This window comes from Anomalospiza imberbis, chromosome 11, assembly GCF_031753505.1.
Source record: "Anomalospiza imberbis isolate Cuckoo-Finch-1a 21T00152 chromosome 11, ASM3175350v1, whole genome shotgun sequence".
Taxonomy (NCBI): Eukaryota; Metazoa; Chordata; class Aves; order Passeriformes; family Viduidae; genus Anomalospiza; species Anomalospiza imberbis.
Genome location: NC_089691.1, coordinates 16,010,365 through 16,132,260, shown reverse-complemented (window position 1 = coordinate 16,132,260; position 121,896 = coordinate 16,010,365). Strand labels below are relative to the sequence as shown.

Genomic DNA, 121,896 nt, shown 5'->3' with positions numbered 1-121,896 from the left:
TTAGTGGCGGGGTGGAAACCACACAGGCTAAAATCAATCTTTACCTACGACAGCACAAGCTTTTGTGGTCATTGTCCATCGTGAAACCCATCACCGGTAATGCCCTGCTCAAGGCTGAAGCCCCCTGGGGTGACTGGGAGAGCCTGGGGAGCTGGGCAGCCCTGACTCCTGGACATTTTGGCAGCTGTCTCTCCATCATCTCCCACTACCGTAGGGAGAGGATGGAGATGTCTGGAGAGCCTGGGCTGCCCTTCCCTGGCATTAAACTGGGCTGGGGGTTGTCCCTAGCTGTGAACTGGTCTTGGACCAGCAGGAGCCAGTCACTCACTCTCCCAAAGCACAAATGTAGTGGGCACAAAGCCCTGAGCACTGATGCCATGGATGGTTCAAGAGAGGAGTAATTTCAGCCAGGTTTGGACACAACTTTATTCCATTTAAAAGGGACCAGCACTGGGTATCCAGGCACACAGTGATATCTCTGTGTATACCTCACTCATACTTTCCTGATATGGTGCCAGGCCATTTCTTCTTTAAAATCACAGATCATTTTGTGATTTTCACATTTTTGATCTCCTGCAGCAGGTCAGACATTAGAGTGAGACTGACTAAAATGATCATGAAATCTTCAAAATTAATTTTGTTCTCTGACTCTTCATCCAAGGAAGAAATTATTTCCTGGTATTTTGGTTTGTTTTCTTGGCCCTATGGAGGATTAAAAAAAAAAAAAAAACCAAACAAAAAAAAAGCATGAAGTTCCTTTTTAATTGCATCATTAGGGGAAAAAAAAAAGACATCTACCTATGTAAATATTAATGTATTTTTTATTTTCCCATTCAGGTTGTTATGTCCACATTTATATTAATCTTTCAAAAGGTAACCAAAGAAATTCAAACAGAAATATTATTGCAGTCAGAAAGGAGAACAACTAGTCCTCAAAGTTTCCATCGAATCCAGAATATATCTTTATGTCTAAAAGACACCTAATCATGACTGAAAATCTGACAATGATGATGATCTAGCTGGTAACTGCTAGGAAAAAAAGGGAGTCCTGTGTCTTGATAAAACTGGGAGGAGGAAACAACCAACTGACAACCCTCTTAAATTTAATATTCAAATATATACAAATACATATCGTGAAGGTCTCAGAAACTGTTGATTTTACAGGCATAACTTTCGTACTGCTACTCTTGGTCCTCTTGGGCATTCCTGTTGGAATGGATGATTAAAATTCTGTACCATATCTATTATTTATATTTCCTAATGAAAAAACCTTGCTAGAGTTTCAGGGTAGTTTTTTAGCTTAATAATTTCCAAGCCACCTCAGGATCCCAAGCTTAATTGCTTCCAGTAATATTTTCAATTCTTTTTCAACAAGGTGCCTAGTTTCTAATTTGGTGCCAATTTCCCCTCCCCAACCAGTCATGTGATTTTGTTATTTTTGGAAGTAAAGGTATTACCTCTCTCATTTACTTATTTGAACTCTTTTTTATTAGTCCTATATAGCTTTTCCTACCACATTTTTTTTTTTCTTCAGTATTTAGGAAGGGGAGAAAAAGCCCTGCAGGAAGTTTATAGCCACAAGTGCTGCTATGATGGTTTTTCACCATACCCAGCCGGGTGGGTGAGGGCTTTCTGCCCCTCTCTCCCAGGAACCCCACCAGTGACTGCAGAGAACACAGCTCCGTGGCAAAGGTTCTGTGCTGGTTCTGTGCTCTGGCAAACCACCAAACACCTCATTAAATGCCATGAGTTTCTTCTCTTCATAAAACCAGCCTCTTGTCATCATCCAAGGGTTTTAATTTGTTTTTTTTTTTTTTTTTTTTTTTGCAATTGCCCTGTTTTCATTAAAGAAATTCAAGCAGGCATCAGCCGTGGTTTGTTGCTGTCCCCCTCCTTTGGCCCTGTGTCAGACACAGGCTCAACATAAAGCAACTAAGTCACAGAATGTTTGTACCAAATCCCTAAAGTGTCACCTGGGGATTACTCCATGGACTGATGCTTGCCAAGCTGCAGGAGGGAGCCTGAGCTGCCATTCCTGCACCCAAAGTGCCCAGCCAGGGCTGTCCCAGTGCCACCCACTCAGTAGACCCTCTCACCTGTATGAAATGCCAGAACTGGGATTGCAGTAAGCTCTTGGTTTCAGATTTGCTGAGCTTGCTCTCAGGATCTGCATAGTTGTTATACACCAAAGCTGCTGTAGCAAAAGCCTTTTCAAGGTCTGAGCATTTTCTTAGAGCTGGAGGGAGGAAAAGTTTATCCCCCCACAAAAAAAAAAAAAAAAAAAAAAAAAAAAAAAGCTTTTGAGATGGAATTGAAAGGAATCTGTTAAAACTATCCTGGGTGGGTGGAAATCTGTGTAGTTTCATTAAAGTTAATGAGACTGAAACTGTTTGTACCCACAGAGGATCTGGCCCAGATTTTATCTGGAATGGGCCAGCAACATGGCTCATAGCCCATGCAATCGCACCCTGAAGGAAACTTTCCTTCAGAGCTAGGGCTGTGACACAGCATGGGGCTTGAGACCCATCTGGCCTATCCTGACCCTGGGCATCCAGCGAGGACTGCCACACCATGGGGACAGGCCATGGTGACCATCTCCTGGATGCATGTGGACTCCCAGAGACCTGTATCCAGGAAAACATGGCCCATTTGGAAGCCTGGCTGCACAGGACCATCTGTGTCTGAGCACCAGTGCTGCACTTCAGCATTATGGCACACCTGGGATCTGGGCTGGATGCATTCCCCCCTCGTGCATGACTCTGAAAGACTGCATGCTCACAAGCCTCTGTTAGCAGAGGTTACACAGATGATTTATGCTGTGATTCTTTATGAAAAGGCAAGCACAAAGGAGATGTAAACGCAGGAGTACATGGCACAGGGACCCATGAGACCCTCCTGACTTGCATCAGCTGAGGATCTGCACGGCCTCTGCAAGCCCTGTGACAGTGCCAGAACTTTCTGCACGTGGGCTGTGAATGACCTGAACCCCACAGGGGCAATGAAGGGCTCCCCTTACCTTGCATTGAAGCCAGCTGCTTGGCAATGGGTACGCTGGTGGTGAGAAAGCAGAGAGGCACAATTATCATTTGGTAAATTGTGTTGGGTATTGAATTTCTCCAAGAATGAGCTTGCTCATTTCTGTTTTATTTAATCACCCAGGAACTCAGGGCTTCCCAAGGGACAGTGTCTTTCCTTCAAAGTGGAAAGGAAAATAGCCTCTAAAAGAAGAACAAGAACATCACACAGCTTCTAATCACTCACCTAAGTGAATAGCCTGGAGTTGTTACTAAAGTTGATTATTAATTTTAAGTGAGGGACATTGCAACACACTTAATATAATTTCTTCATGAACATGAAAGAGGTCCCAGAGATTTCCCAGTTTAATACCCATTCCCAGAAAGTAGAGAAGGGTCAGCCATCCCCTCCTCACCAATGCTCTCAGTTTGGAGCAGGCACATAGCTTTTATTTCCAGCAGGACTCACATGCATGAGAATCTCCCCCCTGCTTTCAATCAAAACCTAAAACCTGCTTACCTTGTGGAATTGATAGAAACTAATTACAGAGCATGTGATAGAGACAAACACACCCAGATAATGAGTTTCCACACAAATGGCAGATCACCCAGATGCCATAACAAAGCAATGACTTACCCCTTGGGCATGCCTGCAGCAGCTGGGGGGCCTTTTTTGGTGGAAGCAGGAGCTGGCTGGCTGACTGAGTTCTGCTTCATACTGGGAACACTTGTTCTGCAGCCACACATCTCGAGGCCAGGGTGTTTGTGATCTCCAAGCAACTGAGTAATAGCAAGCAGGTGGATCGAAGCAGCCTGCTTGTAGCCATGCCTATCAATAATGTAAACACTAGCTGGGAATCCTGGAGCCAGTTAAACACACCAGTCTACAGCAGCCTCTGGAAGGCACTGCTGGGCTGGCAAGCAGTGGGGGTTGTACTTTACAGGGGAATTTGACAGAAGCAAACCCAACTCATAATGGAACATGGATCCTCTTAGATCTGTGGGGATGTAACTTTGCATCAGGAATAACTTTGACACTGCATCCATTCATCTATACAAATTATAATTTTAATGAGAAGCTTTCCCAGTGTGGGATAATGTAACTTGCCTAAAGCTATAAAGTGAGCTTTTCCTGCAGCCAGAGTCGGGATCCAAGCGTTTCCTAGTTCCTGATCCAGCATTTATCCTAGGTGAGCACACTCCTACTCCAATATTTATTCTATTTCCACGGCACAGTGCAAAGAGACCTGCTCTGCCTCCAAACCACTTCCAAAGCAGCACCCAGCAGGGAGCCTGGGCTGTGGTTCCCACCCGAACAGAGAGCGCTGCTTCCAAAAGCAGCACGGAGCCATATGGCAGAGCAGTCGCACATTAGCGGAACTGGAAGGGCTCCAATGAACTTTGTTATTTATTGGCATGGATGTTGCTATTAGAAAACACAGCTTGTCACACTGCCTATCTCCATGCACGGGCTCCTCTCTGCGGATCCTTTGCCTAGAGGTGTCTAGACAGGGCAACTTCAACTTAAAAGACAAAGCAGCCACTTTAATTCCAGGGTGGTCCGTTAATAGGTGGTGACTTCAGCTACCTCATCCAGCTCATCATTCCTGGTGAAAGGATAAAATACTGATGTTAAAACTGTCCATGATGAGACTTTATGTAACGGGACACACAAAGGAGACTGCAACAGATGGCCTAGAGAATTAAAATGTTTTCCTCATTTAGTAGAAGCTAAATTACTGAAGGCTAATGAATAAGGATGTTCACCACCTTACCGTTCCTGGATTTTAATTATCTTAAAAAGCATGGGAAAAGAGAACCTTTAATTTTCCATCTAAGAGTGTCATTACTCAAACAATTCAGAGGCTTTTTCTGAGAGGTTTAAGCTGTCTTAGATCTCTAGTGCATTCTTTAGGACTGGCTCATGAATAAAACAGAGCCTGTAATTGCAATGACGAAGCCAAAACACATATAATCAATGCTCATTATTCCATCAATTAACACACTAAAATTAAACAAGAATTCAGGCTTAGTAATCTGCCATCAGCTAAAAAAAAAAAAAAAGAGAGTCTTGATATCATGTTGAAGTGATAATTCTCTTTCACATCTGTTGAACTATACAAAGAGGCACGAAAAGCATTACATCCCGGTTAATATGTGGAATAGGGATGTTTGGTCTTAGCGTCCAAGGTAAAAAATGAGAGTGAGAAACAGACTCAGTTGCCTGTTTATCAGTGGCAGGCAGTACTGCGAGCGGGCTGGCAAACCCAGCCCTCTGTGCTTTGGGATCTTTCCACTGTAGATCAGATTTCAGCTCACAGTTGTTTTAATCTCACCGACTTTTGAGAGCCTGAGCTCTAGAACAGGTGATTTGCTTTGCTGGGGTAGTAGCAAGTTCAGACAAACCTGGGGTTCATTATCCCTCTAGGATACACTAATTAATGTGTGCAGGAGCGTTTGTGCCTGACAGATAAAGGGTAGCATGAGGATAACCCTTGCCTTTGCAGATGATCAGCTTTGAAGACTGAGATTTTGGCTGTGCGTGTTGCTCGAGTATTCTGGTCAGCAAGGTGTGTGTGGAGCCAGGCCATCTGCTCTGTAGCTATTTTGGAACACACTATTTTTGTTTGAAATATCCAGGTGCCTTTATTGGTCAATTTTTAGCATGTTTCACACGTTAACGATCCTGTCTGTGCAAAATACGCAACCTGCCACTTCAAACTGCAAAATCTTTACAGGCAGTTCGCTTTAAATAATTGTCACTGCAAAAAGCCACAGCCTCTGCTTCACTTTTGGTATTTCCCCCGAGTTTTCCTCTCCTTTTTCAAGGAAATGCCTTTTGCATCTCAGAAGGCTGATGTTGTGAAACGTGTGTGTGTGTGACAGAGCCCTGACTCCCTTAGGGATGACCCTGGGCAGGGCAGGGGAGGGCTGGACCACAGCGGGCAGGATCCAAGGGACATTGGCACAAGGGAAGACCTGAAACGGGAGAGACACTCACACCTCCCGGCCGCTCAGGCTGCATTTCAGCAGCAAAGCCTCCAGCAGCTGAAGGAGAAGAGCTGCTAACTTGCACCCAGGCAGGTAATAGCTTGAACTCTTCACCCAGAGAAGCTGTGGCTGTCCCATCCCTGGAAGTGTTGAAGCCAGGTTGGACAGGGCTTGGAACAACCTGGTCTAGTGGAAGGTGTCCTTGCCCGTGGTAGGGAGGATGCAACCAGATCAACTTTATTCCTGAAAATACTATTGCCAAGTAATTTTCCCTCTGAGAAATATTTTATTATTGGACATTTAGACTTCAGAAAGGCAGCTATATTCTTAAAAAAATGGAATCTCATTAATGGGGGACGCAACAATAAAAATGTAAGAAAAGAAACTAAATGCAACAGACAGGATGCCTCCCCACTGAACTATTAAAATTTCATACTGAAATGCTAAGGTCTTCATAATAAGGATAGATGTCATTGACAAATGATGGGATAATTGGCACCAGATATATTAATAGAAAAATACAAATTATTGATGATGTTAGAGAATTCCAAAAGGAAAAGCTCCTGGGTTTAGCAGAAATAGGGAATAAAAAGAAATCCTAAAAAAGAATATTGAAGTAAGGGAGAGCACGAGCTAAGTAGACCATCCACTCACATACATAAGGAATTTTGACTCAAATCAATCTTAAAACTAGTGGACAAAGGACTAAATGCTTATGACATGATATGGCATAAGGAGAAGAACTTTTTCAGAAAACAATTAAATAATACGTGGCAATTTTTAATCAGTAGTTCTTAATCTGTCTGTTAATATTAACTGTGAAACTCTGGAGATATTGTCAGGACCAGACTACAGGGAGGTGCAATGCGTGTTGATGCCACTGCCTCTTATATCTGCACAGTTTCAGCCAAGATTGATTCAGGGCTACAGCCTGGATTGCTCTTCCAATTTGAGAGCATATAAAGATTGCAAATAATTAACCTAATTGGGTCAGGCCATTGTAGCATGAATTCATGCAACAAGAGCACAAACTTTCTCCAAGTCTTAGCCATCACTAAGGCTCTGTTATGTGCAGCTCAATGGCCACACTGAAGGAGATTTGGTCATCAGGAAAAATATCACACACAAAAACCCCAACCCCACCCAGGCATGGCAGAGCCCCGTGGGCTGTATTTGCATCTGAACTCATCCTTGTCTCCTTGATGTGCTGGGTAGGAAGTGAAGCAGGCTGCAGAGCCAGTGGTACCCAGAATTACCCTCCCTGCCCTCTCCAGCACCTTCCCATGGAGGGCATTGATGCTCCAGCTCTGCAAAGCGCATCCCCTCCCCAGCCAAGAGCAATGGGGGAAACCCCACACCAGCAGGTGAACATGACCCTCCTTTGGTCTCTGAGGCACCTGGAGAGAAAGCCCTGTGCTCCCCCATCCCCACCACACTCACCAGATGTACCTGCCTCTCACCCATAGCTTCACACTTGAAAATGCAAACATGCTCCTAACTTGGGTAGCTGAGAAATGGGCTATAAAGAGAAACACATGGGAAAACAGGAGGGACAGCACAAAGATCAAGGAACATGTTTTTCTCTCCCATGCTGACCTAGTTATTTAACTAACTGGCAGAGATACTCTAATGATGAAGCAGGAAAGCAACGAGGCTGCCAGCAGCAGTTTCACAAAGGATGCTCAAGTTTACTTTGCTATTTGTCTTAAATCCAGGTAACATCAAATACAGTCTTTTTCATAAATTGCTCAACCCTTGGCTATGCAGTTACCATCCTCAGCTGAAATAAACTTTCAATTTCTCAGTAACTGCAAAAGGATGTGATAAGACTCAAATCTAGAGGAAGACAGAGGAAACATTCAAATACATTTTCTTACATAACACAGACAAGTGCATGCATCATTTTTATTTTCACTTTTGCTGCTGCTGTTTTGCTTATTAATCTGAGAAGCTATAGATAAAGAGATTTTTCTTCCCTTCTAATTCAGAGTGAAGATTACGGTCCCCAAAGGGTAACAACTGGCTCAACTGTTCTGTACAGCAGCAAGGAGCTGAGGTACCTGTAAAGATCTGGCCAGCTAGGTAGAGCAAGGGCAAGTCTTCCATGAAAATATGTGCCTCTTACACTACTTTTTGTTAACTCTTCCACCAGTTCTGCCCTTCATGAGAAAACCTTAGACCCGGAGTTACACAAATAGTACCCAAAATATGACATAAATTTAATTCTGTTCTGAACCCTGTATTAGAAACTGCCCTTTCTCCAGGGGTGTGAACTCCAGAAAGCTGCAGTCCTGTGCTCAAATAGTTACACAAGAATTTTGTCTGGTTTGAAATGCAGGAATAAACCAAAGCAAAACTCATTTCCATCCCTAAGCATTGGATAGAAAAGTTTAGGAATGGGACCCTGCTGATTTGGGTGGAAAAGTTCATGAAGAGAAAGCTTCATGAAGCAAAAACTATTTCTGGTGGAGAAGTTTAGATATGGGAGCTCAGTTTGGGATATTCCTCATCAACTAATAGAAAGGGAATTAAAAAAAAAACCAACAATAACAAATAAAAAAGTAGAAGCAGGAATATGTGGGAGAGGGTATGAAGAGCACACATCCCATCACACCCCTTGCCAAACACACAGATTTCACTTTCTCCTGACTTGCTGATGTCTAACATTTTTCCAAACTTAAAAGAAGAAAAACAAACCAACCAACCAAAACAACCACCTCCCCAAACAAACAAACAATCAAAATCCAAAACAAACAACCAACCCTGAAAACCAAAAACCAACCCAAATAAAAAAACCCCAAACAAATTAACTAAGAGCCAAAATGACATTTTTCATTAACCCAGAAAACTATATTTTGCCCTCATTTGGAATAGGAGAACATTTAATATTCCCGTTTGTTTTCTCTACATCTCACACATAGCTTTCCAGAAATCCTCAGAACCGGGATGGTTAGCACAGTACTGGGCTAGTCCTACTGACAGTGGAAAGAGAGGTGAAGAGGCAGGCAGGTATTAAACTGCACACTTTTAATTTTTTTTAAAAACTTGTGATACTGACCTTTAATGACAGGTGTCTGCAGAAGTGTTGTACTCCACTGTACATTAAAACAATCCCCATTAAAGTGTTGGAAAACAGTAAGAATATGACCAATAAGGTCAGGCACAGGATCAGTTATTTTTCTTTAATAGTTATCTCCATTATTTGGCAGTGACATTTCAATATTAACATACTCTGAAAACATGCATTGTATGCAATAACTTTATTAGGGTCAAATAGATATCACAATATAGATTCATCCACTGAGTAGCCATAAATTGGTTACAACAATCATAGAAGAGACTAAGCTGTTTTAAGCTAAGATGCTTTCAACATTACAGCTCATACAATAAGATTATATACTGATACACTTTGATCTAGAAATGCAGATGATCAGTTTTGATTAGTACATTGTGCTTCAGGCTTTTGTTTGTGTCAATGCATCCCATATGCTGTAGTGAGGGAGGGTTGAATTTCCCAGGGAAGAATTCAAACAGGCTACAAGTCTGGCTCTGGCTCTTTCAGGATGAGTTCCTCTGAGCCTGGGTTATTTGGTCAATCCAGTTACATTCTCCATTAGCACCAAGCTAGCGCTCAGAGCAGCAACCTAACAGAGGGATATCTAACAATCTTGAATCAGCACGGACAGAAAGGTTTTCTCCTCATCAAAGGGCATAAAGGAATATTTATGCTTTGTATGGTCACAACGATACGTGCGCTTTTCATGTTGCTGTATCAAGCAACAGGGTGTTTCCACATGATTTTGTATACTGATATCTGCACCTCTGTTATCTTAGTTAAATAAATACCTTTGTAAACATATAACACAGTTACTTGGTCCTTATTCTCCACAGCTCACGTTAAAAGATTCACAAAACATCCATAGAAATAGTGATTTATAGAAGGAATACTTAGCTGAGTTAAATGGAATAAACATTGGTCAGGTACCATATATACTACTGAATGCCATTTCAAGGAAAAACAGTTTAGTTACAAAGCATTCAGAACTTGGGTAAGCCATATATTCAACTCTGCAAAATATATAAAAGATGCATACTTCTTTTAAACAGACATTTAACAAAATGTAGTGGCAGAAGTCGAGAAGTTCCATTTACACAGTCCAGACATTTGGTAGTATGAAACTGCTTATCCATGCACTAAATTACAGATGGATGACTCAGTTAACTGAAATAATAGTAAAATCTTCTGAAACAAAAAGGTATAACCAAAGCAAACTCTCTGAAGAGTCACAGACAGGCAGTTCTGAAAATTTAGGTGCAATGTTACATGCATGGATATACAGAATAATCTGTAGAAATCATAGTAAAACACTTCCGTTTTTCACCAAAATGCAGAAGGAAATTCAATTATATTATGCATATTAAATACTACTGACTTGAGGCTACAAAAAGCTTCTACCATCTTAACACATACAAAACTACCATAAAGTTATCTCTACAGTACGTACTACAACAGCAACTCCAGGTCACTGGCGAGGAGCACATCCCCTGTGTCTGGCTAGTCAGGGAAAGAAAGGCCAACTCCAGCCCACTGGCCACCTCCCATCTGCCAAAGGAGGTGGGCTTAGACCTTCAATGGACATTAAACACCGTGTTGTAGTATTAATTTATGTAGAACCCTTAAAAATCTGGTGCCACTGAAACTTGAGACCTGTTAAACTCTCTACTTGCGAGGGATGCAAGAGCTTGCGTTGCGTGAACCCTAAATTTGATTAGCGAAGGAGGTTGGCCCGCTCTGCCCATAGCTCTGGGACTGGCCATATTCACCCACCTGGCCATAGGAGCCTGGCTGGTTGTAGCCACCAGCTGGCCCGTAGCTGTCTTGGTTGTAGCCACCTTGGTTGTAGCCACCAGGCTGCTTCTCCATGGTGTCCGCAGGGTGCCGCTGGCCTGAGGAATGCCAGCCCGTCTCCTTAAACACAAACCAAATGTTGCCTGCCCAGAGGATAAAGTTCAAGTAGCCAAAGACCTGGGTGGGAAGAACAGGAGCTCGTTACCAGCAGCCACAGTCTCACAGCTCAACCTAATGTTATGGACCCTGCATGGTCCTGGGGAAGGCAAAGCTGCTCCCAACCCCTCCTCCCCAAGGACAAGAGGAAATGGCCTCAAGTTGTGCAAGAGGAGGCTCAGATTGGTTATTAGAAAAAAATCTCTTCACTGAAACTATTGTCAAGCACTGGAACAGGCTGCCCAGGGAAGTGGTGGGGTCACCATCTGTGGGGTAAGTGTAGATGTGGCACCTGGGGATATGCTTTAGTGCTGGACTTGGCACTGCTGGCTTAGTGGTTGGACTCCATAATCTTAAGAGATCTTTTCCAACCTAAATGATTCTATGATTCTCCCAAAACCCGCAGGAAAATTTTCTCAGCTTTGGAGCAAATTCCCAAATTCACCTCCCTTAGCTGTAGCTCACAAGGCATCTGCTTTGCTTTTTGTTTCCAAAAAAAAAAAAAGTTTGAGTTTTTAGAGGAAATTATTTTTTGTTTGAAAACATAATCTAGTTTAAAGAAGTTGTGGAAAGATAAAATTGAAAGAAACTAATTAAAAAGAGAGCTCTTAATTGGTCAGGTTGCCTAGAGGGATTTTTTGTGTTTATTTTTTTTAATGTGCTGAAGTCCAATTTTATGTTGCTTTTTTGAGGATTTTTAGAAGAATCTGTAAGGCACTAACATTTCCTTCTAAAGGAGCACACAGACCCCTTTGCAAAAGAGTTGCAGCGAGCAAGTTAAAAGCAGAGGGGCGGCCAATGCACTTGGACAGACACTTTGCCTTCTCCCCATCCCAACCCTGCACACACACCCTGCTGCTGCTCCATGGCAGAGCTGCTGTGAGTCACAGCCTGCCTTTCCCTGCAGCAAGACTGCACTTCCAATTAAATCATGTCAGCTAACTGGTTTACACCAGTCAATTTAGGTCAATACACGGGTAAAAGATGAAAATACATTGCAAGGTAAGGGTGAACAGCAGCGATCAAAGTCACTTACAACCGAAGTGTTGAGGCTCGACATAACAGGGCTGCGAACAGGCAAGCATTTGTTGGACTGCTGTTTGCAGGCAGACATCAGCAGCAGCACTTCATCAGGGTCAGTTGCAACCTTTACATCTGACAGTCCTTTAGCCCAAGCAGATGAGCTCACTAGCCACAAGAATGAGAAGACCACTGTCACAATGAAATCCTAAAAGACAAATTAGTTAGAAGCATTATACTGGTGTGTCCATTGGAAAGGAAAAAATATTAAAAATCACCAGAAAACTGAAAGCTTTCATCAGAGGAGAGAAATACCAAGAGCTTGTTACTTAGTGGAAGGTTGTGTTACTGTCATCACCCACAGAGCTAATTTTCAGAAGTGCTTGACACACCTAATGGGGCAGAGCCCCTTGGCTGACATTTGCACCTTTGGCCTTGAGGCAAGATTCCCACAAACATGTGGCTGGTACCCAGGATGCTGAGCTGCCTTGAAAATGTGGCTGTTCACAGCACCAGGCTGATGCATTGGGATGAATTACAAACTACACACGCCTGTAAAGAAGCTGGGCCCTCCTGACAGCTGGGTCTTGCCCTGGGTACTCCTACAGACAGTCGGGGTGGGTTTCCAATAGGAGGTGTTTCTCTCTTAGGGAAAACCTGAAATTGGCTAATCCTCAGGTACCAGATGAGGAGTTTTCTCACCAGCCACAGGTAAGGCCAAATGTCCCTGCTGCATAAGCCATGCAGCCACTAATTACCATGAGTGAGCACATAAACAGCAAGACTTGCCAAGCAGACACTCCTCCCTGGCCTGGTAAAGCATGGTTCCTAATTCCCATCCACGTGAAAAGAGGGGAGAAGGTGGGGTGGTCCCTCCAGGTTCCAGCAGCTCTGCTCTGATCCACTCTGCTCACTTTCCCCTTGAAAGACTCTCAGGAGCATGCTCAGGGATAAACTTCTCCTTGTCTTAGCCAGAACAAGTGGCCAAGTGACACTGTTGTTGTGTGGGCTTGGGGGAAAGGAGGGAGGAGGTGTGATTTTTCAAGCTTTCTTGTGTCTTGCTAAAACAGAAGAGCCTTTCTGCTGTCATATTTCATCCCATCTGTCAGCCCACAACAGATGGCAGAGGTGCCAAAGTCTAACATACCACTAACTGCATCGCTGCGTCTTGATATCCCACCTCTCATGGGGCTGTTTCCCCTTCCCCCTTGCAAATTAAAGGTGTGCATGGAAGGAAGGGAAAACACTCATTAAGAACCCAGTGTTTCAGGTTGCTTCTCAAAGAAATAAGCAATCCCTAGGTAACACCACTCTCATCTACAAGTACACCTGACATCTGGGGAAGGAGCCCTCTGTGGCACCACAGGGGTGGAGGGCGCGAGCCCCCGTCGCGACGGACGAGGCACCAGTCGATAAAGGGAGCCATGAACAAAGGACGTCTCCACTGACGCAGATGGGATTAAATTAACTGTGCTTGGATGCCTTCCCAAAGGATACATCCTTCTCTTTTAACAATTTGTTTTCTGCAGGCCTATGTCTGCCACCGAGCTCTGAGTTCTCTGACCTCCTTCATGCTGCCCAAATGGGCTCTCTTGAAGACCGTGAAGCCCAGGAGCTGACAACTCCCTTAACACCCAAAGAGACTCCGTGTGGGCAGAGGCATATAGCCCAGAGTAATTCTTCTTCTCAGGGAGATTTCCAGCAAAAGAAATTATTGTATCTCATATGACTTAGCAGTGAATGAGAAACAGATTCCTAGAGGCAACAGTTCAATTGCAAACATTCCCTAAAAATTCCAGCTGGTAGAAACACGAGATGTCTGCTGAGCTGTGGACGATGATGGGAGATGCTCTTTATTTGCTGTGAGGTTTGACATGCTATCAACCCAGATGCCAAGCCCCCATGCAGTTTCAGACTGACACAAGAGATGGGGACACAGCAGAGTTTTGGGGAATGTATTTTCCAAATGACAAGCAACCCTCTCCCAACGCCACCACACTTGAAGCAAACTAAACCCAGCTCTGTAATCAGTGCACTGGTAGTGTCAATTAAAAAAATGCATAACAGCAGGTAGAAATTTGATGCAAACAGAGACAAACTGACTAAAACTAATGCAACACAGGAGATCAAACTTGCTAAAAAGAGAGAAATTTTAAAAACGAGCAAAGTTCTTGAAGCAGGTGACAGCAGCAGGGGTACAGACCTGCTGTTGAGCTTCCAGGCCCTGACCCCATGTTGGAGAGGCTCATTGCACAAATTGCTGCATCTGCATGATGCAGTCTGACTGCTGGTATAGCCCATGTCCTGGGCTATAAGTCCTACCAGAAGATCCCATGGCATTGTGCAGTTGAGGGGATGGCCCTAAAGGCATCAAGTATTTCATGTTATTTCTCAGGTCTTGTCTTCCCCTTCACACCCCATGTTCCATCCTTCTCCTGACTTCCTCGGCTCCCCTGTGCCAGGGTGTTCACAAGGTCTAACACCCTGCCCTCTGTGCTATAAACTCCCCTATTTCAGAGCAGGTCAGAGCCTTGGGGAAAGGGTTCTTGCTCCTGGGGTATCAGGATCAGCTCTTGTATAGAGAACTCCCGAAAACTGTAAAGTCTGGCTGGGTGCAAGAAACACACCGGACCAGAAGTGAAAGATGGCATGGCCGGACTCAAAGAGGAAACCATGCAGCCTGGCCAACAGCTGGCCAAGGAGACAGGACAGGAAGGCTAATGGGACACTGGGATTTTTTCAGTAGGTGTTCTCATCAGGGCTACTTGGCCAGACTCAGGCTCTCAGAGGACTTTTTCTGCCTCCTCTGTACAATGCAAGGAGCAAAATGTATGATTCTATGACTAGAGTGAACTCACATCTTCCTATTTATGTTGAATCTTTGTGAACCTTCAGCTTTGGCTGGAACTTGAACCTCTCTTGTTTTCAAGTGGGTTTGCATTTCTGGCTGAACATTTTCACAGCTCTGGGTGGAACAGAGTTACAAGATAATGACATGCTGAAAATAAAAGTGAATTTCAAGCTAAGCTGTTCTGTGGCTTAATGTCTATCTGGGGAATTTCTCCTTGGTAATTAAGGCCAGAGTGCCTGCATACTGAAACATACTAAAACAAATCTTGCATTTCAATGTTTAATATCCCTATAGCACGGGTGAGTCTTCTTTTCCTTTAGAACCAAGTAATTTTTTGTAGTTGCTCTCTTAGAGTGGTGTCCAGATCTCTTGAGTGTGTATTGTTGTACGATTACACTACACTCCTAATTACCAAGTTTCTCTCTCAGATCTCAGCTGAGATACTTTGCTCTGCCTACAGATGCCTTTGGGAAAGAAGGAAAACACGAACATGTAAAGAAAGGCAAAAACTGAAATTTAAAATACTCTGAATATACAAGGAGGGACTTTTTAAGATCCTGAAGTATGTGCAAAAAAAAAATCTTACTGCCTTTTTCAAGTTGAAACTTGTTATTACTGAGTTTGCCAAAAATGCCTACTTGGAACAATTTTATATATTACACATTTTAGAATAGAACTGTGAATGCCTTTTCTTTTTATAATAATTAAAATATTTCTCCTTGCTATCAAGCTACTTACAGGTTTTTACAAAATGAAAAAGGGGCAGCCTTTGAAAGGGGCAGTCACTTACAGTCACTTAAGCCTCCTGAGCACAGTTTTGGATTTCCCAGTGTCTGGCACAACCTCACCCAGCCAAGAGCCTCTGTAGAAGCTGCTCGTTCACTCAGAAAGGGACATGTTTCATCTGCTCCAAGCTGGTCAGTGGCTTCATCAGCCCCTGAAGCTGTGGCACACGTGTCCCTGCATGCACCCTGTGCCCTGCTCTCCCTCCCAGCCAAGTCTGGCAGGATGATCTTGGGCTGTCGTGGCTGCAAAGAGGCAAAACCTCAGCTCTGGCCTGGCCAGAGTGCTCCTGGCATCCCTCCTCCCTCACAGAGCTGCAGCTGCTGCCTTGTAACTGACTTCCATGCAGGGCTCATGCTACAAAACCTTTCCATTTGTGAAAACCCTCTCACACATTTACAGCCTCCAAGGGAGCAACTCCTTGAACGCTGAGGTCCATAAACCCTCCTAGTCAGAGCCTGTCTAGCACTGCCAACAGGTTTCATGGCAGCAGCAGAGGGAGATTTCTTTACCCAGAAGAGGCAAACCACTCCAAGGATTTGCTTTCACAGTCACAAACACCCTAAAAATGCAAGAACTACCCCAGCAAGAGCCACAGCCCTGGTCCCAGCCAGGAAAGCGGCCAAGAGCAGATTGCCGCAGGCAGCAAACGCCTTCCCACAGTGGCATTTTAGCTCTTTTTTGGTTTGAACGAGGTCCCACCCCAGATTTTCTGCCGAATGAAGCTTTGAAATAATTACATGCTTCTTGCAATAGTGTAAGGCCTTGCAAGCTTGCTTCTGGCAGGGAAGTGCAGAGCCTTTCAGGAGGTACCAGCATGTACAGCAAGGTCACCCTGGATTGTGCTTTAAAAGAAGATGACAAGAGCCAGCTGAAAGAGCTCTTTGAAATGCAAAGAAATATTCAGGTTCTTCCTAAATTCATTTTTCAACTGTAAAGGATTCAGTCTTTGTTTTTATAGACGGGTCTTTATTCTTTTCCTGTCTATTTTTTAGACAACTGGACACTGGTGAGGATGTACAACATGTTTAATCAAAGAGGTGTCCAAAGAGCAGACCTGAGTGTACTTAACTCACTCAATCTGCAACATATATAAGGAACCAAATGCCTTTCTGCATAATGTGATTATTCATGGGAGTCCAGATGCAAAGGAAAGATCTCATCTTCTTAAGATATAAGCATCCTTATGCACCATAAGAATGAGATTATCAAGTAAACGCTATAAAAATGAAATATCTCTTTTCAGGGCTATGTCAGTCATCTTTCTTGGCTGAATAATTTTATGCTTTTATATTAATTGACTGGAATATTAATAAGGTGATTTATATTTATACATGAATGCATGTGGTTCCTCATGGCCAAGCTATAACTTCCCAGAGACAAACCTGAAGGCACATAGGGTTGTCAGCATGTGGATTTTAAATGGAACACATATGGGGCAAAGAAACCATAGGAAAAGTAAGAAGCCTGAGTGATGGGGACTGATACACATTGACTGTGACTGTTCTTTCTTTTCTGAGAGACATATGGAAGCATCCTATCCCTGATCCCCTACAATTTCAGCACAGCTGGGTTGCTTACTCTCTGCTTGCAAGAAGCTCCAAATGTACAGACCTGAAGCAGAGCATCAACACAGGGGCCTGGGCTGGCAGACCCAGCGTGCAGCTCATCCCTGCTCTCATCACAAACCAGCAGTGCCTCCCCAGGTATGTGGTGTTAAAGTGGAAACCAGCTTAGGTTGGTTTGGTCTGAGAGATGGGGATGTACTGAAAACTGGTGGCATTTTGTACACTGCGTTCTTTAAAATCTAAGTCACCACCTCCAATTAATTTCTTTTAAAAGTTTCTGGTTCTTGAGCACTAATGAGTCACTTGAGAAGCTGCCTTGCCCTTGTTGTACCCACCAAGGTGAGACCCCAGCTCCTCGCTGCACATGTGCACCATGTGGGAGTTCACCATGGAATGAAAATAACAGCTGTGGTTTGCAGAGCTCAGAAACACACAGCATGTTTCCATGAGGTACTGAATCCCTGGTAACCTGCTCCTTGTTCCTTCAGAAACTGGGAATCCAAGGCCCTCTCTTAGGTTCATCTATCTGTATGAACCCCCCAGAGGATCCCTCAGGGAGCCAGCACGGGAAGCAGAGGGTGTATAGTGCAAGGACTCATCAGCCCCTGTGGGAATGGATGAGTAACACACCCCTGTGTGACCAAAAGGAAGACTTTTATCCCCAAAACCTGACAGGCAACATTAGCAACAGAAATGGCTTACTGCATAGTGAATAAACACACCACTGCCATCCAAACAGACAGGGAGGAGTTATCTGCTTCTCCCACTGGAAATATTTCCTTGCTATCATGCCTCACTCCACACTGAATGCTAAAATATTTTTCCACAGTTAAAGTGATGCTTTGCTTGAGATCTCAGCACCTGCAATTCATTTCCCTGTATCTGTATAAACAAAGTAAACTTGAAACAGTGACTGAAATTTTCCTTGCAAGTTTCTTGTGATTAATGGTCATTAAATTCCTTATAATGGTATCTTCTGTTCCCAGTCAGGCTTCTGCAATCTGGTAATGCATTGATGGTGTTCTGACTGCCTGTTCAGGGGCCTTTTGAAAAACTACTATAAAATTTCAAGTGAAAGGGGTTTTTTCCTCTCTCGACTTCTCCTGTCATACTCATTTTTCAAATCCTGAAAATTTGTCGGGAGAAAAGGCAGCTCTGAGAGGGTGCTGCTTAAAGGCAGATGTCATCCCAGACTGAGAAAATATGAAGCCAAGAGGAAGTACAAGGCTTAAAACAGGAATGGTTTTAACTATGAAATTGAGATCAGGCACTGCAGCAGAAGCAAGGATGGATGAAACTATCATCTTCAAACTCTTCACTAAGAGAGAAAAACTGGTAGTCTGATAAAGGTGCCTGATGCACTGATCCTGCCTGGTGATGAAACAGAACAAAGGCTGCCCTGCCTCCTGCACCAACACGTGCTGCACCACAGATTTCTGCAGCATTTTCTTTGGAAGGAACAATCTCAGGGATGAGACATACTCACACATCTGATCTGATACACGTCAGTTCAGAGCAGCATCTGCCTGGAGCTGGAGGATACATTGCCTGCCTCCTTCACAGAGCATGTGACATCCCTTAGGTGAGCGCTGCAGCCTTGAAAAGCTGGTTTTCACTCCAAGTTTTCTTTTTCCTTGACTGTTGAATTCCTCCTGGCTACAGCTGCCAGCCTTTTCTCTGGCTGGGGCTCTGCATTTTCCCTACAACTCTACTGCACAGTGGGACTCACACCTGTCCTCAAGCCAGGCTGTGGTGCTGCAATCATTGCACTGGAAAGTGTCCAGGGACACCAGCGAGGATGTGCTCCAGGCAAAAAAAGGTTATTTTTTTCTAAAAATGCCAAATACAACACAGCTTGCAGTGCACAGGATTTGCAGGAGCATTTGGCTGGGGAAGATGGGACTCTCCTCGTGTCAGGCACAACCTGACCATAACCCTCAGCCATTCCCAGAACCACTCACCAGCAGGAGCTACTTTTGCTGTAGGACAAACTCAAAAGCATCTTTATATTCTGAAAAAATAAGGTCATATAGCGTTGGTTTAAATACTGTGAAATTGCAAACAGAGGCTTTGGTAACAGACACTGGTTAAATTTAACCTGTAGATTCAATTACAATCCATTACACAGAACAAATTAAGTCAATGTGATGTTAATTCTGTAGCAGATTGTGCCATGCATCCTGTGACAGACACGACTGCAGCAGCTGTTTCAGGAAAGTCCTGGACAAAGGCAAGCGGCCACATCATGATGTGACATATTAACACTATTGTTTCCCTTTCCTTTTTCTATGGCTGCAGAGGATAATGCGGTTGGTCAAAAGTAGGAATTATTTTCTGCAAGAAAATGAAGATTGAAGAACTCTGTAACAAATCCTTTGATGAGACAGTTTGAAATGAGATCTCTCTTGATACCAAGATGAAGCAAGGCACTTTATTTATTTACTCTTTCTGCAGGGACCCCTTTATTTTGCCTGTTCTTTGTCTCCTCTGTGAGGATTTCCTTACATTTCCTCACCATTTTCTAGCACAGGAAAGGTCCCAGTGTTGGTTTGGCACAGCCTGGTTTTTGGTAGCAGGAGAGGGCCACAGGGCTGGCTTCTGTGAGAAGCTGTTGGCACCTTCCACCATGTCCAACAGAGCCAATCTCTGATGATATCCTCTTTCCTTTTTTCCCCACCAATGAAGCTCTGCTATCACAGACATAGGGCTGAGATCCCAATCCTGCTACCACTCAGCTACATCTTCATTATTTGTGTGATCTTCATCACTGTGGGCAGTGGGAGAGAAGCACAGAATTTCACAAGTACGTACAGGACTAAACTCCTCCGGCATACCTGCCTCCATTACCTTTGGTGTTAAAATATTACATCACCATTAAGATAAAAAAGCAGCAGGTGAATGCTTTGGGCAGCAGGACACCTGGATCTCCCAAACCATGCCAAAACCTCTACAACTGAAAAAGCAAGAGGTGAAGACCTACATCTGAAAACACTGCAAATGCTGCAAACACTTACAATTAAAGGCCCTCTGTTGTTCTCACGGTACTTGTTCTGGAAGAAGATATAAACCACAGTGGCAGCCAGCGAGTAGAGGAAGGCGAAGACCGCGATGGTGACGAAGAACTCTGCCGAAGAGGAGAAGTCCCCTATCAAGGCAAGCGTTTCCCGGCGCTTGCCTTCGCAAGTGGGAGCCTCAAAATTCACTTGATGCAACCTGGAAAACATCCCATAGAGCAGCAGGTGAAGTACAGAAAATGGAAAGTGTTATCTGAATAAAGATGAATACATTTGTTCTGTTTCATTCCTGATGCACACTGATCCCTGTGAATAACTGGCAGCTGTGGGCTGTGCTCCTCAGAGCCCTGCGAGTGCTAAGGTGAGACTGGGCACACAAACACATCTTTGAATCAATCCCAGAGAAAAGTTTCTGTTCCAGTGGTTTGGTACAACCCTCCCCTTCCTTTCTGGGGTTTTGCCATGGCAACAACTGAAAAAGGATAACATGAGAAACAATTTGATTCTTGAATTCTTACAATCCAGGCAGCAGAAAACAGGTCTTATCCTCACTACTCAGCCCATGGGATACCCAAGTTTGGACGTTCACAGATTCCTTGCATCAAATTGTCTGGTGCAGAGCTACCTGTGGCTGTTAGCCCATAGGGCTGCAAGCCACATAGTGCTTCTACATTAAAGACTTTTAAAATCAAGCTGCAGCAGAAATACACAACTTGAATCAAAGAAAAAGTCTGCATGCCCTGGTTTAAGCAACCTAAGCCCTAACTTTATACTCACACACTGTTTATCAGTGACTGAGCTAATAGAGTTATAATTCTGTCTGGAAGCTCCTGTGACAGACTTTTTTTCTGTAATAATTTCAATTTCTGATTCAGAAAAAGAAAGAGGATCCATGGAGGGGTCATTTTGGCCAGTCCTGTTGCATGGCCCAGATTCACATCAGTGGGGATGTGGAGCCCAATGAGGGATCACGTTGTTCTGCCCCGCACAGGCTGAGTTAAGGGGACGAAGCCAGCAGCAATTAAAGAACTGATGATCTGGTGCTGAGAAAGGATTAGGCCTTCTGGGAGACATTCCTCTGCTCAAGGGCAATTAATGTGTGCAACAGCAAGCCAATGGGAGCAGCAGACATAACTATATTTGGCTAAATAAAAAGTTAATTCCCCAGACAAAAACAAAGTACCCACAGCAGAAATCACAGAAGATGGATTAATGGACATTGGAGGATTGGATGACTTTTTGCTTTTGCTGGTTCTGATTAAATGTACCCAAACATGTAGGCAGAACCTTTTCATCAGTGGTTGATTAATAATGCCAGTTATTTGCCTCAGAGATTTTATTCCCTGTCATTGTAGGGAATGAGATGAAAACAAAAACCAAGTCTGCCCGGATTGCAGAGATGAGCAGTGGCTGAATCACCTTTCCAGCGTAAAGCCAGCAAAGCCTGATGAAATCTGAACACATGAGAGAGATCCTAATGCCAATGATCAGTTTCCTGACTTCACTGTCTTTATAGCGGAGTTTTCTTCCCTCCCCAGGAGCCCTGAAACACAGACTGGACAACATGTGGTGTTGCAAGTAGCAGCTCAAACTCCTGTGCATACCAAAGAAGAAATAACTTAGGGAATATTTCTACCAAGATTCAGATTTGGAGCCGCTGCCCACCCCTGTCCCTCTGTCTGTCTACTGTCAACACAGCCCAGTCTCATCATCAACAACCACCAACCTTTACAAAACATGGTAAAGCAACTGAAACCAGTTTCCTTTCTATTCTCTGTTTTCCTGACTGCACCTTAGTTGTGAATCACAAGCCAGAAAAAATGTTCATATATTAACACCCCACTTGTACCTTCCCAGCAGTGCTTTTGTGGCCAGGCACCTGTGAAGGATACGAGATCACAGAAACCTTCTTCCATCAAGTTATTTTTATTCACTTGCTGTTCCTTTTAGATTTCCTTGGTCTCTAAGAGGATGTGCAGTAATTGGTGCCTCTTGTGGCCACCTCACCTCTGCCAAAACAACTGAGATCTTTATTGTGCAAAGGGCCCTAAAATAGACCATGATTCAGACCTGGGAAGAGGAGCTGTGACAGGGAAGAGAAGTGAGGGAGCCAAGCCCTGTGGTGGTTAGGGTGGATGCTGACTTTACATGATACATCTGAAAAGTTTCTTTAAGGCAGGGGAGGATCTGTGACAGAAAATCGAGTTTCACTAACCAAAACTTTTTTGATCTGGAAGAGAAAACTCTGATTTTTTTACTGATGTTGCTGAATCAGCCTTTCTGGGGGCAGGATGGTTTGGTGATGACTCACAGAACATTAATTGCCTCTGCCTCTCACTTTTGATATAATTCTACCTGTTCTGTCTCTTACTTCCTCTGACTTAATCTTCTTTCATCTTCTCTTATCTCTCTGTGTTTACACCCCACCTTTTCCTTCAAGTCACCCTTGGCCAGTGTCCTCCTTCTGCTGCTTTTCCAATTTCCAGCACCACCCCTCCATTCCACCTGTGACTCTCCATTTGCTAAACGAAATCAGGAGCCCCAGGAATGACTCTTTGCAATCACACCCTTTGCACTTTGGTAACATTTGTTAGGCTGCATTAACAGGAATGATTTTCACTGATTGATGGGCAATGCAAATAAGGAACACAACAGTAATGAATTTACTTAATTAGGGAAACCTTTCCCCCTGTAAGTTCCTCCAGGGTTTTTTTGCCTTGTTCTGCACTGAGTATTGCTATTAATTCAGAAATAAAGCTCCTGACTTTGGAATGTGACCTTGCATCCCACACTCAGCAGAGCTGCACTAAGGTCATCCTCACTGCACATTGTTACCAGCACCATTGCCTTTGTTAACAGCAACTGCCATGGCCAAGCCACCCAGGCCTGAATTCCCTCAAACTCACTTCAGTCTGAAATAAGTCCACCAAAGGCAGTCAAGTTTCACTGATGAAGTCACAGTAATTAAGGGCTTCTGAGGTTTCTTCCACCACTAGGCAAACTTCCATTGCCGTGGGAAATATGATGACAAGACAGCTGTATTGTCTAGCTTGACAAGCTCAAAAGAGGGCAGGAATGCTTTACAGTGAAAAAGGGGATTTTTACATTGTTCCACAATAGTGAAGAGCAGTTACATTTTCAGATGCTAATTACCCTTGCTCTGAAAAGAATACATGAAGCCAGACACACTGAACAAAGCTACAGCTGTTACATGTGCATGGGGGAGCAAAAGCTGTGCTCTCTCCATGTGAATGTGAAGTTCCCTTTTCTTCCTGAACTTCCTCAGCACAATATTGAAGCCACAGCTTTCTTTTCATCATAGCCCTCCATTTTTTTTTGGAGCAGCTTAATTCCCCTGATGATCCTTGAGCATGAAAATAGTCATGAGCCAACTTCCCCAAAGACCTGTCTCACTCCACCAGCAGACAGAAGAGCCCAAGCAGAAGGGTGAGTGATCTCATATTGTCTGATTCACCCCCTTCAACAATGCACACAGGTCTTAGACTTGAAGCCAACAGAACACACAATTAACACAAGAATGTGCTCCAATGTTATCGATGAACCAGCATAGATTTCCTCTCCTGGGCTTTGATCAGTGTGTGGATTAAGAAATAACTGATAAAGTTCTGCCTCCAAAAATTCTCAATGGGGGTTAGTGTTTCTCCATTCCTTTAGTAGGATCTAGTGAAAAACAGGCAAAAAAAGGTGCTCTGTTTTGGCAGGTTGTCCTATTTTCTGAAAATAGCATCTTGTAATCCACCCTCCAACTTGTCTACAACATGCTGGAATAAAATCTGCAACACCCACACATGTGCTTGTAAAAAAAACCCCAGAGATCCATTATCTTTTCATTGGGCTGTATTTCCCCCCAACTTGTTTCTGGTACTGACACTGTCAATTGTCTTTACTGTCTGCAAATCCCTGAGAGAAATACATTGCTAGAAATGAGTTATTGCAGTAGTGCTTGCGGAGGGGTTTCTTGGGAAATGTTTATCTTAGCTGATAATCTCCAAAATGAGGGGAAAATGAAATTTCAAAATACAGTAGCGAAATGCTGACATGCACAGAGCCCCTCCACATACTGCTCTGTTGAGGCGCAAAAACATGACAAGGGTTTACATCTTCCTTTCTCTGGGATACAGAGTAAAGGCATTTCTTTTAGTTAGCCCTGAAAACACTGGAGTTCCCTCATTTCAGAGGACCATGCTGGTGTGCTTTGACACTGGTGCCTCCAGCCAGCCAGTCCCTGGGCAAATGTACCTTTTTGAGGTGCCAAATATGGATTTTTTGATAGGTTTAGTGGAAGAATACAAGCAAATGGGAGCCTTTCTTTACACAACAGAGCTCATCATTTCTGTAAAACTTCTCTAGAGATATTACCTACATTAAGAAAAACACTTTGGAAGTCATCTCTAATAGTCAGGTCAAAGCAGAAATCTGCCTGCAAATGAAAAGTCTTTAAGGTAACTGGGGTCCACTAACTCTTCCAACACTCTTCCCAGCCTGTTCTTCTCATTGCAAAGAACACATTCCCCAGTGCTGGGCATTCCTGAATGTTTGGTGTTAAAATCCTGGCTATCTGCAAGGCTGCTCACATGGCAAGGAACAGACTTCCTCCCAGGCTTCAGGAGGATGGATGGGGTGAGCTCTGCATTCTCCTCCTCCTCCTCCCCCTAGATCTGCTCTGCAGGGACAAACTCTGAGTGGGGGGACCCTGCAGCATCAAAATCATCACCCAGCAATTCCCATAGGATCTGAATCTTTGCACCCAGGCATGCAGGAGCTGCTGAAGTTAGTCTCAGGCAGACAGCCTGTTAATACCACATTTGAACACCTTGAAGCCATTAATGCTGAAGTTCTCTCCAGCCCTTCAAAGTCAAATAGCTGAGATGTTATTCAAGCCCTGGACAGCTGTGGGGATGCGATGGGGTTTGCCCCTCAGCAGGCCAGCAGCTGCCATGGAGGTGACTGCTCCCTGGCTCTTTTGCACCTTGTGCTATTCTGGTAAAAATCAGAGGTTTTTACCCTTTTGCTAACAATGACAAGACTGATTCTCACCCCAAGCTGCTCTCCAACAGCTCTTTTCCCAAGATGAAGAAATTATGCTTACTCAAGTATACCCATCCCTTACCTTTACATTGCCCATCTGTCATGACACACATCTCAGTGCTGCCTGCACATACCGCAGCCTTTCAAAACTGAGATGTTTATCCATCCTTCCTAACTATCCCAGCAGTTCTCCATACCTCACTCTACCAGCTGCCCCAAAAAACAACACCCTTCCAGACTCCACAGCACCCAAAGGTGCCTTCAGTACCCTCCTCCCTTAAAGAGCAGCACATTCATTTCCACCACATACCTGCCCCTAAAAAAATCTGTTCATTTTTATCTGGAGACAGAAAGCAAAATTAAAATTCACCATCTGACTCAGCAATCCAAGCCTGGTCTTTTGTTTCTTTTGTTTCTAGAGGAAGAAGGAATACAGTTGGCTGATCAAAGAGTATTTGAAAATATTTCACTTTGAACTTCTGTCCGCTCAATAAAATCTCTCCATTTATTACCAAAAAATGAATTCCAAAACCCACATCACTCTAGAATTATTCAACACTACCAGTCATTTCACACAAATACATACATCATCTTGCAAACATTTATTCCTAGCTCCTATCCTGGACATTTGAACATCCTAAAGATATTCCCTTTGTCACAGCTGACTTTAGTGGCTTATACCAATCCAAATCCATGTCCAGAGCAGCATGATAAAAAAAAAAAACTCCAGAAGGTGCTGCTGGGAAGCTAACCAGGAAAGCTGTAGCAACCTACACTATTTTCTGGTTTATGTCCAGTCAAAATAATAAAAAATATTTCCCTCCTAATACTTTAAATTTCCTAGCTTGCCAGGTTCCCAGCCCTCTCTAGCACATAGCTGTGCTGCAGATGTTTGGCCAGCACTATTTTCCTACAGTACTGGTTCATCAGGACAAACTGCCAGGCACAGCTGCTGTCCCAGCACACCACACTGTGTGTTGCACTGGGACAGGGGCAATTCCCCCAGAGCAGGCAGCTCAGAGCAGGTTCACCACAACGCCTACCCAGAGCTGAGCACCTCATGGGTCCCTCTTCTCCATCCCTCTACCCCACATTTAATTTCTCCTATTAAGACAGTGAGACTGAGACTCCCTGAGGTGCTCAGACCTCCAGGAAGAGACGCTACACAACCCTTTTGAGGACAGGTTCTGAAGGCACTGGTGGTGGGGAGAAGGCACTGGTGCCATACCCTCAGCTTGAGATCCCCCTGCAGGACCCACTCCCAGTGACTGTGTGCACAGAGCTCTTGGGAAACAGCCTGCACAACACTCCTGGGGGAAGAAACATCTGGACCTGTGCCAGCCGTGGGAACGAGCCTCCCCAGACGGTGCACGTAGCAGGAGTGCAAACCCTACTACTCCATCGTAGCACCAAAAAGCCAACAAAAAAGGCTCATTATAGAACACATGCTGCTGGGAGTGCTCGCAAAGCTGAGTGGGTGATCCCAACCCCACTTCCAAGCCTTATCCAAGACCCAGATTTATCTCCCAAGATAATTTCACAGCTCTTCTCAGGAACACATGCTGTGCAAGCAGAGCACAGTGCTCAAAGACATGCTCCACCAGTCTTTACAGCCCAGATACCTTCCCAGATTGGGCACTTACATTCTTTGTTGCACAGATTAGTGGCAATATACTCTTCACTGAGTATCTTCACTGATTTCCCTTCACTGAGCTATTTTCTTAGGACAAACTGCTTTCTAGTCTCTGGGAAACTTTGCTACTATCTCTAAGGAAGGTAACCCTTAATTATCTTTTAAAAAAGCCATCATGCTCATGGAACAAGGCAAATTATAGGACCTGGAAATGCCACTGGCATACATTTACATCACCACATAAATAACTATCCAGTGTTACCTGGTCCCATCATGATATCCTGGCTGAACCCATGGCTCTCGTGTCCCTCCTGCTGCCCTCTCCTCTGGACAGACATAGGAAACAGCTTCCAAACTAAGAAGCTCCTATCAGAGCCAAAAAAAAAAGCTTCCATATGGAGAAAGATCTACAGAAATCTAAGCATCTACAAATTAAACACAAGCAGTAGAAATCATAAAGAAAAGGTCTTAAAAAGTCATTGCATATAATAAGACCATTTCTGAGAAGTGGATGTATCAAATCCCTGGGCAGTGTTTCTGCATGGAGCAGTGTGGGATTGCTGATCTGCCATTCCTGCACCTCAACACATCCTGCAGCTGCTCTCACCACCTCCAGTTCACCTTCCCTTCCACCATCAAATGGGCTATGAGCTCCGTGTAAAAGTATTCCAAAATCTTGGGCATCACCTGGCGTTCAGCCAGAACCACCTGAAAGCATAAATGCTTCACCCTGTGACAAGCCGTGTTCACTCACATTTTCACCTAAACCCTGCAAGCAGCAATTTCACCCCCCAGACCAACTGATAGAAATACAAGAGCAGTTACAGAAATGCAGCAACATTTAATCCTTTGTGTTGTATTGCAATATTACTTTGTATTTAACTGTAATTTTTTCTCAAGTATATTGCCCTAATGTACCTAAAGCAATCAAATTAAGTTCTCTGTAGAGTTTTATGGGATGACTCCAATGAAACTCCCAGTCACAGTATGTACATTTGGAAGGATATGACAAATCCTTTCCTCAGGGAGCTGGTGGGCTGCAGCACAAGCTGAGCAGTGCACTGGGCAGGAGCCAAGCACACTTGTGGGGCTGCTGATGGACCTGCAGACAAACTGCCAGCACCTTCACACCTTGAATAACCCAGGAGGTGTGAATCCAGAGAGGACAGGCACTGAGTGGGGCTGTGCTGCATGGGCTTGGATGCACATTCTCTCCAGAGTCTACTGAATGAAAAATATTGCATTTATCTCCTGGCAAATAAATTAACATAGAATCCAGGTGTGAGAGGAGACCAAAGACATCCCATGCATCCCATCCCCTACAGTCCTGGGGAAATCTTCAGGGCCCCTGCACAGCAAATGCACATTTTGGAGCAGGGAAAAGGGGAAGGGCACATGTTTGATTATCCCCCAGCTGGGTCACCATGTGCCATGTAGGGTATGGGATCAAATGCCAAACAAAGCAAAGCTAAAGGGTGGCTGCTTTGGTTGCTTCCGTACTGACAGCATGAAAATGTGAAAAAAATATATTTGCAAGGGAAGTTGCCTAAAGTCTGACTTTTAGGAAAAGCCTTTGTGGCAGGCACAGATAAAACACCATCACTGCACAATACTGCAGAGACTATTCATGAATATATATTAAAAATTCAAATGGTGGAAAAGCTGCAACAAATCCAAAATCAACTTCCATTTAAAGAACAAATTTGGCCTAAAGAATTAATGAAGTATTTTTCTGGCACTAGAACAGTGTTAAGCATAAAATATAGTCTCTATGAAGAAAAATCAGCCGGTCTGGACCATCCAAATTCAGGAAAAATCCAGTTTTTGACTGCCAAAAGAAAAGCTCTACAATTTACAAAGTTTTAAGGAAGTGTTCTCCCTTATCTGCAGCAAACACCATCTCCAGAAATTTCCTACCACTTTCCTTCCCCCTCCAGCTGTGTGCCCATGAGCTCTGTGTTCTTGCAAAGTTTGTACATGGACAAGGCAAGAACTGACCAGTCTGAAGAGCTGTGAACCAAGACAAGCCTCCTCCACGGCCCCAGTTCAGCATTGAAGGATGTGTTTGTTTCAAGTTTTAAGGGATTAAAAGCTACAGAGGAGAAGCAGAACACTGATGACAGCAGCAACTGAGATGACCTCAACATCTGGAGAAGTCGTCATGTCTGCAGAGCTGCAGCCCCATCACAAAAATACTGCCTGGACCCATCAGCTTGTCCTTGGTTAACAATTGTCTTTCCAATTAACTGGAGACTTCATGGCTTTACAAATCTTCCTCCTCTGACCTCCTCAAGCAGCGCGTCCCTGCTGACAGCCCAACGCACCAGCAGCAGGAATGAGCAGAAGCTTTGCCACCCTTGGGCTGCAGCTTCTTGGCTGTTTAGAAAATAGTTTGACCCAGAAGCCAAGCCATCCAGTCCAGCCATGAAATTGTGGGGGTGGTGGGTGGTCTCTTGCTTTGACAACACAGTCATGATGAGGACCACATGCACAGGGTCAGCCTCAAAGAGAAGCTGAAGATGTGGTTTTATCAGATTTCTGGTGGTTTTCTATAGATCTCATGCAGGAACAACGGGTGACTCGAAGCATCTCTGGTCCCTCCCTTGTGAGGAAAGGGCTCTTGCCTTTATTCACAGTTCCAAAAGTGCAAACTGGCAGTAATGACCATTCTTTGCTAATCTTGAAGATTTCTACAAAGTGGCTTTTGAAGACTGTAACTCGAGTCAGGAGGAGGCCCTCAAAACTAGAAAAGTCACAAAGTCATCCATACTTTTATCTGTTTTAATCAAGCCAGCAGTAATTCCATCAAACTCTGAGTACTGTACATTGTACTCATGGACAGCTGTTACTGCAGACCACAGCTGTCCAAGTAAAAAAGCCCATTTTCTCCCATTCCACTGTTCTCTTTGTCTAAAGACAGTACTTCACAGTCAGTGTGGTCCTTGAAGACCTGTGGAAATTGGAGAACACTGATTTGCAGTTTTCAATTATTTCAGTAGTCTGTAGCCATGCACAAGCCAGCAAAAAATCCCATCAGGGCTCTGAACTATGGGATGCACTCTAATCACTAGAGCCAGTTATAAAAATGTGCAATATTCTTTCCTATTACAAACTATGTTCATTCAAAGCTGAAGAGAAAAGTACTCATTTTGCAGACCTGGATCACCTTTTCCCCAGCCCAGGAGACAATCTAAGAGCAAACAGCTCTCACTAAACCATTGATCAGTGTTCAGTTTGGCTTTGCAAGCTCCATGTTCAGGTTGCTTCCAGACTCGCTTCAGGACAGAGACGTGACCAAGGTCTCTGATGCCTTCACTGCCAGGGAAGTGCTGGGGCCATACTTTAATTAGCTCACAAAGTTCTTGCGTTCACGTCAGAATGGCAAAAAATCTTTTAACTGGCTTTCCATCAGGGGAAAAAAGAAATATAAACGATTTTGAAAAATTGAGCTGCAATTTTCTGGATAGCTCTATAAATTACCAGAATGTAAAAATCACAACTGAGAAAAAAAGGTCTATTTCCTAATTACAAATCTATCTTAACGCTTCAGTTTGCATCATCAAGTTATATTAAACAGGAAGATACTTTGTGAAGGTGTCACAATCATAGATATTTGTAACCCGAAGGATTTGCTGAATTTTATCCAGCAGGATGCAATATTGTCTTCCTCATTCACACAATTTCCTCTTTCCACTAACAGTAGAAGTTCTGGTTAGGCAAATTATTCATTAAGAGGTCAAAATTAGGTCTAAAAAGCACTGCTGAGATCAGAGTTTGAAACAGTTGTGGAAAATAATTAAAGCCATGACTGAGCCCTCAGTGCCCATCCTACACAGCCAGTTTATGTAACAGGGATATTGGTGAAAATCTCCAGCTTAGCTGACGTATTACTGAACATTTTTCCTCATCAGTTCAGCTGTTAACCCCAGATCTGTAGTGCTAGATGAGGCAGTCACAGTTTGGCAAGAAAAGGGACTAAACTAATGCAGCTTTCACAGAGCAGCCTATTGCAGATCCAGAAGGGACCACTGTGGCACAGCTTGTGGTCTTCTGAACTCCATCCAGTCGTCCCTGCAGCTCCTGCTTGTGCAAAATCTGCTTCTCAGAAGCACCAAGTTTTGTTCTGAGAAGTCCCAGGATGGAGATTTATCCCTTCATTTAGCTGGAATGGGTCATGCAAAGTTTAACCAGCACCTCTCACTTTCCCAGGAGCTCTGCCAAACCTGCCTGGGAACTGGGGCATCTACATTTTGGCACAGGTTACACCTGAAGCCAGTGCACAGCTCCTGCTGGCTTGATTTTGCTCCTGTCTATGCACAGCAGGTTTATGAGACCACAGTTTGGTTCTGCAGAAGGGGCATCTTCTGCAAGGTGAAGACATCCAAAATAAAACACAAACCCGAAGGAGTTCAGCTGAGTCTGTGACTTAATTCTTTCCTATCCCCAACCTCCCAAGAAGTCTGGGAGCAGAGCCTGCCATAGCTGCCTGAAAGTCAGCACTGCAGGCAACTACTTAGCTGAAAGAATTTCTATTTATCAGCAGCTCTCAGTCTCCCAGCCATTACAGGCATTCATAATCTTTCAGCCAGAATATTTTTCACTGAATTCTAAAGCAAGACTTACAAATGGATGAAAAAAATAGAAGGATAGTACACACTGGCACAGAAATGTGCTAACATTAGCAGAGGCCTTTTCCAAAGAAAGATAGATGCAAAGCTCAAAAAGTTAGATGTTTTCTCCTTAATTATCATTTGTAGCTTCTAAGTAGGCAATTTAGATCTGGCTGTTATGTTTCAAATGGAAGACTAGACTGCTCATTGCATACAGATGAGGTGAACACTTTCAAGGGTGCTCAATGGGAATGTCTTTATTCAAATGAGATGCTTAAAGTGAATGAAAAGCTCCCATAAAACACAATTTCCTTTTCCTTCAGAAGGAAGAACCACTTGAAGAGACAGCTTTACTAGCACACTGAAAAGATACTAATAGGTGATTTAGAATCAAATGGAAAACATTTGTTTTGCTCACTGCTGTGATACAAAGATGTGCAAAGACATATTTTCATCAGGGTCTCGCATTAGCACCACCAGGGAATCCTACTCTGTCCTTCTGGTACCTGTGGCTCAGTGCTCCTAACACCTCTGCACACACTTCACCTAACCACTGACTTAGGTGAGAGTGTTTAAAACGTAACAATGTCACCCTTCAGGTCAATATTTTTCAAGTGGTTTTCAGGATGAATGCCCCAAGAAAAGACAAGAGATGCTCCAAATTAGTTCCCATGCAGCATTTAACTTGGGGATATACTCTGTATGTAGGCTTGGGTTAAAGCACCTCCAAAAGCTACAGGCAAAGAGATTTTAGTCCAGGGTCTGCCTCAAGACTTAACTTAGGGGTTTGTATTGAGATGGTTTTCCCTTCTCATTGCCCTGCAGGCCCGCCCAGCACAACAGCTCTGCTCATGGGACTCCCATGAGCCACAGACCCCACCAGCATCACCCACAGCCAGGCTCTGGCACAGCATTCCTCCCTTGGCCAGGACAGGGCATAACCACAAAGAGCAGGTGATGGCCTCAGCACAGAGCACCTCTCCCAGCACACCTTCACAGGAGCACTTCTGAGATGCAAAGGTTCCTTTAAATCAGCAGTTGAAGAAGCCCAAATGTTTCAGTGCAACTCTGCCAGTTGCAAGTAAAATGTCAAGTTTGTGATAAGAATAATTAACCAGCAAAAAATCTTCACTACAGACTTGGTAAGTTAAGCAAACAAAAATACTTGCTTTTAGGAGGACTGGTGAAAAAGCATCTTAAAACAGTGAATACCAGTAAGGAATATGCACCCAGTAGGTGTACTATTCAATCACTTATTAGCCAAGTAAGCCCAAGGAAAAACCAAGTACATGATAAAAATGTTTCTGGGATCACAGAAAATAATAAACAAATAAGACTTTCACTAGGACTCTTATTACAGACAAAACATATTGCTTCAGGGCACTTGGATAAGTGACAAATCCATTCTGAAAGGGTGATGGACTGTGAGAGTAACAAATAATCCCAAGATGCTGAATTTATTTTCCACCCCTCAAAGAATCATTGCCTGGGTGAGGGTCAAGCTAATGAACATCCTAATGTGTGCCAAATTTGCAACAGACCCTGTACCAAGCACAGATCCTAATGCTAGAGAAAAACAGCTACTGGAGGGCCAGAGAAATTGATTCCATATTTGAACTTGTAAAACTTCCAAAATGCATATACAGGTATCCAGAACAGCTGATTTGTGCTTTAAAACATGAGGAAGGAAGAAATGTTTTGTGATGCAACTAGAATTAGGCCAAAATGAGAAAAAAAAACCCTCAGGTGAATATTTAAAACATCATTATAAACATCAGATTAGGCATGGAAGAGTCTGGCAAGATCTGTAGAAGTGTGTGGCAGAGCTCCAGCAGACACTGTTGGAGGACATTAGGGTTTAGACTTCAGGGTAATTTCCACACTGCAGGGTGACTACATGGTCATGGACGTGGGCTGCAGGAAGCTTAAATGAATCAGTGTAACTGTGGATAGAAAAGCATCCATCTCATCTGCTGTTCTAGGAGAGATGGTGGAGCCAGATTTGGGGTCAATTACGTCAGTATTAGGGGGACTCTTCAGTGGTTACTGCACCCCAGTAGCAAGAGCTCAGAGCAGCAGCTCGGGTGGGAATGGCTCAGCCTCCTCCTGACACAACCACCCTGCACAGCCACCACCACATGGGCTTTTCTCCCAGGGATCCTGTCTCCCAGCAGTGCAAAAGCACCACTGCACCAGATTACCCTGGCAGTGGCCAGTGATTAGTACACTTCTATGCTTTTCCTCACTTCCCCCTTTTCAAAGGACAAATTAATCCAGGTTCAGAACTAACTAAGAAAGTGATTCCAGCAGAAATGGGAAGCAGCCACCCTGTGAAAAAGGTTTCTTTGGATTTTCCCTTTGGTGCTCCACAATTTCCTGCTACTAGAGTTGCAACAGCAGCAAGACAACACAGGAGCCAAACATAACTTCCGTGATGCCATAACTTAAAAAAAAAAATCAAGAAAGAATTAATATTAGTTTAAAGGTATGTTTCAAAACTTCCTGTCTAATTGTATTAATTATTTCTCTTGGACTAATTTTATTTCTTGCTGGAGACTTTTGCAATTTGTAGGTTGGGGCTGAGAAAAATCTCAATAAGCAGGTGTGAAGATGCTCCTTTGTTTTGGGACTGTCTGGAGCTACCTGCTGTGGAGTGCAGTGCTGCTTCTGTGCATTCAAGACTGGCCTGGGGCCACACGAATCACACCCACACCCCACCAGCACTGGTTTTGCTCTCCTGCATCCTCCTTTTCTCTAGCTCAGGTGATTGGCCCCAGAAGCATGTGGTCACAAGTGCAATGCCCATCCTTTCAGTCTGGAAAACTCCCTACCCATTCTGATCTTGCTTTAATAGGAAGGTTTTCAGGTTCCTTCAATCTCATTTCCAAAACACCCAAGCCCTCCTGCTTTGCCAAGCTGTCCCGTTCAGCCTTACCACTTTGTTTACCAGCTTAAAGCTCTTGACACTTGTCATCTACTGGCCAAGGTCTAGCAGTTCATCTTTTGGGAGAAGAAAATAAAGCCTCAAATTCCCAGCAACAGAAATGAAAGCAGCTGGTAGCACGACTTTCTTTGTTTCAAGTCATGCTGGAAGGTGCAGCTCATAAAAAAGCAGCACTCAGGTATTTTGACTGCTTCAGTGTCACTGCTGACAGCCCCAACAGCAGCGGGGTGTCAGATGCTCAGCAGCTTCTCTCCTTCCACCTACACCTCCCCCAGCTGACAGCCAATAATCAGGACTGTGAAGGCATTTGAAAGGAAAATGCCATGGGAAGATGGACCTGAATGCAAGACAAGTAGTGGGAAATTCATCCTACCTAACAATGCCTACGAGCCCATGCAGGGAGATGAGCCTCAGCCTGAGGAGCACAGTCTTGATTAGAGAGACTCAACTTTTCTGAGCTGCTTTTTCCAAGCTTATTCACTGCTCTGAGATGTTACCTTTCCCAACTAATCTCAATTCTGTTTTTAGAGCACCCCATCTCCATTCTGTGGAAGGAGCACTGGAGAAAAGCAAAAAATAGCAAACACGTGAGAAAGTCACAGGAATATTTAGATAAAACACTGAGATAACACCAGGTTCCAAAGCAGCAGATTTTCCAGGCACACATCTGCTGCCTCATGTAATCAGCACAACTCTGGACACTTTTTTGTATATGCCTCAGGTTTGCAAACAAAATCCCAAATTGCACAATATCTGAGTATATTCATGCTTCTCCTAAAACAGCAGCTAAGTGTCATCTCCCTTCTCACCTGCACACTTCAGGTGTATTTGTACCATGCAGCAACCACCCCACTGCACATGCCACACATCCCATGCTGAGTTCAAGGGCCAGCTAAAGCCTCAGCTGGATCCTTCCTGCAAATAAACTCTGTTTTGCATCATCTCTGCAACATGCTGGAATGTTACATTACCCATCAATTACTTCCAGCTTTCTAATAAGTAAAACTGGGAAGTTGGAGACCCAGCCTCTTCCTTCTAGAAACAATGGTTGATGTGCCTGGTGAAACACCAGGAGACACCTGAGGGCTACTTCTCTCTGTTTTATTAACTTTTAAAATAAAATACTATTTTGTAATCATGAAAACTAAAAGCACTTCACTACAGGGTGTATTTGTAATGAATGTTGGAGAAATGACCTATTTGGAAGTAAATCAAATTACAAACTCACACATAACTCAATTTTCAGGATCTCTCCTACGCATACTAAGCAGAAATGAAAGAAAATGTGGATATATTCAAGCCAAAAAAATAAACATTTGTAATATCAGGAAATGTGACTTTTCAGAGTAATAAATGTATGTCAAGCAAGAACAACATTTCAAGGAATCAAATTCAGTTCCCACTGTTTAGAATTTGCTGTATCTTAGAACATTGTAAAGAAATAGATGCTTTCAAGTCTGGTCTGTGCATAGCAATCATAAGCAAAACAGCATGTGATTTCCCAAGGAAGAAAAATTATTTTAGAGTCATAGTGTACTAGACTTGAGACTGAATTATGCATTCTTTCCTTAATCATCTCAATTCCTTGAAGAAATCACTTATACAAAACGGAATGGTTTCTGATGTGGACTTGACATATGTAAAAAAAAGACTGTAGATGCTCTTTTGAAGCAGGATCTTAAATGGCATGAACATTATATATATGTATAACTACACTACAGTTTTCAGATGTACTTAAAAACACAAAAAAACCCTATTAAAGCTATTTTCCTAAATCACTAGGTTTAAAGCATACAGACACCAAGAGATGCAAACAGGCAATTAATAAAATTTTCAAAAAGCATTTCAAAATTATGGTCCCAGATAATTTTGGCTTTTTGCTTCCCCCTCCCTTGGAGCAGCTATTTTAGATCCTTGCTACTGCAATGGATGGGAAACCTCTCTCATTTCCAGCTTAAGTTAATGGCTACACTACAGTTTTTCATTCTGGGATGATGTATTGTTTAATTTTTCCTTGCCTCCCATTTTCCACTACCCCAGCTCTCCTGGCCTCCACAGGGCTCTGGAATCTGTCTTCTCCTCTGCTGAGCTCCCATTCCCAGCAATTCCACGGCCCCCTCCACACCAGGTCTCTCCAAGCCCATTCCTCCTGCACACCAGAGGACAATTCTGGAGCCCCAGACCGGTGCTCAAGTGCAATGTGCTGTGAGTGGAGGAGCCCTCTGTGCAGCTGGGCCAGCCACAGCCGCGAGAGCCGAACCGCGCGCGCGGGCCGGGGTTACCTGAAGGGGTAGGCAAAGGCTATGTCAATGCTGAGGTCACTCTCGGACTTGTTTGCACAGTCCACACTGAGGCGCAGCTCTCCAGAGTACCCGCCGCATGTTGCAAATGCAAAGATTGCAAAAAGCTGTCAAAAACAAACAACATTTTTATTTTATTTCGTTTCAGCGACCACCACAAGCAAATCCATGCAGTAGCTCCAACTGCAGCACGAGCCCCCTCGGGTCAGGTTATCCATCAATCCTTGCATTTAAAGCATTGCCATACATTATTCCTGCACCCTTCCCAAAAGCAAAGAACCATGACACATGAAGCTCTGTTGCCACACAGACAGACACATCACCATTTGTCCGTGCCAGCCATCTCGGAGCTTCCCTGCTGTCTTGAATCCTACATGGGATTCACAACCCAAGCGGTTATTTAAATCACCCCACTGACAGGTGAGATTGGACAAGAAGAGAAGATGGATATTGACTGAACATAATGAGTAATTCTTAACCCAAACAAAATGCTGGCAGAAGTATTTAAAAGGTGCAACCAGAAGCAGCAATAGCAGACCCAGACAGTTCACACAGCTGCCATCGCATTATGTGGCAAAACACAGACCTGAGCTGCCCCTCTCCCAGTTCATGTATGACTTCGAAAAAACCCACAATGTTTGTTTTAATTACTTTTCCTAAATTACTACCATAATCTAAAGTGGACATGGAGGTGAAGTAAACTGACTGCAAAGCAGAAAAAAATTCCAGACTTTGGCTGGAGTCAGGCAAACTGGAAAGGAAAAAAGAGCTTGAGTGGTTCTGATGCAAGCCTATAACACATTGTAATCTTCCAGGAGAAAAATAATGGAGGAGGGAGTATGCAAGGCAGAGACACATCAGCTTTTATATCAAGAGTTCAAAGAAAGGAATTGGAAGCAGGTATAAGTATCTTCAAACATTGCTGATGTAGGCTTCCTTGGAAGATCCTAAGTAGAAGTGGGGACAGTTTATTTATTCAGTTGTAATTTAAATTAAAGGACAGGTTAGATTTTGTTGGTTGCACTATAACCCTAAAGTACTCCATTAGTTTTAACAGAGTTACTGTGAGATCTACAGAAGGGCAGATCAGGAAAATAGCAAGCAAATGCCCAATCCCAGCCACAATTAAATAAGCTAAAATCAGCAACCCAGAGGAAACGAAGAGCGTTCAAATCTGGGAAAGAAACCATGTTTTTGGACACTGAAAAATTGTGCAGCAAGCAGATGTAATGGCAAAATAACAGACTGAAAGTATAATAAATAGAAAAACTAGACCTTTTCTTGCTGCACAAGGCTTTGTAAAACATGCCATTAATCTTAGTTCTCCCAGTTTGCAGCATAAACAAAGCCCCAAGTTTCACCAGCCTCCTTGGAATTCAGCTTTGCATGTGCATCTTTTCCCCAGTGAGTGACAGATTATAGGGCTGACACCTGAGCACTGGGGCAGGGAGAACCTCCCTGGGTGCAGAGTGATGGGCTGAGCATGATGGAGCACAGGCAATAACAGGACAATGATGCAAGTTTCCACCCTGCCACTCACTTCCAATGTGATCAGGGCATACCATACATAGAGGATAGATTTGCAAAGGTATTTAGGTACCTAATGACAAGAAAAGTTACTAAAAACTTCGATTGAATCAATTCTTCTTGCTGACCTCACTGCAAAGAAAAAAGCTCAACTTCACTATGAATTGACTTGTTAAATATGTGCCACAAAAGAAATGTTTTCCCTACAACTTAAATAGTGTTCCTTCATCCTAAATGAGACACTTCCTCTGTACACACAAGAAGTTTCTGCCCTTACATGTAGCACAGCACTGAAAATCAGCATTAATCACCTCAGGCCAATTTGTGAAAACAAATATATTAAGGAGAGGACAATATATTAAGGAGAACAGGAGAGAGCGCTGACCTGCTTTCTGGCCTAATTAACAGAGTTGCAAATGCAAATGTTTTGCAGGTACATAGGCACAAAGATTAACAGTGATAAATAAAGAGGGAACTTGAAAGCCTGCAATGTGAGACCTGCCATAAAGGAAGAGCCATCACCTCTCAGCGAAGACACTCAGCAAGGGGACAAGCAGAGGAAAGAGGTGCAACTGAAATGCATCTCCTTTAATCATGCATTAGAAATCACCATAATGGATGTCATCATGTTTTTTTCACCAGGGGCACAGAGCCATGCCCAAAAACAGAGCTCAGGCTATTCCTTCCCAGGAAGTATCTCCTGCAGAATTCCCAGTTTTTCCTCTCCCCTATCGAGAGCATCCACCCTTTACTTTAGCCCCAGAACCAGCTCTTAACCAGAAGCTTTTCAGCAAACCCCTCCAGGCACAACCACCAGCTCCCAGCCTTACCCAGCACACGCTCTGCTCCAAGCACCAGGCAGCACCCACAAGGCACAAGGGAAGATAAAAAGGACCATGCTGCAGACATTTCTGCCAAACTTCAGCAATGCCTCAGCCAGCTCAAGCCTGGCTCCCTACTATGGCTGGATCAGATGATGGCTGGGATCACCCAGCTGCCAGTAATGCCCAGCCAGTCCCCACAGCTGCATGCTGAGGACACAAAGCACCTTTAGGAAGCCTCTTTACAGTTTCCATCAAGGGAATGCAGAGTGAGGGCTGTAAATCAACGGTATTTCCCTGGGGTATCGTGGCCAAGCAGCAGCATAATTCTTCTCCTCCTGCCTCTGCATTTCCCCTTTCCCCCCACCCCAAGTTGTGCTGCTTTATGTTGTCAGAGGAGTGCCCAGAGCAATAAGCCAAGAATTACTAGCTGGTTTTTTGTGCACACAGTAATTCTGCGGCCATTTCAGGAATACTGTAAACACCACTGTATTTTATTAGAGCAGGATTTGTGTAAAAGGCAGTTGTAAACCCCATAATGGGAGCTTTATGGGCCAGACTCAATAAAACCTCCATCTGTAAGATAATTTTATTGAATCGGGCTTCTCTGAAATTGAAAAGTTTATGGAGAAAGGGAAAGTGTTTCCCAATGTTCCTATTTACTCTTTGCCTATAAATCCACACTCAGCACCAGGCCTATCTGCAAGTGTGCACACATCCTGCTTCTCCCCTTGACATGAGATAAATCTCCCCACGCAGTTACCTCTGGTTATCCCATGGCTGCTGCCTGCCAAGGCTCAGGCCTGACAGCTAGTCTTGTGCTTCCCTGCAGCAGGAACGGGAGAAACATGCTGCCACTGAGGCAACAAATCCTTGTTGTCCTGGCTGTGCCAGCCTACTCCGGCCCACAGGAGTGGGAGCAGGGCAAACCCTTCTTTCTCCTGTGTTCCCATCCCTCCTGCAGCTGCAGCTATTGCCGTGCTGTTGTTATACAGTGGGGAGGCTGGTGCTTTCACATGTGCCCAGACCCTTGCAGGGAAATGGAAAATGCCTATCCCCAGCCTGGATCAGCGGTCCACATTCCATGTGGGATAACACACCAAGCATCCCATGAATTCTGTGTGTGCTATGGAAGCGGTTACCAACCCACTCAAAGAGGCCACAGACCGAAGGGAGGGAGAGGAAGGAATGTTATTTGTGCTTCTCAGCACGGACTGGAGCAATGCACGTCTCACATGTCCAGTCTCGGCTGGCTGGAAGATCAGCTTTCTTCCTCATGGTCCCAGACACAACGCTGACAAGGCAATGAGTTTCTGTAAAGTGACTAACACCATTCCCAGACCCTGTTATGATGATATTCCCTCTTTGACTTCCAGCTTTGGCCTGGACCGTAGGTGTATTTTTGTAAAGAAGTATAATCCCACAATATAAATTAACCGACAGAAATTATATTTATTATGGTACTGTGCAACAATGAACCAGCCTTCCCTATCAAATCAGACAAGCGTGTTTTAAAGACCAATTGGTTCCTTAGCACTTTGAAAAAAAAAATAGCAATGTAATACCCAGCAAAGCACAACACTGCTTCTCATACCAGCACAGGGCAGGGAAAGGTTCATCATATGATTTATGGGACCACCTCCCTTCTTCCATTGCCAGGTTTCAATGCAATGACAAGTGAATCCTGTGATTCAGCATTCAGGTGCTATCGTTTATCCAGGCTCAAGGCTGGTTCCTTCGTTTCCCAACCCAGCAGCCAGGGACCTGGGTGTGTGATGCCCTGAGGGATCCCAAGTCCCAGCTGTGAATGAAACAGTTGGTAGTGCCTCAGCATGTGACCCTGGACATCACTCATCCCACCATGGAAGGGAAAAATAGGATGATTTCCTATCCCTTCTCCCTTTTTGGCTTTGTGACAATTCCCCTCAATGCCTGCTGAGCAACAGGCTCACTCTGCCCACCAGGAGAAGGCAGAACAGTTCCTGACAAGGTGAGTGAAAAGGCTTATGTGGTGCATGTTACAGCTGAAACATCCCAGTAGGAAGACAACGCTGTCATTTAAAATTGATGTAACTTCCATACAAACCACTTGCTTTTTGCAGGAGCACGTCTGCCCTGTGCAGCAGCCTGTGGCAACTTGCTGGCTGACAGGATGAAGCCGTGCTGGGGATGCACCCCAAAACTATCCTGCTGCAACGGAGAGGACCCACTCTGCCTCAGGACTCCTTGGTGGGTCCTCCAGGAGGCCAAGATCTTAAAAAGAAAGTGTTAGTCTTGCCTGGAGCTGTGGTGGTCAAAAACAGGCTGTGAGGGATGCAGCTCACTATGTGGTTTGGTCTCCAATGCTTTCTCTTGGCACCAAGGAAGGAAAAATGGGAATGAACCTGCTGGATGCTTTCCCAAAGAGGTCCCCCCAGTCCCCTACTCCTGCCCTAGCACTGGAAGGCCAAGAGGAGCTCCTGACACTTTGAAAGAGCAACCTGAAATATTCAAAACTCCTGCAGTATTATTAGTCATTTTACATGTTCAGAGTGTTCTAAAAGCAGACCTATTTTTCTGGCATAATTTCTGGATCTGAGACCTCCCCTTCTCCATAGCACCATAACAGAGAGGCTGCAAAACCTTTGCCAAATGTTCCATTGCCTTACATTTCCCACTGTGGCCAAGAGTGTGTGTGGAGAGAGGAGGGAGCACATTGCTCTGAGGGCTCTGGAGACGTCGCCCCGCAGCCGGCATCGCTCACCCAGCAGAGTGTCTCGTTAAACTGAGATTATTTATTTATAGGGCAGAACCAGTAATTGAACATTATTATTAAGGCTGTAAAGGGAAGGTTTGAAGGCACTAAATGACTGTATGGGAAACATTTACTGGAGAACTGATGGCCCAAAATATGTCACCAGTGAAGGATTAGGAAGCACTCTCTCCTCTGGGTCTCTGCCTGTTTCTTTTTTAAAATCTGGCATTTTTCCTGCACAGATCTGAGCTGCAGACTTCCTGGAATCACTTCTCCTACATACAAACCTTTGTGCACTGGAGATTATCAGATTATTGACTTTGGGATTCCTAATTATATCAACTTGACTGGTTGATGAATTGGAGGTGGATAGCATTGCAGCCAACGCAGTTCTGGAGTGGGGGTGACAGCTAGCTGGAGTCATTTTCCTTCAACAACTACACAGGGAGAAAGCTGAAATATATTCTGCTCCTGCTGAGAAACAAACCCTAAAGCCACAGTTCACTGATTGCTGGGATTTAGTGTCCCCACCTTATAAATAAACAGCAGCATTGCTAAGAAGGCTCCTGTGCCAGCCCAGCGTTGGTCTGTGTGGAGTGAAAACCCCAGAGATGAGGGAGCAGCTTGGAGTTCGGGCATGAAGAACCACATATGCCACTGTCATCCACCTGGAGGAGACCAATGTGCTCCACGACTTCCCCACAGGGCTGTGGGGTCTTCATGAGGCCATCTACAGCAGTAAACCTCTGTCTGGCATTTTAGAGCACCCACAAAGAGCAGCCCTTGATGCCACCAGCTGGATGGAAGGACCTGACGCCATAGAAGGCAGGAACCCCACAGCATCCTCTGTTTGAAGCACAACACTTCATTTAATGCTTAGCATTTTTTTAATTAAAAAAAAAAAAAAACAACAACTTGATTTGATTCTTAATGGAAAGATTTATGGAAATGAAATTGGGGTATTTTTAGTGAGCAAAGATAATTTTATAATAACTTGGTTATACAATACTTCAATCTCAAGGAGACAATTTTCTATCTTTTGCTTTGAAGAAAACCTTTATCTTTTTCATTCATCTTCCATTGAGTATTCTAAAAATCCCATTTAGCTTCACCAAATAATGGTATGATAGTCTTTTCTCATTATATTTTAATAGAATAAAGCCCAACTGTATATGAGAGGATTAGATAGCCATTCGCTGGGGTAAAGAACACTGTTCCTCCAGATGGCCAGACAGAATCTGTGTAATGCCTTTCCTATTTATTAAGTTGAAAATGTAATGCAAGCTGTTTCATCCAGTATTTAATGGGTCAGCCACAAAGTTGAAAGCTAATGCTAAGGTTGGCAGCATGCATGGAAGAGTTAACAGGCAGAAAACAGTCACATATAGAGCAACTCTTCTTGGACTCAGTGGAAAGCCTTGAAGTACAGAGGTATTTACACAAGTAACCTACACAAGCACCTCTAGTCATTAGTCAAAGGTTTGAGGTAAGCATTTACTAGGTCCTGAGGGGTTTTAAAATTTATTGTATAAATTGCTTTCAGCACATGGACACTGACACATTGGTGACGTGTCTTCCATGGAACAAAAGACACCAACAGGTGCTGCAAACAGGCTTAGGAGTACCTGGGGTAATTACTGGGTGTACATGGCTTCATTTGGGATGTATCACAGACATACCTGCAGCCCTTTTCCCCTCTGGCTGTAGAACAGCCTGGAAGTTATGGCTCTTCCTCTGCAGCCTCCACAGCTTCCCCTTTGTGCCCTTTTCATTTAAGGACATGGGAGCACAAGTTGGACAGACATGTTTGGATTTGTACATATAATCCCTGAATGACTCATGCTGTGACATATGTCACTGCAGCAGAGATGTGCTCCTTTTTGGGCCTGAGAGCTTTTCTAGTCCTAGACTTCCAGCAAAAATAAAAAACAAACAACCGTGGCAGTCTCTACTAGGATCCACATTGTGACAGTGCCCAGAGCATCTTAAGTGGCCAGAGAGAAGCCACTCCCACTCTGTGTCCCCTTCCTCTTGTCTCATGAGCAGCTTTGGCACCAACCACATGTGACCACCACAGGCAAAACCATGGAAAGCCACAGTGAGGTACAAGAGAGCTTTCTAATAGGTCAAGTCAATTCTCATTTTACTAACAGGTAATGTGCAACAACCCAGCAAACACTCGGGTTAATGCGTAATTATAACTCTGTTTCTGCTCCCTCCAGAAAACAACAGGTTTTGTGCAGACTTTACAGCCTGGTTATATAGGATTTATTGTGTAACAAGTAAACATTATAAAATAAAAAAGGTTGGACGGTTGCTCATTTCCTCTTTTGCTTGGTGGGTTCAAAAGCATCTGGGCTTAAAATGGCCCATAATGTAATATAAATGCATACAGAGCACGATCCAAGTTATTACTGGGTAGGATTTACTCCCTCTAATAACCACAGGGATTTACATTATGGCTGAGTGACATGCACACATGGGAAGCACTCTGTGAAAGGAAAGTGCCCCTGAACTTAATGTCTTTAAAGCCTGGCTGGCCAATACAGGCACAGGGACTCATCACAGCCAAGGCTACAGCACACTGCAGCATGGATGGCAGGGACCGCAAACCCAGCTGGCAAAGGCAGCGTTGTACACAGTGTGCACAACATCTGCCCTGGGGCTGGGACAAGGCACCTCTCCGAGCCAGGGAGCCCAGCCCCATTCCCAGCTCTCACAGCATCACCACCAGGCACCGCTGTCCCTTGGCAACATTCCCTGATGGCTCCTGGAACTGCTTCCTCGCCTAATTTGTGCCTTTGTACTTCCCATTAGCTCCAGCTCCTTTCCCAGCACCACTCCGTGGACCTGGGCTCCTGAGGAGAATTTTCCTGCTCTGGTGACAGATGCACACAGCGGAACTGAGAGGCTGGAGCACTCCTCTGACCAGAAAATGCTCTGACAGCTGGGTCCCTGCAGCGTGGCACAGTGAGTGGGCTGCAACCAAACCCTCCCCGGGTCAGCACTGATGGAAAATGATTATTACAGGAAAGGCTCTTGTCCTTCAATCACACTGTATTCTTTATGACCTAATGATTGCCCATTGACTAGCAGGGATTATACATTCCTGAAGATGTTTCTGGGTGAATGAAAGGGCATTAACCTCATTATTATCACGTCCATGCTCATCAGAGGCCATTAGTAGCTTCCTCTCAGCTCCCTAGGCTCCGGTGTAACTATCTGGTGTCATCTGCTGCCTGTCACCTGCTGTCCTACACGCCTGCCCTGGCTCTGTCTCCAAACATGAGGCCCATTGCCTTATCTCAAACCAGTTTTGGATGGAAAAATCCATTGGAGCTGGCTTTGACCTCTACACCCACCTCTGTGCAAAAGGCTGGAATAACAATTTGCTCCTGGCTAAATATCAGCCCACATGGTAAAAATAATTTATTTTTTAATAATTAAGATGATGGGCTATAAAGGAACGTTTGCTTTGCTGAGCTCTGGGAATTCACAGGGAACATTTTGAGCAAGAAACATTTTTAAAATGAAAACCTCCCTCTCCTCTTCTTTTCTGCCACTCTTCTCATACTCTGTCCCCAGAGATGGTATTGCTCTCCTTCCCACACTTAAATCATAAAAGGCAACACCTAAACACAACATATTTAGGAAATGCTAACAACATTGTCCTTATCTCACTAGCTCTGAAACACTTCATCTGGACAGGTTAAGTTGTCCTGTTCCCCTGCATTGTCCTGTTCCTATGCTGCTTCACACCTCTTGCCTGTCTCCTTTTTATTCACACCTCTTAATTCACGTTCCCCGAAATCTGTACCCATACCTGCTTCCAAACACAAAGAGAAAAAACTTCAAAAATCTTGCCTGAATGTTCTCCATTTCCTTCATGGTTCAAAATATTCAATTCCGAGACAACCAGTCATCCTTCCCTTTCTCTCAGCTGCCAGCAGCTGCTGCAAGTTTTCTGTGCCACTTCCCAATGTACTTCAAATCCTCCCAGACCCCGGAAAAGAAACAGACACTTGTACAAAACCAATAATGCATCAATATGGTTTTGGCTGTTGTAATCTTTACATCTGCACTGCTGGAGATGAATATCCAGCTCTTTTTAATCTATAGACTCTGGCCTGTGGAATAAAGCCAGGACCACTAATATAAGGAAGCAGAGAAAACACAAGCAGAATGGAAAAAGCAATTGAACATGCTATAAACTCAGAATCAGGTGAAAGCTAATTATGGCCATGCCCACTGAAAAGATAAGGACACAATGAGGGAGATAGACTTATTAATTATTTGTGTTATGGTAGCACTTAGAAGCCCCAATCCTTTATCTGGGACTAGCTGTACTATACACTGCAAACACTTAGATGTGTCTTTGGATACTGGTACAGAGTTTTAAGGAAAATGTGCAAATGCTCTCTTCCTTCCCCTTCAGCAGTTTCTGGTTTGTTAATGCTTTTAAAGGAACCTGAGTCCACCATAAGACTCATTCTGAGCAGCTCACAGGATGGTCTCATCGGTCAAAGAACAAATAATTCAGCATGAAAGCAGCCTGCACTCTGGGCTGAAGAGGGCAAACCCCAGGAAACCCCCCAAAGTGGGCATGAGCTGCATCCATCGCCATCCACATCCCCTGGAATGGGGGACAGAACGCTCACTGTTGCCAACAGAGACGTTTCATCCTCATTGACTCTGTGCAATTTGATTGCTTTTCTAATTAAGATACATTTTATGGTAATCTACCAAGCCCCTTAGATTAAATCACTCACTTAATCTGTTGTTAGTGCCCATATGCTTACAGCTTTACAGCCTGCTGCAGCATATTTGCTTTGCCACGACGCCGGGGAGTTTTGGAGACAGATGAGGCACTGCACAGCCCTTCAGGTGGCACAGGGCTCTCCCACCCAGCCAGCCTGTGCACAGACAGATGGACAGACAGCCCTGACACACACACAGCCCTTTGGAAAAGAGAGGAGAGGGAAGGCACAGCACTGCAGATACCCCATGCTGATCACCTGTCTCTGTCTCTACAGATGAGCTTAGCACATCTTTCTCATTTTCTTTTCTTTCCTTGCCTTTTTTTTTTTTTTCCCTCCAAAATAAGAGATGGCACATGACAGGGAAGGACTGCTGAAGAGTTTCACAGTACTGTCACATCTGTGGCCCCAGAGATCAGTCACCAAACAGTTTCACTGCAGGTGTAAGGGCTCTTTGCGACCTTTTGGTCACATCTGCAAACTAAGGACGGGCAGAGCCAGACCCTACATCTGCACTGGACACTGAAGGAAATAAAGGTTGAGCAAGCTCCACGGTTCTGCAGGGGGGTGTGTCCCCAGCCCCAACCTTGCCTGCAGCCCAGACACACCCGTGGGACCTTCCAGCTTCTTCAGGGCTGGCACAGTGAGGAGCTCCGTGTCCCCAGGGCTCCCCAGCAATCCTGCCTCCTGCGTGCGGACACAGGGCTGCAGCGCTGGCAGGCAGCAGCTTCATCTCTTCATCTCACAGCAGGCTGCCTGCTCTGGCTCTGGATGAAGGAGCAGGGATGCACTGAACAGAAACATGGCCCTTCCCTGTTCCCAATCCATGGCACAGCTCCCAAATGCCTGCATCCCACAGTGGTACCTCAAGCTCAGGAGGGACCCAGAGACCCCAGCTCTGCTCAGAGCAGCTGGGCTGAGTCTCCAGCCCACTTTGCACAAACAAGTCAAATTCACAATATTTGAAACTACTTGTGCTCAGCTTGCTGAGGGAAAGATAGCCCACAGGCAAAATCAGGAAAAACCAAACTCTGGGTTAGGTTGTCATCTACCATCCTATGTTCACAGAAAAATTCCCTGGAAAAAATGGTCACATAATTCTACAGGAACTCTTAATCAAGAGTAACATGAAGAATAAAGTACCACCTGCAATCACCAGCACTGACAGGCAGCTGCCACCCAATATCAATACAAATACCTTTCCCCCTGCAGAGTTTCTATTGATCTGAACAGGATCAACAGAGGTGAGGAAAGTACTCATTACATACAAGGACTTGACTAAGAAAAGAGTATCAGACATTCAGAAGGAGCCAGATATTTAAGAAATCAATTTTTTAAAGGGTTTATGGAATTTCTCTAGGAATTGTTTGAGCTGCTAGAGGAGCAGCCAGGAAGACAGGTCTCAAAGGAAATGAAGCTCCTGGGATCCAAATACTCCTAAAATAATGTTTCAAACCCTGATGCACCCCCTAAGCAGGGGACAGTGATGTCTGCATCCCACTGGCACAAATCTCAAATTTTCAGCCCCAAGGCTTGCAAAGCACCATGCTGTGAACTTGTCCCTGCAGTTGCACTAAGCCTAGTTTGCACATCAGCCTGAAGTCATCTTGCAGAGCGGGTATCACACTCCTGGGGAGGTGATGGAGGCTGCTCCAAGGTCTGAGAGCTGAGGGGTGGTTGGTGGTACTGGCTGGGGAGCAGCTGCCCCCAGACCTGCTACCACCAAGTAGCTGGAGATGAAGGATCACCACACATTGCAGCACGAGGATGGGCAAAAGTACAGAGACAAAACCCCATGGACACTGAAGATTTCTGTATGTATGACATGATGAGCAGGGCAAGCTCTCCTGTCCCCCTGAGTTTGTGTCAGCCATACCCTGTAGAGATGTAGGGCTGATGGGATCATTTCTGCTCAGCCAAAAGCTCCTCTGCCAAGAGAAAGTCTTGCAGCAAAATACTTAACCACATTTTCACTTTGTGCCTTAAATCCCTTGGTTGCTGGCAACCTGCCCTCAGGGACAGGGATGAGACTTGCCCCTGCCTGTAGTCAAACCAGACATTTCAAGCCACTTTTCCTGCTTCAAAGCTATTAGGATGAAATCAACTGCCTTCCTTAATAAACCACAACCTGGCTTCAGGACAGTCTGGCACCCCTGCTATGATGAGTTATATGGCACAGAAAACCCAGGCATTTAGTTTCTCAGGGTAGGAGCAGGAACTGTGCTTTTCAGCCCCCTCGCCTCCTGGGTCACTCAAACATGTTCTCTGACCATCACCCTGCTCACCTCAAGGACTGCACTGAGCCAGATACCAAGGCTGAGCAAAGTTAGAAATGCCCAACACTGTCCTCAGGCAAGCAGCATTATGCTTAGAAAGTGTGTGAGATGTGCATTGCTCAGACACCCATAGCCTCCACACTTGAGGAGCTAAAGGTCTGTGAAAAAGACAATTATTTTTATGTACCGTGTTCTCTAACATGGTGGCACACGGCACATTTTATGTACCATGTTTTCTGTGCCAAGCACATGCATTCAAGCTATGCAGCTGCTCTAAATATATATGGTCCTTGTGAAATAGCAATCACAAAAACTCCAGAAAGCCTCTGAACTGAGTGCCTATTAACTACATTTTCAGGAACAAAGCACACGGGCTCGCCTGTGGAATGCCCTGGCTGCCTATGGGATGCTGTGTACCAGCATCAGCTCAGCCAGGGCACAGACCCAGCAGAGCCCATGAGCCACTGCTGGGGGGCACACCACCAAATATTCCCATCAGCTGCTCTTCAAGCAGGTGAGAAGGCACATGAACTATTACATAAAAAAAAAAAAAAGGGGGGGGGGAAATAGATAATTAAAGCTGTCCAAAAGCAGCTTAAAATGACTAAGCAGTTATTGCCAATCTGAAATTTCTCTCTGATTTTAGAAGAGTTTAGCTTGGGCTTGCACAACATCCTTACCTTCTCCTGTGGGTTTAATAAACTCAGTTACAGCCTTCTAACATCTTATTAAAGTACACTTCATATATCTATTAGCATACCCTGGTATCATGAGAGTAGCAGACTATTCTAGGTTTAATCTGTTGATTTTCTGAGCAGATACATACTCAAACATGTTCTCATAGCAGCTCCAACTTGTGCTACAGCTGGAGTTCTTAAATACTTCTGGAGCACCAAAGCTATTGATTCCCATGGATACGGTTCAAGTATGAGAGAATGAAAGTGTCAATAAATTAATCAGTATAATGCTGCAAACTCAAGTATTAGGTAGTCTGAAACTATTAAAGCTATACATCTTGTTTTCCTCAGCCTACTATACAGTCCCTGACTTGTGCTGCCTGGAAAGCTCATCAGGAGCTGTGATGGGAAGAGAGAAATAACTGCACCTCGCTGTTATTCATAGGTAACAAGGAGGTCTCCAGGTTAACCAAGAGGGCTGAGGAATGAGGCTGCTGAGCTGCAAAAGCCAAGGCAGGGAGCAGAAAGTCAGAGCAACAGTCTATTGACCTGTACTAATGATGTTACACTCTGAAAAGCAAGCTATTTTCTTAATTAAAGATTTTCTTTATTTCATTAACATATTTTGATGAGGAGCATGTTGTTGCCAAGCTGTCATACTTTAGATTGATCTAAGGTAATAGGCAGTCAGATTTCATACTTCAGCTTGATCAATATTAAATAGCTCTTACTGATTTTTTTTCTATCAAATATTGAAGCATTATTTTGGAGGCACCTTTGATTTAAAATGCCAGAAGGAACACAATAAATGAGAATTCCTTTTCCCTTTCATCATCATTGTTCATGTTTCTGCAGTAAAATGAAGTGCAAAACAAGTTTTCAAAGCAGGCATCCCTCTCTGCAAAGCCAAATACAAACTGAAAATATTTCAACGTATCTAAAAATCACAGAACAGTTTGGCTCAGCATGAGACTACAAAGAAGCCAAGCCTAAACACAATTTTGTGGGCTTCACAATTCCTGAAATACCCCACTTCTCCCCCAGCCAGTACAGTTACACAAATAAACAGAGATGCATATAACTTACCGGAGCAAATATCACCATACACATTTACAAAAGGATTTATAATCCAACTTGCGTCTCCTGAAATAAAGCAAGGTTTGTCTCATACTAAAAATAAAGGCTCCCAAAAGCTTCTCACAGGAGAGAGAGAGAGAGAGAGAGGGAGGGAGGGAGGGAGAGGGAGCAAGCGAGCATCAGCTCCTTGCCTTGCTTTTTATGAAGCAAATAAGGAGAGCAAGAAAATCAATGCTGAGAGAAAGTGAGATGATATACCAATCAGGCAGCAGCCTCAGACTTGTTTGCAGAGGGATGGCAAAATGCTCATATTATTAGACACTGACTACACACAGCCTGAGTGGAGAAACCGTTTCCCCTTGGCGAGGGGCTGATTGCTTTGTGATGGTGCAGGTACCACCATGGTGGGCTGGGAGATACAGCCCCTTCCCACCCTCTGCTAGCGCAGCATCGCTTTGGCCCTCGTGTGTGCTCCATAGAAAAGAATCAGCCCACAATTTCGGGCTAAAGTTGAAAAAAGCTTGAAGATCCTCCAAACTGTCATTGGAGCAGTGCTTCTTCATTGTGGGGTTTGGGGGCTGTTTGGACTCTGTTACATTTTGAGATGCCTTTCACTGCACCTCAGACAGCTGCCCTGCAGCTGCAGCAAGGAGCCCATGCAGAAAGGGGAAAAGACTTCTCAAGTCTCCCATATCTTCATGCGTGCTGAGCTCACCCTCTGCTTGCACAGGACCAGATCTCCAAAGTCCTCCTGGAATTTGTGCTTTTGTCCCTTTTTGTGTATCAGAGAAAACCAGTGGGAAACCTATGGGTTGCCTTGCACCAAGAGGGAAATTTTTTGTGCTATTAATCCATTCAAACAAAACCTTTGCTGTGCCACATGTGTGTTGGGAGGAAGAGGATGTATCAGGGCATGAGCTCAGGCACCTGTTTGTGAGCCGGATGCATCAGTCACAGCCAAACATCACTTCTTTGGGAAGGTGCCACATTTGCTCCCCCCAGCAGCTACACTCAGACACAAACCCCACACCTTGTCACAGCAAACTTCCTCACAAGAGGGGCTTCAGGCCAGTCCCACATCTCCCTGCTCTGTGTTCAGGACGTCAGCACGTTAAGAGCAGGAAGGGATCCATGGATCCCTCTTGGAAAGGTGTTGGCTCTGCACTTACCCGTGCCCCAACACCACCGGGTGTAACCAAGACCAAGCCATACTGTGCTGTTTATTGATCAGTGCTGAGCTGATCACTGTTTTACTCTCTTTTTTACCCACAGCATCAAACACTTACAAATACGTGTGACATAAGGCAGATTTCCCTTTTATTAGGAGACAGAAGTTACATGCTGGTATACAGATACACCTGTGGGGTGACAGCAGTTCTCTGCACTGCAAAATTGGAGCACAATTGCTTTTCCCCAGCGGCTTGGGATTTACAGTAAATGCTGGAATTCACAGGGAAGATCCTGAAGACAAAAAAGGAAGGAGGCTGAATTCATCTGATAACAGAGTTTATCAGTGGGGGGCTGGCACTTCCAGCACAATCCAGGCACAGAGGAGGCTCTGACAACCCTTTATGAGCATAGTACTCCAGGCCCCTTTCCCACGAGCAGGAGCTGCACAGCCAGGCTGACAGATGTCACTGCTGTCGATGTGGCCCTGCCTTTCCAGCAGACACAGCCTGATGCTGGTGGATGCTGTAATGAGGAGATGCTGTGATGCTCACAGAGTTCTTCAGGCTGAAGCACTGCTCTGTTGCGTGGTGCATTTTAACACACACAAAACCATTCACCAGCTACCTGCACACTGCCTGAGTCCCAGCCACGAAGATTAAACACCACAGTGACTCTGGTCTGCGGAGCTGGGCAGCATTTGCCTCCCCTTGCACTGTGAGCAGCCCTTTGATGCCTTACAAATGCAGGCAGGAGCTGCACGCTGCAGTCACGTTCACACTCCACGTGGTCAAAGGTGACCAAGGACCACACAAAATTTACCACCCAAGGAGTGTTGCTGGCTTTCCCTCAGCCCCGGGAGCTCTTCTCCAGCCTGTGGGTGGACATTGGTGGGGGATGGCAGGAGGATACTCAGCTTGCCTCAGCTCCCCAGCTGATGCAGCTCACTGCTCCTGGCCTTCTTCACTGCATTCATTCTCCAGCTGGCACTCAAATGCACTGTATCTCATGGTGAGCAGCCTCTTGCTGCAAGGTGTGAGAGTAAGTGAAATGCAAACACCTCTCATTTCCTTTTCCAGTGAGAAAATTTATTTTCCCTTCCCACAGCTAACTGCTTACTTAAATTCACTAAAGTCTTCTGAAAACTTTGAAAAACATACATTAAGAGAGTTTTGCTGAGCTGAGAGCTGCCATACCTCAACCCTCTAAAATATGTGTGCACCTGGGCACCTGTGTGGGATGTAGGGATGCAGCTTTAGCACAATGAGTTGCAGCAGACTGTCACACATCTCCTCCAAACAACACTGTAACACAGACTCCACAGGATACAGAAACCAAGGGCTGCTTTTTTCCCCTAACTGGTAACACACCATGAATGCTGTGGATCAGTTCTAACACTGCTGAAAGTGAATGTGCAGGTGTTTGCTGACAAGGCAAAACACTTGTCAGGCTGCAGCAGACCCTGCAGCACTACAGCCCAGTCCTTTCTCCAGCTTTATTAGATTCCTTTTCAAAAATTCATCTGAAACACTAGATGAGGCACACAACATCACCAAGCACAAGAAGAGCTGCTGCCAACACCAGCACTTCTGTGCCATGTCTCTGTGCTGTATCAGAGCTTTTTACTTCTGATTTTTGAGTTGGGAGTTTCAAAGCAAACTAAAAAACATCCCGGATTTAAGTCCCAAATTACTTTAGGTACTACTGGGAACCAATATACATCTAACAGATTTGCATCGACTTTGTGCAAGGTTCATGGCCAGTGTTGCTGAAAGGGATGCAGTGACATCAGCAACAGGACAGGCAGCAGCCTGCAGAGGGATTTGTCCCCAGATACAGCAGGACTCAGGGAAGGCATCTGCATGAGGACAGCTCAGAATTACAAAAGTTGGAAAAGACCCCTGAGATCACCGAGTCCAACTTAATGCAGCACTGCCAAGTCCACCACTAAACCACATCCCTAAGCAGCACACACACATTGTTTGAACACTTCCAGGGACAGAGGTTCCACCACCTCTCTGGGCAGCCTATTCCAATGTTTGGCTGCCCTTTCAGTGAAGAAACCTTTTCTAATATCTGGCTCCCCACCACTCTTTGCTATCTCTTCCTACCATGCCCCAACCCACCACGGAGTATCCAACACCCACATAGCAGAAGCCCAAAGGCACTAACAACCCTTAGACCCTCTCATTGCTCCACTGCTTTATTCTTAACATGCTTGTTCACATTACCCCAGAATCCCTGTTTGTTCCTGCTCCTCTGTGTGTGTGCAGATTTACAGACACTCTAAAATCACTCAGTGCACTGTGGAGATGGAGTTTCATCAGTCTAGTCATGGAGCACCTGAGCTGGAGCTTTTCCACATCAGGGTCCTCAGCTCTGCCCAAGGCTGGATTGCACTCTTGCCCTGCCCCGGTAAAGCCAGGAAAAGTTAATTAATAATATTAAAGTGTCCATCCCACCTGTGCTGCAGAGAAAGCATCAGTCAAGGTAGCAGTGGTGTCCAAGAAGGCTGGAGCTTGACAGAGAGGCTGGAGCCCCAGCTGGGAGAGGATAGCCTACCTGGAGCTGCTGCTGTAAACAAGCCACCAGCACAGGGAATATTAAGATAGGCTGCCTGTTTGCCAACAGAGATTTACACATTTCCCTCTCAATCTTTATTTAAATTTGGGAAGACAGAAAATTAACAAAGTCTGAGATCTGTAACTGGAAACCATTTGTTTTTCTTGTGGAAATGGAACATTTCCTAATGAACTTCCCCTCCCCCTGTGCCACTCAGATCCGGATGCAAATATTGCTGCGAGTTTATCAATCTGCGGCTTGTTTCACGCAGTTTGCAATGCTAATGAGTAAACCAATTTTGACATATTATGTAAGCCAGTTTCTGAAACAGAGATTCTTGGCAGGCCAAATGTAAACACAGACACCCTCTTGCATCCAATTTAAATGAGCATGTTTCTGAAAGCACTAAGGGCTTGATTCTGTTGACTTATTCCTGATTTACTCCAGTGGAAAAAAAAAAAAAAGGTGAGGGGGGGAGAAGAGAAAGAAAATGAACAAAAATACATTCAATTACTAGTGCAGCAGCAATTTGCAAAATGGATCTAATTTTGTAGCAAGGAAATGTGCTGGAATAAGCTAATATAGGGTGGTGACTGGGGCACTGTGTGAGCATCAGCACAGCACACGCCTGGGAGCACAAATGCCATTCCAGATGGAACTGAGGGGGGAGATGACAGCTCTCCTCTCCCTCATCCCCCCCAAGCCAAAATTAGGCCCAGGTACTGGCCCACGGGTTGGAGCAGCCCCAGAAGGTGACTCCTTCCAGCCTCTTGCTCTTCCACCAGAGCTTTGCAGAAGAATGATGCCTATGGGGGCAGCAGACACAGTCCGAGAGCAGCACCAGCTGTTTTGAGCTGCCCCTGTCTCTCACACAAGGGCCAGTAGGAACCCAGAACACGCAGGAATATTTGCTTCAGCATACACTAAAAGTTTGCACTCCACCAGCACATGTCCAGGTGTCAAGACCCCATGCACTACTCCAGACCTTGTCCACCTGGCTCAACCTGGCAACAGGCCCCAGTGCAGAAAGTCAGACACTGATTAATGGATTATATCCACTTTTTAAAGACTAGCACCAGAAAAGCATGCTGGAAGGTACCCACTTGGGATGGAGACTGCAACAACCAGCAGAACAACTCCCAGTGACACAGGGATGAGCTAAAAGTCACAGGCTCAGAGGTAGGGTTAGAAAACAAAAAAAGAGAAGGGATACATTTTTAAAAGCCCCTAAAAAAAGGCCTCTACTGGAGAGATGAACAGGATTTTATTAAAGTGAGGAAGGGCCGAAATCAAATCTTTCATTTGCACTTTTCCCCGTACCATCTGGAGCACTTGCATCTGCCAAAAGCAGGGCGCATTTCTTTGACTGGGAGAACCAAATGGGGTAGAGGCAAACCTGGAGGTGGCCTTTGCCCTGCTATCAGCTCTGGTACCTCCACAGTGCTTTAAAACTGAAACACATGTGTGAAGTTGAACTGTGATGCTCCTGCCATGACAGCAAAAGCAATAAAATCAGAGACATGCTGTGCTATGAGGTCAGGTGTGCTGCCACAGAACGTATTTATTGTGTGTCAGAGATCCCACCAGGCACCAGAGCTGCAAAACAGCATCTCACATTAAATTCCTTGCACAACATCACAATCAGGATAGCATTTATCATACCTGGATCTTTTACATGACAAAGTAAAGGAGAGCAAAATGAAGAATACTTTTAATCTCCAAGCAAATATCTTATCCCGAGCTTTCAGTGGTGAAAGCAAACCTAAGAGTTCCTCCCTTTGTGCTGTGCTGCACTTTCAAGCTATGATCATAAGCAGCCAAATGCTACACATTTGTTGGCTCATTAAGTTTCACCCTGCAAGTTTAACAACTGTGTATTTCTAAAGTAATCCACATTTTTATGCCATAAGAGAAAACTTACTGCTGTCTAGACACAGAGGGAAAAAAAAAAAAAAAAAGGGCAGTGCTTGAAAGGAGGGCAGCAGACAAGGAAGCATCACTTGGGATGTGAACAACAAGGACATGAGATGCCTGTACAGCCCCAGCACTGCAGGGCTGTGGAAGAGCAGCAAAGACTGGGAAGAGAAGATGCCCTGCAGATCTGAGGGACCTCATAGATTTTTGTCCAAGTCCAGCTTTTTGCCAGCCAACAAACACCCCCACTACACACTCTGCCATCCCAGCACGGAGCCCAAGGTGGGAGCGAAGCCCAGAATCACATCACAGCATGGACTCCCACCCCAGCAGGGAGATGAAGGCAGCAAGCAACCAATGCAGATTGATGTGCCATAACACATCCCTCTATCCCTCCTGCTTATCTACACCTGGCACATTATAGTAACAGACAGGTAAATGGGGATTTAATTCCTAACATGTCATTTTTTTACTGTAATTTTAAATGATTTGGAATAACTCCTGTGGTTAGAAGTCCAACTGTTATTCAGAGTCAGTCAATTTGGAAAGTCCTCACTGTCCACTCAAGCATCCCCTGGATTCGTCATGCTCAGAAGACTGTTACTGCCTTTCCCTCATTCCTAGTGCTTTCTGCATTTTTTTAACATTTTCCTATTTCTGCATGTCTTAAATACCAGATACTAAAACCATATAAAGAACAATCAGAAGGCCAAATGGATACTGACTGGATGATGAAAACAGCAAGAAATAAAAGAGAATTGGATTATTTTCTGTTGTAATTTTCATAGCTATTTAACAGAAAGAATGTAAAAATCTAATTACTGTCAACTGCAAGTTTTCAGCTACCCAGCCAGCAGCGCGCTGTTATTAAACTACTGTATAATTGCCTCTTTTACTCTGCTTCCCACAGAAGTTGTGTTATTTCACTCATAGTTAAACTCATAATATTGGCTTCATAACTAATCCTGTCAATTGAAATCCCTGGGGGCTGGTGCACGGATAAAAATAGCAAGGAGTTGTTTCTTCCCTCAGCTTTCTTTTAAAGCCCATTTCTGTAGGCACTGGGGCTGCACCTGCCAAGGTGCCACCTCTGGCCTGTGAATGCTCCCACAACTCAAAGGAACACAGACAGCTCCTTCCAGCAGGAGATTCAGTCCCTTGTGCCGTGTCCATCCCAGGAAAGGCCAATCCTGCCCATCTCTCCCTCCTGACCCAGGCAGCTCAATTAAGGTATTTGATGCTGCATAGTTGAACCCCACCTCCAAGCCCAGCTGTGACTGCCTACCCTGGGACTTCCTCTCAGCCCTGAGGCTGAGGTGACACTCACAAAGCCTGAGGATACCTGAAAAACAGGGGTTTGCTCCTTCCCCAGACACTGGGACAGAGTCTCACATAAAAAACCCCACCAAGACACCCAGCGACCTGTTCAAGCATCAGTGATACCTACTGAGATGTCTGTTGGGCACCAGGATCTTAAAGGTCTTTTCCAGACTAAATGATTCTGTGCTTCTCCAAAATGAGTACAATTTGTTTATGTGCTTACAGGAAACAGCAAAAAGCACCAGATTTTCAGCCATCCAAATAGTTAGGCTCTGTCTGAAGCCTTACTTGTTTCCTGCACATCCTGGATTGATGTCCCTTGCTAATTCATGGCATGGTCCTTTCCTGGAGATGGCACTGGGTTTGCTGTAGAAGACACAGCCAGGGTCTCCTGCTCTCTCCTCCAGCGTGTCCTTCCTTCCCTGTGGGATACCCCTCTTCCCCAGGACAGAGAGGGCCTAAACTCACTGTTGAGGTCAGGTTTGGGATGAGGTGGTAGGGCTGGAAGGGGTGAGGGAAGACAGATTTGACGTCACACTCAGCCCTACAATCTCTCTCTCTGGAGACAACAACCCTGTGCTGGGGTTGCTCTCTTGTGGGCACGCACAGAAACTGCTGAAAGCTGGCAAGGAAAAGATGGGAAACAACACATTTCCCAAAGTGGTGTCCCAGAGGAAGGTGCCCATGCCAGGAGGGACCCAGTGCCAGGGCTCTGTGTGCACCTGGACCAGCTCCAGAGTCATCTCTCTTGCTTGGAAGAGCCCCTCCCTGTGCTGGGACTGACACACACAGACAAGAGCACTGAGCACATCAGCACACTCACTGCACCACCAGGTCCATGTGGGAATCATGGGAGACTGGCTCATCTGAGGTGTATTTCCTTCTGGGAGAACCACCACCCCACCTACTACAGCCAGAGACAGAGGGTACGGCATCCCAGCCTTCACTCAGCCTCCTCCTGGAGCCATCCTTGGGATGGACAACAGCAGTGTCCATCAACACAGGAGTGAGAGAAACAGAGCACCAGTTTAAAAAAATGTGTCAAAAAAAAAATTGCTCACCCTTTCTCCCACCCCACAGCAAGGTTGGACCATCCCCAGCACAATGCTCTGCAGCCACACAGAAAACTACTGCTTTCCGTGCAAGCCCGAGACACCCTGACCAGAAGTCCAGAGGGACCCCAGGGTTAGAAATCCCTTGTGTGAACTGTGTGAGCCCTCAGGGAAGACAGCTCTTCCCTGAGCTGCGTTACTCTGTACTCCCCCCATCACTAAACTTGCTCCACTTTAAGACAAGAAGATGGAAAAATAATTTTTGCCATTGCTTGGGCTGCCAAGCAGCACCACAGTGCTTCCAAATCAGGAGACCTCCCACCATGTCCAGCCTGGAGAGCCCTGGTGCTCCCAAGGGTTGGGGGACTGCCTTGTCTGACAGAACTCTGAGCAGCCCTGAGATTTAAAATAAGCATGGCCTAACACAGTGTTAGATTTCTCACCCATGGTGTTTGTGCAAATGAACCCTCAGGCTGACAGACCTCCCTACTCAGAAGGCTGCAAAGACCCAGGGAAACTATGTTATGGCCAAAGTCACCCTAGTGGTAGCACTGTCAGTGAGCTGCCACCAAGTAGAGCCCACAGCCTCAGCTGTGCCAGGCATGGTGAGGACAGAGAAGGGAAGCACCAACACATCAGGGCTGAAGTAAACCCACCAGTGTGACTGAGAACTATTCCTGTGTCCAAGTACAGGAGGAGAGTAAAGGACAAACAAGGAAGACTGAGGCTGCCAGGCACAGGAGCAGCAAAATCTCATACTGTTCCTACAGTTGTTGGTGATGGCACAGCACACAGAGGAGTTCACAGTGACAAAACAGATCTGGTGACATGAGCCAGCCGGCCTCAGTGGAGGTGACAATGTGTATGCCCCCTCTTTGGATGCTCAGCCAGGTCCTCAAGGAGAACATGGCAAAGCAACCACTCTTATAAACACAAGCCTTAATATCAACATCCTTGGAGTCTGATTCTTCAAAGATTCAAAACCTGCCAGAGCTCCCAATCTTCCTCCATCTCCTTTGGACTGTACTGCTTGTGGTGTATCCATTTAAAATTGTCAACTCTTCATCCTCAAAGAAGAGGAATGAGAGTCCCAGGCTGTCCTACACTCCTCGTGAAGTGACACTGTTTTTTGATGAATTCCCATCAAACAGCAGTGGATCCTTCAGGATGAGTCTGGAAGAGAAGAACACAGGCTGTGTAAGCAGTGGGTAAATCAAGGCCAGCCCAATTTTCCCATTTGCACAGTGACCCAAGCATACAAGAAAATATGTGCAAGGGTCTCTGTATTCCCCAATTAAAGTACTATGGATAAAAAGAAGAAAATGTATTTCAATTGACTCACTGGTCAGGGAAAAATGAAAAGGAAGTACATATACTGCTTCCATAAGTTCTAATTATCAGTGGATTTTAGATACAAGAGCAAAGCATTCATATTGCTACCTATTTTTTATTAAACATAGTTCAATCAAAGAAGCCATCAACTTTCCTAGATGGAAGTAATTAAGGAGAGCACAGGCTGCTGTGTTTGCAGTGGAGACAGGAGCCTTCCCCTCAGCAAATCATACGCTTCCAGATGCATCCAACCCACCAAAAGCTTCCAGCCAGCTGTTAGGCTGTTCCCAGATGTGGGGCACCCTGCTGCTCCAGCAATCAACCCACCCACTGCTCCAGCTCCATGGGATGTGCAAATCCCTCCCCCCTACATAACTGCATCCATTATGGGAACAAAACACAGCTGCTTCTGAGAAGGGCACACCACACCACAGACCTGCCCCTGTGCCAGCATAGAGGGGAGAGGAGACACTTGTGTGTGCCCATCTCATGCTGCAGGACACTTGAACCAAGTTGTGGATGGACTTCTAGTCACACCTAAAGAAGTAGGTGGTCCCTTGTAACACAACCAGGGACCCCTGAAGAAACTCCACATGGAGAACAAAGCTGAAGGAAAGCAAGGGTTGGGCCATGTGAAAAGGTTACACCTCTCCAACTGATGTCCCCAAAAGTGCAAGTGTAGGATGCTGTGCTGGGGACATCTCCAGTTCTGCCTGAGACACGCTGACTACTGTGTGTCATCAGGGTATCTTGTATTGTCCCGATGCTCAGAAAAATCAGTCATGCCCCTAACAGAAAGTAACACAGCCATTGCAAACACCAGGCAATGTCTTACCTGAATCACCATCAGCAAGGCTCTTCCAAACTTCTGCTTTAGGAAGGTCAGGGGCTGAGGTACTGTATTTCCCCTGTGAACGAAGGCGAATGGTGCATTTTTTAAGTTTCACGTTAGGCAGCCACACAAGTGCTTTAGGTTGACCTTCCCTGTGGATTGCAGAAGACTGTCCTTGTCCAAACAGCAGAGGCTTTCTGTGCAAAGCAGCTCACTGTCCTTGGGCTTTTGCACATTTTGTGTGTGTACAATTCAAGTACTTGTTATTATTTCTTGAAATGAGAGTCCCCCAGGAGCAGCACTTGGTTTACATGGAAGACAATATTCTCTCACACCAGTAATTTCCATTAAAGTATTCCACAAAAGTCTGGGTGTTCAGTACATGCTTGTTGGCAATTTATGCAAATCTAGTCTACAAATAATCTTGACAAATAATGCCAAGAGTGAATTTGGGCTGAGGCTGTCTGAGATCACAGGTGTTAGTTAGGTTATCAGACACAGTGGGTGGCATGTTAATGTGTTCACGTCTTAACTAGTGGGTATAAGCGAGAGGCTTGATCTACAACTGAAAGAAAAAACTGAAAGAAAAATTGAATATAGAGCACAACAGATATTGCTGAACAGATTTGCATGTGGGCACTTGATTTATCACAATGTCTACATAAATATGTATGGAGCAACTGTTTCAGAGAGGCCCCATGCATGGACAAGCCTGTAAAATAAGTTTTCTGATCTAAATATTAAAATTGGCCCTTGGCAAGTAATATAAATAATAGTCTCTTACAAAATCACTGTTTCAATTAATTTTACTGGCATCACCTTTATCTATGCAAGAAGGAGAGAGAAGCATCAAACAGGCCTGAAAGCCAGCAAAATAAATTCAGAGTTATTTTCAAGAGGTCTGCTTGTCTCACAGCTAAGAAAATGCACCATGAGATAGAAAAACAGGTTTAAGTCCCATCTCTGCCAAGGTCTAATTTTTATCTGTAGAAAAGTAGGATGTATTTCTTGCAGCAAAGACAAAGCATTTTCTCTTACTTCAACGAACAATCATTTTATCTGAGCAGTTATATCAAACAACTTACATTTTTCTGCACCCTCCAGTAGCTTTGTTTTACTGCAATTTTCATTGTTAAAAAACCCCCAAACCAACAAAATCAAAAAAGTACCTTACCCCTTCCTTAAACCGATTAGAAACGTCATTCACATTACCCTGTGGAAGTGAACTGAACTATTCCCAACAGCCACTCAAAAAATACATAATCACCATAATTACTGGTGGCATCTAATTAACATTCAGCTTCCTCTCTACAGCAGCTACAGCTGGACAATCCATTTATTCCAACCTAAAACTAATGCTCTCCTAATTATTTTCCATCTCACTAAGCAGCCCACCTGTGCCTGTCTCCATCGACGGCTCGGTCTGGCACAGCCTGGTGAGCTCAGCCTGGAACAGCCTTGCTAACAACTGCCCAATGCAAACACGGGGACCTGCTCCTACTAATTACACAGCTCCTGCTGGCTCTGTTAGCATGCCTCACCAGGATTCACAAAAAAAAAAAAAAAAAAAAAAACAAGACAAAAAAAAAAAGACAAAGGAGCTGCAAAAGGCTGCAGCCACCCCAAGGGACTTTGTGCTCTGGGTTTGATAGGACGGGGTAGAGGATAAATGAGCCTGTAAAATGCACATGCCTCTGGTTTGATGCTGTGGAGCTATCTTCCAGAAGGGCATGGGGTCAGGGTGGGCACACCAGTGGTTCAAAAGCCTGGCACATCCTGGTGCTGGTCTCCAGGCTGGGGAAAACCCTCTGCTGCCACCTTTGTTCTCCTTCCTTGGCCACTCTGTTGCAGCAACAGAACAAAATTGCTCAACCCAAATACTATGTTAAAATAAAGACAGCTAGGGATTACACAGATATAGCAGCCTGCTTTTAACTGCCTGGTATCAGTTACTCAGAATAAAACGAAGTACATGCAAATCTCATGATACCTTAGTTGTTTCAGTCTACTCCTAGCCCTTTTCACCCCCATATCACTAATCAGGCAACTTTTAAATTCACTTCTGTTTTTCAGACATGCATCACCTATTGTTAGGAAAAATAATACCTGCTGTTAACATCTAGATGAGCTCCAACTCATTAGCTCTGTCTCCTTCCAAAACTCAGCTAAAAACTGATTTCTTTTTTGCTCACTCCTCTCTCTCTTTGCTATTATGTTTCTACTTGTATCATTTCAGCCTGTAATGATTGTAGCACTCTTAGGAACGATGATCTGCAAAATTATCTTGTAATTGCATTCATATTTGAACTTTCATCATTACAACGAAACACATAAAGGGGGATGAGAAGAAAACTGACAGTTACTGGGGGAAGCTCTTGGCTGAACTTCTCCTGAACTCAGGAATTACTAACGCCTCTTTCTTTCCCTTCGCCCCCACTTTAATTTGTCAGCTCTAGGGTGAATCTCTGAAGGCACCAAGAGGCCTCTGCTCAGCACGGCCAGCTGCATTCACAAAACCCACAGTGACACAGTGTTTACCCCCAGTCAAAGTGGGTAAGACAAGTTAATAACGTTCAAAATCTGTGGGGAGAAGGAAGGAGCTCAGCACAGTCTTGCAGATGTCACTTGCTTCAGAGACCAAGGAGAAAAATACAGCATGTCAAGAGAGGTCTTAAGAGTTGTCAGAGATGGCCTGAGGGGAAAAAATAAATCAGTGCATGCATACTGGAAGGTTATTTATGCAATAGTCAAGTAGTTATGGTTTTGATACCAAGGTAAGAACTCCAAAAAACAGTTAAGGTCAGAAATTCAGTATCTTCAGGCTGTGTGCACAAATTTTTCCCCTCTTCGTCACCTGCTGAGCAGTAAAGTGCCTCCAAATGGAATTGTCCAGACTTCCCAACCAAATTTTCAATTCCACAAAAGACAACCTAATGTTGGCAGCTGACCTATAAAACTTTTGAGATATGGCTACAGGCAGAGGACCAAATTTTATGAAAATGTCCTAGTTCTTATCAATGCAAATCAAGCTAAGATGGATCAGAAAATTGAAGTCCCAGCATTTGCTAAACTCAAGAGCTCCCCATGTGCTCCCCTGGCTGTCCAGGAGCACTCAACTTTGAAGGACTAACTGCAAACCAGTGTATTTTATTTTGCCATTTTTTCCAGAAAAAAAATTCAACAGAGTTAACACTAAGATCTCCAGCCAGCAGAACATTGCTAAGATTCCCTAGGTGAACCTCTTGCATCTCACTTACCTTCCTGGTGAAGCCCAGATTTGCAGACACCTGGTTTTTGAGCCACTGGGCTCTCCACACCAGCCAGGCTCACACCTCCTGCTGCACATTATCTCTCCTGAAAAGGGCACTCAAAGCATCAGCAAGGAAAGAGTCCTTGCAAACCCCAGAAGTTCACAACTGGCCCAGCAGAGGAGGAGGGATGGGTGGATTCTCTGGTGTCTGGTTGCACGAACACTACCTCTGCAAGTACTCTCAGCAGGGGCAGTGTGGGACTTGGGAGGTTCCATTTATTTTTTTAAATTTATTTTTACAAAACTTCCAGAAATGCAGATTCTTTGAAACCCCACTATCCTACCCCATCAAGCTGAGGCTGTCCAGCAGGTTCACAATGTATTTGTACCCTATGTCACCATGTCATGTTGCAGGGTGCCAGCCACAACCAAATTATTTCATCTGATGCTTGAAGACAGGACTTAGAGATGACAAAACAAACATCTCCTTCAAACTAACAGCCCTCTCCAAAAGCCAAGCAGGTAGCAACTTATCACTTCCAACCTCAGCTAGCACTCCTAATTGCTTTTAGCCTCTTCTTGAGGCAGTTAACTCCATACCCACCCCCTGACACCTTCTCACTCCAAAAAGCAGTTCCCAGTTCACTGCCACAGGGCTCTGCATGTGGATCTCAAGCTTCTGTCTTTATTCCCTTTCCTCTGCAGGGCTCTGCATGTGTTTGTGTCTGGGCATGTGTTTTCTCACCCTGATGAATTCATTATTTATGGGGCTGAAAGAGCAAAGCTGCTGCAATCATTTAGCTCTTCTGCATGTCTCCCAAAGGCATAACAAACATAATGGGAAAGCAAATATCAGGCTAAGCAGGGCTGTTTGAGGGAGAGCACAGAAATGAACATGGGGGTGCTGTGCAGCAGATATGCCAGTACATGCCATGCTTTCCTGCCTGGCATGGGGCTAAATCCCTCCTGCCCTGGTTCCAGCTGCTCATGGGGATGCCCAGAGCAGCCTGGACCAGCACAAGTCAGTGTGCTTCAAGGGACTCTGTGTTCTCTGGCTCACTGATGTGTTCAGCTTTACCAGATCTGGCAAATGGCACTAGAGGGCAGAGCTGTTTACCCTCAGCATATCTGAGACAAGGGAAAAACCCCATGACTTTCAGGCAGCTTCTGAATTCTCCGTAGTCCTGTCCAACACCAAAAGCCCATTAATACACAAAAGCCACCAAATATATTTCCACTCAGAGTGACAAGCACAGGCATTAACGAGCCAACTGAGAGACTGCAGTTCCTTGCTCTGTCTTTACTAAGACTGGAGGTGTGTGACAGCCTCTTGCCAAGGCAGCAGCAGCTCTGCCTGGGCCTGCCCTGGCTCTCTGCATTCCAGGGTGCACAGGGCAATACAAATAACACAGGTCTCTTGACAGCAGTTGGGGGGTAACAAAGCCTGATCTCTTCCCATCACTGATGCAGATGAAAAGGCTTTACTCATCAAGAAGCTGTGATCACAGAGACCAGAAATTATGGACCACACTTGCACTCTGCTGCCCAGGTTTGCTGCTAAGCATCTCAACAGATGGAAAGTGCTTCCAAGCAGGTGAAACCTTCAAAGTTATAGCTTTTGTTCTGAGCAGATGACCAGAGGCTGAGAGAACCCCTGTAGGGGTTCTTGAATGCACATCTATCCCATGAACCACAGGATTCACATTCCAGAGAGCACCTCCAACATCCACCACTACATTTCCTGTACCTCAGCTCACTGCACTTGGCTCAGGAGGGGCGGGAGGGATTGTAATTCCCAAAATTGACACTCTTGTACTGTTACATGCAAAGGTTTTTGGATGGTATACATTTGCTAACTTCAACAGACTTTTCCATGGCATCCCTGGTACTGAGAGCTCCTTGGATGAGGATTATGGCCCTAAGAACCCCACTCCATATCACTCATAAATCCTTTTCTTATTAGTTCCCCAGTGCACACAGTGTGCTTTTCTTTATTCTTATCAAGATCAGTCATCCTGCAGGCCTGTTTACTAAGGAAGCAAAGGAGTCTTGCCCCAGAAAGTCACTGCTCCTTCCTGAGTCTGAGGAACTTGTTCATGAAGTACCACCTTGCATCATATCCCAGCTCTGCTGCCAATGAGGGTACCTCATAACAAAATCTTTCGAGAGGGGAAGGAAAATACCTGCAAAATAGAACTCATAGCACAGTGCATTAATGGCTCAGGCAACAGCTTAGAATAACATTGCCTATCTTAATAGCGTGAAAAAAGGTCTATTAATATTTAAAGAGAAGGAAGGAAATAATACTGGTTTCAGGTCTCAGTCACATTTTTTTCCCTTGCCACAACCACTTCATTCCACAACTCTTCCTCCTGGGCACACCCTGCATCTTCTGCTTTGCAGAGGAAAGGCAGTGCATTGTCTTATTTTTGTGCAGAATTTGATTTCAAAGTCATCATTACAAAGAGGATTGAAAGGACCCTCAGAGCAGAGGCCAGGCAGCTCTATCTTTTCTGGCATATGTTTCTCTAACTTCTGACTCCCAGTGACTGCAAATCCACAACTTCCTGGGGCAAAACTACCCCAGTGCTTCTCCATCTGCTTCTTAAAATTGTATATCCCTCAATAGCATGTCTTCTCCTCCCAACCAGCACAGACAAGAGAACAGCCCATTCCCTTCCTCTCCTCTCTGCAGCAGTCCAGGAGAACTCAAGAATTACCTCACCTCATTCCAGTTACCTATTTTTTGCCCTCCACAGTAAATAGCCTGAATCCCACAAGTTCTCTCCCCATAGCCTCTACTCTCAGTTCATTTTCAGTATCCCTTTCTTGACTCTGTTTGCCCAACTATCTCTTTATTTTAGGATGAAGCCCAAAATGTGATGGTTTCCCAGAGTCTACCCAGCACAGAGCAAGGCTGGAAAGCCTGCCTCACCTGCCCATCCCTCAGCTCTCCCAGTTTCCTGTAACCCACTTACAACCTGGCCACTTTGCAGAAAACTTACTTCCAGTCTGTGAAGCACCCTGTCCTCACCAATCCCCTTCCTCCAGGGTCCCATTCCCAGGGACTTGTGAAGCTGTTCCCGCACCTTCCCAAAAGATGCTTTGGGATCCCCTTTCTCACTGACTTATCTTGTGCATGTTTTCAGTCCTGCCCCACAGATCTACACAGGAAATGTAGAGAAAGCAACAGAAAGGACCAGGCAGGTCTGGTTTACCTGAGCACATCACCTGCCCAGCTCACACCTGCACCAGCCACTTGGTCAAAACTGCTGCTTCTTCCTCATCCATCCCTCCCTTAAAAGCAATGGCTGTATGTGATTCAGCAGCTGTAATTAATGATGGCCTCTTAAATTTTCACTTAGGTTGACCTCAGCTCACCTGCACTGACCTCAGACATGGTGAGTTTGGTGATTATGTCCATGCTCACAAATCCAAGTGCACCCCAGCCCATCAATCACTGCTCCTTGCTCCATCTCTGGACACTGGCTATCCTCACCAAGAGGCTGTGCAGAGCAATTCTGGGGTTGTGGGAAACCTGAGCAACATTTAGATTTGCAGATAAAATATCTTCACTCTGTCTACTTAACAATTTAGCATGTAGTTATTGTCTTTAAATACAGCTGAGCAGAGAACTAAGATGCATACTGTTCTTATTCTTCAAATAATTACTAACAAATTATAGTCATATACTAATATTAAAAGTATTTTTTTCTTAAGCTTCATGATCATTCTCTAACTGTGACTGTGGCTATCATGTACACTGCTGTTGGAGCACTGTGCTGGCTCATTGAATTTACACTTCATTCCCAAGGTCTGCTGCAATGTCTCATGACCAGCCTGAAAAAAACAATACTTAATTCTTTCATAGATGTTGACTCTGAAGTACAGATCACTCAGAAAAAAAAAAAAAGAAAAAAAGCTTATGAAAATTGAAAGTGATAAACAGTACATATATATGAGTAATAATTCAGAAACAATATGAAGCACATAAAAGGACTAGTTCCTTACCAAGGGAGACACAAAATACTAACACCCCTGCATAAAATGAAATTAAGCTAAAGAAAGTTTAAGCAGTATTATAAAATCAAGATCCTTTTAATGTCAATGACCAAATCTGAATCTGGTTTCAGCCACCCTCCAGGTTTTTAGCATATTTTAGTAATTCTTTAGCCCAAACATACCTGCCAAACCTGCCTGGATGCATTTACAACAACTCAGATATGGTTGTGCAACAAAATATCTGATTTGCACATGCAAATTCTCATGAAAACCATGAACAGACAATTGACATAGATAATTTTTCAATGTGTGCTCAGAAGCTGACAATTTAATCACTTTAAGTGTAAAACAGCCTTTTTGTTACTGCAGAACACAAGGCCTGTCATGAGGTTATAAATGAAACCCATAAATTGCTATCTGATGAGTTTGAACCATTAAAGCCAAAGAATACCAAGGTCTGGATGGATTTAAAATAAGAGCAAGGCTGGCACAAATAGTGGTAAACAAGAGTCTTCAAACAATTTAAAGGACAAATCTCTGTGTGCATTTGACTATACATAGTACCATATTAAACGTGACATTTATAGAATCACAGAATAAATCACAGACTCTTTTGGGTCGGCAGGGACCTTAAGGATCATCCAGATCCAAGCCCTCTGCCATGGGCAGGGCTGCCACCCACTAATACAAGCTGATGTGATATTTTGGCATAGCTGGCCATCCAGGAGGGTCCTGTGGAGGAGATGTGCAGGTGCCATTTCATGCAATGTTTCCCATGCCCATAAAAGCTGTCTCTCCCAGAACCTGTGGATGCAGGCAGTGCTGCCTCCCATGGCAGGGAGGAAAAGGATCCAGCTTGGGGTCTCTGATGCAGAGGATCTGGGCCTTTGGGCAGACAATGAATTGTCCTCCCTGTGCCCCTGGGTCACTCCCTTGATCATCCCTCTGCCTCACACCTGCAACTCACTTCTTCTCATATGGCTTCCAAGTACTTTTAAAGAATTATCTCATCAGCTGACATTTTAGCTGACAATCACCTTGTATCTGCAAATCCAGATAGTTAACAAACCTATTTTCTTCTATTATGAAAGTATTTTTAAGTTCAGGAATATAAGCTTTAATAAACAGCACATTCTATATGTGAGAAAAAGAAGTTGCTCTATGTGTAATCTAAAATATCGATTCTTTTTTTTAGTATTTGCATTGTTTTGTTTAATGTTCTAGAAACCTAAAACTGAAACTGAGATCAAAGAGACTAATTTCATCAGAGACAATAGGTTTTATAGAGCTCTGCAAAGTTCTACCATTGCCTGAAGAGGTTTTAATTCAGGAAAGACCTTTACATTTCCAGCCTGCTAGTTAAGACTAATAATTACACTTGCAAACAGACTGCTGGCTCTTACCTGAACTGTGATTTTAATACCCAGTTTGGAGGCCACAATTTGTTGTTCACACTGGACAATTTTGGGCTAGGGTTAGAGAAGTTTCTATGAGCCAGGTCACTTCCAGTATGTCATGGTTTGACACTGGCCAAACACCAGGCACCCATGAAAACTGCTTGCTCACCATTTCTTGCTCTCAGCTGGGCGGAGGAGAGGGAAAAAAAAATAACAAAGTGCTCATGAGTTGATATGAGGACTGGGAAAAACACTCTAAGGGCAAAACAGGTTCAAATTTAAAGACATAAAGTAGATTTATTATTAACAGATTTATTATTATCAGAGGAGGATAATGACAAGTAAAATAAGTCCTTAAAACACCTTTTTTCCCCCCAGCCCCTCCCTCCTTCCCAGAGACAGCACAAGGAGACAAGGCATGGGAGTTTTGGTCAGTTTGTCACTCAAGATCTTTATCTGTTCACTCAGGGACAGGAGTCTTTTTTCTGCTATGCCTTTCCCACAGGCAGTCTTCCCAAAACTGCTCTGGCGTGGGCCACTCATCCATGGGGTGCAGTCCTCCAAGGGTAGGCTGCTCTAGTTTGGAAGCAAGGGCCCTCTATCTCTGTCTTTGGAAGCAAGGGCCTTCTCTCTCTATCTTTGGAAGCAAGGACCCCTCTGTCTCTGTCTTTGGAAGCAAGGGCCTTCTCTCTCTATCTTTGGAAGCAAGGACCCTCTCTCTCTGTCTTTGGAAGCAAGGGACCCTCTCTCTCTAATCGGGTCTCCCACTGGATCACAGCTTTCTCTGGCAACTACCCGCTATGATGTGAGCCCTTTTCCCATGGGCTGTGAGTGGATCTCTGCACCCTCATGGACTTCATGCATTCCAAGGGGACAATTTGTTTTACCATGGTCCTCACCATGGCTTGCAGAGGAATCTCGGCTCCAACGCTCGAAGCACCTCCTCCCCTTCCTTTTTTTTCCACTGACCGTGGTGCTGCCATGTTGTTTTCCCTCACACATCTTCACTTCCTCCTCTTCTCTGACTAGAAGAAAACTGCTGCTTGTAGGTACCATTGTCAACAAGCTCCACGAATTCAAAGATTCCTGAAGGATCCCACAGCGCCGAGAAGTTGATCTTGTCTTGGTTCTGCGTTGGGGAATCGCCGGTCATGTTTCATCTGCCGGCCCTGCAGCCCTGCTGTCATCGCGGGGCCAGTGGCGGCTGCGGCGCTGGCGCTGTTTAACACCTCTCCTCATGCAGGGCGCTGGGAAGGGGAAGCCATCGCAACCCCTGCCCTTCTGCTCGTGGCGTGGCAGGCCAGGGGCTGGCCAGGGGCCGGCCAGGCAGGCAGAGCTCACCATGGAGATGGTGGCGGCCTTGGCAGCGCATTGCCGTGCACCGCGCCAGGGATGGCCCCGGCAGCAGTGCTTCACCACTCCTGGAAAAAAACTGCCCATGTGATGTTTTGATTTTCTTCTTAAATGTCATCACAGAGGCGTTACCAACCTCTCTAACTGGGCCAGCAGGACGTCCATCTTCAGAGCCAGAAGATGGGCTCTGTTGGACATGGCGGAAGGTTCCAGCAGCTTCTCACAGAAGCTACCCCTGTGGCCCTCTCCCACTACCAAAAACCAGGCTGTGGCAAATCAACACACAATAGGTGACACCACAGCTCATGTTCTGGGGTAACTCACACTGCAAATAACTAACAGTGCCCAGAGAAGGAAAGAGTGAGAAATAAGGAAAAAATAGCATGTTTATATGTTTAATTCAGCCAACCACATAGTATTAGTATACTATTTTATTAAAAATTGTTTCCATTGTTTCTAACTAGAGTTTTATGGTTTCTCCATACAGGGATTGTCAGTGACAAAATGGAGTAATATTCTGCAGTACATGATTTCAAACATACACAGGCTTAAACAAGGCTCTGTAGACAATGATACTGAGGAGTGCCAAAATGATTGCTTTCACTCAGCTTTCAGGGAATCAACACTGATTTATGACTAAACCAATTGCATTGAAATCAAATGGAGTCAGACTCTGCCCACAATTTTACATGCATTAACTGCTGGGAGGTGATGGAGAAAATGGACCATTAGCACATGATTTCTGAAATAACCACAGCACTGCCAAATTAGATGACTCTGACCCTGTGGTGAGCAACAGTCTCCTCCAGAGCCTTTTTTGCTCATCAGTTGCCTCTTCTGCAGATCCACCTTGCTCTTCCCAGGTTTCTCATTAACTCTGGTCCCAGTTTGGGGCCTGTGGAGATAGAGCCAGCCTGAGCTTCCCACAGGAAGGTCAGGGTGGATGTGTCAGCTGGAGCACATGTTTTAGACCAGGTGGAATAAAAAAAAAAAAAAAAAAGAGCAAAGGCTAACACTTCCATAGAGCTTACCACACAAATAAAACAGTTATTTAGCAATCTTGTCATTGCAGGCAAAGTTACAGCTGAGTCCTGATGGTGCTTTGATTTTAAAGCTCAATCTTTGTAAACACATTGGCTGAATTAAGGATATGGATAAAGGCAGTGGGAGGCTTTTCCCCTGCAAAGAGCAGAAAACAGTTTGTCTTGAAAAAATTAATCACAAAAAACATGCTTCTATTTAAACAATTATTTCCAAAATTTTGGAAGGGATTTCATCTTCCCTGGAACTGAACATTACATTTGGGTTAACAAGCACCAGAAGTAAAACCAATTAAAATTTTACAGTCAGTGAGGACAGAACCAACAGGGTATAACAGCCTTCCAGATTTTCATTGATATGGTGATGAAACACAAATATTTATGAGCTGAACACTGCTTCCAGTATCATTCAGAAAGAGTCCTTTTAGTGCTCCAACTAACCTTTCAGGATTACAAGAGAGGAGACTTGCAACAAATAAACTCTTCACCCCAGCTCATCCTGAAAGTACTTTTCCACCACGTGGAAAATCCATCTCTTCTTCATCACTGTTAGGCAAAAGAGAATGAAAATGTGACAGGATAATGCTGCTCTTAAAAAAAAAGAGAATGAAAAACTATCTGGAGATAGCTGGAAGTGATGGATCAAACTCGTGCCATGCTGATTTTTGCCTTTTTATTTTATACATTCTCTGTATTCTTTACACATGTATTTGTGGCCTATTATTGTATTACTGGCTAGTTTTCCCAGTAGATTTTCATGCTCATTCCCTAGGCAGAAAGACAAAACACGTCCCAAGGGCCTCTACCCTATCTTGGTTCTCGCTGGCTACCAAGGCTGAGAACTGTTCTTCAAGACTTTTTCATGAAAAAAGTATAGCCATTACCAAGGGGGTGGGCCCCAGAAAAGGGTTGAACCAGAAGGGGGAATTACCTCATCACCTGTGCTTCTAATTGGGAATTTTCTTGTCAATTATGCTAATTTGCTAAATTTCTAGAAATTGTATTCACCTTGTGTGGGTGGGCTTTTGTGGACATTTTCCATATATGCTCCTGGAGACCTCCAACCTTTTTATTACCTCCTATACTAATATTATCTTGAAAGTGTGTGCTGTTTAATTTATAGGTTTCTTAAGGCATCAAACTACTGCACAGAAATATGTAAAAGAAAGCCTTATTTACATCATAGCATTGGGGCTGGTGCATTATTAAAAGGAACAGTCTTGAGCTTCTGATAGAAGAACAAAAGATCTTTTCATTCACAGGCAAGGCACAAGAAGGAACTGCTTGCCAGCATCTCACAAAGTCCAGCCAAGAACTGAGCACTGAGATTTCTCAGTGGCAGTCCAGCATCATGAACACATCCTCTATATCAAAGGAAGTCAGGAAGACGTGCCCTGACAGTGCAAATCCACACAAGAAAATTAAATCTACCTCATCAAGAAAACACTCCTCCGTGTCTGTGAAATGTATCACTCCAGATCAAGAGGAATTTGTCTCATCTCATAAATGTCACACACATGCCTCATGCTGCTCTGCACTACTTCAGCAATGTGCTGGAACCTGGAGAGAAATATGACAATCATGGCACAGCACTAAGCACTCACCCAAGGGCACCTTCCACAGGTCAAATGGGGTCTGCCCAAGCTTCCATCTCAATGATGGAATGATCTCAATCTCTTCCCTCTCAGAGATGACCTGTGCCAGGTGACACTTAAGAAAAGGGGAGGAGAGAGTGAGAAGCCAGGACTGTTCAATATACAAATGCAGGAAAAACTCTGAAATAGGTACAAGTGCTGCATTCTTGTCTGAGATGATGCAGGACTTGGCTTTTTTTTCCCAGGTCATTTCCTTCTCAATACAGAAGAAGAAGGTAAGTGCTGCAACCTCTAGAAAATACAAGCAAGAAACTTCATCTTAAACTAAGGGAAAGAGATTCCAGCTCGACCCAAAGGGAAGAACTGAAGGTTACTTGTGATGCTGGGCAAAAAAAAAAAAAAATCCTTTACAATCACTGTACTGCTTTGCCCATTTATCAGTTTGCAGTTTTGTTCTACTTTCATAAATCAGAATTTGTTACCAAGCACATTATTTTGTGTCTCTATCTGGGTGGCATATGAATTGAAGACTGAAGTGTGTCACAAAGCCACCCCTCACCTCTGGGGTGAATGCTCAGCTTAACACCTCCTCAGCCCACAGGTGCCAGACAGCACCAGCAGGATTCACAGGCAAGGTAAGGAGTGTAGCACTTGGGAGAGGAATAGGAGTTTTTTGATCATCAGCAGTGAGAAGAAAACTCATTTGATGCACTCCAGGAAAGATGGGAATGCACCTGAAAAGCCAGGGAGTTTGTCACAGTTGTTTAAACAAACATGGAACAGAAAACATATGCTTAGCTTTAAATTCTACAGTAAGTGACCACCATTTGTGCACTCACTGAGAAAACAGACTAAAATGCTTTTAATAACTATGAAGACTGAAATGAAACTATACAGAACAATGTCAAAACACAGGTAACAAGGAAAAAATATTTTCACGTATAATTCCCTTAACCTGAATTGATATTGAATATTCAGAGGCAAGTTTCCCAAGGTGTGAGTGTATGATTACAGGCAGGACTTCTGCAGCACCAGTGTGACTTCAGGGAGCATTTCTCCAGGTACTGCTTTGCCAGTCCAGCTATGAAAAGCTAGTAATGCAGAGAGGCACCTACCATAAAAAGCCCAGGAAGATGAAACGGTGGCAGGGAGTTTTGCAGAGCAAACCTGTAGCAGTTGGGATGCAGATGGTGTCATGCTACCTGCCAGACCAGGGGCATGCTGTACCATCCCTGCCTGCACCCCTCTTTTACCTGCTGGGAAAAGGAGCACCAAATGAGGAACACCAGAATGATGCTTTCCTTGTGATGGACTCCAGGGGGGCTTCTTAAGTACCTTCTTTAACTCACTTCTGACTTTTCAGACTCTCACAATATGCACAGCATGAGGTACTTTTGGCACACACACAGATAGCTTGGTGTGGGTAATTTGCTGTGCCCAAAAATGTCAGTGTTCACCTCTTGACAGTAGCTGATTTTTCACTGTTTCCCTGGCACTGAAGACAACTGGGTAATAGAATAGCTTGGAACACCAAGGAGCACAGAAAGAAAGCCCATTAAAAGCAAGGAAAGTCTCCTAAGTGAGTTACAAAGCTGAAGTCACTGCAGAGCCCATGAAGGACAGTCAGTGAAGTTCATTAAAGAGCTCTCAGCAAACACTGCTTGTGTCAATTCCACTCTAGAGTTATCCTCCAGCCTCCAACTATGCTGCCTGTACACCTGGTTCTTCTCGGGTGTTTCCAAGATGAGCAGCCCTCAGGCAAAGGCATTGCCTGCGTGCTCTGCCCAGGATATCAGCACCCTCAAAGCTGTGAACCACGCTGAGGCAAAGCCAGTTCAGAAGAGTTTGACTTTCTCTAACCTGTCCCTACATCACAAGCAGCAGCAACCATTCCAGCAGCTGAGCTCAGTCTGTTACAGCCATTTCTCTGAGAAACCAGCATTGTATCAGGGAAAGACACGTTTGTTCTTTCTGTACTCTCCATCCATGAAGACTGCACTCTGGGCCAGGCTTCAAGCATGATCACTCCAAATATACACAGTGTTGAGGAATGGCTGGACACAATCCTGCTTTTTACCCACAGTTGCTCATTTTCCATCAGTCCTCGCTGCTAAAGAAGACCTGGTTGCCTCCTCACTCACCCCTGAACATCTGCATTGATCCCCTTGTACCTGCCTTTAATCATCAGGGTGGTTGAAGTTCTCCAGATAAACATAAATACTCTTCATATGGAATTATCCCCTATGCACCGCTCCCCTTGTGACAGGAGCAAGAGGACTGAAATGAGTCTGAGAGCTGTGCACATTCAATATAAGGCTGTGCCTTTAAACTTCCCCATATTTCTTTTTTGGTTTTTGTTTTGTTTGGTCGGTTTAGTTTGGGTTTGGGGTTTTTTGCTGGTTTTTTTTTTTTCCTTTTCTATATTCTTACACCATGGACAGCATGTGCTTTGGGGATGGGCAAATAAACTGTAGCAATAAATGAACAGGCAAAGGAATGGAGACTGAGTGATTTGCCATATTTTGGATACTACAGGACAAAACCACGCAAAATCTTGGGTTTCTAAAATCCTTATGACTCCACAGCTGCTGCCAAGCACAGGAGTTTGATCCCAGCAGGGAGGAGTATCCCAGAAGAGAGATGATTGGCAGTCAGACCTTCCTTCTCAGCATCTCAGTGTCTCACTGCAGCAACACAGGTCCTTTCCACACTATTTAAAAGATCATTAAATACCATTCTTGCCATACAGTACACATAAATATACACTAATCCATGCAGAGGAATACCTTTAGTTGTCTCTGATACTGGAGCTATAACTGATGGCACTGCAAATGGGGGCCAGTGCTCCTCATAGCAAAGACCTTTTCCTTGTATTCAACTTCATCACAAGTAGGTTTTTATATGCTAAATTTATGCAAGCAAATGCTATTTTGGCAAATTATTTTGTCAGCATTTTTATGACAATGGATACATACAGAATATAATGACTCCAGCTCACTGAAGAAAAAAGCCAGCACTTCTGAAAAAATCAGATTTAGGAAAAAATATTCTAGTCTGGAATAACTGTTAGTATTTTCATAAAATTATTCATTGTTTCCTTCACTGGTGAAATTTATTGCAAATGAACATAAACAAAACAGAATTAAGGAGAAGCAGATAAGTTTCTTAATAACCTGCAGACATCCCCTTGAACTTTCCCTGCCATTCTCACTCCATCAAGCTATGCAGGGAAAACAGGGTTCTGTCACAAGCTTGTGTAGTGCATGCCCACCAGCACCGAAGCTGTTTGGAAGCTTTCCAAGGCCCTGATTCACCATCACACACTTCTATAGCACATGGAGCTGTGCATTTGTTATCTTGGAGCTTTGAGATAAATAATGTTTCTTATCTGACGAAATAAAATCACATTACTGCTTCAAAAGGCATCACTGCAAGGGCTCGAGACCCAGGCAGATCACGTTAGTGGAGCTTCTCAGCCCAGTGCCTTGCAAGGGCAGAATCCCTTTGATCAAGGCTTGGTAGACAAGTGCAACCTGTTGCATCTGGAGTTTGCTCAGGGCAGAGATATTTGGATGCCCTGAGAGCAGGACATCCTTCTCCTGCAGCGGCATTTTGCAGCACCTGCCACAGCTGGTGGCTTTCTGAAGTGGTTTCTAAACCACACCTGCAGGGAAACCTGCAGCCCTCTGGGGCTCCGTCCCTATTTCTCATGAGGGTGGCAAGGCAGTTTGTTGCCCAGATAAGACCAGATATCTGGTTTTCAATTTGTTTGCTTTGGTTCTTTTTCCAAATATGCCATAATTTGTTGATCTGTGTAATGCAGATTACAGACTCTGCTTACACATAAAAATAGCTACTTGCTTTGTTAAAAAATCAGAATCAAGGTTGTCCCAGGTCACAGACAAAAATGCAACATCTTTCCTTTAAAATATTTAAAATTAATTAAAATACTGACTTTCATCAATCTGGTAATGCTGAAGGAATGAGCTCTTCAAGCTGAGAGATGTTTTATGAAAAATACATCCCATATTTGGAGTCCTGCATCCATGTGGCATTATCACATGACCTGGGAAAGTCTCTGCAATTACGATCCCATCACTGTTCCTCCAAATATGTAAGAAAAAATAACCCTTTTTAGCTTGCTTTTGTCAAGATTTTATGGGATCCAAAATGAATACAGCTACCTGGGCAAAATCAGGAAACTCCCATTCAAAATAAGATCAATTGCCAAGGTGACCCAACTGGAGCAATGTACAGTGAAACACAAACCAGAGAAGAAAATAACATTTCTCCCTCTGCTCCACCTTCCTGACCAGTGTGCCTGAAAAGTCATCTTCCAAACCAAAACTGGGACATAAGCTTTTAGATCTTCATATTCCATCTGAATAATACTGTATAGAAACAAGTTGCAGTGCTAACAAGTTTCAGTGTTTAGTATTTCCACCTTTATTGAGATGAAGCATTAAAAAGAAATCTCTAACACAGACTCAGAACAGTTCCAAAAAATTTACAGCAGTTCCAACAAGGACCCAAGGATTACAGCAGATACACTTGGCCAGTGTATTATTAAAAAAGTCAGGCAGAGTGGAAAATGTTATTGTCTAGAAGCCAGATGAGCTCAAAAAGACATCTCTAAGTGTTTAGATCAGGAATGCTTTTTATTGACGCTTTCTGGCAGTTATACACAGACTTGACCTTGGCTGGAACCAGTGTTCATCTTCATCTATGCACAGGCTGAGCTGCTCACACACTATTATAAATGTGTATATATGTAAAAAAAAAAGCATACACCTTATGGTTTTTATATGTAGATAGATATATATAATACCTTGGACTTCACTAAATAAGCTTACACCTCCCCATTGGCCTCAGCACCACTAAAACTACACAAGATGTTGCGCATTTAATAAACATGGTTTCACTGCTGTACAGAAAACAGCAATACACACAAATATGGACACACATCTATTTTCAGCCCACCAGAATAAACAAAAAGATATGTAAAGAACTGGGAAACAGGGAGATAATGAGCTGTCACAGCGAGTAACAGTTTGGCACCAGTGATGCAGCTCTGAACAGTCACAGTTACCAAATAATAATGTTTACTTCAGCATTTCTGTCAAGATCAACTTGATGCCTCAGGCAGTTTGGGGAAGAATCACTTAGTCAACAAGAAAAATCCAAATTCAATTGGAGGAAACTAATTAAACTGAGCATGAAAGTCTTCCAAAATATGAAACTATGTCTGAAAAGACACCTTAGTACAATTGAACTGACAGGATTTTGGAAAAGTCTCCATTTCTCTGATTTTAAAACACTGGGATCTTAGGCTGTCCAAGAAATATGTTTTATAATTCATCCCCTGCAATTCAGTCATCACTGGGGAAGGATAGCAGAATATTACCTTCCTGAGAACCCTTTCATGTCGTTTCTCTGATATAATGCTGCTATACTCTGAAGATGCGACCATAAAGGATGAAAAGTCACTTTAAAGAAATCTTCAAGGATCTTTTAATTGGTTTTCATTTTACAGAGTTTTGGGACTGTACATTTTACTCTTTGAGTTGCACAAGGATCCCAACTGCAGCCTGGCTGAGTCACTCTGGCTCTGCAGTGGTGACCACCATCCTGCACAGTGGTGACTGCCCATCCCAAACCACTGCTCCATATGTGCACCATCCTGCCAGGCTCCATCTGGGTGCAGGAAGGGCCCTGACAACAAAAAGGGTCAGTGACTCCAAAAATCCCCATACCAGGTGAAGGTTTTCTTCCAAGTTAAGACTCTGGCAAGTACATCGGGTATGGATTAATGCAAGCATGCTATTGTATTATTTTTAATCAGTTCCCTGTGTAAGGTGGTCCACATACAGTGGTACAAAACCTAAGAATTCTGATGTGTAGAAATGGCATTCATTTTCTCCAGATAAGAAGCCAGTTGTACTTGATCTCTGTTACAGTCTGCTCTTCCCAGAATTTCTCATCCTTTATGGATAACGCGCTCCAGGTGATGTGAGACGAGGGGATCTGCTAAACTCAAGCAGCAAGGCAAAGACATAGATGGTGTCAGGGACATGATCCTGCCTGTGCAGACACGGAGCCATGGCAGAGTCAAGATGCTCCTGCTGCTGCACACAACTACCTCAAAAGGGTTTTATCCCTGCAAAACCTCGGAAAACAGTAACTGTGACATGGAGCGTTTTTCCCTTGTCAGAAAACAGCATTAGTTCTGCAGCAGCCCATTCAAAGGGCAGTGACGGAATCTGGGTCAGGAGCCTGGGTTTGGCCAGCGCCCGCCACCAGGTGTCACCAACTTCTTGATCAACGCGGATCTGATCCCAAAATGCGGCTCTACCAGCCTGGTTATCACTCACGGGGACGACTGCCACACGTACTATCCATATATCCAGAAAAGACCGATACTTTCCCCTCCAAAACCGCACGCTGTTTGTCTCTGTTCCGTTCAGGCGTCTCTGGTTAACTCCCCTGTGTTTACAGTCACAGAGAACCCAACCCAGCTGTGAAGTTTAAGCCCTGTTCCCATGAAGGACGTGGGGGCTTGAGGGTGCCATGTGCTGCCTCTGAACAAGGAGACCCAAGCTTGCCCCAACCCATAGCGAAACCTATTATTCCACCATTTGCTTTACTATCAAAAAACAACCCACTGAGCAGTAATGGTCTAGATTTCCAGAGGGAAAATGATCTGGGTCAACCCCACAATTTCAGCTCAAGAGCACTTAGCTCCCAGATGTGTAAAACAATGTATAAGACGTGAAAGTTAAAGAGTTTCTTGGAAAAAGGTGAGTGACAATTGTAAAAAGCACCGCTGCTTATCCTGATGTCCAAGCAAATGGTGCTGCCCAAAAAGTGGGAGCAACAGAAATAAAACCTACTCAGATGGGAAATATCATCTTTCCAGTCTCATATCTTTATATACATGCATGATATTTAACAATCAATATAAGAATAAGAGAGAAAGCATGAGTTATTAATACTTCTGCACCAGTTACAGAACTTTTGAAAAAAAATGTTATAATGGGAGACAATCTATCCCAGGTTCCCAGTGAAATGTCATGCATGGAGCAGGGATACACAAAACCAGCACCCAGCATCAGCACTGGGAATGCTTGCCACTGTACTTGGTGCCTACAGATATTGCCACACTTTGAAGATGATTAACGAGGAAATATTCTTGCAGCATCTGGACACTGCCTCAGCATATGAAAGACACTCCCGGAGGGACTCAAAACTCTCTATTTATTCTGATTTGAGCTGCCATGCTTGCAAATGTCTCTAACTGGGAACAGACCTTCTTTACTGGTTGATAAGCCCCAGGTCCTTCCGTGAAGCAAGCAATGCTCTGCTGAGTGAAAAAATTTAGTGGCCTTGAAACCTTCAGAATCATATGAAAATCAGGACTTTCTGTTCCTCTTCTCTATCCCTCTGATTATCCATCCCAATGCCAGAGCCTTGTCAAACACCTCAGAACTCATAGCATCCATCTGGCAGGTCCTCATGTCATCATATTCTTTTGGATTGTCACTATAATGTCAACTGAAGGCACCATCACAGCACACACTACCCATTAGGGTCAAAGAGGATGTTGTCCTTATCTTCATATAAATTAATCCCTGGAATATGTTTTTTTTTTTCAGATTAGGCCTTGCAGATGCTGAAGTCAAGAGACACAAAAAACCAGAAATGTTTTACTCTGCTTTCAAGGGATCACTTTACATGGCATCTGTATCAGGAATATTTTCACTCTGCATGTCCACCAAAGCCCCCTATCAAGTTTAAGTTAAAATCGTCATACCAAGGCTGCAAGAAATGCTTCAAGATTGTCAATTGCATTTAAATCTGAGAATTTTCAATTCAAAGGAAAGCTGTAAGTAAAAATGCCTCCAATCTGTATTGATTTCAATGATGTTATGTAAAATTTGCAGACCAACATTGCCTAATAGCAATGAAAAATCTCAAGAGTATTTTACAAGATGTCAAAAAAAACTTGTAATCTGGGACAGCAGAGATTTTTCACAGTCTGAAAAGCAGAGGTGCTACCTGTGGTTTTAGGACAGGCATATGAGCTGAATTGTTCTAGTGAGATCTTCAATAATAAGTGACCTTGGTGTGTTCAGTTTATTTATCACCAGGAGTCACAAATTTCTCCCCTCTCTCTGGTTCTCTGCAGAGTCACAGAGATGCTGTATTCTGCACAAGGATTTTGCCATTAAAAACGTAAAACACCACAGAAATGCACAGTGAGTGAGGCAGAAATGTCCCAGGTTTGGTCCTGCTCCCACCATGGACCAGGGCTGCAGCTTCTGCATGAGCCCAGGATCAGGCCCTTTGTACAGGGAGCCTCAGAAAGGGCTGTGCCATTTTTCCCAGGAAGGCATCTCCTCCTCTGACAGTGCCTGGCTCAAACAAGCAAAGAGGGCTTGTGCTCTGCCTTGATTTTGCATCTCATTATCCCACTCTTCACAGTGAGCAGATGTGAGGAAGCTTTTCACCTTTTGGAACATTGCTGCATCCAGACCAGATAGAAAATACTGCACAACACCAGAGAACTACCCAAATACATCAAAGTGCTATATGCTCTTATCCCTTAACCTACTGGTTTAACCTAGAAGTAATTCCAGACCTCCTACTCAGGAACCCTGGATTAAATTCCCAGCTCAGACACCCATTCCTGGCATAAGCAAACAGCAGCCTTTCCTGCCCCTTGCTTTCATGCATGAAACAGAGGTGGTGAGCGTTTCCATAAAGCAGGGAGGATGCTTGGCAGCCCTTACAACAAGCCACATTTCAATACAGCAAAGGGTGAAGTGAAGTTAGTGCCTAACTCACACTAAAGGGTTTTAATTGTGTTTTTATCAATGGTGAGGCACTGCAAGTCAAGAGCTGTGACAATATACCCTAAATCATACAGGATTACCACATTGTCTCAAACAAACATATAATTAAGCAGCTTTAATATGTTCACAGTTTGGAATCAGATTAGTGTTGTATTAGGCTAATAGAGTTGGTCCCATTAATCCAGCTGAATTGCTCAACTCTGTTTACTTGGATTTTTTTCCCAGAAATTTAAAAACATAAATCTCACTCTCAGCAGAATGTGCACATGATGCAGGGTGGGATGAATTCATTAAGATATCTGGGCACGTGGAAAAACCAAGTGCAGCTTAATTGGTTCGACCACACAATGAACTAAACACTCTAATCCCCTGTGATTAGATTTTTGTACCACAAGAAGAGGCAATGTATCTGGGCCCTGAGCAAGGTGCTGAGGCACCTCTCCACATTTGCAAATGACCCTGAGTACTGTGTGGCTCCACACAGCCCCAGGACCAGTACTTGGGTCCATGTTGCAGAAACAGTCCACAGAGGTAATGCTGCTTTTGTACACAAAATGCAGGGATACAAGGCACAGATGCATGTAAAGCCTGCTGCCCAGCTTCCCTGGGCTACCCAAGCTTTAAATACAGAACTTTAGGGATCACACACATCATGACAGCAATGCTGGAATGTCTGCACATGTTCATGATGCATGATAGGGCTCACTCTATAGCCAGGTCAGAAAGGGTCTTGATGATTCCCATTCAAAGCTTAATCTTAAGGATGCAAAGAAGCATCCAGGCAAAAAGAAACGTGAATAGTGGGGCATGGAGGGCAACCAAGGCCAACCCGTATTGCTCATGACCTGTACAGCACTGGCAAGAATTAATCCAGCCTCATCTAATGCAGCCAACTATTGGCACATCCACACACCAGCAGCAGAGTGAAATCTTGTGACATTAAGGTTTGGTTCAGATGTGAAACTCAGAGGTGACACTTCAAAGCCAGACACTTCAAAGTAATTCCAACAAATGTGCTCCCTACGTAATTTCTGTATGTGTGCATGCATGTGTATGAGTATTTTCTCCCTACATATATGTAAAAAATATATAATCTATCACAGAATGGCTTGTGTTGAAAGGCACCTCAAAGACCTTCTAGTTCCCACCCCCCTTCCATGGGCAGGGATGTCAGCCACTGGATCTATTTATAGATGTATCCTATATTGCAGCAGGGCAATGGCAATATTTTACTTCTTAAATTAATATGGCTAAGGCAAGCACACACATTAAAGACATAATTTCTTCTCAGACAACTCTGTATTGCTTTATAATCTCAAAGCATGGACTAGATTTACACAAAATCGATGTCTACTTGTCTTAAACTGATCAATTGTCACATTTTTCTATATCCATGCAAACAATTCATTTTAATAGTCAATTTATGCTAATAAACAAGGCAGTTTCTAAGAAGACAAATTCTGTTACTGTCTACATTCAAGGTACCACTCAGCCAGCAAGAGAGATTTGATTTACATTGCATGACTATGAGGGAGTCACCCAAGCACCCATAAAACAACTACACACATAGAGGCTGAGTTCCAAACAGTTAATTCATCACACTCATTCCAAGACAAATCCTGTGGTGCAGAGGGTGGGACACTATAGTCACCTGATATGTGGACACCAAGCTTTTATTCAAGGCAAAATGTTATTCTCATTTGAGAGTACCAGGCCTTGATTTACCACACATAAATCCTAGTTCACAGTGTTTATGCTACTGGGGACAAAATGTTTCCTTAGAAATATTGCTGGTAAAATGTCAAGCAATGAGTTATCTGTGATAGAATGACATAGAGACGACAGGTTTTTGCTGAGAGTAAATGGCAAAATGCAGAATGCAAAAAGGTTTGGACGGCACTGCTTCTTCTGAAGTCTGAAGCTCAACACACAACACTAAAATGAAAACCCACTTGCATCTGTTCCATTTACCATGGAGTCATAAGCAGCAGTCAGATATTTTTTGTTTGCCATCAATCCGTTATTGATGTGCAGCTCAATAAAATGAAAATATTTTATCACAGAGACTTCATCAAGCATCCTTGTACCACCAGAACACAACACTGCGCCAGACCAACATAGTTTAACGCTTCACATTTATTGGTATTTACAACATGCAGCAGTAAATGACACAAAAACCCATGACCACCAACACTTATCTTCAAGGGCAGCTTCAGAAACATTTGCAGCTCTGCCCCTCCTCCCCACACACTCTGACCACCTTCTGATGGCCAGGCATGTTCCCTCATTAATAGTAGCTACAACACTAGTGCTGAACATAGTGCTGCACATGGGCATGTTCCCCCTAAGGGACAAGAGGCTCCTCTCCATTTGGGAACACACCTTTGGTAGAGTGCACCCACTCCTGTCCCCTCTGCCATACAGCTGATACACAGGTGCCTGCTGCTTCTGGAGGAAAACAGCAGCACCCATGAGGAGGCTCTCTGCAAACCTGTACTCTCCAAGACCTGGCACTTCTGCCAAGTTCACCTTGTGAATCCTATTTCTTCCCAAGAGCTGCCAGCCTGACCTGTGCCCCTTCCTTACCTTTCCAACTGCAATGAGGAGCCTGCACAGAGCCAAGACTGCAGAGCTGCTGCCTCCTCAATTTTGTCTTTGCATTCAAATGCCTCCACATTTCTTCACTCTCCAGCAGATAAAGCCACATGTCCCACTGGGACTGTGACAGTGGTGCCACCAGCCACATCATTCCGAAGGCTCCTGTCAGTGGGGTTAGTGGTGGGAGATGCTCCTGAGAATTGCCCCAAATGCTGTTGGGACAGCAGAAGGTCCATCTTCCCCTCCCACAAACAAGAGACCAGCTGACTGAGCCCCAAGAGGAATTGCCATTGATTCTCAAAATACACTGGTCTATTACTAGCCCTTTCCTTTTCTATTAAAATTGAAATAATGTATTAAATGATGCAGCTGGAAAGTCCCAAAGAACTATTATTGCGCATGTGTGTTTTTCCCTTAAAGCTTTGATTTGTTCCACATAATTGTAGACAGGAAGGATGACATGTTCTCTACAGAAATTTATTACATTGTCAAAATCCTTGCTCTGAGTTTTCAAAATGAACAGTTTTGCTTGAAAAATACTGTGTTACAAAATTTATACACACATGAGAAAGACAGCGTAACGCATCAAAATCAAAGTACTTCAGTTGACCAGATCTGAGTTTTGGGGTGTTGGTATCTTTTTCAAGGCAAACAGACTTTCAAGATTTAAACATTCCTTCCTGACTCAAAACAGACAAAATTTTGGCAGTCTTGCCTTTTTTCAGTGAGACGTGAAGGCTGTTTCACACGTGGCTTTGCCAAGCATCACTGAGGCAGAAATTACCCTCATGTGTGAGGAGAGGGCAGATTTTTCTCCTCCCATGCCCCACACTCTGAGACAGCCCCCTGAGAAAAATGGTGGTGGCCACACAAGGAAATGCCCAGCTGTGGCAATCAGGGCCACCTCCCCTTCCTTCCCATGTGTCCTCCTGGCTCTCAGAGGGCTGGAAGCAACGCGAGGGTCACCAAAGACTCAAGCTGCTGAGGAAGCACAGCGCCAGCACCTCTCATCAATTCCTTCATTTGCTCACAAAACTGCCTTTGCTTCTCTCCTTCCTTCCATGTTGGCAGAGGAGCTTTGTGCTCCCAAAGGCTGCAGCTCTCTGAGGGTGCCTGCGGCCACACCAAGTTGGCTCATCAGCTCAAACAGCTGTTCTCCCCTTCATGCATCTAAACCGCAGAGTTATTTTTAAGTGTGCCCATTACACCTGAAAAACCTCTTTTGTCTCCCTCTTGTACAGCAGTTTCTCATCACACCAGCACTTTTCCATACCTTTCCCTGCTATCAGAAAATTTAAAATCCAACACCAGGCAGGAGAGCTCTCCTTGGCCACCTCTTTCGCTATTTTTGCAAGGTGTGGCCCAACTATAAATGTATATTTTCATAAATAGTGCTTAACCTCCACAAATGCAGAATATTTCAGCCTTTCCAGTATGGCTGCTAACAGATTTATCACCTTCATCTATTACCTGGACCATGACACTTAAGATTAATCCAGTTTGTTGTATATTGAGAAGCAGACCATGCTGAAGATGAGTTCCCCCCAGAAATCAGCCTTCTAGCAGCATGCAGGAGAAGGGAAATACAAGGACACCTGACAACCACTCTGCTATCTCAAGAAAGCCAGGCGTGGGTGTCCACCACATTCCAGCATCCAAATGGCTCAATTCCCAAGGGGACACCAAAAGCCCTTACAAAACCTACCACAAACTTCACAGTCTTCATGCTCCGCCAGGAAAAAATGAGTTTATTTTCCTCATAAGCTTTTCCTTCTGCACTTGAAACATGTAGGAAATACTGTGGAGCCTCTGGAGCCAGGATGCTCCTCAAGCTAGGATCATGAAACCCACAGCCGAACATTTTATCCCACAAAGAGGTAGAGGTTGTGGCCACCACCTCCTGCCCAACCTCCCCTCTTTGGCACTATTGTTTGAGTATAATGAGATTTCAAATCATTGCATTTATGACTCTGCCACTTTCAAAAAATCAGATGGCATCTTGGTTTGGTTTTGTATTTTGGGAAGAAGGAGGGAGGCTCTGATGTTGCCAAAAAAAAAAAAAATCAACCACATAAAAAAACCCATATTTGCTTATCAATATCAGTAGCTTGAACTAGCATTTTATTTGTGTTTGTATACAGTGACAACATTCAGGTGAGACCAATAATAAAGTACTAAGTGTCACAGGTTCAGAAGTAATGTTTCCTAGGTAAAAAGCATTTATGAAGAAAAATCGGCATCACAATTCCATTCATACTCAAATGTGAGGAAATGAGTTGGCACAACCGACAGCTCCATCTTTTTGACATATTTGTACTTTGCTTTTAAAAAGTAATGCAAACACAAAGCAAAAATGTTCAACACAGAGGATAAAGAAACACACGATCAATGTCTCCCACTCCCCACAGCTGGAGGCGACGCATTCCCTCAAACATGGTATTTATCTTGGCATTTCTAAATTATTCACTGTTATTACTATTTTTTTTTCCTAAATACATGCCAAAGTATTACTTCCCAAATTACTGGCCTCTATTGTTAGTTATCTGCAATTTTTCATCTCCTGTGCAAGTCAGGGCAGTCACATGAAACGACATGTTTCATGTGAGTGTGAGGGAGTTTGCCTATGAAACCCATGGCCTTGAGGGTGCCACAGCTCCTGGACTTCTCCAAAAACACTGTAAGAACTGCTGCCCAAACAAAAGGAGCTGAGATCAAAGGGAGAGGAAGGGAAACCAAGTCATGGGGCTGCTACTTCCCAGGGACGGTCCAGAAGAGGTGGGTGAGCTGTTCTGGCCCTCAACTGACCAATTCCCACTTTCTGCCACCACCCCAAAAGCAGGTTTTATGAGGAATTCACCACCTTGCACAGGGCTACAGCCTCTGCAGAACATATTGTTTAAATAAGGGACAATTGTTTGGCATTTGTGAGAAATGTGGCCAAGCCCCTTAAGAAAATGCTGTTTGGACTCATGCTGATGCATCATCCTCTTGCCACAGTATTTTTAGAGATATCTGTGACTACCTTTCCAGGGTAGGAAAAAAATCCCACTTTGGCCACCATGGGCACATGTCAAGGGAAAGCAGCCACACAGGCACCATAATTTGATGAATATGTAGCAAGTGCTGGTACCCTTTTGCTGTAAAACTGAGGGAACAGACACACAGAGCATTTGGATCCAGATCTTCTTCCTCCAGGTACTGACTTTAAACACTTTGCAACCGCTAAAGCAGCACAAGGATTCCACATTCAGTTCTGAACTTCTCCCTAACCTTTGTGGTGGCATTAGCATAAGGCAAGGAGACATATTTTGACTCCCATCTGTGCAAATCCTCCCCGTGCTGCAGAATCAACATTCTGTCAACCAATTATTTTATGCTGTATCACAGCACCGGGGTGTGGGGGGGGAGAGATGAGGGGGAATCATCACACCTACAATCAAAAGAGCAAGGTTTTGCAACATAGCATGTACTAAAGATGTCTGTCTTAAGTCAAACTAGCAGCCATATTTTATTCAAGAAGCATGTAAACAAATCTGGCACATTCATTATAAAAAAATTGTGTACCTAGCATGTTCATCACATTTCAGATATTCCGTTCCTCCCTCCCCACTGAGCTCCATGGAGACGAGTCAATCAGAGTTAACCATCTGGTAATCCTTAGCCCAGGCTGTGCAGCTGCTACCTACCATTTTTAATCAGGGCTATGTCTTCCATTCATGCTAAATAGGAGGCATGAACAGCTGCTTGGCCAACACTTTCAAGCAAGCACTCTCTCTCTCTCTCTCTTTAGTATTCCTGGCTTCTCTTCCTTTCAGCTTTACATTTTGCCCATGTTTTATGAGTATTCACTTAAAAAAAAAAGTAATTGTGAAACAAGAGTAAAATGCTTCTGGTCATTAAATCTTTAGAGAGTATATCTGCTCTAAACAAGTTCCTGGGGGACACAGAGTCCAATCACAGTCTCTGATTTTAGAAAATAAAAATTATTGTGTCCATGGAAATACCTTTTTGGTTTTTTTCTAACCTACAGATCCCTGCAGAATGGTTCTCCATTGTACATTTCAGGTTGAGAAGTTTTCACGCATGTGAGAGGTAAGATAAATTTAAATGAAAAATATATGGATTAATTTTTTAAATGGGCACAGTAATTCCCTAGCTTACAGGGAAGGCTTCCTGCAGGCTTTCCTGTATCCCAGCACCCAAGCAGAAGCCTCCCTGACTCCAGGAGATGCAGAGGAAGGGCACATGCCAAAATCACCACTAAATCAGGCTGTCTCACCTCCTTTGCTCAGTTCCAGAGGAGATGCTTCCCTGTGAACCACACCTTAAGCTTCTCCCATCATCCAAAATGCTTTGGGGTTATTTTTGTAGGAAATCCAACTGAACGGCAACCAAATCTTTTCCAGAGATCAAAATACTCCAGCACAGCAGTATCTCAGCTGCAACTGCTCCAAAAAGCAGCATGTATCCTGCCCAGGTGATGGGTACCAGCCCAGCTCCATGCTGGGCACACACACTCATCCCTCATTCTCTGCCTTGGATGCATCCAGAGCCATGCCTGTAAATCTCTTACCACTGTAACATGAGAAAAATAAACTCCTCTCCACTGCCAACGGCAGATTTGCTGGGAAGTCAGGGATATGGGTCATGACCATGGTGATGCCACCTAGTAGGAATGACTCAGAGAGAATTGGTACCTAGCCCAGCAAGATTTCCACCTGGATTTTGTGGGTGCAGACACCAAGGTGTTGGCTAAGCCTGTTTGTTTAGGCCAGCTCCTCCAGCATAGGTGCTTCTGTAGAACGTGTTTTTACATGTTCTTTCCCTGAAATCCTCCTTCATCCACAAGATGTTTTACATATATACTGGTCTTCCAGAAGAGCAGAATCTTGGAAACATGGAAATCACCCACTGCCTCTATACTCTATGCAACAATAGTCACAATTTATACCCCAGCAGTGTCAGAGAATGTTTTAACCCTGCAGAACATCGTTACTTGCTCCACCAACCAACACACAGAACCAACATGAAGGTCATACTGAAAATAATAATAATAATAATTTAAAAAACCCCACAACTATATAGATGTTAGAAAACATTGTCTTTATTAATGACATATCACTGGGGATGTAAAACCTTGCAAGGCTTAATCAGTAAGTTTGCCTGAACAGAAAATAAACAGAGGACATTTTCCGTCTACGACAGTGCATAAGGGTTAAGGCAATCACGCATTCCTCCAAGCCCACCATGAATTCAGCATTTAACTTCCATGAATTTGCCACAAGTAAAAAACCAAAGAAATAAGTTAGATGACAGGATGGTGTTTCATCTTGTGGAGGGAAAATTCCTCCAAAACACAAACATGTCAGAGCAAATTTTAAGAGAAAAATAGTCTAGAACTATAGTAGAAGGACCCTGTGAAAAAATAGCTCTAGGATAATGAGTGCCATCAAATCGATAAGGTCCACTTCTCCTTATGGCCTTTATGCACATATACACAGAAAATTACTGCAAACATTCTGCTTTCATGGCATTTTAGTTTTTCATCAGAGATAAAAACAGTCTTTGCTGTGTCTAAATGTTCAGATTCACTTCAACTCTTACTGCAATCAGAGTGAATTGGAAGAATAAAATATTCTGTGTTAGCCCTTCTGGGAAGACTTATTTCAACCAAAAAAATCCTCCTCATGAGTGATGGACCAATGCACGTACATCTCTAGGCAATGATCAGGCTGAGGGCAGTGAAAATGGGACAAGAAACGTGGGGAAAAAAACAGACAGTGAAAAGCACAAGTGCAGATGATATCTTGACTGGAAAAATAATGCATAAAAGAGTGGAACAGTATTCTGCCACAAACCAACCCAATTAAAGTGAAACCATGGGCTGGACATATTAAACTGGCCTTTGCCGTCTTCTGCTGGTAGGTCAATATTCCCAGCCTCCAAATGCTGTGTATGTTCTCTGATAACCTTTGATGCACCCTCCCACTTGTGCATCCTTTCACGCTACAGAAGTGAATACAATTTAAATTTAGGACACAAAACACAGTAAAAGCCAATCACAAATTTACATACACTAACCAAAGGTGGCACCAAACTAGAGGAGTATTAAAAACCATGAGAGACAACTCATTTTATGGCACTTGCTCTGATTGTGCCAGCTGCTCTACAGGCAACACTGAGAACAGCAATACTCTTCCAGAGGTCACAATGCGGCAGAAACTCAGGCTCAGCAACTCTTACACAAACCAGCACATGCCAAAACACTGCAGAAAACACCTTCTGTGACTGAAGTGAAGCTCAAGAGATATCCTCAGTCACTGTAATACTACAAAGTTGTAAAAAGCCAAGCTTTGCAGCCAAAATACTCTTACAAATTATCCTAAGCAGCAATGCCCATGCTGTAGCCAGTGGTTGCTAGCTCTGGCAGAAAAGCTGATTCTCTGATGACTGCTACACAACAAAAGGACATCTTTTCTGATACAGAACCATTTCCTCCCCCAAGCCCTTGATGTCACTGCTACAAAATGAGGCAACGCATGAAGTACCCCTTCTCCCAGCCAGGGATGTCTCCTACAATTGGGAAAAGCTCATGGCACTCAAACCCCTTGAGAGGCAAGTGAAATCAGTGAAGTATCATTAATCCTCACAGCAATTAATTCAGTATGGAGCAAGCCCTGGACAGACACACATCAACCACTGCAAAGATTCAGAATGGCTCTGTGCTTTCACACTTGCACACAGTGTGCATACCCACCTCAGATTTTAAGAAGTCCAGTGTGCACATACAGGATGTGCTGGGATGATGATGCCATGCAATGAAGGGTTTAGTTGTAGTAACTGGAAGGGTTTGGATTTAATAATCCAACAGATGGGGTGTTTTCGTCATAAGGCAACACCTTCTCTTTGAGAAAAATCCAATTTTTACAGAACATGGTCACAATTAAGATTTCATTCCTCCTCTAGATTTACTCCCAAAAAACCCCATCACAACCTGCCAGATGTGAACTATCATAATGTTGGTGGTGATGATTTTGTTTTCTCCTCTCCCCACCAAGTATACTAGTTATGAAACAGAGACTGAAAGACTGAAAGGGAATTTCAGCATCTTTAATTCAGAAAACAGAATGAACTAGAAATCTGGAAAAATAACTTGTGACTAATATGCAGATTTTATCAGCTTGTAGATCGGAAGCCACAGTTAGCTAGAAGTTGTCTCCTTTTCTGCTAATTTGCCTGAGATGAAAAAGGCACTTGTGTTCTCTCTCTAAGTGAATACTTCACCTCAATGCCTTTTGCAGCATATGCTCAAGCTTGCAGTTACTATTGATAGAATGGGAAAGAATGACAATTCTCAAGATTTCATAAAAATTCTTCTTAACCCAAAATGCTGCAGAATTTAATTTATAATTCAGATATTTACACTCAAACATCAGTCCTGAAACCTTTTCTTGGAACACTCCTACCATAGGTGGAATTTAACTTTAATAAAGGCTGCAATGGTGTGTGTTCAGACTGTGGCCTCACCAGAGCCTGTCATGAAAGCTGGTGGTGACCATAAAACAGTATAAGTGTTCAGACTATTTTAGGCCAAATGAAAACTGCTGATTTGGAAGAGGATAGACACATGATTTTAGAGTGAGCTGAAATCCTGGGAATATCCATGTAAGGAGCAGAGGAAGCTGGTTTAGCTAGAGGGCAGAGACTGGGGGAGCAAAGCCTCACAAGGGAAGAATGACCATGCTCCTTGTGTCCAGCATTTTTTGAACCCGCCAGCCCCAGTGCTAAGACATCGTAAGGTGAAGTCATCAATCATAATCTGCAAAAGGGACAAAAACCTGCGTCATACAGATTATTCCTGCAGGATCAGACTCTCTCAGGATCAAAACACAGGTTTGTGCAGCAGTTGAATCCTTGGTTTCCTCTGTCCTAAAACCCACACATCTCAGAGGGTCTGTGACAGGAGGGACATGCCCTGACAGACCACTACCCCTACCTCAGGTGTCAGTGCAGCACTGGGAGTTTGGAGGAGAAATCACAGGAGATGGTGCATCTGGAACCTGCTCTGTTCCTTCCACTCCTCCCCTCGGACCCCACAGCCAAACCACAGGAGATGTGGAAATGTACAGCAGGGAAAGTGCAGATGGGGCATTGCACTGCCCATTTCTCTGGGATTCTACTGCTCTGATTGGAGAATTTGTGAAAGCATTTCTATTAGAAAATGGTAACTATGCCAAACTTTGATCCATCAGTGTACAACAGAATACAACTCTCTTTTTCATGCTCTTAGACATGCAATAAACTAAAGGCACCACAACTAGGAGGTACATGCAGATAGCTATAGGAATGCCCTTGGTACAGTTCAGGACTACAACTATGAATTACACCTGGAAACAAAACATCAATTTCCTAGTGTTTTTCCTAAAGCACCAGGGTATTGATGGAGGCAGGTACACGAGCTCACACAATCTCTTAGACAAAGTGACTAAAGCTAACAAAATATGCTTGGATAAGCAACGTGATACTGTCATTCAGTTAACAGCACCACAAATGAGAATCTAATACAGAAAATGTATCCCTGAGGAGTGTGAAGATACATTAACTCCTTGATGCTCTTCACAATCCATTATCAGCTACATAATGGCAGGCCAAAATATCCAAATCCTCAGTACCAAAGACCAAAGTCATGATACACAGCTATAATCAATTTAAATTATAACAATCACCCTGTAAACAGGTCAGGAACTAATTGGATCAATAACTGAATTTCCAACAAGTGCAATGAGCAGCACATTCAGCAGCCAATGGCTACAGAAAGAGTTTGATCTCAGCATTACTGGGACAAGATCACTTTTAAATTGGCTGGGGCTGCAGATCCAAGCATTGCCAGCCCTCTGCATCACTGCAAAGGGCAAGTCTTTCGGAGCGGCTGCGCAGAGCTACATACCCACCACAGAGGTCTTCATTATAATCGATATCTGAAGCAAAAAACATTCAACAGCAGGATATTTTAACTCCTAAAACCAGTCAATTATGTTTGCTGAATTAGCCTGTGTGACTGAGTTGGTGAGTGCAACGAAGGAATAAGAGTGAAACAAAAGCCCTGTTTAAAATAGGTCGCTCCTTTAGACAATTTTGTAATTACACACTGCAAATACATTTGCATGTTCAATGAGTAGTACATGTTTCTTGTGATGAGAAAGCCTGGAAGAGCTTAATCAAAGTCTAGCTTATCAGCAAAGGCTAATTGGCTTCAATTGCACATCATCCATCAGAATCTAGCATTGGTGCAACCATTAGTTGGCAGAAAATCCCAATTTCTTTTGCTAACAGAGGTCTTACCTCCGGGGGTTTCCGTGACCACATAATCAGGTGGTGCATCAGTGGCCCATCCCATGCCTGCCAGTCAGCATCACCCAGTTAATCAACTCAACAGCCAGGGAAGATGGGAACCAACCATGATGCAGAGTAATTTGGGAAGAAAGAAAGGTACAAGGGTGATACATAATGAGTTGGAATCTTTTTCTTTTAAGAATGAGTGCAAAATAGAAACTAATTAATAAACTGCCATGAGTTAAGCAACCCAAATAGGCAAAATAATGATGGACTGAAGTTTTCCCTACAGCAAGCTGTCATCTCAGTTTGTGAACTGCAAGGCTGATTTCCCCAGCGTTATGTAAAGAAATGGCCCTTTTTTCTTGTATTTAGACTTCATGTTTCTGCTACTGAGTCTTCTTTACACTAAGATGGGTTTGCAGGCAAGGAATAAACCCAAGCCTTCTATTCCTGGGCATGATCTGCCTATGCAAAAATCTGGAATTATTTTAGGGAAGCACATCTTAGTACTTCCAGACTTGTATTTCCACCACCACAACACATGACTCCAAATGACAAAATCTAAAGAAAGTCAGACCTTAAAGAGGGCAGAGGCTGAAGATTCATTTATTAATTTAACACTTCATCTGAAATCATCTTACATCTGTGTCACAGCTTGAAATTCTTATAATCAACCTAGGAGAAAGTATCACAAGATGCTATTGGCTTGGTGCAAGACAACAGCAAGGATATAGGACCAGAATTTATTGCCATACCAAACCTTGTATTCAGGAAACATTATTGCCATTTCAATCTAGTGACTAATTCAAGGATGAAGAATCAGGTCCTGCCAGCATCACCTGTGATCTTGTGTCTGCATGCCACCAGGCCACAGCCAAATGCTGCCTGTTTTGGAGTCGTACATAGCAATAAAAAAGGCAATGGGACAGCTCTGTAAGAGATTCATCAGTACAGCACTTATTACTGAGAACCTGAGCTAATTAGCACTGCCCCACTGACAGCATCACACTGGGATCCAACCCATCCCCTCCACAGGGCACTGCCTGGTGCTGGGCTGGGCCCTACAGCTCACCCAGAGCCGGCCAAGGCCTGCTGGGGTGACATGGGGCACATACCCACATGGGGCACATACCCCCATTGCGCTCGTCATTCAAATGACCCAGCTACAAAACTCAACTGCAACGGTTAAATACAAGCAAAACAACCTAATTCTGTGCTTCAGAAGATCAAGTAAGAGTCCTCTCACCATCTATAAATCCAAGAGCCAGACCTGGGCGATTAGGACCGTGTGTTTCCTAGGTGATAAGCCTTTCATTTTTCTGAAAGACATTTGAAATAGAGCATAGGAAGATTAATCCTCCCCAGAGAAGGGAGAGTTCACTGACTAATTTCTCTTGCATTTAGATGTAATAATTAGGCGTATTGATTCCTCTGCTTTGTTCCTTACCATTATAGTGAAATAATTAAGACAACTTCAAGGAAATATTTGAAAGCTCATTTCACTTTGTCTTCTGAAACATGGGCCACCTAACACTTACGTGCACACTAAAATGGAAAAGCAAAGGTAGACTCTCGCCTTATTTATCTCCGTAATTCATCAGGCATCAACTTCAGGCAGCAAAGTGCTGCCTCAGGCTGCACTCCATTTGCTGCCTATCATGACTATGAATGGCAACACAAATGAGATCCATCTGGTGCGACCAGGACACACATTGCTCTGCTAAGCTCTCACAGCAGCTTGTTATCAAGGGGGACTGGAGAGAGGCTGACCCCCTCCAAGAATTATGAAGAAAAAAAAAAAAAGCAATTCTTGTAATTTCCCCTGAAGAGCCTCATGGTAGTGTTCTTACAAAATATTACGCAAATGTTATTTCCAGTTCAACTTCTTTTTTAAGATTCTTGGAAGATAATGGTAAAGTGTCTACACTGAAGAGCACTCATGATCTCTCCAATCTCTCAGAGAGCAGCACAAGCAGGTTTTTCAAATACAAGTATGATATTATTCATGAAGGACTCAATCTTTGCATCCACAGGAGGAAAACATCAGACAAATGGTTTAGGGGCTTCCTGGTGGTCTTCAGGGATGTAAAGCTTGGCTGAATGGATCAGGGCATGAACAGCGTGCACTGTGCACATCTGCATGGATACTCAGGGAGTGCTGAAATTGGAACAATTATGAGAAGGATGAATGAAGATATTAAACATGCAAAAAGTTCAGAGAAAAGCCACTTAAATTGAAAAGGATTTTCTCATTTCTAATTCAACATTACTAATTCAACAGCTGATAAGAGTTCTCTGATCTCTCCAGCATGTCTCAGATTTAAACAATTTTAGGCATTTTTGTATTAAATAGCCTTTCAAATATTAATCTTGTAAAAACAGAGGGAAATGCATATGCATTCTAAAACATGCTTGCTTCACAAATACCACTAAAACAAGCTGATACAAAGCCATGGTCTCACAGCCCCTGAGGGACAAAGGCAATGACCAAAAAGAAAGAGGTCACTCCCCCAAAAGCATGCAGATATGCTGCCCTGGAATATGACACCACGTGTTAGATGTGGATGAGTGTTTAGGTCCAAAGTGAGCACAGAACTTTCCAGAAGTGGGGCATTTACAGCAGACTGGGATTGAGCATTGGAGTATCTTGACCCAAGAAAGGACATCTCAGCCTTCTCCACATTTTGCTCTTCATGCAAAGCTCACCCAGACCCTCGTGACTGATGTAGCTCTGGTACAGTATGAGCTGTTAATGTTTAATAGGAGTCTCCTATACCCAGTGGTCACTGTGACAGCAGGGAACCAATGTTTATGCTTCAACACTTCAAACAGAAATCTTAGATGTGGCTACCTCTCAACAGGAGGAAACATCTGAAGAATGTGTTTTTCTGATATTTTTACTTCCTGAGAAATGAAGGGCGCTTTCTGTATGACTCACATCCATGTTTTTCACTTGTGATATTTTTAAACTCTGAGATCTAGCACTGATTGGAATGCAAAGAGTGTGACTTTTCTCCTGTCCTACCCCAAAGGGCCTTTCAGCCAGGGACAGGTGACAGCAGGAACTGGGAGTAGGTCATCTCCAGGTTTACAATGGGGGTAGAAAGCTTAAAAGAAACAGCTTTAGAATTTACGAATGCCAGCCATATGTGAAAGCTAAAAGGTTTGATGAAAAAGAAGTACACAGACTTCTTTCCTATGAGAACATAATGTGTATTTGAAAACAAACAGAAAAACTCATCCAGATAAGGGCTCCTTTCTCTCCTCTCCAGCCAAAAGTATCTTTACAGAGCTAATTTTTTTTTTTTAAATGCAGTTAATTAAATACATAATTCAAAGAGATATCCTCATGACAAGTGATCCAATGCAGATTGCTTACATGAATTTCCTCTCACTGCACATTCCTTCCCAAATTCTGCATGCTTATATTAGGGCATTATGGAGAAACCCACGCCTGCCCTAGCTGTACCCGGACTGTGCAGATGTAAATTCTCCAGTCCTCAAAGAATCAAAAGATGCAAAAAAACAAACACAACAAACAATGATATAAGAGTTTCAATGCTTTGAAACTGCTTCCCAGAGTTCAGCTTCTCTTTCAGCTTGGAGAAGGCTGAAGGGCTCCTTGCTGGACCAAGGCTCACCATAAAGTTTCGTTAGCTGGGCTAAAATGTCTTTAGCATCAGGCCAATGTAAATGCTACCTTTCTTTAAGTACAGTTTAGTTCCTTTAAAACACCATTCAAGAGACCTAAATGTCAGCCTCAAGCTCAGACACAAGTAAGTGTTCAAAGGAAATTCACAGGCAAGATTTTGCTCTGGGCAGAGAGATTTTGCTAATGGTTTCACAAAACTTTTTTTTTTCCTCCACAGGAGCAAAAAAGCAGAGGAAAGTTGGGGCAGAAGAACCACACAAGCAGTCAGAACAACAATAAAACCTGGAAACTCAAAGGTAAGAAAGGGGTTTCTGCCCAGTCAGGGGGAAGGTGGCTGCAGATGCTCACAGGATGCCGGAGCACACCAGGCTCCTCTGTACTGCCAGTGTGAATAAACAAGAGTGAATCACCAAAACACCTGAAGCAACTCCTTTTAACAGGAATAACCTGCAAAGGACTGAAAACATGACTAATGACTAAGATCAAAAGGGGTAACATCAACACAGAAACCTATTCAGTCTATACAAAAATGTCTCCAGCTCTCCAAGTGACAGGGAACACACTGCTTAGCAGCAACACAGAACTATACAAGATACAGAGTTTAAATACATTTCCATTCATATAAATTATCTCTTCCCCTCCCCACCAGCAGCTTTCAAACGATTCATCTTGAACTTACAGCACTGGAGGGTTTTTTCTTCTCAGATTTTTAATTCACTGGCATCATAAAGACCTTCAGCAATTTACAGTGTGAAGAGCACTTTCTCCTCAGATTGCCCTGCTTTGAGTCAGTTTGTACACTATGGTTACATCATTACTTACATTGCATTACACAGGGGCAAATGCAGCAGGCACAGCTCTCTGCAGCAGATGTGCCCCAGGGCCAGCACAAGCCAGATGTTTTCCAGGGCCCCACATCAGGAGCAGGGCTGGGCTGCTTTACCTCAACTGCCCCTCTGCAGTGCTGAGCCTGGCACCGACCTCTTACCTTCCTCCTAGTCTGAAAGTGGGGTAAATCAGAGAAACTGCAGAGGACACAGCCACATCAGCAGGCTACACTAATCAAAGTGTTGCAATTAGCAAAATAAAAAAAAACCAAAAACAAACCAACCAAACAGAAAAAAAAAACCAACAAGCCAACAAAGGAAAATCCCCAAACCAATGGGAGACACCCAAATTCTGTTGAACTGCAGAAGGAACACTAGAGGAACCAGAATATATTTCTTCGTGCCTCCTGTCACAATGGTCTCAGCTGTTTGTCCTCCTGTAAGTCAGAGGGATGCAAGCCAGACTCCTCAAACCCTCATGCTATGCTCCCCCCATGTAGTTTTGGTGATAGCTGTATCAGGGGTAGAGAAAAAAATTACAGGTTTAGCAACTGTGACCAACCAATGCACAGTTTTCACCCTGCCACTCAATTACTGACTAACAAAATGGCACCTGGGCCAGAAAATCCCATGGGTTTTCTTTAGACATGTTCAAAGCAGAGCATCCCCACATCTTGTTGCCTGACTGCTGCTTCTGTGAGATGTCTCTTTTTCATAAGCACCTCCCATTTCTATATGCTACATATTGGCTTTAAATATCACAGACAAATACAGGTGGTAAAAATCAGAATAGACTGCAAGAATCTCACCTTCGTCTTTGAAGGCACCTGTCCTTTCTTGGTGGGTTAGTGAGCTGCTGCAAAGCCAGGAGGCCAGTCCATAGGGAATACGTGACCACTATATGTGGCATGTAGAATCTGATTTTTCTGCATACCACCATATGGAACATAATCTCAGCGGCATCAAACGTTTACCTAAACTCCATTAATGTCTTCTGCAAGCCAATATTTATAGCATACACACCAGTAGCTGCTGTCAGAGTGTGTATAAATGTTAAACTGAACTGTTAAAGAAACATAATGACAGATGTAGAGATGCTGAAGAGTGCAATCTATTCTAATTTATGATAATTTATTTCCATCATCTGGAGCCCTATTCAGAAGAGAAAGCTGAATGCATCCCAAAGCACATCATGGGGTGGAGTGTAAAAATCCCCAGAAAAAAAAATAATTCTCTTTTAAATGAACCAAGAGTACTCTTGTCCTAACACCCAGGACATGCTTAGCAATCTCTCTGTGCAGAAGCAATACAGATGTGGGGTACTCAAGCCCTGCCTCTTGGCAGCCCAGTGACACACGGGTTTCAGGGCAATTTGGGAATATCTGGGAACTGTTTGTCCCATGAGAGAGGTCTGATCACTGCTGAGTCACTACTTTTGGGGGACTAAGCTGCACAATGAACATTTATGAGCTCTGTCAGAGCCCCTCCAGCTGCATGCATGAACAAACAATGCTGCACCCATGGGTGGCCAGCACTAACGAGCACATAAATTTGAAGAGGGAAAGCCATTTTTAGAAATGATTGAACTATGCTATGGTGAGCTTTGGCAGAAAAGAGCTTTTCTATTTGATTTCTCAGCAACACAAGCTGTGCTGGATCAGTTCTGCCATGAGACCTGAACCCCATCTCCATCTCCTGTTGCTCTCATTCTGCTGTGGAGAGGATGAAAAAAAGAGAAGGGGAAAAAAAAGCAGTGGCAGCACTTGGTCCCTGCAGTGGGGACCACCGCTGGGCCGTGGAGGACCACGGGCAAGGAGCTAACTTTCATGGCATCATCCCTGCCTGGGAAGCAGCAGTGGCAGGAGGCTCATACCCCGTGGCACAGCCAGCATCCCCTGCATATGTCAGCCCGCCGTGGAGCCAGCTCCTGCTGCCTGCCAGGGCCTCACAATCTGGACAGGCACAGATTTCGTGCTGGAACAGGCGCACTCTCCGCAGAGCTGCCTGCCACGAGTGACAGGCTGCCACAGCAGCCCTGGGACCACGCAGCCCACGGAGCCAAGGCAGCAAAACACGGGGGCTTAGGAATGCTGATTCTCTGCTGAGTGGACTGTGCTGCCCCTGCACAGCTCTGAAAAACTCCCCAGTCGGCCAAAAAAAAGGCTAAGCACACAATATATGCATAGACTACAGCACCAGCATGCACTCATGGACTTACATGGCAGATGACAATTTTCAACCAAAACAATTTTCTGCATTTTAGACTCACTTGTCTTTTCCCAGAAGAGTTGTCATCTCTCCAAAAAATCTTAACTTTTCTAAGTGCCAGTGCTAAGGGCTTGCAACATGTACCCTGGGAACACCACTGCTGTGCCTTCAGTGAGTTTGGGATGGCCCCTCATGCTGCGCCTGCTCTGGAAATCAGGTGCCACAGCCAGACTAAACCATTCCAATGGGCAAAAGGGTCCCAGCACTGACTTCTCCAAAAGGACTGAGCCTGGGGCATCTCAGCGAGGTGTGCAGAGGAGGAGAATACAACCATTTCTCTAGAGAATATCTCTTTACAGAAATATTTTGTGTTGAAATATTGTAGTTTCTGTCACAAATATTCCTCCATTCATGATCTCACCAAAGTGCCAGTTTTCAAAGGAAATTGAGATTAAGAATTATTTTTCCCTCAAGTAAATGAAATTTCTTTTCCCAAAGCAGCTCTACCAATGACTCCTTTTGATGTAGCAATGACAGTTTCTTCCCTGACATCTTAGGTACAACCCAAATCACAAAGGACAAATACTCCACATAAGCCTCAATCACCTGCTCCAGCCTATAATCCATGAGGAAACTCCTTCCAATACCTTTCCTGCTGCTCTGTGCCTGGCTGCAAGGAAAGCCAGCTGCCTGCCAAATGCTCCCAAACTGGGCACTTGGCTGGGATTAATCGATGGATGTGCCAATCAACAGCATACAGCATTGCTTCTGCTCTCTGACTGAAGAATCAAAGTTTATTAATTATTCCACTTGAAATTAAATCCCTTTCACAATAAAATCTTCACTCTTGGCCTCAACCCTCTCAACAAGTAATTCCATCAAGGAAACTCTTCTTGTAGCACCGTTCACAGAAGATTAAAAAGGAGTGAATATGTTTAGAGAGAAACTCTACTGAGCCATACTTGGGAGTAATCTCTCTGTCCAAATGCCCGTGGGTCACCAGTTGGAAAAGGCAGCTTGCAATGCACTCAGTACTTGGCAGTGAGCAGCTTTTGCACTTTTATCCACCCTCAAATGCATCCTTGCATCTGCGTGAAAGATTAGAACAAAATGCTGCTACGACACAACAGCACACACCATGAGTATCAGCTCACCAAGATCAAAGGCACACAGCAGCGAAGAATTTAATTAAAATGTTAAAATTAAACAGGAAGACATCCATTGTTTAATTTTTTGGCAGGCATCTTCTTTCAAACTGGGTCCTAATTCCATTCCATCACGCTGCTTGCTCTTGGAGATGGCAATCAGGAGAGCTCTGCCGGATTTATCAGCCACTGGATTTGGCGGTGGGGGAATCCCACACTTGCTTTGGCTTTCAAGCACAGTCCCTAAAAAAACCCTAAGAGAAACTGCTCAGCTTCAAAGGATAATTATTGCTATACACATATTGTGCAGTAATAAGCCAATTTCCAGTATCAAACCTAAGCCCCTTGGGCTGGGCACAAGATACACCTGAGAGCATCATTCCCCCTTACAGTCCCAGCAGGGAGGTATGACCTTGCCATGTTCAACCACTTCAAGACACCCTTCCCTCCATACAAAGGCTGTTTGAAATGGGGTAAAAAAATGATGCAAAGAAGTGGTGTTTTGTGGGCAACATGACCTCTGTGTGGGGAGGAGCAGGGGTACACAGCGATGTGGTTTTAGACTTGCATGCGGATGGGGGCCTTGTTTTGTGTGGTTTTGCTTTGAGCATACCTCCAGCACACAGCCAGGGAGAAGATTATTCTGAAAACAGTTCAAGCAATGTTCAAGTTTGCTTGTTCAATAACTGTAAGATATTTCCTGGCTTCCTGGGGTATTTTGGGCTGAATGCTTAAGGCAGCCATGGACCATACAGCCCACCTCAGGGAGGCTGAACCAAGAAGCCAGATGTCTCCTTGGGTTTTGGGAACCTAGCAAGGAAGATTTTGCTACTTTTTAAATACTATTTGGGATGCCAGAGAGGCTTTTCATCTAATATGAAGATTGTCAAATGCAGTGTCAAACATGGAGCCCCAATGCAAGCACCCAACATGCACGTGACAAAGGATTTGAGCTGGGGCTTATCACTTCAAGCCAAAGATACTTTGGATTTGCATCACCTGAGAAATTACACAGGAGGGCAGAGCATTAACATCAGGAAAAGAGAAGACTCAGGAAAAACACAATAAACTTCTCTTTGAAATTCAAAGAGCTGCTGTAGAGCTGTTACTATAAATTACTTCCTGATGTATCAATGATCTTGCCGATGTTGGGTAGCATTTAATCTTGAAATCTTCTGGGCAGATTTTCACACTCAATACTTCAGAGTTTTGAGTACTTCTAGTGAATATTCAGTCAGGCTGGTCACAGCAGGCTCTGGTATTTCTCATAGAATAAAGATCAAGTTGACAGGTTGGGACTTTTGCAAGAGAGTCAAATCAGATTTATTTCTGACAGCAGGTCTGGGACCGTACACCTCTTCTCTAAAAATGTATAACACTTCATTGAAATCCTCCTGATTCAGTTTTTCTTTACTTCCTTAACACTACCTCCCTCCTGCACATTTAAGTGACTAGGATGGGGTCTTCTTATCAAAGTGGCTTCTCCAATCGAGCAAAAGCCACCCATGTCATAGGCTGATCACTGAAAACACCCTCACTAACTTCTGCCTCGCAATGGCCCTGCCAAACTGGGCTGGAACATCTGCACCAGCACTTATCCAGGACCCGGAGCCTTCAGAGTACCCCACAGTGTTTATCCCAAGCCTCAGGCTGCACCACTTTGTACTCCCCACAGAATTTGCTCAGCAGCTCCCACAGGCTCTGCCTCTAACACAGCCTTCTCCCAGATGCTAAGGCATTCTGGAAAAGGCACAGACAGAACAGCTTGCTCAGAGAAACACAATTATCTATCCATTACAACACTGGAAAAAAAAAGGAAAGGTAAAACAACAAAGGGCAATGAGCACATTACTTCAGCCTTTCCTGAGCCTCTTTCCTGGGTCATGCACCTATCCCGCTGCTTTAAGGGCCAAAGCTGACATTCATCTTGTGAGACCTTTCCTCTTTGCTCTCAACACTGAGGTCCGTAACATTTGCTTCATGCCACAGATGGCTGCTCATCTGGAAAACCCTCTCTCCTTAGGGGCCACACCAGTCTAATCCTCTGCTGATCCTTCTTCCCCAGCAGCATTATGAAAATACTTCACCACGGCAGAACCCAAGCTGTCCAACACAAGACTCTGCTCCCTCCCACCACAACCAGCCTCTGAGCCTGACCCACAGGAGTTCTCCCTGCACCATCCATTCTAGCTTTGGTTTGAGCACTTGCAAATGAGTGCAAATGCCCCATCCAAAAATCTGGAACATGCACTCATGGATGTGCCTGCATCCATAGGCTGATAATGACACAACACCTAATATTTTTGTTTATATAAAATATTCTTAGAGAATACTTCCTTACTTAAATAAATGTTACATATCAAAGCCTTTCAATGACATAAATAACATCTACAATTATAATAATTGGAATCCCCATCATTTTATGTGATTTAGGATTTTCCTTAAGAATGGGAAGCACTATTAGATTTTTTAGCTGAGTCAAATATTCAGAATGGGAAAACAATGCTTTCCAACACAAACCTGAGAAGTCTCTACCATGGCCAGAAGATAAAACTGTGCAGATTAAAGCAAAAGCTTACAGTTTGCCTATATTCAGTATTCTTTTGCTTTTGCCAAAAAGCAAGCAAGCTGTCACCTTAGCAACAATGTCACACTTTGCAGCACACATACCACTTTGAACAAACACCTTAAACACAGCATCTCCACACTGTATATTCCTTTCTATAATGTTCTTAACAGCACTCTGTAGACCTCACTGAGAGTAAAATCCATGAAGACCCCTCTGGCAGCTGCTGGGCTGGACAGACAACCAGCCAGCCAAGTTCTGTTTTCCACACTGCACTCCAGGCCCATACTAAGAAGCATTTTTATTCAGTGCCCAGGGGGAAAGCTGGGCTTGCAGAGGTGCAGCTTTGTCTCCCACCACCAGCTCTGTGCAGAGCCCAGTGTCACCTGCTGTCTGCCTCTCCTCTTTCCCTGCTCAGGACAAGGTCCTCTCCCCTGAAGCAGAGTGGAGAACTTCACCAAGCAACATGTCCTGCCCCTTGGGACCACACACAGTGCCATGAATGCAGGTTGAGCCAGGGACCTGAGCAACCAAATGATAAGAAGGGTTTTATCAGAAGTATCTCCAAGCCAGTCCTCTCCCAACTGCAACATCTCAATCCAGAGATGTCAACACACAGGGCTTTTACCCAGAGCTTCAATTATGCAGATGCTGATGACTGAAACATCGCCCTCAAAAATTGTCAAGGAGACTTTAACTGTGTTTGTCTAATAGCAGAACCCTCTATCTCCACACATCTTATTGCTAGTTTGAAAGTCAGATCATTTCTTTCTTCTTTTCATAGAAACCTGGTTTGCATATATAATCAAATTTAGCATTAATGAGTCTCTTTTCTCATTTTCTATTCCTGATGCTTCAAACAGCCGCACTTGGTAAGAGCAGCCATTGAAATGGCTTGCCATGAGATTTTACCACTTTCTCCGAACTTCCACAGCAACAGCATGTAACTCCAAAAAGTCCTGCTCCTGGAGCCCTGTCTCTCAACCATACGTGCTAATCCTACATAATTATTTTATACCAGGTCGCACTCTGGGCTGCTTGAAAAACATCAGGATTTAAATGAACTATTAGGTGACCTTTTAAAATCAGCTCTTCCATGATCACAACACGGTCCTAAAATGGAAAATGGTAAGCATTTTCCAGATGAAAGATGTCATTTATTTGCAATGTGGTCAGGCACTGCTGACCTTTTGTCTTCCCCTGTATCAGCATTTGTACCATTTTAACAGCAACTTGCTAATAAGCACAGTTCTCAGTTTCCAACCAGATATGCATGCAGATAATCATGGATGTGAACAGCAAAGCAGTCAGCTCTCTGCAGACTGCATAAAACATAGGACCACACGGCAGATTTCCTGTTCTTTCAGTTGTGTTCTATGTTTTCAGTCTTTAGAGCTCCCAGTTTTATTCTGCTACCTTGATCAAAAACTGTATCTTTTATCAAAGCCAGAGGTCTCAGAATCATGAGACTCGCAGTAGTTGAGACTTTAGGACAAGGTAAAACACCATGTAGGCACTGCTAGTGCTTCTGCTGCCTTTATGCCAGTCCCACTGACAGAGTGACATATGGCTTCCTCATCTGCCTTCAGTGAGACCACAAAAACTTTTCAGATCTTTCCTATTGCACACCACAGAGCCTGATGTCTAACAGCAAAATCCACTTCCTGGGTTCTTCCTAATAAAAACAACTTGTCTGACGGAGTTCCCTGCCTGCAGATTACCCCAATAAGTGCTCAGAAGTTGCAGGCCCAAAGCCAAGGACAAATGAAGCCTGTTCCCAGGGCTCAGGTCTCCTGGATGCTCACTTGTTGGTTCATCGTGGCAATTTCTGCCTGCCCAGAGCTGCAGTGTATTTTGCATGCATTATGCTAAGCTGCCTATAAGAAATCATCCAATTAATGACAGCTTACAGAGAAGGGTTAGTTACACGGTAATTACCTTTCTAATATTAAAATACCATAGAAATAGATTTACATTTTTTGATTTTGTGGCACATGTTTTACTGACCTGACACTACACATACAAGACCATTGAGGCAGCAACTGGGACCCAGTTTACAAGAACAGCTAAGTACTTACATCCCCAGGCAGACATCAAGAGACTTGGCAATTCATTTTTAACATGTGTATGTGCTTCTTACACATCAAGATGGATGGGCCCAGTACTAAATGCAGCATCTGATCCTGGCATTGTATAAGCAAAATCACCAGGCAATAAGAAATACTACTTTTATTTTTTTTTAGGCTTTTGTTTCAATATGTGGGTAGAGAAGATCAAACACTCAACTCTTCCACCCTGCATCCATGAGGAGCAGTAAGCTTCAGCAAGCCAACCCTGCTCCATCAACAAAGTATCTGCCCATACCAGAGTAGTTAGCAGCCCTCTGGTTAAGCGAAAAACCAAACACATATATGCAAATGTGATGAAGAGTCTCAAGCAACCATAAAACATCTCAGGCCCATAATACAGTAGACAGAGCAAACTACCAATCACACATGCTTCATGGAAGCATTACCTTCTTATTTCTTTCCCATTTATTTTCAGCATCTCAAGATATCTAGGCTTTTCTAGGGCACATTTGAAAGCATGCAGCTACTTATGTCCATTTATATGCATGCAAATATAATCCAACAAAAGCGCTCCATGGCCAGATGAGCAATCAGCACTAGGACAAAAGACAAGACTTATTATCAGTCTTTCAAGATTCAGATTCCCTTAGCCTTCTGAACACACATCTGTGTGCCAGGCAAGAGGTGCTAACCCTTTCAGAATCTATACCATCAAAGCATCAAGCTTGACTCTTGCCACGCAGGCAACAGCCTGGCCTTTTTCCTGGCTCACCAGTCAAGTGATCACAGCGTGAAGCCAAGGAAGCAAAGCAAGGCTAGCTTGGTCCATATGCACCACACACAGATTTTTTCAAACAATCTTCATCCAATCCCAGAGATTTGTTGTCCAAATGCCCTGCAATGCTTTGGAACTCTTTGGTACATCCCATGGAGATGCTCATGAGCAGTGATGAAAGCCAGTCATGCAAGGCCTGCAATGTATTTTTTCTCTGCATAAAGGCAAGAAAGAAAACAACTCAGACACATTTGAGTTCACTGAACATCCTAACATTCACTTCCAAGTTGTCCTATTAAGAAATCCATAGTGTCCAAGATTTTTCCTGCAACATCAATGACTCACAAGTGCCCTGATAAAAGCTGCACTGGCTTACACAAAGTTACAGTGTGGCCTTTGTGCCAAAAATACCCCCTGCCCATAGCAACCCAGACACAGCTGCAAGGTGGTGGAGATGGGAGCTGCCTGCAAGGTATTTTAAAACACCAACCTATAGATAACCATCAAGGCAACCACAGCATCTCCTGACTGGTGCAACGGTGGAGTTTCTGCATCCCTGCTATTTATGGAGGAACACATGGAAAGACATTATGGACTGCACTGCAGCTCTTGTTCCTTTCAGGAAACTCTACAAGTATCAGGTTGCTTTGGGTTTGCAGAAGGAAAGTTGTTTGTTGCAATTTACAACACACCCCACTACAACCCATGCCCCCTCTGCCCCCCACAGCCTAGGGATACAAACTTCCCATTTCTACAAAAATAGTTTTGCCAGTAACAGCCTGAGTACAGCAGGTAGTTCCTATACCCATCACATTCCATGAGGAGAGCCTTGCTTTTCACTTAATTTCCTCTTCTAGGGCTCCAGAGAGGTAGCAAGTGCAAAGCAAACAGACCAAAAGTGACAAACTTGCTTGTCTTGCTCACTTTTTGCGAACCCCAATAAATGCAGCCCAAACACATCCAGAGAGTCACAGGACTGAAATTAATCCAGGGAGATGAATGAACGTATTTCTTCTCTTTCTTCCTTCCTTATTCATTATTGTCAGGCGCACGTATATATTTTTCAAATGAAGTTGTTAGAGTGTTTGTGACATTGCTACTGGTTGTAGTGCCACAGTGGATTATCTGAGGAATAAGCTTCAGAAGAACATTCTTCTCATGCAAAGATCTGTGGAGTAACAGCCAAGGGACCAAAGATGAGCAAGAACAAATACAGCTTTTAAACAGTTCTTCCCTGCCCCCAGCACATGCCATGAGTTGACTCAAAGCTGGAAACACCCAGGCCTCACCCAGTGCAGCTGTGCATATTTTTCCAAGTTCAAATTTGTGATCCACATTCTTTATTGCCAAGGTAGAGTTCAAAAAATGCAACTCTTGCATAATTGCTACAAGTCAATTTCTTGTTTTCTTTTCTTTCTTTTAACCTTTCCCAGGCCTGAGCCAGTGTTGTTTCTTAATGGCTTCTAAATGCAATTTCTTGTCTGAAAATAAGATTACAATGTACATGGGAAATACAAATGAAAACATATTACAGTGCTATGAATATTGAGAAGAATCAGCCTTATCTCAGCAGCTTCTCTCTGGGTGTTAGGTGACCATCAAAGTAGGAAATTGAAAGGGTCGGATAAGGTGCCTGCTCCTCAAGACAGAGGTCCACGTCTGAGCCAGACTACAGGTAAACTGGAATATACACACCTATAGTTTAATTCTGCAACAGTTACAGTTTCGCATCTGAGAAACCCAAAGCCACCTCAGTTGCCTCCAGACCCGCAAATGTGTGCGCCCACAAACACAAGAATTTCAGCGGCAGAGGTTCACAAATGAAGACGTGCTGACCCCAGAGTCACTATGAGCCACCCCAAACAACGAGTGATAATTCAAGGCTGGACTGCATGGACAAGCTGAGGACATTTTCAGCCTGCACCACCTCCACCCTACCAGCCTTTCTGAGGAACTCCCACAGCTCTGCCATCTGTGCTGCAACACCACAGAGCCTCCCCCCAGGCACGAGAGCCACCCAACGCCCAGAATCACTGCGTCACCAGCTGGGCTATGAACTTTATTCCCTTGCAGATGCAATCTAGGACTCAAGTGGGAGGTGTTAAGGGGCGTAATTTAACTGTTCTGATCAAGGGCAACAAGGTCTGTGAGGCTGCCGGAGGACATGAAAGAGGACACAGAACTGACTGGAGCATTTGGTCTTCTTTTAAGGTTTAAACTTGTGGTTAGGTCAGTAAAAGGAGTCTGAGGGAGAGATGGACAATTAGTTGGGACTGAAAATGGTAGAGAGAGGTGGATAGCAGTTTGGAAGCATGGTGAGAAGAGAAGGAAGATGGGAGCAATAAGATTAATTGAATAGAGATGGAATTTCAGTAATCCAAAAAGCCTTTCAAGTATATTTAAAAAATAAGGTCTTCCACACTCTGAAATACCATAAACCAAACTGTGCTTACTTCTACTTACACATACATGTCAAATGGAGAGAAAGTAATTTCTCAGATCATCTTAAAGGTAAACACACTCTGCACCCTTTTCCTGTACTCCCTTATTGCCAAGGGCTGGCCCCCTTTGGCCGTGTCACACAGCCGCGTGTGCATGTTGTGTACACACACAGGCAACGTGCACTTGCAGCAGCCAGAAGAGCTCTACTTGTGGCTTCCAACCGTGACAAAGGCAGCTTTTATATTTGGCTGTTGGAAGAAGTTACAGACCCAGGAAAGTGCCAAGAGAAGAGTTCCCACTCGCTGTCCCAAGGATGCCAACGCACGGACTGGGGCGGGAACAATTTTCTCTATGGCACAGCCCATGCCCATCAGCCCAGAGTCCTTCCCAGAAGGGCTTGCTTCCCAAGCTCCATCAGACATAGCCTCATCAGGCAGACAGCCAAAAGACCACGCTTCCAGCAGCTATTTGTCATGGGAACAGCTTTGCTCCCCGTTCTTCAGTCCCGCAGTGAGCTCTGCAGAGTGGCTGAGGCACCCTCAGACCAGCGCCTGGAGCTCAGTCCCTGGATGTCCTGACTTCTCCTTGAGGCAGGAGCAGCAGTGCTGGGTGGGTTTGAGGAACTCAGGGCAAAGAACACAAGGGACCTTGTCCATCCACTGCCACGTGCAGGTGACCCCACTCTAGGGCCACCCTGTCCCAGGCCATGGCACCACCACATCACCATCACCCAACTCCACAGGACCTGATGTTTCAAGGTGCCCAGCGAGGAAGAGGAGCTGCTTCTGGTGAGTAGGGACAGAGTCTGGGGCAAGCAGCTGCCCCCAGCACACCAAAACACCCCCTCAGAGGCGCCCTGGTCCGGGCTGCACGTTGCAGGTGCCAACATGTGGATAAACACACCCGCACAGGGATGCGCCCCCCAAAATACACGCCTTACATAATTCCCCAGCCAGTCGGCGTTAGGGGAATGTGATTAATCCTCCATGACATGTTCTGAACTTTCCGTTCAGAGAGGCTCTCTGCTCCCGCAGACCTACCGGCGATGGATGTCATTTGACCTGCAGACTTCACTACGAATGAGCATCAGAGCAACACACAGTGACATTGCTCCGCACACCAATTATCTGCCTCCTTCTCCGCGCGGCCCAGAGACAAGTTTGCTAAATGCATAACGAGGATTTTATTTTCCTCGGTGTTGGCTTTTTTTTTTTTTTTTTAAATTCGTTTACAGCCAGCACACAAATAGAGGGGGGTCACCAACAAACCCAGCCCGCCCCGCCGGCCACAGCGCTGTAGGAGGCGAGTCCCCGGCCCCTCGCCCCGCGTCCCTGTCCCCAGCCCCCGTGTCCCCGTCCCTCAGCCCGGCCCAGCTCCCACCTGTTCCGCCGGGCGCGCACTTTGGCGACAGCCCCCCCCCCCCCCCCCGCAACCCCTTCGAGCCCGGGACTCACCCACTCGAGCACCCTGAGGAAGGCCAGCGGCTCCTTCACCACGCGGAAAGTGCCCGCGGAGGCGAGCTGCGGGCAGAGAGAGGGGTCAGCACCGCGCCCGCTCCGCGCGCCCCGCGGCGCAGCACAGCCCGCCCCCCGCCCGCGGGGCTCCGCGTACCTGGTCCACCGCCTCCATGGCGCCGCAGCCCCGCGGAGCGGAGCCGAGCGGCGCGGAGCCGAGCGGAGCCTCCCGCCCGCCAGCCAGCCAGCCGGGATGCGCGGCGCTGCCCCCGCGCAGGCCGGGCGGAGCAGCCGGGCGGGGCCCGCACCGCCCCGCGGAGCCGCCCCGGCCCCCACCCGCTGCCCCCGCCGGGCCGCCCCGGCCGCCGCCGCTCCGGCGCTTTTTACTGCGGCGTCGTCCTTCTTGAAATTAGTGGTGGTGTTGTTGTTATTGTTGTTGTTGTTGTTTTCTTTTTTTTAAAATTTTATTTCTGGCAGGAAGGAGAAGGAGGACATCGGGAATAATAAAATTAAAAAAAAAAAGAAAGAAAACAAACTGCCTCCTCACCGCACGCACAGAAACTATTAATATTTATTAAGATTTTGAGGGATGGTACCCGCTGTCCTGTGCTCTTCCGTCCCCTCACCCCCTCCCGGGACGAACTCGCTCGTCTCCCCCGCGGCCGCAGGGCTGCAGCTCTGTGCTCTCAGCCCTCGCTCCTTCTTGCTTTTTCGAGCATTTCCTTGACAGCAGAACAGCGTTTTCTGCCTTGCTGTTGTCCTGGCCTCGTTTCCCAGCAGATCCTTTACAATTCTAATTCACCCCGGGTGGCACAGCCCGGCAGGAGCGGAGGTTCCCGGTGTCCATCCACGCTCACCGAGAGCGTTTCCAGCTCCTTGTGACATTTAAACGGCGCTGTGAGGATTTTGCGATGGAGCAAATTCCTGCCCCAGTAAAGGCTCAGGACACAAATCCATCAACCCCTTTAAGAGCACAACAGCCTCTAGATTGAGACCCCGAGTCTGAAAACATTTGCATATTCAACTTCACTGCCACCGTGATAACCAGTTGTGCCACCAGAAGGACACCAGTGCTCAAATAGGATTTCGGCCATAAGTAGGTCAGAGATGTGCCTAAAAAATACCTGAAGCTTTTACTCCCTGTAAGGAATCAGCCATCTGCAAAAGTTAAATAAGTCAATTAGTTTTGCTCAAACTACATCTCTATTATAAAGAAACCCTGACAATAATCTAAATGCACTCTTGGCGTAAACAAGATGGGGGGGGAGGGGGGCTGGGGTGGGAGTCGGAAAAAGATGAATTTATGAAGCTTTCACTGGAACTTGAGGCTGATGATTTTGTGTCAAAATCACAGATATGGAACAAACTCAGCTGAAGTCTGGCAGTAGTGGGACTGGGTCCAGATTTTAAAAAATTAAATAATTTTTTTAAACTATATCAGAAACAGCTTTCAGGTCAGAATTACTTTTTTTTTTTAATTAAAAATTATTGTATTTTCTGTGCTCCTTTCTTTCTACCCTAGGAGAAAAAAAGGAAAGGAAAATGGATAATTTTCCTTACAAAATATTATCAAACATGCTTTTATTTATTTATATAACATCCTCTAGGAAATATGAAACACTTCTTAGCAATTCTAGGAACTGCCTGCTGGTGGCCCAGTGCTGTGGGAGGCAGTCTCTTCACAGAGGCAGAAGGACAGAGCATCCATAAATCTCCAAGATGCACAAGCAGGCAGGGATGCACAATCATCCATCTGACTTTCAGCCAGAATTTCTCCCACTGGTACAGAGATGCAGAGCCAGGTCACTGCAAGCCACCTGCCTTCAGTTCTTATGCTTGAAGAAGAAATTATCACAGAATATCCCATGTTGGAAGCGACCCACCAGGATCATTGAGTGTGAATTAGTCTGGTCCCCAAGAGTAGCAGGGTAACCATTCTCCCTCCTGCAGCGATTTCCAGCTCTGGTGTCTGGTGTTCCCACCAACCAAGCCCTTGGCTGTGGGAAGTTTCATCACTTGCTGTTTACTGTGACTCTCATGTGCTGTTTCCTTTAATAGGTTTCTTTCATGGAGAGACTTACAGCTGTGGATGTATTGAAGCAGTTCAAAAACCTCCTGAGAGATTAAAAAAATGCTGAAACATTTAGTAAAGGCATAACTTAGCAGTAGACTGGGGAAGATGTGAAGAATATTTTTTCTCTAATTTTATCTGTAGTGTATTCTGGAAAAAAAATCTGCCCCACAGACTTCCACAGTGACATGGAAGCCTAATTCACTAACCCTTTATTAATTACCTCCAATTATAAGCCTGAGATTGTAGTAGCACTTGAACTTCAGTATTCAAAAATTGTCAAAGAAAGGAAAACAGAAGTAAATGCTCCTAAAACCTTTACTACTGGCAGGTTGCAAACCGGGATGATTCCTCCACTGTTCTCTAGGTCAGCACACTTGGGTTTTCAGCAGATACAGGAGCTCTCTGATGCTGTTTTAGGTTTTTTTTTTTTTTCTTCTTATTCCCTTTCCACCATCCCAGCTGTGTTTCATCTTGGTGCTCCTCAATGCTTTGCCATCCCCACCTCAGCTCCCACCACTGGCTGGAAATCCTTGCAGAAGCATGGCAGGAACCTGGGTTTATAGCCAGTGTTCAGTGCCTCTTCTTGCCATTATTAACTCTTCCAGATTGCTATTAGCATTTGGTCTTGGACATGGCAGAGTGTTTCACAGCTGCTCTCTCTAAATACTATCCCACTCAGCTCAGAAGTAAGAGCATCTCCATCCCAGTTCTTGAGTACAAACCCTGCTCTGAAAACGACATTAAAGCTCCACACTTTTTTGGTCCTGTGTAATAATACACACTCTGAAATGCATGTTCAGGTTAGCAGCCATGACCAGTCTGCAATTACTGGTGATACAGCAAGAAGCTGTACCCCAGGACACTACATTTTATTCACTCTTCTCACACCTGGATGACTGGCCTTGACATGCATGAATCAATAAAAGCCAGAGAGGTGCAGTTACGAATCTCCATGCTGAATGAAAAATAGGCTGGAAAGGCTCAGAGTACTTCATAGGCATAGAATCTCACACACAGGAGGCTCCTGCCCTTTCCTTTTCTTGGAAAGGGCCCAGCAGTGCTCTAAGGGGAAGCAGCCATGCCAGTCCTGCATCATTGCTGGGGGCCAAAGTTTTCCGCAGGACACTGGTGGAGCTTTAGTGCTCATAAAAAAATAAATGTAATTGGCCCAAGTCCTAATAGGGCAAGTTTAAAAGCTAAAGTCAAAATTTCAGGATTAGCATTTTGTCCTGCTAACAGGCAGTGATTTCTTTCCTGTTTCTAGGAAGCACATAGCTTGATTTTTCATTTGGGTAGAAGGTGGGAAGCTTCCCTGATTAATGGCAAGTGTGAGAATCGTATCTGTTAGATGTTATGTGTCAATAGGAAAAGCATCAATATGTACCTACCCCTCACTTCTGCCTTGGAAAGGTTTTTCTCAAAGGGCTTTGCCAAGACATGTGTGTTAGACTTCTCCCAGGCTGCCTGAACCTGTGTTCTCATAAATAATTTCCTACAGTGTGGTCTAAGCACCAGACCAAGTGAATTCAGGCGTTTGCTGGACCCATGGACTGCAGACCACATGGGGCTGGAAAGCAGTAGATCCATGGAAGCATGACTGTGCCAGCACCACTCCTCAGCACGTGGCTCTGGATCAGATTTTCCCTGTGGGAATGGAGAAACAGCCATGCAGGATGGGGACTAACTTAAGGGATGGTAGTGCTCCTGCCCCTGCCCAGGACTGCAGCAGTGAGAGCCATGCCAGCCTTGAGGGGCTGGAAAGAACACTGAGGCTTTGTTTTTCCTTGGGATGTCTTTGATTTAAATCTTACTTCCACCTGCTGATGTGGAAAGGGTAAGGGTAATCTCTTGTTCTCCTAGGCTGGGCATTAAATGTAAACCAGGTGTATCTGCACACAGGTGTGTGCACAAAGGGTAAATAATAGAAAAAGTCTCTTTCCTTGCATGGGGCAGAGCACAAAGCCTACACAACCCATGGGTCATCCAAGCTGCAGCAGCAAGGGCCAGATGGTGGGGTCACCCAGTTTGAAGTGAATTTAAGGCAACTGGTGATAGCACCAGTGCAATTTTTTTTGTGAGCAGTTGGGTGTGGAAATGAGGTCTCACACACGCGCTAGGAGGACCATATGGCACTTAGCACACCAGATTTCCCAGCTCCAGCCAGGCCTCAGTCTCACACTCTACCTGTCACTCTTCTCGAGATCCACACTGTCGAGGGTCACTTCATCCTCTCGGGGTCTCCATCAAATTTGTTTGCAATACATTATCTCCTAGAAAGGAGAGCTTGGTGCCATCTCTTGGATCTTTCCGTTGTTTTCAAATCTCACAGTTATTTGATTAGGTTTCAATAGCTTTCCCTGGGGCTGTATTCTGCAGCAGGGAGCTTTTCACCTTTTCCTGGCACAGAGTTCACTCACCCATCCCAAAGCCAATTGCCAGTCATTTCATGGCTTGGCTTCACTTTTTTTGGTATGTTCACTCTAAAATTTAATAACAGAAGAGCAACAAAATATGAGGCTTTGGGATTGCCAAGAATTGCCTTTCATGTGGCCAGGAATCACATATGGTGATCCATGGGAGAGACCAGACTCTTAGGTCCCAGCCAGGTCCTGTACCACAGTTTATAACACCCATGAGCTCCCTCCCCCATTGCATTTTTGAATCCTAGGTGTACATCCCTGGCTATAAATAATCCTTATTAAACCTAATTTCCCAGGGAATCTCATTTCTCAGTTTTCCCTGTGTGCAGATGATTGGGCCAAGCATGGACATCAATCCCCCCATACTGTATACTAAGGTAAATAACTTGAAATGCCACAGGACTACAGAATATTCCATCCTCACAAGCTGAATAAATTCTGCATACAGAAACCTACATGTGCTTGTTTTAGAGCAAAATAGCTTGGAAAAAAAATGCACATCTCAATGTGTTGCCAGACAACAAAAAGTCTTCAGGATTCAAATCAGCAGAGCATTGAGGCTATTGCTCATTATTAAGCTAAAGGTACAAAAGTATTTTTGAAAGGAGCTTTGTTGAATCAGCATTTGTTTTTCTAGCAATGTGCACAATTTCTTTAAACAGGGTTATTTTCAGAGGATGGCATGAAAATAATTATGGAGTACTTTCTAAAGGTTCAGTGATTAAGGCAAGAGCAGCCAGCTGTTTGGCTGCACAGCTGATGTTGACCAAAAGTATCATGTCTACAAGTCAAACTATCTTAGATTTCTAGAACTAACACAAGGCTTGCAACTATTTCTCTTCTGATCTCTAAGAATAGATGCAGAAAAAATATTTTGTTTTTCTTTTTGGATTTCAGTTATATGCCTGTGAAATAAAATTAAAAATTATATTATTGAAAGTCAAGTTTTTCCTTAGTCCAAAAGGTTTGCCTGACTTGGCTGCAACCTTTGTTCCATGTACAAAAAGCAATCTCGAATTGATTTTAAAAACTAATCAGTCATTTTTCTATTCCTTCCTAATCTTTCACTGCCATCCTGTCTTGTCATTTTTGATCCTAGCTTCCAGAGCACATTGTCTGGCTTTAATCAAAAGCATTCTGTAATTAGGTTCCAGCTAATTTAGCTTAGACTATTTAAAAGCAAAAAAAAAAAAAAATAACCTTGCTTCCTGGTAAAACCCAGCTAAGTTTCAAAGGAGCAGAACAGGGGTAACTTCATTTCATAAATGTACCACTGGCAACTGGCAAATTCATCCCTTAAAATCACTGGATATATTTTGTCGTGGGCATTTTGAGGATGATTTTATACACAGGAACATGAAGAGCACAATTGAGCATGAGAAGCACTGCTGCAATCATATTCGGCCTCTCCCCAAAAACCTGGGTCTGGAGCTCTGTAAGGGACACTGTCAGGGCTGGGATCCTCTAAATCTGACCTACTTTTCCATTTCATTCTTTACCAAAGCAAATGTTTAAATGCTAGATTTTTGGTTTTTTTTTTTCCCTTAAAGAAGAGGGAAAAATGTCAGTGCACTGGCTTCAAGGAAGGGCTGCAGACACCAGAGGTGCCTTGGATTAACCACAGAGGAAGGGGCTTGTACCACATCCTGCATGGAGATGATGCCCTCAGTTGTCCCAGCCCCATGAGGGAGATGTCCCCATGCTGTGCCCTGGCCCAGTGCCCATTTAGGGCACAAGAGCAACAACAAAACCCTAACACACCTTGCAGCTGGTTTGCATGAGGAAAACTCTTTTCAGGATAAGGAATTAGAGGGTCAGGACTAGCCAGGTGGTGGGGAGGACTCACCTTGCCAGTTCCAGGATTGAAGGAGAAATACCACAAACCCAAACTTTGCTCCTCAGTACTGGTATAAAGCACATTCAGCACTTACATCCTTAAGGAGGGATGAGGTAGGTGTACTGCATCTCTGTGTCCCAGGAGGCATCTCACCTGTCCTTTCCTTGCTAGGGGAGCATTTATGTACCTCCTTCAGTCTGGATTAAAGCTTTGACAGAGTGGTAGGTGCAAATCTCCAGTAACACAACGTGGAAAATACAAACTCACCAAAATCCCCACATTCACACCAGCACAGCCCTGCAACTTGGAAGGTGTTTTTCACAGCTGGCTGTGTAAGACAGCAAATAAAAATGTAAAGGACAGGGAACACCCCAAACACCATCACTGTCCAGGGGATACCCATCCAACTCCCCACGCACCCATAGCCTAGAGTCAGGAGCTGGTGCTCCATCACTTCAGAGAACAACAGCTTTCTCCTTAAAACTGCTACTTGCTGGTCTGAGCTCTCACACAAACCATGAGAGGGAAATTCAGCCTCTTCTCCAGCCAGGGCAAATTCAAGTTCACGTCATCTGTCGCAGAGGGTGCCCCAAGCACAGGGCTGCAGATGAGGCCAGGCTGGGAGGCAAAGCATCATCTGGTGTGCAGCCCAGGCAAGGTCACAGCAGCAAGGGGGATGCTCCAAATCAGATCAAAACACTCAGCAGGTTCCACTGCTGAAAGCCTGGGCATGCAAGGCATTAATGACAGCGACCCGCTTGGATGTTCTTGTCAAAGGCACCTAATTAGTACTTGATGGGTGGATAGAGGAGCTTCAAGCACAGCACCAGTTCCTGTCATCTGCAACAGGATTTCAAAAAACTTTTAGGAAATGAGCGGTTCTCTACATCCTGCTTTTGGGGATCAGAAACATAAAATGAACTACACAAGTATAAATTACAGGAAAGCAAGAATCTCCAGCCCTAAAAAAACTGCTTATAACATCCCTGAACATCAGCCCCTACTCTTGCCCTCCTTGCAGGCAATTCACACATTATCTTTGCTTTCCTCACACTGACTACAGTTTTCCCAAGTGCTTTCTCAGGCTCTGGGGTTGAGCAAAAAGCAGTGCTGTAAACTTCCAGGTTTTAATAAGGTGGTCTCTGCATCTAATTGGAAATATTGCTAGCCACTTGTCAGCATGTGCTGAAGTCACTATTGGTAACATCTCAAAAAACAGGAGATTACTAATGTCATAAAATAAATTTTTATAATGATAGATTATCTGGGGACCTTCCTTTCCATAAAAATGAATATAACAACCCTTTCTCATGCTAAATATTATCTTCAGATTTGCAGTCTGGCTGAAGCTGTTGTACAAGTCATGCTGGTTGCTGATGTACTATTTATAACAATGTTGGGAACACTGAAATCCATTCTCTGCTCCCAGGATGGTGTGTTTTTAAAATTGTGTTTCACCAAAGTGGAACTAATAAAAAAATAAATTAAAAAATCAAGATTTTTTTAGGCTTGGTGGAAAGATGAAAGTACAAAAAAAATGCACCCTTTTTCCCGGTCATTCCAACAGCCTTTTGAGTTAATTTTGCCTTGCAAGGCACTCACAGGGAGGGGTGCAGCTCACCCAGCACAGAACCAGCTCTTCTGAGCCCAAACTGTGCTGCACTGAAGTCTAATTCCCCACCAAGGACTTCACAACAGCTTCACAGGTGCCCACTAAAGTGGAGCAGAGACTGGATCCTCACCATTAGTCAGACCCTGGTCAGGCTCTCCTCTGCCCCAGGGACAGTGTGAAAGGGAAACAATCCTGCTCTCAGTTTGAGGGAGTTTAGTTAATACTCCTAAAATTATTCTTTAAGGGCTGTGAAACACAGAGAGCCAGACATGGTATTATTCCTACTTACCAAGCAACATCCAGTTTTCATGAGGATAAATTAGCTTTACAGTCTGGTTAGAAATACCCTTTGTCCACCCACCCACCAGTCCCTGATGCTACAGAGAAGGTGGCTGTTGGTTTTGTTTTGAAGAACTCAGACCCCACTACTTTGTTGGAAAGAGAAACATCAGGAGACTCTGCAGGACAGAGTAGGCAGGGACTACTAACACAAAACCCACAGTGAGAGGGTGTTACCAAACAGAAGAAGCAGCATGAAATATGACGTGAAAAATACGGATGGAAAACTAACAAAAAGGAATTTAAAACTCAGAGATACAAGCAAAACAGTAATTAAAAAGAAAGCAGACACAGCCCATCACAAAAATCCCAAATAGCTGCAGTTGAGCAGAGGTAGAGAGGGCTGTGCTGGAGAGAGGGACTGAGTTTGCTCCTCCCAAAGTCATGTTAAGTCGATCAGCAAGGGTTGGGGAAAGCTCTGGGTAGTCCCCCAGCAGGACTACTGCCTGTTTTTTGGAGGGGAGATGAGTGGTAAGTAGATCTTTGTGTAAGGCAGCAGTGGGTTATGCACAGAGCTGTTCCTATGTCTGGGTAGCACTGCTCGAGTGTTTCCTAGTTTGCTCGCCTTTATAGCTAAGTGCCTCCTAAGAGACATAATTTTTTCTTTTCTCGATGAAGGTAATTTTCCTTAGAAATGGCAACAATCTTAAGTTTTGGGACCTTAAAAAAGTAGTAGCAGAAGGGAATTGTGCAGCATCTTCTTTCTGTTCTCATGCTTGTACGTTATCACCTCTTGTCTCTCTTCCTCACACTCTGGCGATTGACTACATTTCCTGCTTCAGTTTTCATAAATATTTGAAGTCCTTCAAGGACATCTCTTCAGGTGCAGAAGGAGCTGGGGGCTATGGCAGCTCTCACAGAGTCATTCTGGGGGATGGAAAACAAAGGCTTGAGTCTGTGAAATAACTTATCTGGGAGAAATGGTAAGCTCAGGCTGTCTGAGAGCATTTGCTAGGCCTATAGAAGAATGGGAGGCTGGAGAAGGAAATAAAAAAAGTTCGCTTACCCCCAGGCTGCTGTCAACAAAAGGCAGTGTAGTGATATTGCACTGCTTTTCTCCAAATCTCCCCTGGCAGGAGCAACTTCTGGAGCAGTCTGATCTTTATGAAGGCCATAGAGTTTATTTCAATGACCTCTGTATAGCAGAACTTCCTGGAGAGGCTGGAGATCCATGTGTGCCCAGAGAATCACAGAATGGTTTGGGTTGGAAGTGACCTTAAAGACCATCCAGTTCTGACGCCCCTGTCACGGGCAGGAACACCTTCCACTGGACCACGCTGCTCAAAGTGGCCTTGGACACTTCCAGGGACGGGGTAGTGTATATAAATAAATAAATACACACACACACACACACACAGATGTATATTTGTACCCCATACTTTAGTGGTGACAGTCCTAGTACTTAAAAGGAGCAGTGACTTCACTGGCAGTGTTTCCCCATAGCACTTTAAGCCATAAAAGGGCCATGTGTAACCAAATGACCAAATCCAGCTGTTCTGGCCTTAAGCAGGGAGCTCAGCAAATGTGACCAGAAGGGCAGGGCTGGCTGTTTGTGTGTTGGATAACAGCTTTGAGTCAATGGTGTGATACGGCCATGGAAAGGCAGAGTCTCAAGCTCAGTCTCTCTGGCCAGGAACAGCAATTTCCACGTGTCTGCTGCTGGTCCCTGTTCCGAGGGGCTATGTAAGCATCCCTACACATCCCTGGATAGGTGCCGTGATGTGGGAGCTGTCAGTATAGAAAAAAGTGGGCAAATCCAGGCTTCAAGGGGTAAATGCTGGTGCTTTCAGACAGGGGGCTTGCCATGTGGCTCTTCTCTGCTCTTTTTCTCCTGACTCTCCAGCAGCTGTCACTGATGTGAGAGAGAGCCTTGTGAAATGGTGGTTGTGCAGTGAGAGTTTAGTGCTGGGGTTTTGGTTCAAACCTGAAACCAAGTCTGGCTGAATGGGTTCCTGATAAGGAGGGGCTCTTGGGAGAGTGTTAAGATCCTCTGCTGAAATGTAGGCTGCTCTATGGTTTCTCTCTGAGGCTGGATGTGATAGTGCTGGTACTGTTTAGACTGAAAGCTCAGTTGTGTTTTGACAACATCTTTTCCTGGTGTGATGGAGAGGAACATACCCAAAATCTGTCTTCTTGTGCCCAGACTTGTTCCTCAGCAGTATTTAATATTCTAGGTTTGGATGCTCTATAAATAAAGCAAAAGCCTCATGAGTCTCTGTGGGA

The 121,896-nt window shown here is 44.3% G+C and overlaps 2 protein-coding genes across 6 annotated transcripts; both read right to left on the bottom strand.

The window, feature by feature from the left end:
• Positions 1–408: 408 nt before the first annotated feature.
• On the bottom strand, positions 409–3,808 carry SNTN (sentan, cilia apical structure protein). Its single transcript, XM_068202148.1, has 4 exons — positions 3,652–3,808; positions 3,017–3,051; positions 2,097–2,236; positions 409–702 (listed from the first exon to the last, which is right to left on the bottom strand). Exons 1-4 carry the CDS (start codon positions 3,759–3,761, stop codon positions 544–546), a joined length of 444 nt encoding a protein of 147 aa, XP_068058249.1. The 5' UTR covers positions 3,762–3,808; the 3' UTR covers positions 409–543.
• Positions 3,809–9,250: 5,442 nt separating this feature from the next.
• SYNPR (synaptoporin) lies at positions 9,251–111,676 on the bottom strand. 5 transcript variants are annotated; one of them, XM_068202143.1, is made up of 6 exons: positions 111,549–111,676; positions 111,392–111,457; positions 36,765–36,889; positions 20,247–20,445; positions 12,047–12,238; positions 9,251–11,031 (listed from the first exon to the last, which is right to left on the bottom strand). In XM_068202143.1, exons 1-6 carry the CDS (start codon positions 111,564–111,566, stop codon positions 10,765–10,767), a joined length of 867 nt encoding a protein of 288 aa, XP_068058244.1. In that variant the 5' UTR covers positions 111,567–111,676; the 3' UTR covers positions 9,251–10,764. The 5 variants fall into 5 exon arrangements, with proteins under 5 accessions (XP_068058244.1, XP_068058247.1, XP_068058245.1 ...); XM_068202146.1 differs by lacking the exons at positions 111,392–111,457; positions 111,549–111,676 and adding an exon at positions 60,834–60,860; XM_068202144.1 differs by lacking the exons at positions 111,392–111,457; positions 111,549–111,676 and adding an exon at positions 59,651–59,692.
• Between the last annotated feature and the right edge of the window lie 10,220 nt (positions 111,677–121,896).

Bases quoted from the DNA above. Each gene is read 5' to 3' on its own strand.
- SNTN (XM_068202148.1), bottom strand. From the start codon at position 3,761: ATGTGTGGCTGCAGAACAAGTGTTCCCAGTATGAAGCAGAACTCAGTC. The intron at 2,237-3,016 runs GTAAGGGGAGCC...TCCTCCCTCCAG, and splicing joins GCAGCTGGCTTCAATGCAAG to CTCTAAGAAAATGCTCAGAC. The intron at 703-2,096 runs GTGAGAGGGTCT...AATCCTCCATAG, and splicing joins AGTTCTGGCATTTCATACAG to GGCCAAGAAAACAAACCAAA.
- SYNPR (XM_068202143.1), bottom strand. The intron at 36,890-111,391 runs GTGAGTCCCGGG...TGTTTTTGACAG, and splicing joins TCCTCAGGGTGCTCGAGTGG to CTTTTTGCAATCTTTGCATT. The intron at 12,239-20,246 runs GTAAGTGTTTGC...TTTGTCTTTTAG, and splicing joins ACAACAGAGGGCCTTTAATT to GATTTCATTGTGACAGTGGT.